Source organism: Ailuropoda melanoleuca, chromosome 4 (genome assembly GCF_002007445.2).
Source record: "Ailuropoda melanoleuca isolate Jingjing chromosome 4, ASM200744v2, whole genome shotgun sequence".
Lineage (NCBI taxonomy): Eukaryota > Metazoa > Chordata > Mammalia > Carnivora > Ursidae > Ailuropoda > Ailuropoda melanoleuca.
This window is the reverse complement of record NC_048221.1, coordinates 15,673,469-15,797,338: the sequence shown is the minus strand read 5'-3', so window position 1 is coordinate 15,797,338 and position 123,870 is coordinate 15,673,469. Positions and strand designations below refer to the sequence as shown.

The following is a 123,870-nucleotide window of genomic DNA, read 5'->3' as shown; positions in this document are numbered from 1 at the left end:
GAGGGTTTCAAGCCAGATGTTGACTCTGGACCTGTTTGTCCATTCACTTGACACACCTTCTGCTTGTCAATAAATTCTCCAGGCCTCAGTTTTCTCAGCTTTAACATTTCTCTGAAGGGGCGCCTGGGTGGCTCAGTCAGCGAAGCGTCTGCCTTCGGCTCAGGTCACGATCCCAGGCTCCTGGGATGGAGTCCCGCATCTGGCTCCCTGCTCAGTGGGGAGTCTGTTTCTCCCTCTCCCTCTGCTACTCCCTCTCTCTCTACCTCTCCCCCCAGCTTGTGCTCTTTCTCCCTCTCTCACTCACTCTCTCTCAAATAAATAAAATCTTAAAAAAAAAATTTCTCTGAAGATGAAATTTGATCATGAATATGAAACTATTTAGCCATGTATACGTTTCTGAAGAACTCTAACTTGTGTAGTTTGTAGACCTCAAATTGTACAGGGCATAAAACCATAATTAACAGTGAGTAAGAATAACCTCCCCAACTTTCTATAGAGATGAAATAATTCCACTTCTCTTTCCTTCTGGATCAGCGGCTGTTGACCTTGGCTGCCCACTGGAATCTCTTGGAGAGCTCTTGTGAAAACCTGACGCCCGGGCTTCAGCCCCAGGGAGTCTGATTGGAGCAGCCTGCTGTGTGGCCTGGGCATCCGGGTTTTTGAAAGCTCCCCCTGTGTATCCAAGGTGAGAGCTGCCAACTTGGATGGTGTCCTCTCACCGGTGGTCATGTCTGTGTCCGGTGTTGGTTCCAAGGAAGTTGAGGTGACGAGGGCTGGGCATAGAGGCATAGAGAGGTCATGGTCACAGCCATCTGTGCAAAGGAGGCACTGTTTTCCCATTTTGCAGGTAAGAAAACTGAGGCTTGGACTTAGCAGTTTGGCTTCATCAAAGTCATTTGGATGGTAAGTGAGGCAGCTGTCACACTCAGGGCCCAGGCTCCATCCCCTGCCCCTAACTGTTCCTCGTGGAGGAGAAGTGTGACTTTCTTACCTCCTGGAAGTCTCAGTGATCTCTTACACTCCTGGCAGAATAGCAGGGGGCTCGCTGACTGCAGCTAGCTCCCCACCCCAGAGTAGAATTTTTCAGAAACGAGGATTGTTCCTGTTTTATTTCACCGTCTTAAGTGTGTCCCGGTGCTGGGGCACCTGGGTGGCTCAGTCGTTAAGCGTCTGCCTTTGGCTCAGGGTGTGATCCCAGGGTCCTAGGATCGAGCCCCGCATCAGGCTCCCTGTTCCACAGGGAGTGCTGGGAGCCTGCTTCTTCCTCTCCCACTCCCCCTGCTTGTGTTCCCTCTCTCGCTGGCTGTCTCTGTCTCTGTCAAATAAATAAATAAATAAAGTCTTTAAAAAAAAAAAAAGTGTGTCTCGGTGCTCAATAGACACCTGTTGAATCGAATAAACCCCCCTTCTGCCACCCAGTTATCTTTATCCGGAAGGGCTGGCCCGGGAGTGGTGGTGGTCCCTTTGCAATGCTTCAGGCATGGAGGGAAAGTGTGCAGGGACAGTGGGAGGGACTCTCCCACGCCACCTTGCCCGCCCACTGGCGCTGGAGAACCTGGCGCTGGAGAACCGGGACCCTGTAGAACAGGTTTGGGGGTGGAAAGGAACAGGTGGGGAAGGAAAGAACTCTCTGATACTGATCATTCTGAGTTCATATGAAGTTTCTGGCATTCAGGGGAGAATCACTTCGGGGAGGTAAATGCTCTTTAGATTTTTTTGCCACAAAATTTGGAGGGCTCACTGGGCTCATTTTTACTCTGAATTTTTTTTTTTTACCTATTTAGGAAAATGGAAGGCCAAGCCTGAACTCGGACTGTGTCCAATGTCGGGCACTTTACAACAGCTTGCCCAGAGACACTAGCTGTGTTTGGGTCTCGGGGCTGCCAGACTTGGGAGACAGATTGAGAGAATTGCTAAAAACAAGGGAGGCCTCCCACGGGGCGCGCACGATCACGGCGAGGCCAGACCAGTGGAAAGCGGGCAGCAAGCTGTGGAAACCACTCACACTCTGTCTGCTCCAGCCCCCTTTCAGGCCGAACTTCTGGGGCTCCGCACCAGGGGCGTCACCAAGAGCAGAGGGAGTTAAGGCAGAATCACGGACCCAACACCGCAGGGCCAGGCATTCGTCATAGGGGAGCAAAGCACCTGCACCAGGTAGGGAGCCGAGGGCTTCGGACACCACAGAGTCCATCCCCACCCCACCCGTGAGCATCAGAACACTTTTTCTTGGACCCTCCTGGCCAGAGAGAGAGAGGAGTTTGGGCTACATTGGGCCCGTTTGCAGCCATGAAGGTAATGTACCCTATACCTCTTTTACAGATGTATTCCCACCCCATGCCCCAGGGCTGGCCTCCCAAACCCGCTGCAAATGCCCACCCACGCTTCCCAGCCCTCCTCAGGGAGCCCTGCACTCTCCAGCTCTCTCTCTCCTCTTGCTACAGAGAGACTCAGGGTCTGTCTGGGCCTCTCCCTTCCCCAAGCCACACTCTGAGCCTGGTTTGCTGTCTCTCTGTCCCGGCATCTCCTGGAATGGGCTATTTCACGAAATCTCATCTTGCCCATAGCAGATAGGCTGATGCCCCTGCCTGGCCTGCTTAATGCTGTGGCTCCCTGCCTCACTCTGGGGACCCGCATTCCCATCACGACAAGCAGGATGGTGAGAGACAGAGGAGAATGGGCGCCCTGCCGGGGTCACCCCAGAGCTTTGGGATTCTCTTCAATGTGTTCTCCACCTCAGTTTTCATCTGTGAAATGGGATTGTTATGAAGATTAAATCAGATCATGGTCATGAAAATGCCGAACGCACATGTGTGTCAAGCATCGTGCTGTGTGCTGGGCTCTCGTGAGCCCAGTCCCGGGCCTCTGATTTTCTCAGACTGTTATCTGACACAACGACGTCATTAGCTGCAGCTAACAGAGTATAATTGACAGCCCTAAATTAAGTGTCACTTTTCCTTATTTGTACATAATATTGAATGTTTGGCTTCTCGAGTGTGTGGCTGAGATTCATTTAGCTTTGTCCCTGGTCTGCTGAGCACTATTTAGGGACACCTAGATGACAAGCCAGAAAATTTTAAGGTTTTGACGTTGGACAACATCCCATATAGGATCTCGGTCAATGGAGCATTTGATAAAAGCTTCTGATTGGTGTCATTCTTTTTTTTTTTTTTAAAGATTTGTTTATCTGAGAGAGAGAGAGAGAGAGCACAAGCGGGCAGAGCAGAGGGAGAGGGAGTGAGAATCTCAAGCAGATGCTGTGCTGAGCGCAGAGCCCGACTCGGGGCTCAATCCCACGACCCGTGAGATCAGGACCTGAGCTGAAACCAAGAGTCGGATGCTCAACCCACTGAGCCGCCCAGGCACCCCCGGGGGGTGTCATTCTCACGTCCTTTCGTCTCTGATCCCTCAGATGTGAGCCTCGCCACGCCCATTCCCTGGGAGGTGCCCCACACGTGTAAGAAGGAAGATGCGTGCTTTCCCAAGGAGGTGCGGATTCCCGCTGGGGTGAAGACTGGTGTCCTTCACTCCCATCTCCACCGTGTTCTTTTACAACCTAACCAACTGTTTTGCTGGAAAATGCGGGTGGCGCAGTGGTGAAAACAAGCAAGATCTACTCTAAGAAAAAATGCATTTTGCTGTTAGATAAGTGACCTCATCTTCTTCCCATCTTGTTCCGGTCATTGTCCCCGGTATGACCAGAACCTGTAGCAGCTGCTGTCCCCAGTTGTGGAGCATCAAGGAAACAATGTTAATGACAACTTTAAGGCAAACATAAAAGAAGAAAGAGGGAGGTAAAGATAGCTGGGACTCCTTGGGGCACCTGGGTGGCTCAGTCGGTTAAGCGGCCGACTCTTGATTTTGGCTCAGGCCATGATCTCAGGGTCACGGGATGGAGCCCCACGTCAGGCTCCAAGCTCAGTGTGGAGTCCACTTGAGATTCTCTCTCTCTCTCCCTCTGCCCCTCACCCCCCCCCCACATTCTCTCTCTCAAATAAATAAAAATTTTAAAAGATTTTATTTATTTATTTGAGAGAGAGAGGGCCTGTGAGAGAGAGCATGAATGGGGGGAGGGGCAGAGGCAGAGGGAGAAGCAGGCCCCCCACTGAGCTGGGAGCCCAAAGCAGGACTCAATCCCAGGACCCTGAGATCATGGCCTGAGCTGAAGGCAGACACTTCACTGACCGAGCCACCCAGGAGCCCCTGAAATTAAAAAAAAAAAAAAAAAGATATCTGGGACTCCTAAGCTCCCAACCCCCAAGGGCTGAGGGCAGGCTAAGACAGGGTCTCCTTCAGGTGACTTCAGGTGAAACAGGGAATGAGCTGGGGAGACGCATCACACCAGCACTTCCTGTGACAGGAGCTGGGATGGGGGGTGGAGGGGAGGAAGAGTCACCTGATCTGGCCTGAGGGTTTCGGGGTGCTTCTTAGGGGAAGGGACCTGCAGGGTGAGTGGGTGGGAGCACCCAGGGCGCAGGAAGCAGAGACACTGCAGGGGCCCGTGATGCGAGCCGTGCAGAAACAGAAGCAGAGGGGGGTGGCCTGAGGTGGGGGCGGGGGAGGGGACTGACTGCAAAAGGGCACCAGGACTTTCTAGGGTCATGGAAATGTTCTATATCCTGTTTTGAAAGGCGGTTTGCCAAAACGGATCAAACTGTCTGCTGAAATCGGGTGAATTTTATTTACATAAGTGATAGCTCGATAAAAGCGGAGAAGAACTGTCTGTCTTCGGGCTAGAGAGTTGCCCAAGCTCGGTGGTCGAGCTCTCAGGAGACTCTGCCAGTGCCTCGGGGTGGGGCGTAGCCCATTCCTCCACAGGTAACAGGTGTTCCTGCGAGCATTGGTGTTTCGGTTTCCTGGCTTCTAACAGGAAGACAATTACTCTATCTTGCAGAAACGTGACGAGGAAGATGTCAATAATTGGAAAGGCCTTTGGAAACACAGGGGATTGTCCTTGATAAGCAATGGCTCTATTCTGTCCATCCCTTGGACCAAGAACGCCAGCCGCCAGTGGCCTCCCGTCGAGAGAATTGCTAGCTCTGCTTCTGGCCCATCGCCACCAACTCGGAAAAGCCATAACGTCCGTGACAATGAGGAACTTAACGCCACAAAATCAATTAGTGCTTCAAGAGAATGACAGCACCAACCACCTTTATGACAGGTCAGTTAGACAGACTGGGTTGAACTTTGACTATCTGTGAGGCTTCTGTGTTGCACGAAGGGCCAACTCATGTTAGTGTGTTCACTAAACCAGAGGCACACTCTTCCCCTGAGAGCCCTGATGCTGTGCGAACCATCTGATTTTCCAGGTCTCAGGCTAATCAGAGGATTAAACCCAAATTGAGGAATGGGAGGTTTTTGTTTTTGTTTTTTGTTTCTAAACAATTTTAGCTTAGACGGATCCTTCTTGTGACTCTTGGCTGAGTGGTTCATTATATACCAGCCGACCCTACGGGCCACCAGCCTTGCACATCCAGCACCTCTTAAAAGCAGCTATTTTGTGACGATTTTCCACAGCCTTCCGAAAAGCTTCGTGGAGATCACGACTTGAAATAGAACGGAGAATTCCGGTTCCAGATAAATGGAGGAAGGACGCTCTATCCCCTGTCTCTCTGAAGAAGGCAGCTCCAAAGACTGGACCAAGGTATGGGGCAGCTGATTGAGGACTCCGAAAGAGTAGAGGTGGGTTGGAGAAGACCAGCATTCCTATCACCACTGAATGGTGGGGCCGAGTTTCCCATTTTTACTCTGGGATCTCCAGTTCAGACTCAAGGCACTGGGGGACCCAGAAGTGGAACACAGCCAGAGAGAGCTCCATGTCCCCTGACTCTGGGGAGAAAGGAGAGTAGTGATGTTCAGGGAACGAGGGAAATCTTGTGCTTTTCCTTTCTCTAGCCTCTCTACTCTCTAGGAAGTTTGGACATACGGGAGGGAGGCTCAGCAATGGAATTGACCCCATGGCAGCAGCTGGGCTTCACAGACACAAAACCCCCAGGGCAGCACAACTTGCTCCGCGAGGAGGGGCTGTGGTCCCATCCCCTCCACTGCTTTTCTTCTCTCAGTGCCCCCTGCACTTGACCCCAGGTGTGAATGCAGCACCGAAGCCCTCAGCACACCAGGTCACCAAAGCCCTGGTTTCTGGCCGAAGGACTGCAAAGGTGAGTCCAGGGAACTGGAAATTACCAGGGATAGAAACCACAGAAGGGGCGGACCTTGGGAATGAGACCCCTAGAAGTTGCTTACAGACCAGCTGCCTAAGCTGGCCTCTGGGCTGCACGTGCATGGACCTGATCCAGACAGGGAACTAGCAGAGAGACAACTGTCACAGATCTAGAAAAAATTGAACAGCATCACCAGCTAGCTAGATCTAAGTGTAATTTATAAATCTCTCCACCCAACGATGGCAGAATACAGATTCTCTTCTGGTGCATATGAAGCAAACCACGAAAAAAATTCCTAGAACTGATTCCTAGCAAGGGTGCAGGACATGAGATGGATACATAAAAGTTAGTATAAGCTAGCAATGAACTGGAAACTGAGATTAAAAATGCAACGTCATTTACAATAACTCCCCCTAACGAAATACTTAGGTACACATGTACCAAAGCATGTACACAATATGTTTGCTAAAAAAGGCAAAATGCTGAGGAATGAAGTAAAAAGAAAAATTCGGTTGGAGAGACGTATCATGCTAATGGTTTGGAAGACTCAACATGACAGGGATACCAGTTCTCTCAAAAGTAAGGTGTAGCTTTGTCACAACTCTAATAAAAACCCACCCTGAATGTTTCGTAAAGATAAACTGATTCTAACAAGTATATGGAAACACAAAAGGTCTAGAGTAACTAAGCAGGTTTGAAAATGAAGAATAAGGTTGAAGGAATCACATTACCTGATTGTAAGACTTACTACAAAGCTATCATGTGGTGTTGGCAAAAAGTGTCAGCAAAAGTCATTGGAACCACAGGACGCCAATATGCCCAAACCCCAAAACCACCTCTACCTAAACCCCAGAACTTCTTAATTCAAAATAGATCATAGATCTAATTGTAAAACTTAAAACTGTAAAACTTTAAGCAGAAAACATAGAATATTTTTGCTTGTGTGGTTTGAGGTTAGGCAGAGTGTTTAGTTATGACATCAAAAGCACAATCCATAAAAGAAAAATGGACAGATTGGGTTTCATCAAAATAAAAAAACCCATCATTCTGCAAAAGACAGTGTGAAGGGAATGAAACAAAAGATATGAACTGGAAAAAATACATATTTACGAATCACAGAGATGACAAAAGGTTTGTATCCAGAATATATAAAGAACTCTCGAAATTCAACAACACGAAAGCAAACAACCGTTTAAAGGTTGGACAATGCACTTTAACATTACTTCATCAACGAGGATGCAAAAATATGAAATAAGTACATTAAAAGACATCAAGGGGCGCCTGGGTGGCACAGCGGTTAAGCGTCTGCCTTCGGCTCAGGGCGTGATCCCGGAGTTATGGGATCGAGCCCCACATCAGGCTCTTGGACTATGAGCCTGCTTCTTCCTCTCCCACTCCCCCTGCTTGTGTTCCCTCTCTCGCTGGCTGTCTCTATCTCTGTCGAATAAATAAATAAATCTTTAAAAAAAAAATAAAAAAAAATAAAAGACATCATTACCATCATTGGACATCACTAACCTCTAGGGAAATGCAAATTCAAACCAGGTAGAGATACCACCACACCCCTCTAAGAATGGCCCAGATAAAGATCACCGACAAGTGCTAGAGGATGGGTGTGGAGCAATTGGAAGGCTCGTACTCTGCTGCTGGGGATGCCACGTGACACAGGTATTATCCAGAAATCCAGTTTGGCAGTTTTTTACCAAGTTAAACATATACAGCAATCCTACTCCCCGGTATTTAGCCTAGAGAAGGGCAAGCTCTTGTTCTAGCAAAAACCTGCACACCTGTACACAGTTCTATTTATAACTATGGAAAAGTGGAAACAGCCTGAGAGTCCTTCAGTGCATGAATGGATAAGAACTGGCAGACATCCACACAATGGAATACTGTGGGGCAATAAAAAGAAACAAGCTATTGATACATTCAGTAACTTGGATGAATCCAAAGGCATGGTGCTGAGTGGAAGGAGCCAGTCTCAACTGACGATATGCTCTATGATTCCACTTATATGACATTTTTGAAAAGACAAAACTATAATTGCCTGGGGTTAGTGGAAGAAGGTGAGGGCAACCACAGAGGCACGGCATGAGGGACCTTTGGGGGCCGATGGAATTGTTCTGTCTCCTGATTGTGATGGTAGCTACACAGAGCTGTACGTTTGATAAATTCATGGAACCCAGGATGCGCGTAAGAGTCGTTTTTTTTTCCTTCTCTATGGTAAGATAAAAATAAAATTTAAAAGTAGGTGAGAATTGTCTTTGGTAAAAAGTATCTTGACTTTTTTTTTTAAGATTTTATTTATTTATTTGACAGAGAGATAGCCAGCGAGAGAGGGAACACAGCAGGGGAGTGGGAGAGGAAGAAGCAGGCTCCCAGCGGAGGAGCCCGATGTGGGACTCGATCCCAGAACGCCGGGATCACGCCCTGAGCCGAAGGCAGACGCTTAACGACTGAGCTACCCAGGCGCCCCAAAAAGTCTCTTGATTTTTTGCTGATTTGATAAGATGCGATCATTGCTTATTTAAAGATTATTTACTGTCCCCGAAACACCACTGAACCCTGACACTCAGTTGTCCCATGAGCCCGCCAAGTCGGCATCACCTAGAGATTACTGCAAACACAGAATTTATCAAGACCAGACTCGGAATCAAAAGCTGCATTTTAACCTAATCCCTAGATGATTCACGGGCATCTTAAAGTTTAAGAAGCTCGCTGGAGAATGATAAAGCCCTGAATTTGCTGGCTCTTGAGCACCTGCCCTCTGAGAAGCCCTCCGGGGCTGAGCATCTCTGTTTAAACATTCCCTGAGGGTATTGGTTCTAGGGGTTGTAGCATCGTTTAAATATAGGTATATCAGACATGGAAAAGCCCCATTGAGATTTCTAAGTCACTCCCAAGCAGACACGAGGTAGGCGGGTCAGAGGGAAAGATGCATCATTCCAGGGGCTGAAAACGACAGGCTCTTACAAGGACTGTATCCATTTCACTTGCCCCTGAGAAGGGCAAGATGAACACCCATCCCACGCACACTCAAGTTCAACGTCCTGTACCTTGGAGATGCGTCTGCTGCTGTCTCGATCGGCTAGAAAGGAGGGTGAGTACTGTAGCTCGGGCGGTTACAGACGCCACCGCCTGGTCCTGAAACCTCAGGGTCCCAACCCTTTATATGCAGAGCGGAGGAGTTACCGAAAGGCTTCAACCTTTCAAGGTTACATGCACCAAATTAGTAGCAGAGTCACCGAGGTCTCATTCCAGGGACACGGTGGCCCCCTTCCTGGTGAAAAATAGCCCTTATCCCCTGCTGCCCCGACTCACCCCAGGGCAGGCGAGCTTCTGCTCTGGCAGGGCCCTGCAGGGTCCATGACTTGGCCGGAGCCAGAGTTACGGTTCAGAACATGTTCTGGATTATCCGGGAGCTCAAACCTGCGGTACCTTGTTGCTGCTCTCCACCCCTCGGAGGGTGAAAGAGCCTGGGATGGCGTGACAAGTCACACTTAGAGGTCGCTTTACAGGATGACTTAGAGAGGCATGCTGTCCTTCGGAGCTGCTAATCCCGGCATGGAGCTTGGTGACGACCTTTTACCGTCCGTTTGGGTTCCCCCCAGGGAGAGCAGGAGCTGGCCCCTGGTGACAGCCTTCCAGTAAAGGGCACCAAACCGGGACGGGCTTCTCAGCTGAAAGGGACCTTCACGCCGTCTCAGGTGGTGTCCTTGCGTGAAACATCTGGTATGGTCCCTGCCTGAGAACAGGGTCAGGTCGTTATCCAGTTCCTCCAGGTCACTAAGAAGCATGCTTACGACTCAGGAGCTCAGCCCTTCACCGTGGATCCTCAGAAAGTGAAGCCAGGTGGGGTCGCTGACATGGAATCTGCGAGCTATTTCAGGAAGACTTTCCCTCCTCCCGCGGATGCCGGGTGGGAGCAGCAGAGCGGCAGCTGGGGCTTCTCACCAGGAGAGAGGGAGGGAGACCTGGAAGCTACCCTTCAAAGCACTACGTCTTCACAATGTCACCGAGAGCAACACTGACATCACCAAAGCTCATTTAAAGATAAAAGTCCCCATTTTACTTTTCGTGTGTTTCTGCTGGTAAGTGTAATATGCAAGCGGAAAGGATAGGATAACAAGGCTAGTAAAATATTTTTACTGCACGTTTTTTAATATCCTCTTTCCCCTTTACAAAAAAAAAAAAAATCCACAGTGGAACTCACTATTAGGTGAAAGATTATCTTGAAGGGTTTTTTTTTTTTCTCCCCACTGCTGAATGCGGGCAAAGCCTTTCTGGTTACCTGGGGTTCCTCAAACTTTATTGAAGCCATTAGCACGTCCTTTAAGAAAAAACTTATTAAGTGTCTAAATGTTGCTGCCCCCACCCCTGGGCTCACAGCAATCTGAAAACGGACTTAATCCCCCAGCATGGAATTTGGAAGTGTCCCTCATTTGTTTACTTCAAAGAACAGACATTTGTGATTTTCCCAATTCAACCGGATTATGAACTGACAACCTTCTGAATTTCCAAACTTTCATTCTGTGTTTGTAATTTATTTAGTGGGCAGACTCCTCCTGGGGGGGGGGGGTCTTTCCCAATCAGATTCTTTTTTTTTTAAAGATTTTATTTATTTATTTGACAGAGAGAGAGAGAGACAGCCAGCGAGAGAGGGAACACAAGCAGGGGGAGTGGGAGAGGAAGAAGCAGGCTCCCAGTGGAGGACCCGGATGTGGGGCTCGATCCCATAACACCGGGATCACGCCCTGAGCCGAAGGCAGATGCTTAACCGCTGTGCCACCCAGGCGCCCCCCCCAATCAGATTCTTCATTCGAGTGAAACCAGGTGTCTGATTGAGAATGAGGGTGCGCCCAGGATCCATGCCACGTACAGACTTTCTCTGGGGAATTTAAAATGACTTCAAAGGGGTGCCCGGGCAGTCATTAAGCGTCTGCCTTCGGCTCAGGGCGTGATCCCAGAGTCCTGGGTCAAGCCCCGCATCGGGCTCCCTGCTCCACTGGGAAGCCTGCTTCTTCCTCTCCCACTCCCCCTGCTTGTGTTCCCTCTCTCGCTAGCTGTCTCTCTCTCTCTGTCAAATAAATAAATAAAATCATTAAAAAAAAGAGATGACTTCAGAGACAGGAAGAGACTTGTCTTTGCCAGGGAGGAGGGGCAGGCTGATTCTGGCCACACTGCCTCTGAAGCCAAGGTCACTCACTTGGACCTGTTAACCTGTTGCTGCCATATTTTCTTATGTTTTAGGGATTATAGTTGTGTGGGAAAGAAAGAGATATTTAGGGCCAGATCCTTTCTGCTCTAATACCAGTATTCTTCGTATTATAGGTTAAGAAATATTTGAAGTTGTATTTAACAAAGCTCACAGCATAGAGGGGGCCTGGGGACAATAGGGCACAATTATTTTCCCAAGTTAGCATGTTTCTATTTTTTTTAAATTTTTGCCAAATTTTGCATTTGTCGCTTTGAGGCTTAATTTCAAACTGTTCTGCTGAATCGGAGTTAGTCATCCACCGGCACTGGGCTCCTGGGCTCCTACTCAATTATAGGGATCTTACTGGAGGTGGAGGCTGGGAGGAAGGAAGTGGCCGGCCACCTTGCTCCAACCTGGTTCTGGCGGATGGACGTTGCTTGTCTGATGCCTGCACACAGCTGGAACAGAGCCCCTTTACGGCTTCCTGGGCAGGGGATGTGGTTGATTTTTCCAGAACTAATCGATATTTCTGGCTCTCCTCCCTTTTCTGGACTTCCCTGCAGCTGAGCAGAGCCATGGGACTCACACCAGCCAAAGACCGGGAAAAGAGGTAACAGTTGTCACTTCGAGGCTGGAGCACTTCCGGGCTGGTGTGAGATTCTCCAGGCTGGCACCTTCCAACTACACTGTGAACCCTGAAACCTCAGGTTGAGCTATCAGAAGAGCGTGTAGGTTGGGGATGTTGTGTTTGAACTTGGATGGCCCTGGAAAGTTGCCTGTATCTGGTAGTGGGGATTTGAAACAAGAGATAAACTGCTGATCTTGTTTGTTTCAGGGATTTGGGGTTACCTATTGTGGCTGCCAAGGCGTCCAACGTGCTTGTCAAAGACTGTCCGCCCTGGCTGAATCTTTGTACGATTTGTGTTGTGGCTCAATCCTCAGACTATTATCTTGCCTGTTGATCTGCACGGTGGGAGGAGAGCCTTGACAACCATCTCAGCACAGCTGTTGACTACTGACCCCAGAGCCACTGTCCACTTCTTCCTTGTGACTGAACCTTGGTTTCTCTTGGGTAATTGTCTCCAGTCATTTCTGGCTGCTCTAACAAAGTCCCATGGACAGGGTGGCTCACAGACAACAGAAACTTATGCCCCGCAGTTCTGGAGGCTGAAGTCCTAGATCAGGGCGTGGGCATGGTTGAGCGAGGGCCCTCTCCCAGGTGGCAGACTGCTAACTCTCACATGGTAAGAGCAGAGAGAGGGAGCAAGCTCTCTTGTGACTGTCACACAGGCATTAATGCCATTCATGAGGGCTCCACCATCGTGACCTCATCTCATCCTCATTACCTCTCAAAGAACATGAATCGGTGGTGGGTAGGGTTTCGGCATATTATGGGCAGGGGTGGGGGTGGGGGGAACAAACATTCAGTCCATAACAGTAATGTACCCTTCACCACGCAGCCATGTTTCATTGAGCCGCCATGTTAGTCCATGGCCTTGTGGCCACTCTAACCAATGAGATTTAAGATGGTGTCTCCTAGGTTGGGGGAATCTGGTTAAGATTCCCTTTTTTTTAGGGAATACATTTCGAGAATAGTCTTCTTTCTCCCTTGGATTTGTTTGTGTCTCCTAACGATTCTTGGAATGGCATAGTCCTGTTGGGACCACAACAGGAGCCAAGCTGCTGCAGAAATTGGTAGAGTTGAAAGACAGACAGACCCATGTGATTGATGACATCGATGAGCCACTGAATTCACCAACCCAGAGGCTCCCAACCTTAAGAATTCATGGTAAGAGGGAAAATACATTTCCTTTATAGTTTAACTCCATTGAGATGTCCTTTCACATCTTTCTTCCTCAAACATAATCGATTCTTTTTTCTTTTCTCTGATCTCTGAATTTCTTTCTCCCTTTTTTCTGGTAAAGCTTCCACACACACTCAAACAGGCATATTGGGCAGGGTGTGGACTTTGAGGCTCTGCATTAAGACACCAGCTCTGTCACTAGTTGACCCTCACAAGTTAATTAGTTTTGCGAACTCTTAGCTTCTCCATTGTAAAACAGGAATGATAAACCCTTTAGAGAGGTATAATAATAGTATACTGTCGTTTCTATTCATATTATAAATAACTAACATTGATCAGCTTTTTCTAGGAGTCTGGTGCTGTTCTAAGCTTTATATATACAAACACAGCGTGATGTATCACGTACACCTATGATAAGGTGCTATCATCATCCCCATTTCATTGATGAGAAAATCAACACACTAAGGAGTAAGCACCTTATCCGAGGCTTCGTCAATAGTAAGTGACACATTGAGGATTGAACCCAAGCAGTCTGACTTCAAAGCTCCAGCCCTTAGAGGTGACAACACCCAACTTCTGTGGGTCTTTGCCCTCGTGCTTCCATCATCCGTTCCCCGGTGATAAGTTACACGAGGAAGGGTGTGGAGACTTCATGAAAAGCTGCAGGGTTTGCAGGATAAAACGTGAGGAGAAGACAACACTCAGGCCAGGCTCCCCGCAGGACCGACAGCTCCTCTTGGGAGAGGAGGTCACAGCCGTGTCAGCAGGGAGGCTGGTACTCGCTCTGTCTGAGGCTTGATGGCTATTTTGGTGTGAACTTTTAATTTTGGAATAAGTATAGATTCAGGAAGAGTTTCAAAGTATAGATTCAGGAAGGCTGGTCCCTTCGCCCAGTTGCTGCCTGAGTTAGGGCCTCACGTAACTGACGACAGCACAACAGCGAAACCAGGCGGCCGGCTTGGGTACCGTCCACGGAGCTTCTTCAGCATTCACGGACCTGCCATGCACCGTGTGCGTGTGTGCACGCGTGTGTGCGTGTGCAGTGTGTCCCTATGCAATTTCCTCATCGGCGTGCATTAAGCGTCAGGATACAGACCTGTTCCGCTGCAACAATCCTTCCCTCTACGCATCACCTCTGTCAACCACTCATCTGTGCTCCGTCTCTATGATTTTGTCATTTCAAGAACATTATATAAATGGAATCATACAGTATGTAACTTTCTGAGACTGGCTTTTTGCACTCAGCGTATTTTCCTTGAGAGCCACCTGAACTGTTGGGTGTATCCGTCGTTTGTTCCTTCGTGTTGCTGAGGAGTTTCGTGACGTGACTGCGTCGGTTTGTTTCCCCACCTACCGACTGAAGGATGTTTGATTGTTTCCTGCTTTTGGCTCTTACAAATAAAGCTTCGGTGAACGCCCACATACAGGCATTTTTTTGGGAATGGAAGTTTTCATTTCTCTGAGATGAACACCCAAGAGTTTGATCGTTGGGTGATATGTAAGTGTTGGTTTGTAGGAAACTGCCGAACGGGTTTCCAGAGCAACTGTACGATTTTATATTCCCACCCTGCATATATGTTACTTAGTATCTTCTTTTTCATTTGTCATATCTTGCTTTCTTTCTAAAACTTTTTTGTTTTGAAATAATCTCACGGTTCATAGAACAGTGCAGAGGACTCCCACAGGCTTCACCAAGATTGACCAAATGTTAATTTTGCTACATTTGCTATAGCATTTCGTACATCTCTCTATCATCTATCTATCATCTATCTATCTATCTATCTATCTATCTATCTATCTATCATCTATCGTCATCATCTCTCTACTATCATCTCCTTTCTGAACTGTTGGAAAGTAAGTTGCAAACATAATGCCGTTTTACTTCTAAAGACTTCATATTTCAGTGAGTCTTTCCTAAGACCAAAGACCACTTACATAACAACCATCTAGGGGTCAAAATTCGGAAATTTAACAATTATTATCTAAAATACAAATGTTTTTCAAATTTTCTCAACGCAATTTATAGCCACAGTTCTCCCCCATGGGATCCAGTCTCAGATCACACACTGCGTTCAGTCATCATGACTTCTGAGTCTCTGTTAACCTAGACCATCTCTTCAACCTTCTGTTTGTTTTTGTTTTTGGTCTTTCACGACCCTGCCACTTTTTAATGATTTTTTTTATTATATTATGTTAATCACCATACAGTACATCCCTGGATTCCGATGTAAAGTTTGATGCTTCATTAGTTGCGTATAACACCCAGTGCACCATGCAATACGTGCCCTCCTTACTACCCATCACCAGTCTATCCCATTCCCCCACCCCCTCCCCTCTGAAGTCTTCAGTTTGTTTCTCATAGTCCATAGTCTCTCATGTTTCATTCCCCCTTCTGATTACCCCCCTTTTCTTTATCCCTTTCTTCCCCTACCGATCATCCTAGTTCTTATGTTCCATAGATGAGAGAAATCATATGATAATTGTCTTTCTCTGCTTGACTTATTTCACTTAGCATTATCTCCTCCAGTGCCGTCCATGTTGCAGCAAATGTTGAGAATTCGTTCTTTCTGATAGCTGAGTAATATTCCATTGTATATATGGACCACAGCTTCTTAATCCAGTCATCTGTTGAAGGGCATCTCGGCTCCTTCCATGATTTGGCTATTGTGGACAATGCAGCTATGAACATTGGGGTGCATATGGCCCTTCTCTTTACTACGTCTGTATCTTTGGGGTAAACACCCAGTAGTGCAATGGCTGGGTCATAGGGTAGTTCAATTTTTAACTTTTTAAGGGACCTCCACACTGTTTTCCAGAGTGGCTGTACCAACTTGCATTCCCACCAACAATGTAGGAGGGATCCCCTTTCTCCACATTCCTCTCCAACAATTGTTGTTTCTTGCCTTGTCTATCTTTGCCATTCTAACTGGCGTAAGGTGGTATCTCAGTGTGGTCCTGCCACTTTTTTAAGACCATAGGCCTGTATTTTGTAGAACGCCTCACTTGTTGCTTGGTTTTGTTTGATGGTCTTTCTTCCTAAAGCTCCCTCGGTTGAGCGCCATTCCCTCCAAGAGCTCACGGTGCTTTACCCATGATGTATTAGTCAGCCCATCACTTCATAGCCAGGAGTGTCAAACTGGTAAAAAGACAGAATGTTTCAATGTGAGTGTAGGAGACTGATTTTCTGCCAGAGGGGAAAAGAAAGATGGAAGTCATATTTACTTATGTTATACAGCAGAGCCTTTTACCTTCTGTTGTTCTTTGCTGATGGCCATGCGTGAGGCTGCCATGCTGTTTTACAGACATGGAAACTGAGGCTGGGAGGCTGGGTGGCGACTTCTTAGTCCCACAGCTGTGATGGCAGACCTACGTCAGTCTGACCTCAAAGCAGGCGAGCACTCTTGAAGCTGGTTTGTTTGTACCTGGTTGAAATTGGCCCATATATTAGGCACATAAGATATAAATTGTAAATATCCACATAACACATGATTAACACTGTGTGATTTGAGCCACGTTTGACTAAGACACAGCAACATCCCTGGTTCTCATTTTAATAGGGAGGAGGTAAGGAGAAGTGTGGCCAGCGTGGTCTTTTTTCTTTTTTCCTCAGTGTGATCAATTAAAAACAGATGACCAAAAACATGATCAAACAGCATGGGGCTGTTGGGGCTTGATCGATAGAAAGTGAGGGCTTGGAGTCTCAGACTGTGGGTTCTGGGGTCTAGTTTATTCCACGGCATTCCTACAGCTCAGCTCCATTCACTGTGCAACGCAGACCAAGTGCTTGGACTCGGTTATGGTGCGGCCAGGGACCAAACAGGAAACAAGAAACCCTCATGAGGGGCGCCTGGGTGGCACAGCGGTTAAGCGTCTGCCTTCGGCTCAGGGCGTGATCCCGGCGTTATGGGATCGAGCCCCACATCAGGCTCTTCCGCTATGAGCCTGCTTCTTCCTTTCCCACTCCCCCTGCTTGTGTTCCCTCTCTCGCTGGCTGTCTCTATCTCTGTTGAATAAATAAATAAAATCTTTAAAAAAAAGAAACCCTCATGAGTGTGTAGCCCAAAGGCAGTGCCACTAAGCAGAGATGGTTCGAAGGTATGCAGCAGAGGTGTGAGGACCTCCCCACGCGACATTTTGAAGACAGGCCTGACAGCAAATATTCCAGTCTATTATCCCTTGAGGATGCGGCTACTTGAAGACCTTCCCCTTCCCTCCCTCCTTCTTTGTTTGCCTTCCTTCCTTCCTTTTCTTCCTTCCTTCCTTCCTTCCTTCCTTCCTTCTCTTCCTTCCTTCCTTCTTTCCTTTTCTTCCTTCCTTCCTTTCCTCCCTTCCTTCTTTCCTTTCTTCCTGCCTTCTTCCCTTCCCTTTTCCTTCCTTCTTCCTTCCTTCCTTCCTTCCTTCCTCCCTTCCTTTTGTTCGTTCATTCATTTGTCCCTTTGTAAAATGTAGTTACCATAGGCAAAGAGGTCTGCTCATGGACAGGCCAAATCTAGGGAAGTCTGGAGGCTGTATTCGTAGTGAAGCCCAGGGATGTGTCGTCCCTTGCTCTGCCCTCTCTGGCCCCTGCACCAGGACCCCCGGGGTTGGGGGGGGTGACATGGAAAGCTGTAGAGAATCATTCATCTCCTCCATCTTCTCTCAGCAATGCCTTCCCCCGACTCCTTTCTTCCAGGTCCCTCTCGAACTAATGGAGTTGTGAGTCCTGAGTCCTGATTTTTGTGACCCTGCGAAGCTCAAATTCTAATTCTGATTTCGTAGGAAGGACACTTTTTAGCTTCCAAAGTGCTTTCCACTGCATTATCTGCTTTAACGAATTATCAACCCAGATAAGGAAAAGTGATAAGAAGTGCAATAACTATGATAAGAGACAGAAGATGAGTGTGGGAGGTCCCCCAGACACCACCTCCCGCTGAACCGGGGGTGAGAGGTGAAGGAGGAGGCGTGCTGGTGAGCAGGCCCCCAAGGGCAGCGTAGCGGGGCAAAGGCAGGACAGCACTGGACGGAATTGTTCACCCACAGGCTCTGGTTCCTAAGACCCCTGCCCACCAGGGTCCCCACCGACAAGGAGCCGGGAATTGGAGCTTCTCTGAGACAGGTCCTCTGCAAGGCGACAGAAGCCTCGCTCTGAGGGCCTTCGTGTGGGGCCCAGAGCACCGAGCGCTTTGTGTTGTCTGTAGGGAGTTGGATGCCTGTCCCCCACCGGATTTATCTTCAAGGACCTCATTTAAAATCGTGATTTGCAAAAGATAAGAGTTGCGAAACTGAAAGGCCCAAGCTTGTGTCTCTCTGGCCTGACCTTTTCTCCTTAGGAATCTGATCCCTGTCCCATTAGCTTCGGATCAGCTGTTCCTGCTTGGCGGGGACAGGACGCCAGTTAGCGAGCTGCCCTGGATTCCACGTGCATTTTCACCGGCCTTCTCGGTCATTCTCCGAAGAAAAATGAGAACGGGGAAGATTCTCCGGCAGAGCCATGGACGAGATTATTTTGAGCAAGGACCTTTTGGGGTCTTTACAGACACTAAAAACGAGGCTGCTGAGCCCGGTCACATCTGGCCAAGCACGTTCTTACGGTTTCAAGGCTACAGCTCGGGAAGGGCAGCTCTCTGGCCCAGCCCCGAGGCTGGCTCAGTGGAGGAGGGGTCGCGCTGAAGTGATTGCAGGAGGGGACCCCTTGCCACTCGTCCTCCGGGTCGTGGGTGAGTGAGTGACAACACGGGTGACGGGCGCAGTGCCGTGACGCCCTGGGACTGGAGGATGGCCGGTGATCCGCGGGGAGCACAGCACCAAGCAGGCTGCTGCCTGGCAGCCGGTGATGGCAGCAGTAGGACCAAAGGGCCCCCACTGTTCGGCCAGGACCCGGGCCAATAGCCTGCTGGCTGTGCGTCCCGGGGCCTGACCCTCTCCTGCCCGCTGAGGTCTCGCGTGGTGTTAGGGGGTGATTCAGGTTTGCGCTGGGGGCACTGGGGGTGAGGACTGGACGGACAGGTGGGAGAGTCCAGAGTTGAGCCCCAGCCGTGCCTCTGCCAGGTCTTGTGGCCTTGGAAACCCCTTCTGTTCTCCAGTGAGATGAAGGGTTTCAAGGTCATCTCCAACCTGAAGGCACAGCGGTTTTTCCAGGGAGGGTTCTTAACCCGAGGTTGAGAACAGGCTTCAGGGGGTCTGTGAAGGCCTGGTACGGACATGCCTACATGCATTTCTGTCTGAATAGAGGCCACAGCTTCCTTAAATCCGCAAAGAGCACAGTGACAATGACACAGAGCAGGCTTTCCAAGCCAAGGACTGTTTTCCTTCTATGTGCATAACTCACATCCAGGCCTTACATCTGCGCTCCCGTGCGCAGAGAGGGTAAGTGATTTGCGCTGGGTCACACACTGGGCACGGGGGCCCTAAAGGCCAAGCTCTCAACCATGATGCTACATGAGGGTAGGGAATGACCCTTCCCAAGGGGATCCGACAAAACCCCTCTCCCAAGAGAGAGGTGTGTCTCCTTGTCATCTTTCTAGGCATATGTACATATATATGTAGATGTAAGACGTGTGGCTTTTTAGATATAAATGAAATGTTATGCGTGCGTGCTTCAGCTTTAAGAACTTTCCACGTCTGTACACACAGAGTTATGCTCTGCTTGTAACAGGTGCAAAGCATGCACATAGATATACTGTACTTTAATTGTTCCCTTCTTTATAAGCATTTAGATTGTGTCCAAACTGTTGCTCTTATGAATTATGTCCCCTTATACGCACATCTTTACGCATACGTGCAATTCTTTCAATAGGATACAGTCAAAGTATAGCCCGCTAAAATCGGGGGCTCTCCAGCCCGGGCATCCTGACAAAGGCTCTAGGAGCTTACGTTCTCACTGCAAACTTCTGAGTGGGCCTGCTTTTATAACTCAAAAAATACGTGTTTGAGGGCACTTCGGTATTTTGTATCAAAATTTTACAGTCCCACCAAAGCAATCAAACAAGTGTATAAATATACAGGCATAAAGGTGACCTTTACGGAGATGGTAAAGAACTAGAAACTGACGGAAAACCCAGCAAAAGGTAACTGGTTAGAAATTCCTGGATCCTCCATCCTGTGTGCGAGGTGAGGGTGCTGGGAGAGCCCCAGTGTTGGGAAGATGTGTTTAAAGCCCATCTAGCTCACCCTCGGGGGTGTGTGCAGCCTCACCAAATCCCAGAGCCTGGGTCTCTCCCTGCACTTGCCCAGGGCCCCCTCTGCTAAGATGGCAATTCCATCTGGATCCTGCACCAGCCATCTGGAGACCCCCGCTGGGCTGGGGCTCAGGGAGATGAAGCCTTGTGGGGGTTCAATCTAGCTCTGGGGACTGTGGATCCCCACAGGGTAGGAACGAGCCGAGCATCAGACTCACCGGCAGTAGGAGAAGCACCTGTCCTATTTCGATGCCCTTCCTCGGGCTTTGCTGCAGCAACATGGCGGGCAGCTGGTGAAAGGAGCCTGCAAGCCCCAGATCCCCAGGAGAAAGGCTGTGCAGCTTGCCAGAAGCCTCCCAACAGCATGGCTCACGTCTGCCTCCAACATTACTGTAAGCCACAGAGTTTGGGACAGGTGCAGATTACTTTTATAATTAAAAAAAAAAAGGGCAGTAGGAAAAAAATACAGTAGGCGTGGAAAGAAAGCCTTGACCCTGAGAACACGTAAATGAAAACAAACAAACAAAAAACAAACCCTCACATAGTCTGTGAGGTTCTAACTTAAAATATTTGGGGAGGAGAGAGGGTGTTAGGAACTTACGTAATTTGTCTTTATTCCGTTTGTTGCAAGGCTGAGGGGAGGTGAGTAGGAGCGGACCAACTGCCCACAGGAGCCTGGGCTTCCCCTGTGCTGAGGAATAAAGAGAAGGCAAGTCCCACCGTGCAGTCTGGGGAAGGCACCGGCGTGACGAGGTGGGTTGGTTGGTCGGGTTGTCCTGAAGAATTCTAAAGGCAGCATGGGATCCTGGGAAGTTGGTGATGTGAGTGTGTTCTCCTGCCTTCCTCATCCTCTTGATGTGTTTCCGGACTAACACTCCTACCCTAAAGGCTGTCTGAAGCCTGGAGTTCTCCTGAGACCTGCAAGGGAGGGCATGGATACGGGGTTTCCTTCCCCAAGCTTCCAGGTGGACGCAGTGGGCCAGAAGCCGAGGGGAAGGCTTGCCTCTCCTCTAGGTGTGAGGTAAAGTCCAAGCTGGCCACCCTGTCCTTCCCCGAAGAAGGCGGACTGTCAGCTGCCCGGAGTGGGGGGGCCCTGGAGGGGCCACTGCATCTCGCCCACCTTTGGGGAGCCAGAGGGGTCTGCACCAACAGACTGACTTCCTCCAGGACCTCACAGCTAGGACAGCGGCCCCTGGTCCTCATGCTCGGGGGGCTCTTCGCATCCCCTCCACAGACGGCCACGGTTTGCCAGCCCGTTTCCAGCAAACCTACAAATACAGGAACCTGGGAGAACGACAGCCTGCAGAGGAAAGGAAATCATAGAGGCCACTTGCCAGCAGACCCCCTTCTAGTTCAGGTGCCAGGACGCAGCTTAAGGAGTCTGTGTGGAGTCGGAGAAGCCTCAGCGTGGACACAGAGTGGTCCGAGTGCCAGAGCTTTGAGCGACGGGCACCAGAGGGCTGGGACCCTGGGTTCGGGGGCGAGAACAGCGTCCTGACCTCGCTCTGAGAAGAGGGGAGAAAGTGTAATAGGGACAGAAAATTCCAGTGAGAGAAGTTAGGGCCACAAAGGTGACGAGTTCCATGGTCCTGGGCTGAAAGTGGGAGTCTGTCTTGCACGTAGCTCCGACATGCTTCGAGAAGCAGGAGGAGCCGGGGCCGCCGAGATTCTGGAGCCAGGCCATCAGCCGTCCTGATTCATTGGTAAGTAACTGACAAGGGACGTGATGCGCCCTAGGCCTCATGGCCAGCGAGGGACGGAAGGCACACGAACCCTTCTTCTGACTTCTCTGGGTTTCCTTCCACCTCCGTGTTCCTTGCGGTGGGAGGCTCAGTCCTGGGCATTATGGAGCCTGCAATCATACTGTACGCTGTCCCTCGTCCAGTTCCTCCTCTTACCCGTGCAATACGCTTAGTTCCATATTGGCGAGCTCACTAATTTTATGCGTGGCCTTTGTATCTTAAAGACTGGTTTTCTGTGCAGGGAAGATAAAGGCCAGCCAGCAGATTTACCAAGGACCGCTGCTTTGCCAGGCTCCTTCCACCTGTTTTTCTCATTCTCATGCATGTCCTTCCAGGAAGGGATTTTTTTAATCTTTTTTTTTTGCAGATGAAAGTGTTACAGGATTTTTGCTCCCTTAGCACCCGCGGTTCTTGGTCACGCTGCTTTGAAGAATGAAGAGGTAGACCAGACCAAGAGTGGTGGGCAGCAAAACAAAGTTTACTGTGCGATAGTATAAAGCTCCCGGAGAGGGAGGGGACCCGAGAGGGTTGCCGTTTCAGCGTTCAAATCTAGGGGTTTTACAAGCTCTTTCGAGGACCTATCTTGAGCACCCTGAGTGTGGGTCCCTGTGGATTGGCCGCTAAGGTGTGCCAATCAGGGCTTTGATCATGCACCTGTCTGCCTCTCGGGTTCTTGTTCCCGTGTTGCTGGTCTTTTGGGCTGACATTTGGAGACCAACTGCCTCAACCTGGGTAGTGACCGATGTTTTATGGCTAATTGTTTTTGTTTCAGGATGTTTTGCAAAAGTCACTCCTGCAGAGGCTGCCAGACAGATGCTATTGTGGGCTTGTCGAAGCTGTGAAGCAGGATGCTAGGGTGGTTTTGTCTCAGCTGTCCCGGCTTTTTTGCTTTCTTGTTGAGGACCTTGGCCCCGACTCCCTAAGTGTCCAATTAACTCCTAACAAAAGCAGCAGCACAGGCAAGACCCGGAGTCCCTCAGTTCTGAAGCCGGACAGAACTGAGTCCCCGAGGCCAGGCTCGCCCTCCTCTCCAGACAGTGGACCTCCTCGCCTTGTGCCTGGTCTGGGCCTCTGGGCCTCTCCTGGGTCCAGCTGGACTTGGCGGCTGCTTGGTCATCGCTGTATTGTTATGAGAGCAGCTGCCGGAGATTTAATGTGGTGACGCTGTGTGTGACCTTGGGCCACCCGCCTCCTGGCTTCCGCATGCTTAGGGCTCCGGCGGGGGTCAGCAGCTCTAACACTACTTTATCATGTAGGGGAATAAACAATTGGAAGCCTGATTGAAGAACTGAAGCTCTGCAAACATGGAACCTTGAAAATATAACCATCTAAGTCAGGGCTCCTTCACTTACTGTTTCAACAAAGAATTGCCCATCCCGTACTAGGTGCTTGGCATGTTTCTAGATACAGCACACAAAATACAAGACCTCAGCCCTCATGAACATCTTAGTCCTGGCGGAGGCACACAGACAACCAGAGTGTGATCATTTTCTGTAGCTGACCCACACTAGGACAAAGACAAGACCTGGGATGGACCGTGTCTCAGGGGAGTGACCTTCGTGCAGTCAGGGGTCTCTGAAAAGATAACAGCTCGGTGGGGCCCCAAATGGTGAGGAAGGGTCCTCGCGGAGGGGCCCCCCACACGCATCAGAGTGGGCAGCCCACAGCCAAGGTGCTGAGATCAGGGGAGGTGCATCTGGGGTCGGGGAGCGCCATGCCAGACAGCCGGCTGCTCCCCCTGCCTCCAGCTGCAAGGAGAGGCCCACTGCGTATCCCTGGGACCAGCCTGGTTGACAGGAACCAGGAGTCAGGCCAGGCGTCCACCCTCACTTCAGAGAAGAACAAAGCCCCCTCCCTGCTGGGGCTGCTGGCTCGGGCAGGTGCACACAGTGCTTTCCGGCAAGAGCCGCTGAAAGTGAGAGGGCCCTGAAAGAGGGAAATCATCTATCGGCTCTTAGTCCAAACCTCTACTGAGGTGGAAGCTGAACTCAGAAAAGCCCACGGGGTCAGCCGCAGCCTGGGTCAGACGGGCCACCTCCGGCCACGCCACATGCCCTGCTGTGGATTGGCACTGAAGGTCGCTGGGCGCTGGGTGAGCGGCCCCGAGGGGTCAAGTCACTGAACGCTGCTGTGTGTGTCCAACTCTGAAATGTTTTGCGTAAACAACTGCAAGAGAATACATAAATAAAGGGGAGGGGAAAAAAAGAAAAGAGAAACTCTCCTAATCCAATTGTTACGAGAACATCTTCTGCCGCTTTCCTAAAAGCATTGCTTTAGAAGCAGGGCACGGTCAGCGCTGCGCAGTGATGGGGCGAGGGCCGTTCAGCGCAGGCACGGTGGCAGGGAGGCGGGAACATGGTGGGAAGAGGCTGGGGATGCCTGGGAAGCCTAGGGTTAGACCTCCCTTTCATTCCCTTTCAGAGCATTGACTGAGCACCACTTGCATACCCGCCCATGCCCTCATTCCCCCTTCCAGCAACAAGCACAGGCCATTAACCGGCTTTGCTAGTGCAGGGCAGGGCTGAGCCTTGCTTTCAGGCCGGGAGTCCAAACCCACTGTGCTGGGAAAAAGACCAACATTTGGGCAGGCCAGCTCTTGGCAGCCTGAGAAGGTGTGTCTGCGGTTCTCTGCTCTCCTTCATCTCTTTAAAGACCCTTCTTTCTTTCCACTCCTCTTCCCAGAAGAGGCCGGACCCAAGAAGGAGGGTTGTCTCCCCGTGTGCCAGGGAAGGACTCCTTTGCTTTCCTTCAGGTCCAAAGGGGAAACGAGCCCTCCAGTAAAAATTGTCAGAGCGGATCCATGATCTCCGGGAGCACGTGTGGGTGAGCGTACGCGTGTGTACGCACGTGTGTGTATACGGATCTATTTATGGCCACGTCTCAGCGGGCAGTTAGGGTAACGAGTGAGAGAACCCACCCCCATGATTGGCAGAAGCCAGGGGAAGAGCCACATCCCTTTCTAAGAACCTCAATCAACTCTGTCCAGCAGGCAGTTTCAAGGAAGGAGGCTGGGGACTGGGAATGTGGCCCTCTGCGGGGGGGATGTTCACATGGGTCCAAACCTGCCTGCTGAGTGTGGTTGCGGCTCTGGAGACCTCGCGCATGGGGCAGCTGTACTGCCTCTCCCGGGAAGCCGTATAATGCGCGGCGGAATTCCTAACCCGCTCTAAGGGCTGCTCCAGGTGACTTCGGCCCCGAAGAGAATGAACTTCCACGTTTTCCAGGCTGGAGGGAAAGACAGGGGTCAGGCAGGAAGGTATCACCCAGTGGCTGTCACCCAATGCTTCCTACGTGGGGCTTCTAGGGGCTCATGGAGTTGCAAAGTTATTGGTCATTATCGGTCATTATTGCCCTTTGTGGACTTCCCTCCTCCTTCCCCACGCCCAGAAGGGGAGGTGCCTTGGACTTGGGGAGATAGAGGCTCTTGGGGAGGCTGTGCTGGGCAGACAGAATTGGCTCCGGGTCCGGGCCTGGGTGCTGTTTGCTGTCGGCAACAGTGAGTGGGGAGAGAGGGGCAGGGTCTCAGGCAGATGACCTAACTGAGGCCATCTTGTACCCTGTGAGGCTGTCCACATTTCTAACCGATGTGTTTGCACAACTTGCGGTCCCTGGACGCCCTTTGGAGGTGGAAACAGCTTTTATCCGAATACCTCCAAGCACTACAAAGAAATCAACGTCTTGCGTTTAACAATACCTAATGAGATTTGGGTTTTCTTTTCAGAGCATCCATTTTGTTTCGGTGGGCTGGCCTGGTAAATCCAGAAAGTTGGTTTGACTTTTTTGAAGATAAAATCCTATAATAATGATTGTCAAATTTCTGATTGACATTGATTACCTGTTGGTTTATGTGGTCTGTAGTCCTTGCTTCCCCCCCGCCCAATTAAAAAAGAAACCTGAATGATTTGGGATTAGGTAACTTCTCACTTTCAGTGCTGGTGCTGGTCTCTGCGAGGGAGGTCTCCCTGTATGTGACGGGGATGATCTGTGCAGAGAATTTACATCATACACTCAGAGCAAGAAACAACTGTGTCACTTAGACAAGTGCTGTGTCACTTCAGAGAAGAATTGAGCTCCCTCTTCTGCTCTCATCTCTCCATTTTTTCCCCCTTTTTTCAGATGGCGGTTGACCTAGCAGGCAAAGCTGGCCAAGTCTGCAAGGAAGCTCAGAGATTCCTGGAGGAGACCAGAATCGAAAGGGCTCTCTCCTCCGACAAAGTGCCAGGTCATGCTGAGGACGCCTTTGGCCAAATGGCATTCTGCCTTGTTCTTCTTTTCCTTATCATCTTCCCTCCAATGAGGGTATGTAGGAGATGGTCCCAAGAAGTGCTAATTGTCTTGTAAAGTGTAGCTGTTCAAAGAAAAGATAAGGAAGGGCTCCTTGCTTGCCTTCCTCCCCCCTCTTCTTCCTTCCCTCCCTCTCTTCGTCTGTCTTTCCTTCCTCCATGCATAGCTCTAGGGAGCAGCTCTAGGGTCCCCCCTCCCCCGGTTGGCACACAGGTGCTGAGGATGCTCATGGACCAGTGAGGGGGACAGACATGAAAACAAATCCGCATGATGGAGTGTTATGGGATCTCTGAGAGCGGCCTGTTGGGGCTGGGGTTCAGCTCGTAGAGTGGGCCATCCTGGGGGTGGGGGTGGGGTGGGAGGGATAAAGAAAATTGGGAGTGGGGGGAGCCCCAGGTCGTATTTCACCTCCCAGATGTAAGATGCTTGAATTACATAGGGCCAGCCCCTCTGCCAAGGGGGGGGGGCATTACATTTTTAAAGTTCATGACCACTTCTTAAGGCCTATCAAAATCTGTGCCAGCTTTTAGGATGTGGACTTTGTCCTTGCTCTGCTCCTTGACCGGCCCATGAGGTTGCCAGTCCTGGGGTGGTCAGTGGGGTCAGGATGCTTTGCTATGGTGTGTCAAGGGCAGCCTCTAGTGATCAAATTGGGGTTCACATCCGTTCCCTCCTGACTTCTCTGTTATGGCTTCTGGAAGCTTCCTCCACCTTTAATTCTTCTCAGGGGTTGTTCCTTCTTCTTCCATCCGGTCCTTGGATGCTCATCAGGGCTGCCATTGGCCCTTTCCTTAGCAAAGAGTCGGTGGTGTGCCTCGTCCTTGAGCTTCCCTGCTCTGCATTGTCTCTAATGCTGCCCTCCCAGGGCCTTTCCTTTCTCTCCTGTTGGCTTCTTTAATAAACAGGCTTAGTCTTTCATCCCTTTTTAAAAAAGATTTATTTATTTATTTTAGAGACCGAGAGTGGGGGGAAGGGGTAGGGGGAGAGGGTGGGAGAAAATCAAGCAGACTCTGCATTGAGGGCAGAGCCCGACAAGGGGCTCCATCTCACGGCCCTGAGATCATGACCTGAGCCAAAAGCAAGAGTCCATCGCTTAACTGACAGCAACACTCACGTGCCTCCCCCTGTTTTTTTAATCAAAGGAATACACGTGTCTAGTTTGCAAAATCAGTACAGCTGAATACTCTTCCGATGCTGGTACAGACAACGTAGCACCAAATGATTTGTTAGTTTTGGAAATTTTTTCAAGTGAAGCTTTGGAAAAAAAAAAAAAGTAGCTCTAAGCCCACACAGTGAGGTCTCCCGTACCTGCGTTCTTCCTGCCTGAAGGCACCTGGAGAGCCCCTGCCGGCCCTTCTACCACCCTGCGAGGGAAGGGGACAAGGACTGGCACCCTTGCTGGGGGGGCACTCAGGATGGGAGGTCTTCTTGCAGCAAAAGTGTGGGGTTGTCAGACTCCCTGAAGTCCCCCCTCCCTTTTTTTCTTGTTTTGTTTTTGGTTGTTTTACGACCTTGTTGCAGGGAGAGAGAGATCCCTAGAGAATGTTGGCTAAGAATTGGGACTAGTTCATGGTCCCTGATGAATGTCTAAGTTGTGAACGTAAGGAAGCAATTACCCATCAATTGTTGTGTGATGATTTGCTGAACATTGTCAGCTAAGTCCTGAGGTGAAATGATAGGTGCACGGTTCCGTAAAATAACATAAGGCAGAAGGATAAGTAATTATGGGCCACAGAACCACAGTAGGGAAGAAGCAATTATTTGCTATGACGGAAGCAGCTAGACCCCTGCGTGTGTGCGTGTGTGTGAGTGTGCGTGTGCACGCATGCGTGAAGGCAGTGGGGAGCCGGGACCCACCGGGGAAGCAGAACTTCCTAGGGGGATAAATCAGGAGTGTTGACTCACAGCTGCATCTTGTTGGGAATTGCCCTCGAAAGGAGCCACCTAGAATGAAGAGATGCTTCCTCTGCAGACAGAACACTTAACCATCAGCTGCTGTGGAGGGTCCAAAGCCCAGGTGATTCCCTGGAGCAGATCTTGGTCCTCCCTGCCCAACTAGACGGTCAATGGGCGAATACTGTAGCCATAGCCAAGGAGGGCATGGAGGTCAGGGCCACAGACCTCAGGGATGAGGGTCTTATTGCTCCACCAAGGTGAACTATATAATGTGGCAGCCGTGCCAGCTGGGGGTGAGGGAATGTTAGACCGGGTGGAGGAGGAGGGAGGAGAGGACTGTTGTTATCAGCTGTGCCCCGAGGTCCATCGTGGTGTTGGAGACTGCAGCCCGTTCCACTACTCTTTCTGTTCAAGTTCCCGGCAATCCTGGAGGAAGTGGAATCCACGGAGGGAGGGCTGATTGCGATGGACACCTGGATCCCCTCCCTGGGACTGTGACATTACTCCCCAGATGCTGGGTGCATGGGCAGGAACTGTCCTCCTCACACGGGCACTCTGCTTGGAGGAGCCTATAAGTCTTTTGAAGGTAGGATCTACGCCTTTTGCACCCCCTGGAGCACCGTTTCCCAAAATGTACATGTGATTCAGGATTTTAGATGGTGCACAGGTGACCATAATTACATGCATCATTATTGCTTTTACATTTCAGGCCTTGTGTAAGTTATCCAGGACTTCAAAATTTGCTTTGGACAGGTAAAAAGCATTTTAGAAAATGAGTTGGTGGCCAATTGGAACATGAAAAGATGCTCAACTCACTCATCATTGGGGAAATGAACATCAAAACCACAGGGAGATACTACGCCACACCCACGAAAAAATGGCTATTCTCAAAAAATCAAAACAAAATGAAACCCAGACAGCAACAAGTGTTGCTGAGGCTGTGGAGAAACTGGAACGGTTGTGCACCGTGGGTAGGGAATGGGACATGGTGAAGCCACTGTGAGAAACAGGTTGGTGTGGTTCTCCACAAAATCAAAGCAGATGATTGCTCCATGATCCCACAATTCCCTTGTGAGGAGATGCACAAAAGAACGGAAAGCAGGGACGCAAACAGGTATCTGTACGCCAATGTTCACAGCACCTTGTTCACAGTCACTAAAAAGGGGAAACGAACCCAAATGTCCATCGATTTTTGGATAACATACACACGCACCATGGAATACTGCTCCACCTTGAGATGGAATGAAGTTCTGACCCACGCCCCAACATGGATGAGCCTGGAAGGCATTATGCTAAGTGAAATATGCCAGGCATATGTATGGCTCCACTTCCGGAGGTATCTGGAAGAGTCAAATTCAGGGACACAAAAAGTAGATTCAACTCCCAGGGGCTGAGTACGTGGAGGGGAATGGGGAGTTAGTCTTTAACGGGTAAACTTTCAATTTGGGAAGATGAAAAAGTTCTGGAGAGAGATGGTGGGAATGGTTGCCCAGCGATGTGGACGTACCGAATGCCACAGAACTTTGTAGTTAAAAATGGTTGCAATGTGGGGGTCTGGGTGGCTCAGTCGTTAAGCGTCTGCCTTCGACTCAGGTCATGATCCCAGGGTCCTGGGATCCAGCCCTGCATCGGGCTCCCTGCTTTGCTGGGAGCCAGCTTCTTCCTCTCCCACTCCCCCTGCTTGTGTTCCCTCTCTTGCTGGCTGTCTCTCTCTGTCAAGTAAATAAATAAAATCTTAAAAAAAAAATGGTTGGAATGCTAACTTTCCTGTTATGTGTATTTTCCCACAATAAAAAAATGAGTTGATATAAAAAAAAATTAAGTACAGATGATGTGGCCCAAACTGAGGTGGCATGTGAATGTCTAAGTTTGGAACATACTGTCCCAGCCTCACCTGCAGTGTGGTTACAAGGTTATTTGCATGCAAATGAGAAGGCTTTTTCAATGTTCTGAAGTTGCTTTTTCCTTTTATTAACTTCCAGTTCTGGGCAAAACCCACTCTGGTAAACAGGCAGGTAGAAAGGGAAGAATTGTGACATTTGTTGAGAATTTTTGTACTAGCGCTCTATTTTAGTTTATGGACTTCTTAACAACTCTGTGGTGTAGGGACCCACCCCGCTTCGCAGCCTGGGAAACTGGGTCGCCCCCAGCCTTCTTTCCACACTGGGCAGCCCACCCCCATGCTCTGAGCTCTCCGGGATGCACCTTTGGAATTTCACATCAGCAGGGCATTAATTTGGAGAAACAGGAATTGGGGACCAAGTGGTACCTAACTGATGGAAGTAAAATATTGTCCTTCACAGCAGAGAACACGCACCAAAGCCAGAAACAACACTGGGTCTGCGCTCTTGGCTCTTCCAGTTACTTCAGTTTCGAGCCTGATGTAGTCCTGCTTTCCCCAGGAAAACAGATGCAATCCACCCTCCCTGTGAAAAACACAAAGTGCAGAGGGGAAAAACCCCACCGCCGCAAAGCGCTTGTCACAGCCCAGCCCAGAAATAACCACAGGTCACGTTTTGGTCACTAAATTTCCTACTTTTACTGGGCATACTCACATACAGAATGCAGTTTTAAAATACACAGTTTTATCACCTGGTTTACAAGCAAATATATTGTGAACATTTTCTCTTTTGCAACAGTTAAAATACTTGCAAGGTGTGGAGATAACATAATTTATTAAGCTCTCTTGTTGGGGAAGTTTGGATAGAATTTTTTTTCCAAGGAAGACTTCATTCTCTTCAGAATGTATTGAGAAAAAAAGGGGTGTCCTTGTCTTTTACAACTTTCTGTAGAGGATAGAAACTTGACTCTTGGGAACCCTCCTACACTGTTGGTGGGAATGCAGGCTGGTGCAGCCACTCTGGAAAACAGTATGGAGGTTCCTTGAAAAGTTGAAAATAGAGCTACCCTATGACCCAGCAATTGCACTACTGGGTATTTACCCCAAAGATACAAATGTAGTGATTTGAAGGGGCACCTGGACTCCAATGTTTATAGCAGCAATGTCCACAATAGCCCAACTATGGAAAGAGCTCAGATGTCCATCAACAGATGAATGGATAAAGAAGATGCCGTGTGTGTGTACACACACACACACACACACACACACACACACAATGGAATATTACTCAGCCATCAAAAAATCAAAATCTTGCCATTTGCAAAGACGTATGGAACTAGAGGGTATTATGCTAAGCGAAATAAGTCAATCAGAGAAAGACAATTGTATGATCTCACTGATATGTGGAATTTAAGAAACAAGGCAGAGGATCATAGCAGAAGAGAGGAAAAAATGAAACAAGATGAAAACAGAGATGGAGACAAACCATAAGAGACTCTTAATTATATGAAACAAACTGAGGGTTGCTGGAGGGGAAGGGAGTGGAGGGTTGGGGTGACTGGGTGATGGGCATTGGGGAGGGTATGTGTTGTGGCGAGTGCTGTGTATTGTGCAAGACTGAGGAATCAGACCTGTACCCTTGAAACAAATACATGTTAATTAATTTAATTTAAATTAAAAAAAAAAAGAAACTTGCCTTTCAACTTGGCTTTTTAACTTGCTTCTTGGGCCCATCTAATCATCAACCAAGTAATTTATTTTTCCCAATCTCTCTCCCATTTGCTTATTCTTTTCTACCCAGTCTCCCTGGTACACGCGTGTGCGTGCACACACACACACACACACACACACTTCTAACACTTGAGCATCTAGTCCCCCACCTCCAGAATCTGCCCTCTACCCTCTTGTCTGCTCTTTACAGATGGTTCCTTTCCGTTCCTTTCAAAGATGAGGTCTTAATTGATTTTGATCAACTCTACTCAAAGCTTTAGCCTCAGTTCCTCATTAGGAGTAGACTTTAATAATCTGAAGATCTAATTCAATTGTTTAAGGAAAATAATAAAAAACCCTTGGTAGAGATATGTGTATCAAGAAACACAGATTTTGGTCACACTGCAGATACGGTTGACTTTTTATTTTTTATTTTTTTTAGATTTTATTTATTTATTTTAGAGAGAGAGAGAGAAAGAGCACAAGCAGTTGGGAGAGGCAGATGGAGGGAGAAGCAGGCTCCCCGTGGAGCAGGGAACCTGACGCGGGGCTCGATCCCAGGACTAACCTGAGCCAAAGGCAGACACTTAACCCACTGAGCCACGCAGGCGCCCCTGTGGCTGACTTTTTTTTTTTAAGAAGTTTTTTGGAGAGGGCAGAGGAAAGTAGTTGGTACTTGATGAAAATGTTAGGGACCATGATGAAAATCCATTTGCCGTTTCAAGGCAGCTAACAAACGATCGTCTCTCAGTTAGGACACTGGAGTGACAGGCTTTACAGGTGATGAAACTCGCAGGACAAATACTGCATATGCAAGTGTCCATTAACAGTAACTTTGCAGAGCGAGGCAGATGCCAGCTAGTGAAAGAGTGGTGCCAGAAGCCGGTGTTAATTCTGGAGTCCTGGAAACCAGGAAGTGCTCATCCATCACGTGGCCATCTGAAAGGTAGGGACTCTTGGTCATTAAAGGAAATCCCTCCAGCAGTTTACCCTGCCCACACAGCACATCAACAGCCACCCCAAAATCAGTTGGGACTCAACATTTGATGAGCACGTTAATGGGACCAAGAGTACAGATCACACGGAATTCAAACTCCCCTGAGAAAAGAAAAGACTCTTTCAGCAAATGTCGCCACGGGGCCTAGTGTTAACTTGGGTTTTCCCTGGACACACGCTCTCACACCAGGACATCTACCCCAGCTGGTGACACCCTTGATGGCAGGGGTGCCGTAAGACTTGCTTAGGTGTTGATGAGGACACAACACATTTTGGGCCCCAAGTTCCAGGAAGAAAATCCGGTCTCCACCCCTGCGGTCATCCCGTTCACACTTACCCAAACGCCTATCCTGGGCCTGACAGTCAGGATGCAAGGGGAAAAGCCAGAGTCCCCGTGTGGGGCAGGGCTCCCATCTTATACTCAAGTGAAGCATCTGCTTTCATTTAGATTCCGGACTTGACCATGTACAATTTCGAACATCTCCAGGGTCAGAACTCTGAGAGACCTCTGAGCTTGGGGGTCCTAGAAATCTGGCTCAGGGTGGGGTGGGGCGAGAACCTTCTCCTCTGGGTCCCTGCCCTTCTTACTACAGTTTTCCTCAAATCAATAAAAATCCGCAAGGTGACAGGACTGAGATCCCTTGAGGATCCATGGGGGAGTTCCTGAGGCACGAGAGGGGGGTTGAGCCTCTGGTGGAATTTAAGGGCAGAAGTTGGGAGTTGTCCGCTGGGAACTTGTCTGGGTCTCCCTGCCCAAAGGAAGGGAACACCCAAGACCACCTCCTGGTAGAAGTTCACACTAGAACATGTCAAATAGCCTTGACATCACTCTCCAGCTGGACGGTGACATTTCTGAGGCAGTAAATACGAGGGACGCCAGCGTGACCACCCCGGCTGGAACCCTCGATGCTTTTACAAGCAGCCCTTCAGCTGCCAGGATCTAGCAAGCCGTGGGGTGAGAGGAGAGACCCCCCTCACCAAGCGGCCACAGGCAACTAAGGAACTTGAGAGGACAAAAGAGGGGACTAGGGCTTACCGCAGCCCGGGAGGAACGTCTGCCGAAAGCAGTGGAGTTGGCCTCGCCAGCACTTACACATGGAACATCTCCTGGGCAGCCAGGTGTCATGGGGCACAGAGCCACAGCTCCTGGGGAGAAGGAGCAGAGAAGGCAGTGCATCCGGATTCCAACTCCTGCCTCTTTTCCTCTCCGCCCACCCCTCCCCCTTTGATGACTTACTCTTTGCGGGAATCGTGCTCACAGTTGCGGCCATAGAAGGAGGGGGGGCAGGCACAGAAGGACCCCAGCATACAGGTGCCCCCATTCAGACAGCACGTTCTGTTTAACTCCTTACCTGAAACGTGAAGAGAGGTGGCTGAGAGGGTGGGGGGACGGAAAAGCTAAGCTCCTGGGAGCAAAGGTGAATACAGTGCTTAGGTCTTGGGCTCCCCAGTGCACCGAGATGTCTAACTCTTGTGAACCGCATGGAACAGCACTCTTGCTTTTTAGGGTGGCTCTGCTCCCTGAGCCTCTGAGCAGAGAAAGCTTTTTCATGCGCAGGCTCTGGGGCGGTTCCCAGAGCCCCGGGAATCCGGAGGGAAACTGCCTGCGTCCCGGGGAGGTCAAGTACACACTGCCGGTCTGGCCTCCAGAACCAAGCCCAGTCCAACCATCTGCCCAGCTCCAGAATCAGCTTGCCAACCCAGGAGAAAAACATCAGGGAGAGAGGAAACAGGAAGGACCAGGATGGTGACAGCACACGGAAGATCTAAGGCAGGTGGGTCTTACTGTCCTGGATTCCTAAGGATGGCACAAACTGGGAAGGCCGGTGACGGATTGCAGGCTCCTCCTGAGACAGAATGCTGTCATCTCTCAAGGGCGTCTCTCTCCTCGCAAGTTCACGGTGGCCCAACCCTTAATGACAAAAATCAACTGGTGGATTCAGGATTTCGGGCCCTGTGAAAATTGCTGCTGATCAAAATAACAAAAAGTCTCTCACCAGCAACGAATTCCGGTTCAAATGCTTTGGAAATGGCCATGATCAAAACCACACTGGGAAGACGAAATCAGACGCCCGTTAGCAAAACATGGCAAATAAAACCCTTAGAGTTAAGAGTTAACACCTGGTTCTTCCGAGTTAACACCGGTTCCTCCCAGCCCAAGGACAAGACCACAGACCACCAGGGAGAAATCCTAGAGCCCTACCTTTCTCTCTCTTTCCTTTCTTTTTAAATGGCTAATTCATGTAAGAACATCAAGAAAAAGGATGAGAATAAAAATCACCTAAAAGCCAATTCTTTTCAATATGTATCATGACTTCTTAGGCTCTGTTCCCCTAGACACATAATTTTAAGTAGGAGTAAATCTTTTAGCTTTGATTTCACAGAACACGTCTTCTCCTGCACTTAGATTTCATGTAAGAATTTAAAAAAGACTGCATGACATTCTGTTTAATCAATGAAATCACATTCTACAAACGATTTCATTTAAACCAGTCATTTAAAAGATTTTCAGGTTAAAACAACCCCCCCCCATGACTTTTCACGGTTTTGCAAATACTGAATCTATGTCTTTAAACTTCTCAGAAGCAGATTTTTAATCAGGTCGTCAATATTGATCTTTTCTTACCCAAGAGAGGAAAATGCTAGTCATCTCCCAGGCCGCGCCATTAACCCGATGAAAATGTTAAAAGCCAACAGCAAAGCTGGACAGAACTCTTAAGTGTGAAGTTCCGGATGTTTCAGAAAAAAACAGCATCCCTGCTGGTAGCTCTTTTTAAAGTTGTGCAAGATGAAGCCACACGACAGAGAGGTGTAGGACATTATTTCTGAAGCTGGCAAGCTCTAGTCATCAGAAGTCACATTCAAGGGGAGTTCATACCTGCAGGAGAAGCGCTCCATCTTTCTGCGGCCCAGAGCTCCTAACAAGTTAGGGGGAGAAAAGGTCAGCATGGCTTTCCTTCATGGTCGTTGCTAAAGGAAAACATTCATTTCCTGAAGTGAAAATGGGAATTTAGAAAGAAGAGTATCCCAGATGAGAAATAACGCTTTCCCCAGAAGGTCTTAGGAGAAGCAGGAGCCAGGATGTCTGGGAGACTGGGGGCTCATCACCGAGCCCGGTCCTAAGGAATGCTTTGACCTTAGCCAGGGAGCCAGCCGGGCGGGGGCCTCTCCTTCCTCCACAGCCAGGCAGGCGGTGGGGAGGGCGCACAGGTGGGCGCGGAGGCGGAGACCCACGCCCATTGCCAGGCACAGCCTCTCCCGGGCTGAGGTGAGGGCGGTGAAGCCCTGGGACAAAGTGGGATGGAAAAGGCGGGGTCTTGTTCAACTGGTTAACTAGCCCTTATGTCTCTATCTTTAGTTGCCTCTTAAAAAAAAAAATCAGATTTACTCGTAAAAAAAAAAAAAGGCAAATCAATTGTTCTGTCCAGTTGATGATTCCAGATTGGAGGAGTGGTGGAAAGTGATTGCTTTTTTTTTTTTTAGGATTTTATTTATTTATTTGTGAGAGGGAGAGAGAGAGCATGCACACAGGAGCAGTGGGGAGGGGCGGAGGCAGAGGGAGAAGCAGGCTCCCCACTAGGGTGGGAGCCCAATGGGGGGCTTGATTCCAGGACCCTGGGATCATGACCTGAGTGGAAGGCAGACGCTTAATGACTGAGTCACCCAGGCACCCCGAAAGTGATTGCTTTAACGGGTAAATCCTCAACACCATCATTGGGTCTCATCTCTAGGAGTTTGATACTTTATTGCCAAGTTTACTTGAAATTTGCTTTCATCTTTGTTTTTCCCCAAAATAGGCGTGTTGAGCCCGGTGCTTGGCCCTGGGTGTCCTCAGGTGGTGGAATTGGGTGTGTCTCCACCAGTGGGAGGAGGAAGACCGGGAAGTTTTCCGAGGGGAAGTTCAGGGTCGCCAGGGGGCCCTGGGGGTTCCTGACTCCCTGCGAGTGAGTACGTTTCAGGCGGGCCCGAAATGCAAGTGGCGTCTCTGCCTGGCCCCCCCGTGACACGGGAATTAACCCCCGATTCCGGCTCCTGTGTCACCCCTACGAGTGGTTATTAGGTGGTTCCTGGGAGGCCCCCAAGGCTGCCGCTGGAGAGGCGCGTCCCTGAGCCGGAGTCCCCACCTAAGTTCTCAGTGCTCCCAATGATGTAATTCGCCCCAAGTTGTGAGCAGTTCGAGATATCATTTAGTTCCAATTTCTAAAGGAAAAGCCTGGCGTTCACCCAATCTGCAGGGCACATGGGTGTGAAGCTTTTCTGTGCTATTTTCACCCATCTCTGTCCATCCAGGTCACACCGTGGCGGAAAGGAAGGGGCAGCATCTGGTCCATTTAGGCATCAGTGTCCCCAGTGCGCAGGCCACCGGCCACAGGCGCTGAGAGGAGCCCTTCATTGCTTCCACACCTGCATCTTGTGGGAATTCAATGTAAAATAATTTCCACCGGGGAGTAGGGCCCCATCAGAGCAATGGCGGGGTGCAGCCCATTTGCGGGACTATAGCAGCCGCGGGCTGTTGGGTTCCCGCTGAGCTTCAGCTCCCCGTGTGGCCTTTTGACTTGTTAAACACTTCAGGTGGCATGCTGGGTTGCATCGGGAACAGGGGGAGCTTAGCTGGAAGCTCTGGAAGCTGGATGTGGGGGAGGGCAGTGTATAGGAGCTGGCCAACCACCCAGCCCCGAGAACTGCAAGGAAGCAGAGTGCAAAGAAAGTACAGTACAGGTAGGTCTCCTGTTACCGCGCTTTGCTGCATTGCGCTCCGCAGACGCTGCGTTTTTGTTTGTTTTTTGTACAAATTGAAGGTTTGTGTCAATCCTGTGCTGGCCCGTGGTTCCCGTCTTTCTCCCTGTCCTCGGGAGGGAGCTAGAAACGATGAAGCTTAGTGAGGAAGGCATGTCCAAAGCTGAGACAGGCTGCGAGTGGAGCCTCCTGGGCCAAACAGTTAGCCAAGCTGCGAATGCCAAGGCAAAGTTCCGGAAGGAAATGAAAAGTGGGACTCCAGTGGACACAAAATGATAAGGACAAACAGCTTTATTGCTGAGAGGGAGAGTCTTTCCAGCCAGCACATGCCTAGCACTGGAATTGCGTGGCTGAGGGATGGACACGTCCAGATCATTTCCCAAGAAGGCTGTACCAGTCTCTACATAACCCCCATTTCTGCTCCCCCACCCCATGTCCCTCTCCTAACCAGCTGGTTGCAAAAAGCCTCTTAGTTTTTTACTAATTCTGTATGTAAAACTAGTATCTCATTCTTTGGATTTATACTGTTGCCCGGGGTTGGTTGGATGTTGTATTTCTCTCTCCATGAGGGGGCAGGAAGGTCTTAGAGGGAACGTGCACTGGCTTCTTTTTTTTGCCATTTGCTCTGGGGAGCCCTTCCCTGGCTTCTGATTAGCCCAGAGCCCCATGCCGGCGCCCGCCGCGGGAGTTCATCTTATCTCATCAACACTGTATTGTAAAGTGCTTGTTTTCCTGTCTTTCACCAGCCCTTCCCCCTCTGCCTTCTCCCCCCCAGACTAGGAGGTGCAGAAACCGGGTGTGCCAGAATTTTGGCTTCCCCAGCCTCCGGTGCTGTGTCTGCCTGTGCTAATCTGACTCCATCTGCCCCAACCCTGGCTGATGGAAATGTCGTTTTAGCCTCCGTTTCTCAAAGGCGGAGGTGGGGGGGGTTGGAGGTGGGGGGGGAGGGTGGACAAGGGCAAGGTCTTTGAGAGGCACCGCAGGAAAACAACCTGCTTTCCCTATCGAGAGACAGGAAATACAACAAAGTGCCCCTCCCCCCAACAATCACGGAGAGAAAAATCCAAGTGCTCCAGACCTCCCCGATTTGGGGCAACTTCTTCAGGAGAGTTTGCCATCTAGATGGCAAGATGATCTTGATGCACTGACTGGAAAAGTCTCATGGCTGTGGTTTAGAATTCTTTCCCACCAACACTGTTCCTCGAATCAAATTCAACAAATACTGACTGGCTACTCTGTGCTGAGCACAGGGCGGGGAGACAGGGATCTCCAATATTGGGTTTCCTGCTGCCTCACCGCCCCCTCCTTCTGCCGTAAGACAAGCCCAGAAATCGATGCCAAGTGCCATTTTACTTTATCAAAACACTGCTGATGGGGAGGGAGCGGTCACTTCCCGAGGCCCCACGGACCGAGTCAAGGCTCAGTGGCTGGCAACCTGCAGAGAGCGGGTTTCACAAGACCTGGAGATTCTCATTTAAAAGTACTTCTTAAGTGGACTTTGTATGTGATTGCATCCGGGCATTCTTCAGGGCTCTTAATAGTTTTGAAATGGATTAAGAGCAAGTGGAAGTCCAAGGCTGAAATGCAAATCCCAAGTCGTATCAGAAATCATTGACAGTGAGGCTTCCTGTTTGCAAAAGGCCCCTGGGAAACTTTGAAGTGTGCCCCACTCCGGAGACAGCCGAGCCTGGCTGCCCTTCTGATCTAAGACCCCAGTGATTATCAGTGGATGTTGTGTTAACCCAGTGAGTTTGTGAGAATTTGTTACCCAGCAATATAGACTCAATGCAAACACTTCGGAACTTTTTTTAAAAAATTGAAGTATAACATGCACTCATAAAAATGTACAAATAACAAGGGTTGTAGGTTAATAAATTACTCCAAAGTACCACGTAATCACTACCCAGGTCAAGAATAAGAGTATTACTAGAACCCCAGAAGTCCTCCTCCCGCTTCCCCAAAGCTGACTGCTTTTCTCATTGCTAATCCCATAGATTGGTTTCTCCAAGGTTGGGAACTTTATCTAATCCCAAGTGTGTGTGAATGCCTGCTTCCTTCCGCTGCACGTTATGCTGGGGGGAGCCGGGCATGGTGTCTGTAGAAGTTCGCTTACTCACTGCTCTGTGGTGTCCGTTGCATTGAATCTACACAAAGACTCAGCCCCTAAAAGATCATGGGAAAGATCATTCTTGGGGCGCCTGGGTGGCACAGCGGTTAAGCGTCTGCCTTCGGCTCAGGGCGTGATCCCGGCGTTGTGGGATCGAGCCCCACATCAGGCTCCTCTGCTATGAGCCTGCTTCTTCCTCTCCCACTCTCCCTGCTTGTGTTCCCTCTCTCGCTGGCTGTCTCTGTCTCTGTCGAATAAATAAATAAAATCTTTAAAAAAAAAGATCATTCTTACATTATTGCTCTACGTGCCATTTTTCAACAGAAATCATTTGTTCATGTGTTGTGAGGGTTTGTTGGTTTGTTTGTTTTAATGTCTCATTCTGTTGCCTTTTTCTGTTTGGTAGCCTCTTTGTCTCTTCTTGTTGAATAAACACACACACACGCACACACACACACATTGACCAACAACATGATTCTACGTGCAGACAATCTAGAAGACTCTAGAGTTTAACTCTGGGACCTGAGAAGTGTTCTGAGCTTAATTAGTGTTGTCCCCAAATTTACATGTTGAAGTCCTCACCCCTAGAACCTCAGAAACTGCGGGAGATAGGGCCTTTGATGAGGTAATTGAGGTAAAATGAGCTCACGTGGGTGGGCCCTAATCCAATAGGAGGGGCGTCCTTAGGAGAAGAGGAGATTAGGCCCGAGGTGTGTGCGCGGCCCAGGGAAGACCAGGTGAGGACCCAGGGAGGAGACGCCCACCTGCAAGCCAAGAAGAGAGGCCTCAGAAGAAACCACACCTGCTGACACCTTGACCTTGGACCTCCAGCCGCCTCCCCCCACCCCCCGCCGCGCTGTGAGAAAAGAAATGTCTGTTGTTGAAGCCGCGAAGCCTCTGGGATTTGCTCTGGCAGCCCCAGGCAACTTACATCATCAGTACCTTTCACAAGAGTACTGGATGCAAGGTCAACCATGAGAAGTCTGCCACCTGGAAGAGGGCCCCCCACTCAACCCTGCTGGCAACTTGATCCTGGACTTGCAGCTTCCAGAGCTGTGAGAAGTAGATTTCTGTTCATAAACCACCCTGTGTACAGTACTTTACATAAGAGCGGCCCGAAGGACGGAGACGGTATGGGAAGGGGCTCACGGCTGACAAATCAGACAAGGGGGATTCATCAGAAAGACAGCGTGGGACCCTGAGCAGGCTAGCTCGCCCAGAGCTGGATCCTTCTGGCTAGAGCAAGGCTACAGCGAATTCAATATTTTAATAACAGGGGAAAAATGGCATTTCCCCCCCATCTCAATTTCTGGGTATGTATTTGCCTTTCTCCTTATCCACTCCTGAAAATCGGGAGGTCGGAAATCCACTGTCTGATTTCATCTCTAGATAAGCCGTTCCTGAGCGGGTTCTCCCCAGAGCTCTGTACAGGCTCAGCTGTAGTTTGATCAAGGTTTGTCCCTGATGGGGACTTGGTTTATGAGGCAGTTTTTGGTACGTGCTCCTTGTGTCCGCGTCCCAGGTCACACTGTGCCAGACCCATGCCAATATCCAAGGCCATGCTTCTTGGAGTTTTTCAACAACTAGGTTGAGGGCGGGTGGAAGGGGGAAGGTGAGTGCATACCCCGGGGCACCTTTAACCTGCTTTAAGATGCTTACTAAGCCTCAGCTTCCTTAGCCTGCATTATCCTCCTGCAATGGGAGTATGAACACCTGCCCCCCAGAGATGCCCTACTATAGACTTCTTGCATTTTATAAGATATCTTACATCTTTATTAGATAACCGTCTGTATAGTTCTAGCACATTTAGGCATTTTAAAAAGGATTTTTATTTATTTGACGGAAAGAGCGAGCACAAGGAGGGGGAGCAGCAGAGGGAGAGGGAGAAGCAGGCTGCCTGCTGAGGGACCCTGGGATCATGACTTGAGCCAAAGGCAGATGCTTAACCAACTGAGCCACCCAGGTATGTGTGTTTCTTGGTGCTTTGTTTTTTTTTTTTACTTTGTGTGTGTGTGTTTCATTTTAATCTTACAAAGATAGTACCAAAATAAAAAAAAAAGAAACAATAAACAAAAGTAGCCCCATCTCCAATTGCACCAGCACACACGAAGAGCTTCCAGTGGGAATTTTAAGATTGGCATTCTTGATCGTGACAGTTCGGCTGAGTGGGAATGACCGAAGCTTCCCTGGGTTTCCTAATGCAGCCGAGGCATCGGCAAAATTGTCCTCCAGGGGGCGCCGGTGAGCATCATGTCCAGACTGCCCGGGGGAACTTCAGGGATGTGTGGTCCGCGTCCAGGATACAGATGACACTACTCCCCTCGGCGGACCTGGCACAGATCAGCGTTCTGGCCTCCTGCAGTTGAATAACTGTACTGGGGAAGAGGTTTGGCCTCCTCCCACAGAAAAACTAACTGTATGAAAGTCTTGGAGAGGCGCCACATTCTGATCCTGGGTTCTTAGCTCTCTTGGTGGCCCCTCTTGATGGTGAGGGGAGCAGCCGTCAGGATGGCCCACTGGGGTCACCCACGTCTGGGCTCTGTTCCTCGGGGAGTGCAGCCCAAAAGAAATGCCGTGCCAGCCCCATGTGTGAGTTTACTTATTTATTTATTTTTAAAAGATTTTATTTATTCGTTTGAGCGAGAGAGAGAGAGAGAGAGAGAGAGAGAGAGTCAGAGANTATTTATTCGTTTGAGCGAGAGAGAGAGAGAGAGAGAGAGAGAGAGAGTCAGAGAGAGCACAAGCGGGGGTGGGGGGGGGAGAAACAGAGGGAGACTCCCTGCTGAGCTGGGAGCCAGACATGGGGCTCGATCCCAGGACCTGGAGATCACGACCCCAGCCAAGGCAGACGCTTAACCATCTGAGCCACCCAGGCACTCCCCCATGTGTGAGTTTAAGTGTTCTGGCTAGTTACGTTTGCAAAGTACAGAGAATTGGGTCAAATTAACTTTCACAATGTATTTTGATTGCACCCAGTGCATCCCAAATCGTACCGCTTGGTCATGTAGTTAACGTAAGTTACTGTTACGTGGGGGCAGGGCAGCCCTTCCTCGGCCGCTGTGCTGGGGGCTTTTAGTGGCACCTGCCAAGCCGTAAGGCAGGGGCCCCCACTGCGCGCTCCTTCTGCAGCGGGAAGCGCTTGGTAACGGTCACTGCAGTTGGATGAATCGGTTTATAACATTTTGGGTTTTTCATTCTTCTATCATTATATCACAGTGACGACAGGCGTGTGACACCAGGGATTTACTTGGAAGAAGGCTTTGCAGTGCCTGTGACTCAGCGTTCCCACAGGCGTCCTCGGCTCAGAATGGCTGTGAGGAGAGCACTTGGCCCCAGGGACCTCTGGGCAGTTTGTGTAGGGGACCCCCTCAGATCAGAGGCAAACCTGGGGGCCCCCCGTAGAGACCCGGAAGCTGCGGACTGCACTTGGTGAGAGGCTTCAAGCCCAGCCGGAGCTGAAGTGTGTAAAAGAGAGCCCAGCCCTGAGGAAGCAGCTGGGGTTGGTAATAAGAAGACAGTGTGAGAGTTGGGGACTATAAGGGGACCCTGGGGGGTGAAGACCACAGGGCACAGTCCTACCCGCTGCCCCTTGGGAGCTCAGAAACTGCAAGTTCGTTCTTTTCTTTCTTTCTTTCTTTCTTTCTTTCTTTCTTTCTTTCTTTCTTTCTTTCTTTCTTCTTTTCTTCTTTCATTCTCTCTCTCTCTTCTTCTTCTCCTCCTTCTCCTTCGTCTTCGATTTTATTTACTTCAGAGAGCAGGAGCAGGGGGTAGAGGGAGAAGCAGACTCCCCACTGAGCAGGGAGCCGAACATGAGGCTGAATCCCAGGACGCTGAGATCATGACCTGAACCAAAGGCAGACGTCGTTTAATTGACTGAACCACCCAGGTGCCTGCCTTCCTTTTTCTCTTTCTTTCTTTCTTTCTTTCTTTCTTTCTTTCTTTCTTTCTTTCTTTCTTCTTTCTTTCTTTCTTTTCTTTCTCTTCCTTCTTTCCTTTCTTCTTCTTCTTCTTTTTTTTAAAGATTTTATTTGAGAGAGAGAAAGAGAGAGAGAGAGCAGGAGCAAGGGTAGAGGGAGAAGCAATCTCCTCACTGTGCAGGGAGCCCAATGTGAGGCATGATCCCAGGGCCCCGGGATCATGATCTGAGCCAAAGGCAGACGCTTAATGGACTGAGCCACTCAGGTAGGTGCCTGTCTTTCTTTCTTTCTGTCTTTCTTTCTTTCTCTCTCCCTTTCTTCTCTCTCTTTCTTTCTTCCTTCCTCCCTCCTTCCCTCTTTTTCTCTCTCTTTTTTCTTTTCTTTTTCTTTCTTTTTCTTTTCTTTTCTTTCTTTCTCTTTTTTCTTTTCTTTTTCTTTCTGTCTCTCTCTTTTTTCTTTTCTTTTCTTTCTTTCTTTCTTTCTTTCTTTCTTTCTTTCTTTCTTTCTTTCTTTCTTTCTTTCTTTCCTTCCTTCCTTCCTTCCTTCCTTCCTTCCTTCCTTCCTTCCTTCCTTCCTTTCGTTTTAAAGATTTCATTAAGTACTCTCTACACCCAAGGAGGGGGTTGAACTTACAACCCCGAGATCAAGAGTCACATGTTCTGCCAAGTGAGCCAGCCAGGCTCCCCTGGAAGTTCCTTCTGGACACAACCAAGAGATGCGGCATCTACACACAGTGAGTTTAATATAATAATAACAATTGCTTGTATTAACGTAAGTACACTGTGTATTTTAAATACTTCCTGATTCACATCCCTGCCTGTGAGTCAGAGGCCACTGCGGAGCATGCTGAACTGTGGTCGCTGGACCTCAGCCCGGACTGACTGAATCAGAGCCTCCTAGGGGGAGAGGGGTCCACCCGGGCCATGCCCATGAGGAGCCAGTCCTGGGTACCACTGCCCCAGACTGTGCTAATTCCAGGTCCTTAGGGCCCCTTGTGCTGGGGTCCCCAGACCAGCAGCTATGGCATCACCTGGAGCTTGTTAGGGAGACAGACCCTGGGACCCTCGCTGGCTTCCTGCGTCCAACTCTGCACTTCCTGAGACCCTAGGTGGTTTGGGTGGAGGGTTGCCAGAGAAAATACAGGACACCCAGGAGTATTGAAATTCCAGATAAACCACAAATAATTTTAAAGTACGACTCAGGCAATATTGGAAACATACTTATATTAAAAAATTGCTTGTGGTTTATCCGAAATTCAAATATAACTGCAAGTATTTTTATTTGCTCAACTTCTCAATCCTATTTGAGTGCACACTGCGGACTGAGGAGCCCGGGCTGAATAATGGCTGGCTTCTCTAACCCTGGCATCATAAAGGACGCCCATTGTGTTTGCATGTATTGGTGAGGGAAAATATTTTTCTGCTTAACTATGATTGAGCTTTTGAATAGTTAGCCCTCTTTGAAATTGAAAAAATATTTAAGTAGTGTTTGACCTGAAACTACCTTTTCAATTTAAATTCTTTGGTTCAAGACACTATACACAAAACCGAACCAAACCCAAACGAAACAATTACTAAATAGGAAACTTAAATTATGTATCAAAAGTGAAATCCAAATTCTAAGTAATAAAAAGCACACCCAACACCTTAGAGGTAGGATTTAATATTGTCACAGAGATTTATTTGATTCCTATCAACTTGGTATACAATTTAAAATGATAACGCATTAAAATTTCTTTTTGCTTATTAAAATAAAAAACCTTATTTTAAAAAAATTTAATTCCAATGTAGGTAATTGTGGTGTTATATTAGTTTCAGGTATATGATATAGTGTTTCAACACTTCCATACATCACCCAGTGCTCACCCCAACAAGTACCTCCTTAATCCCCTTCGTGTATTTCACACCCCTCTCCCTCCCCCTGGTAACCAGCAGTTTATTCTCTGTAGTTAAGAGTCTGTTTCTTGGTTTGTCTCTCTCTTTTTCCTTTGCTTGTTTGTCTTGTTTCTTAAGTTCCGCATATGAGTGAAATCATATGGTATTTGACTGACGTATTTCGCATTATACTCTCCGGCTCTTTCCATGTCATTGCAAATGGCAAGATTTCATTCTTTTTTATGGCTGAATAAAATGGACACTTAGGCAGCTTCCATAGTTCGGCTATTATAAACAATGCTGCTATGAGCATAGCGATGCATGTATCCCTTTGAATTAGTGGTTTTGTCTTTTTTTTTTTTTTGGTAAATACCCAGTAGTGTGATTACTGGATTATAGAGTAGTTCTATTTTTAACTTTTTGAGGAAACTCCATTCTGTTCTCCACAATGGCTGCACCAGTTTGCCTTCCCACCAACAATGCACGAAGCTTCCTTTTTCTCCACATTCTCACCAACACTTGCTCTTTCTTGTGGTTTTGATTTTAGCCATTCTGACAGATAAAAGGTGATATCTCATTATAGTTTTGATTTACATTTCCCTGGTGATGAGTGATGTCGACCATCTTTTCATGTGTCTATTGGCCATCTGGATGTCTTCTTTGGCAAAATATCTGTTCTTGTGTTCTGCCCATTTTTAATTGGATTTTTTTGGGGTGTTGAATTGTATCGGTTCTTTATATATTTTGGGTACTAACCCTTTATCTGATGTGTCATTTGCAAACGTCTTCTCCCATTGTGTAGATTGCCTTTTAGCTTTTTTTTTTTTTTTAAAGATTTTATTTATTTATTTGACAGAGATAGAGACAGCCAGCAAGAGAGAGAACACAAGCAGGGGGAGTGGGAGAGGAAGAAGCAGGCTCACAGCAGAGGAGCCTGACGTGGGACTCGATCCCATAACGCCGGGATCACGCCCGGAGCCGAAGGCAGACGCTTAACCGCTGTGCCACCCAGGCGCCCCACCTTTTAGCTTTTTGATCATTTCCTTAGTTGGGTAGAAGCTTTTTATTTTGATGAGGTCCCAATAGTTTATTTTTGCTTTTGTTTCCCTTGCCTCAGAAGACATATCTAGAAAAATGCTGTTACTGTTGATGTCAGAGAAATTACTGCCTGTGTTCTCTTCCTGGATTTTTATGGTTTCAGGTGTCACATTTAGGTCTTTCATCCATTTTGAGTTTATTTTGTGTGTGGTGTAAGAAAGGGGTCCAATTTGATTCTTTTGCATGTCGCTGATCAGTTTTCCCAACACCATTTGTTGAAGAAACTGTCTTTTTCCCATTGCATATCCTTTCCTGCTTTGTTGAAGATTAATTGGCCGTATAATTGTGGGTTTATTTCTGGGTTTTCTATTCTGTTCCATTGATCTACGTGTCTGTTTTTGTGCCAGTACCATACTGTTTTGATGACTATAGCTTTGTAATATAACTTGAAGTCTGGAATCGTGATGCTTCCAGCTTTGTTTTTCTTTTTTTCAAAATTGCTTTGGCTATTTGGGGTCTTTTGTGGTTCTGGATACATTTTAGGATTGTTTGTTCTAGTTCTGTGAAAAGTGCTGTTGGTATTTTGATAGGGATTGCATTAATAAAATGATAATTTAATTACAAGTGTCAACACTTAGAAAATGGTCCCTTCAAAATCCAACTATTTTGTAGGTAGAATTATTGTATCTATATCAGACAAACGGTATTTTTCTGTTTAGGATGAAGGTGTTTGAGGAGTCTGTTGCCCAGAAATGGGGGTGGTTTTAAGGACCCTCTTGGAACAGGCAGGGGTGGGGGCTGGGCGGGGGCTAGGTGGGAGATGTGGGGGTGGGGGTTCAGCGAGGTGGGAGCAATTCCTGATTAATTGATTGTCAGATTGTCACAATGTTGGATATCAGGAAAGCATCTTTGCCCAGTTAGTAAAAATCACGAAAGAGAACCTAAATTCACATGTTTTAGGAACTTTAAAAGAAAAACAAGGTGAAATCCAGGTGATTGAGAGCTGTATAGCTTCAAACATTGAAAACAGTTTCACATTTGCTGGGTCGTATGGTGCTCCGATCCTGCTTTTCTTGTTCTTCACTGGGAGTATAAAGAGACAGAGCCCTTTCCCCTCTCTGGCCTGTTTTACTTAACACGCTTCAGGATGGGGCCGTGGGAAAAGGCCGGGCCATCTGTGCGGGAGGTGCGGTAATGCCGGGTTGTAGGGCTCACACTGGCCAGCTCGTCCTTTGCCCCGTGCCAAGCCCTCCCTTCTGAAATGTGTTTTGTCTCATGCCGGGCTGAGTCACATAGAATAGATAGATAGTTTATCAGCACATGTCCTACAGATCATATTATCAGCTGACAAATATAGCCCGTTAGCGCACAGGCCAGGAGGCTCCAGTGTGGGGCAGCCGTGTGTATCAACAGTCTCCACAACCCGGATTCCACTGGGCAGGCGGCGGGCAGGGGCTGGGGCTGCCACGCAATCACGGGTAGGTGGCCGTCGTGGGGGTGGGGACGTGGCAGGGGCAAGTGAGCGTCTGCTCCTGAGACTGGGGGGGATCGTGGGAGGACTGGGAGCGAGGGGGCTTGTGGCACCTGCCGGGACGTTGAGGGGGGCAGTGCCTTCTTGTTTATATCTTTCCCACCTTGCCATGGCAGGACAGGAGCAAGCACCCCCAGTGGGACACAGGGCAGAGGCTCATGCATTTCTCTGCATTTTAGGGCGAGAACTGGAATTGAATAGAAAAGGAGAGAATGTGGCCAGGGCAGGTGGTCCCCAGCAAGATCGCTGCTATGGCGGGGGGGGAGGTCCCCAAGATTCCTGCTCCTGGTTCGTGGGGTTTTCCTAGTAAACTGCCTGGTGCCCAAGGCTGAGCTCAAAGCTTTCTGGTCCAAAGTGTTGTCTAGGGGAGATAAATCAACTTTGTTTGTGTCTTGGTGCCCTGAAAGGGATGATTGACATCTGCGGGGGAAGTCTTTCTTCCTGGGACCATCTCCCCCCTGCTGGGGACAGGGTGGGTGGGGAAAGGGATCGGAGACCCAGGGGAGAATCATCTGGTTTTGTAAGCACCTCAGCTGTGTGCTGGTGACTCTTTTTCGCCAAATCCTCTCCAGTAACTCAGGGGCTGGGGCGGGGATCTGGCAGAGAACCTCCACTAGCCTTGCCCGGTGCCGAAGAATCCTCAGGTACTCGTAGCTTACATTTCTCTGGTGACAATGTCTGTCTTCATTTCTTTCAACTGCCATTTTGGGGCTTTACTAGGTGCCAGGTACTGTCTTAAGCACTTGACACAAATGATCACACATGATCCTGTCACCAGTCCTCTGTTCCGACAAGGACACCGGGGTGCAGAGAGGTTAGGTGACCATCTCAGGGACGCGCAGCTCTCTGTGTAGGCTGCGGGACTCCCGCCCAGGCAGGCAGGCGGACTCTGAGAAGGTCCTCCTAATCCCTTCCCCGGGGCCTCTGCCTCCCTGCCAGGATTTCCTAGTTTAACAAATTACCACGAAAATGATGGGTGTTCCCAGGGAAATCCTGACCTTGCTACAGAAAATGTAATTTAATTCAGAATTTGGCTGAAATACCGGGACCATACTAACCTCACTTGAGTATTTAGCCTTTAATAACCCCACTGTTTCTACCAGAAAACTCACTCTGTGTTCCAGCACCGGAGTCTGGTCAGTGACCTTATGTGAAGATCGAATGGGATTTGTGCGTCACGAAGGCCCCTTGTTGGCCATGTCATTGCCCCCTCTGTAGAGTGGTGTCACCAGGAATCCCCATGGTCACAGTCACTCCCTTAGTTCCAGCAAGGCTGGCGGTGGGTGTCTTAGTCACATGGCGGCTCTGCTGGGAAGAATGCTGTGGAAAGCCTGGAGCGGGTCTGCCCAGAGAAAGAGGGGCCCTGGCGGTTCTGGAGAGCAGGTGGGGATGATGGGGCGAGGCCTCTCTCCCCATGGATGTTCAGGGGACCCCCCCCGACCTCAGCTCCGTCCCTCAGACTGTGCGCACACTGTGCCCTCTGCCTAGACACACCTCCCCCCTTGCTGCTGTCCCCCCCCCAGCCTGGCGGGGGGGGGGGCGCCCAGAATGGCTGGGCACCTGTATTGTGGGCTTCATTGGGTCTTCTCCCCCAGATCCTTCATACCTCAGACCCTCAGAGATGTGAGCCCTGTACCCAGCCTCCCACCTCCTTCTGCCCAGTCTGCCGTTTGACCAGGACGGGGAAGATGAGGTGACCAGAAAGTGCCCCTCCCGCCTGGAACCCTGGCATTGGGCTTCTGAGTGGTGACGAGTGTTCTGGTGCCAGGGGACATGTTTTTCCGGTCATGCCCTCTGGCTTGGACAGCGGATGGCTCTGTAAAGGGATTCTAATGTACCTGGGTTGTGGAGGGAGTGTGAACAATTATCCAAGCCAACCTGTGTGGACAGTCCCTTTCCCCTTCCTCAGGGTCCCGGTGGGACTGCCCCGAGTTCCCCCTCCCCACGCACACCTGAGGGCGTCCCTCCTCTTCTGACTCCACAGCATCTGTTCCTCCCCCATTATTAAATCCACACGCAGCCCTGAAATGTATCTCTGTGAGCATCTGTTCTCTCCAGATGGAGAGCTGAGGGGCGGGGACTTTCATCCCTCCGCATTTGATGAGTGCCTGGAATGTCAGTTATTTGGGGTTCCCAGGAATCAAAGAACAGAGATACACACCAAGGAAACTGGCTCAACACGCAGGGTTTCTGTGTTGAGGTCCAGAAGCAGGAGCCTGGCTACATCCCCTCCAGGGCTACTGCCTGTCACCATCTGTCCCCTGGCGACCACTCAGGGTCCGTGGCTGACTCTGAGCCTATGCCTGGGGCTTCTCAGGTGGCTGCCCCTGTCAGTAAACCGTGGCCCTTCTCAGCGCAGTCCACGGTCAAAGTATAATTGAACCAATGAGCAAGTAGTTCAACTTGGATTATGTGCTGTGAAGTAAATTAGCAAGAGTCTGAGAGAGGAAATAACGGGAGGATCTGCCTTAGATGAGGAGGCGGTGAAGGCCGTGCTGAGGAGAGAACACTGAAGCTGAGTTCGGGGGCGTGGGGTGCGGGGAAGCTGGGCAGATGGGGAAGAGGGTCCAGGCAGAGGGCGCAGTGTGTGCGGGGTCTGAGGTATGAAGAGGCGCGGGCTGGGTGAGGCGCTGAGGAGGAGAGCGGCTGAGGGTGGATCATGCCAGAGTCTCACTGGGCCCTGGGAGGAGCTGGGATCTCGCCCTCATCGCAGAGGGAAGTCTCTGGGGCACCGGAGCGAGGCGGCAGCATGATCTCATTCTCTCACTGTGGTGCGACCAATGGATTGGACATGGGTGAGTGGGAAGTCAGGACGGCAGCTGTGAGGCTTCTGCACGACCGAGGCGAGCTGTGACCCTAACTGGTGGTGAGACATGCATGCCCTGTAAGACGTGGGCGATACATCAGCTGTGCGAACGAATGTGTGTGTTTGTGTACGTGTTCATGCCCGCATGGTGGGCAGGGTGAGGAAGCAGAAGGCATAAAGGAGTGACCTCCAGGTAATGACAGGGTCAAGGTGAGGAATTAAGGCAGCCAGGAGGGGTTAGATTCTTTTTTTTTTTTTTTTAAAGATTTTATTTATTTATTCGACAGAGATAGAGACAGCCAGCGAGAGAGGGAACACAAGCAGGGGGAGTGGGAGAGGAAGAAGCAGGCTCACAGAGGAGGAGCCTGACGTGGGGGCTCGATCCCACAACGCTGGGATCACGCCCTGAGCCGAAGGCAGACGCTTAACTGCTGTGCCACCCAGGCGCCCCAGGAGGGGTTAGATTCTAAGCGAGGAACTTCGGAAGGCACTGTGTTTCTTTGAGATATATGTGAGACATCCAAGTGGATATGTCAAGGAGGCAGCAAGATACAGACACGAGATGCTGGTGTACATTGAGACTGATTCTTATTTTGCTGTCCACTGTATTAATGATTTCTTTATTTTTTTAAAGATTTTATTTGTCAGAGAGAGAGAGAACAAGCAGGGGGAGGGGCAGAGGGAGAAGCAGACTCCCCACTGAGCCAGGAGCCCAATTTGGGACTCCATCCCAGGACCCCAAGATCATAACCTAGCCAAAGGTGGATGCTTAACCAACTGAGCCACCCAGGTGCCCCATGTTAATGATTTATTGCTACATAGCATCTCCTCCGACACTTACAGCATAATACAAGAAACATATTATGTCACAGTCTTTGATGGTCAGGAGTGGCTCAGCTGAGTGGTCCTAGCTCAGGGTCTGTTGTATAGTTGCAGCTGAGATGTCTTCTGGGGCTGCTACCATCTGAAGGTTCAACCGGGGCTGGCAGATCTGTTTTAGACAGTTGCCCCTCACATGGCTGCTGGCAGGAGGCCTCTGTTCCTCTCCGTATGAAGCTTCTCCATAGGGCTGCCTGAGCATCCTCGTGACACAGTGGCTGACGTCCCCCGGAGCTCACGACCAAAGAGCTAGAGAGAGGAGCGCCTGGTGGGACTTGGTCTCGGAAGCTGCACTTTTACCTCATTTTATTCATTAGCAGTGCATCACTGAATCCAACCCATCCTTGGTGGGGGGGAGGAATTAAGTTCTCCCCTCTTAAAGGAAAGAATGTCAAGGAATTTGTGGGTACAATTTAAAGCCATCATAGCCACAAAGCAAAATTGAGTTTATTATTCACTAACCCTGGGATGTGCACACAGACCGGCACGTGTTTTTGTATGGCATGTGGGCACCACTGGAGGAGGCTAGCACTGTGAGCCATGGAGACCAAGCTGGAGGCCCCCCCCAGCCCCTCCACTCTCAGAGTCTGTCTACCTGGCCGGCTGTATCTTGCTACTGCCCAAGGTCCACGCTGGTTGCTCTCTACATGTTGGAGGCTCTACTGTTGGCAATGGTTGGGGGCCAAGAAGTGGAATCTCTGCTTAGGAGTTGGTGACTTAGCAAGTCCACTTAGCCTCCAGCCAGCTACCCAACTTGAGCTGTCAGGAGACGAGAAGGTCACACTGGCATCTGGGTGTCACCAGGACAGAGAGTGAACCTGACTACAGCAGGTCCCCATTCCCAGTCCGTCTGCGTGCTGACCTGCTGGGCCTTTCCCTCTTGGGGCCGTTGCTCTTGTCCTGAGAGTGTCTCTAGCAGGTGGTAAGTGAGCACAAAACAGGGAAGCACACACATGGCTCTGGCCGGCGCAGGGCAAGACAGCAGGGAGGGGCAGGCCGGGAGTTTTCTCTTTTGTGATGTAAGTACCTACAGGGTATCTTCCGTTTTGCCAGTTGGCCAGCGAAGCCTACGATATTTACTATCTTGCCCTTTACTGAAATAAAGCAGTAAAGCAAAAGGTTTTTCCAGGAGGAGTTTTCCTTTCCACCATGAATCCAACCTTTGAGAGTCTCTTGACATGTTCACTCAGGACCCAGAAAACTGAATACTGGAGAAAAAGGAGCCTCCGGTCACTCTGCCCCAGCATCCTTTCTGCTGCCATGAGTGACATCATTGGCTTCCTCTCCTCTCTTCTAGTCCCAGGTGTTTGCTTCTCTGGAAGGTGCTCCGTGGCTGCAGACGGTGCAGCGCAAATCTAGGGATCCGTGTTCTCGTGGCTCAGCTGCAGTGCAAAGCCAGATGGATCTCCAGCAGGTGACTGGAATCAGATGTCCCCTTGGGTCTGTGAATCTCTGCTGTAAAATCCATTGCGGGCTCCGGGGAGCGCACTTGGATGTTAAGCTTTCTCTAGGAGGATATTGTTTTATTTGAGTAGAGGGTCTCTCCCACCACATCCTGTAGAGGTGAATTTCTCTTTACTGCTTTGGAATAATGTGTCATGGTGCTCTTTCTGTAGTCCTGGAGAAGCCTAATGCTTAGGAAATTCCATGTTACGTATTTGCCTGAGAGTTTGTGTTGACTGGAGCTCATGCTACAAAGAAGAGATTAGCTCTGTAAATTTGCCAGGGGACTGTCTCTCTTTCCCCAACCTACTGGGGGACTGGCCCCTGCATCCGTCCCTGACATCTCCCTACTCTCCGCTCCCCAGTGTGGCTTTGTGTCTGGGTGGAGGGTCTCCTGCCTGTCCTGGAATGACTCACTGGCTCCTATTATAAAACCACTTTTCTGATCCGATACCTACCCATAGAGCTACTATCTCCAGGGTTGATCTTGAACCTGCCCCGTTGTCTACAGAAGCCTAGGTTCAGCCCTGTACTGCACAGGACACCAGGGGCTGGGCTGGACCTGGCATTTGCCGGTTGGTTATTTCTTAGCTTCCCAGGCTTTCTGGACAGTACATGCAGACCTCTAGCAAACGTGGTCCTCTCTCACTGCTCTTAGAACCTGTACGTTGTGTCACACACATTTGCAAACAGAACATCTCACAGGCAAGACCTTGATTTAAATTTGGCACATTTAAAACCCTCTTAATTGAAGAGTAGAACCTTCCCTGCCTTGCAAGATACAGGGGAAATGGGGAACATGGTTAGATGACAGACAGGTACACTCTTTCCCACCAAAATATGACATTGATATTGATTTACAGGTATTTAAAAATAGAACTCAAAGGCAAAAAGAAGAGACGATTCTTCTAGGATGTAATTCTGAACTACATTTCTCCAAATGAATGCATAGAAACTAATGAGCAATGGCGTGTGCTGTGTGTGTGTGTGTGTGTGTGTGTGTGTGTGTGTGTGCGTGTTCATTGCACCGGCAGTTAATGGACTGATCTGGCTACTCCCCAAGGATTTGCTGGTCTAAGAAAATGACAGCCACTCAACAGCTGAGGCTGAGCCACGCTGGTTGGTCCCAACCAGAACAGAGAACAGAGAGCCCTCCTTCCAGCTGCAGTACCCGGGGCTGCCTGGGCTGTCCACGCTGCTCGGAAAGCTCACTTTACTTTGGCCTTTTGCTTTGCTTTTATGTGTAGAGATCGCCTCAAAGTATTTAAGTCGGCTTGGTTCTTTCTCTCTTTCTAATTTTTCTGTCTTTCAGGCTGGGGACTGTGTTCTCTTGTTTTCAGGCTGGGGCTTGGTATGCTTTTATGGAAGCTTTTTTTTGGGGGGGGGGTGTCAAAAGCCAAAACCTTAAGACCTTTGCAGCTTAAGTGCTCCTGAGCTTGAAAATGACAGAGGAAGGAATGTGGTAAAAGACAAATTAAGTGCAGTGGTTTCTGGTTCCGGGTGAGACAGAGTTAGGGGCCCTCCACCATGTCCGTCCCACAGAATGCAGCTCTGAAACCCAGAAGGAATACACGAAACAGGAGGATGAAGACTCTGAAGAGTAACAGGTTGCAAGAGAGTAAGGGAAAGACACCAGAATTGCAAGCAGAGAGCCTGTGGTATGTTTCCCATTTTTCCCTGCAGAGCTCTCCAGCCTGAACTCAAGGCAGCCGGGAACCCAGAATTGGGCACAAGGGTGCCTAATGTTGCTTCAGGAGTGGAAAAGGGGACCCCTCGTGCTCAGAGAGGGGGGGCAAATCCCTGTTTTTCTTTTCTGCATCCTCTCATGCCTCAGCCCCCAAAGGATTCAGTGGTGACAGGAGGGGCAAGGGCATGGGGGGGGTGGGTTGATAGGGGAGGGCCTCAGTCACTCAAAACGTTGAGAAAGGGTCCTTCCTTTTGGATCAGAGGAGTTGCAGGCCCCAGAGGGTGAAGAAAACTCTCGATGCTTTCTCCCTTCCCAGGCCCTCCTGCTACTTGGCCCCCAAAGTGGGTGCACAGCAAAGCAGGGGGACTAAAGCCCCAGGTCTCTGGCCAGAGGAATGTAAAAGGGAGCCCCAGGAATCTAGAAGAACCAGGGGAACCGAGGAGGGGGAAGAGCTTGGAGAACAACCATGAAGTTGTTGAGGGCCCCTGGGCTCTTCCCTGAGCCGCCCCTAATCAACATGCCTTCTGCTGTTTGAACGGAGCGCCGTGTGGACCATGGCCTCCATCCCAGGAGGCCACTTAGGGGTGCACATGAGCAGCCGAACGACACTGTCAAAGGACTGTCCAGCGGGCACTCCCAACCCCAGAAGGCCAGAGCGAGGAAACGTGAGGTTGGAACTGAACCACGCGGATCACCCGCTGTGTCAGTCTTCAACGTACTGCCTCTCGACTCTGAATGTAGCCTTGCATGTCTGTACTGTGTGACACACAGCACTGTTCCTTTACGTACTTGTCCACTTCAAAGCGAATACCAGTTAGACTTTCTCAGGGGAGGGTGCTGGAGGGACAGTGTGGGGGGAGGAGGTCTCCTACCTGTTCCAGTGTGGACTCTGGACCCCCATGGCATATGTCCACACCCTTGGTGGCTGGTCAGGTGTTCTTCTCTGGCACTCTGGGGAGGGGGGGTGGCCTGCCATTTGCCCAGCGAGCCAGACCAGCCGGACCAAACCAGAGGACTTCCCTGCTGTCTGCTGGGCTGAGCCGCAACTTCTAAAACAAGGTCGGAAGCCCTTTCAAGTCTGTCCTGTCTGAGGTCCTCTCCCTCTGCCTTCGGGGTGTGAATGGAAAGGTAGAAAAGATCAGCAAAGAAATAGAAGATATAAAGAACCCAATGGCAACTCTGGAAATAAAACGGACAATCATTGACATAAAACACTCCCTGTGATCGACTCATCAACATGATGGAGATGATCGGGGGTGGGGGACATTTGAAGATGGATCGCTGGATATTACCAATCTGAAAAAAGAGAGGCAGAGAGACTTCTAAAAAAGTGAACAGCCTCAAGAATCTACAAAACGGTATTGAAAGGGCTAACATTTGTGTTGTCCGAGTCCCAGAAGGAGGGGAGGAAGAGGGCAGTGCAGAAAAAAAGAGTTGGAGAAAAAAATGGCTGAAAATCCCCAAATTTGGCAAAAGCTAAAACCTCCTGACCAGAGGAACTGGGCAAGTCCCACACAGGATAAACCCAAAGAAACCCATGCCCAGATTCATCATAATGAAACTGAGGAAAATCGAAGACAAGGAACAATTCTCGACAAGTCGTGAGAGAACCATGATGTGTCACCTTGACAAGACTTATGGTTCCAACAACTGCATATTTCTCGTGGGAAACCAGGGAGGCCAGAAGAAAACAGGCAGTGTCTATCAAGTGTTGAGCGAAAAGAATGATCTTGGGGTTCTCTACCCAGCACAAACAATCTTTAGGAGTGAAGGTGAAAAGAAGATATTCAGGTGAAGGGGAATAAAGCATTTGGCAGCCAGTGTCCTCGGTCTGAGGGGACTGTTAAGAGGAGTTGTTCAGTCAGAAGGGAAGCGCTACCAGAGGAGACATGGGGCAACAGGAATGAGGGAGGAGCCACAGATATGGTCCATTATCAGGGTAGACGTGACAGGCTAGGGTCCTCCTTGTGAGTTCTTTAAAAACATGTCATGATTGGAAGCCAAAAATAGAACACTGACAGATTCAGGGCAGGGGACAACGGCAGCACCGAGGTGAGAGCCTAGGGGACCTCGGTGGTAGTAAGCTTTCCACGTCTCACAACAAGTGGTTAAAATATTGTTTCTGATGGACTATGAGAAGTGAAGCCGGGAGCTTATCCTCCCTAGGGCAGCCCTGAAAAAGAAAAGACTACATGGAGAGACATAGTCCAAAACACAATAAAGAAAATAAATGGAATACTAAAAAAATGTTCAGATAAACACAAAAGAAGGCTGGAACATGTAAAGAAGAAAACGAAAGAGGAGTCAAGCAGAAAACGGGTAATACGTGAATTTAGACCGAAATGCAAAGTATCAGTAATTCTGTTAAATATAAATTGCCCAAACACACCAATTAAAAGACATGGTTGGAATGCGTGAAGTACACGATCCAACAAGATTCTGTCAACAGGGGCTCCTGGCTGGATCAGTCAGTGGAGGAAGCGACTGTTGATCTCAGGGTTGTGAGTTCAAGTCCCATGTTGGGTGTGGAGCCTACTTAAAAAAAAAAAAAGGTTCTGTCTACAAAGTCTCACATCAAATATAACTATATAGTTAGGTAAAAAGTAAAAGGATGGAATTGAAAAAGTTCTGCAAATCATGTATCTAACAAAGGACCTGGGCTTACGATATTTAAAGAACTATTACCTCAACAATTACAAAGACAAACGGCCCCACTTAAAATTTGGGGAAGGATCTGAATAGACGTTTCTCCCAAGAAGGTATAAAAATGGTCAATAAGCACATAAAAATGTTCAGTCAACATCATTAGCTGTCAGGGAAATGCAAATCAAAACCACTGGAGCTCACTGCCCACCTACTGGGACGGCCATGATGGAAGAAAGCAGAATGAGCCTGGAGAGGACGTGGAGACAACGTGGAGACCCTGGGACCCTTATGCACAGCTTCCGGGGCAGCAAAATGATGCAGCCGCTTCGGGGCAACAGTCCAGCAGTTCCTGAAAAGGTTAAACACGGAGTTATCCTAGGGACCCCCACCCCCATGCTGCGCCCATGTATTTACCCCAGAGAATTGAAAACCTAGGTCCGCACAAAAAGGTGCATCACTTGCACCTTTGTCAGAAATCTCCTTTAGGTAAAAGAATTTTAGGGAGACAAAAGACAGTCCCAGATGTCAGAAATGAAGGGAAAGACAAGTAAATTGGGGCCAGCATTTTCAGCTCATTAGACGAAAATTATGGCCCTCTGGCGTTCCACTGCACAGACATAAGCCAGCTCTCCCACTTGGCCTGGCAAGCCATTCATGGAGAGTACACAGCTGAGTCAGATGATTAAATATTTGATTTTGTATCCCCACTGACTGCCATTTAGAAGCGTCTGGAACTGGAGCAGAGACTATTCAACAGCCCTACGATTTGCCAACTGACACACACTGTGTGTGTGTGTGTGTGTGAATCAGGAAATGGATGGAGCCAGATTTCAATGCTGTTAAGTAGGGGAAATTTAAAACGATAACTAGGAAGTTATTTTTAGATAAGGGAGATCAGTGTAGGTTAGTGGAATGAACATTAAAATGTACTTTTACGTCCTGATAATTTTTTTTCCAGTGAGCAAATAATCACTTAAAGCAAACAGTAAAAACAAGATGGGGACATAAAAAGAAGAGAGAAAGCTCACTGAGCGGCCTGGGAGGGGAGCAGTCTGGGGGCAAACCTTTTATTTGGTTTTCTTTTATTCATTCCACAAATACCTGTGGAGGGCCTGCTGTGTGCCAGGCACGGTGCTGGGGCTCGCTTCAAAGAAGGGCCAGGATGTACCTGACTTTGATTTTCCTTGCATTTGGAAAACCACATAAACAGAGACGAGCAGCCTGTGAGGTTTCGTGGTGCAGGGGACCCTCACAGGATGCGTCCCCACGCTCTGGGGTGTGGTCAGTCCCGGCTGGGAAAGTGCTCACGGTGCTTGGTGCAAGGACTGGTTTTGTCGCTCAACAGTGGCTGCTGTGTAGCCTGAGGTCACCGGAGTGTGTGTGTGTGTGTGTGTGTGTGTGTGTGTGTGTATGTGTAAGTTCTGATTAACTCACAAACGTAACCTTGAGGATGGTACAACCTATTGGGAAGATGAGATGCTGGAAAATTCAATAGAACATGGAACTGTGAAGCTTGTGGAGGGACCAGGGGGCTTTGGGAACCCACAGTTTGGCTGAGAGGTAGGGGCAGACACAAGTGTGACTTTCTCGAGGAAGTGCCACAGGTGGGTGTTGGACTGACATACCCAGAGTAGTATCAGGCTTTAAGAACATTCGCAAACTGCCATCTTGAGCATTTCATCATGACTTAAGACGAAGGATTCACTCTTGTTTCATTTTAAAGTTCATGCTAACACCGGGGGCATCTGGGTGGCTCAGTCGGTTGGGCATCCGACTCTTGGTTTCAGGTCGGGTCGTGATCTCGGGTCCTGATCTTGGGGTCCTGGGATCGAGCCCCGTGTCGTGGGCTCTGTGCTCAGCAGGGAGTCTGCTTGTCCCTCTCCCTCTCTCTCTGCTCTCCAACACCCCCCCACACACACACACCGCTGGCTCATGCACTCTCTCTCTCTCTAAAATAAATAAATACAATCTTAAAAAAAAAGAAAGTTCATGCTAAAACTTTTCTTCTGTGTGTGTGAAGCTGACATATGTATGTTTCTTAAATAGGTAATTTCATACTCCCAAAATGGGACACAAAGTGGTCGTGTTCGACATTTCTGTCATCAGAGCCTTGTGGGAAACGCGCGTCAAGAAGCACAAAGCTTGGCAGAAGAAGGAGACAGAAAGGCTCGAGAAAAGTGCTTTGGAAAAGTATGTGTTTTTTGTGCTTGCCTATAGCTTCTTTAGCAAATGGGGACTAGGCAGGCTGCAGTCACATCGTGCAGGGGGATGCCCTTCTGGGATTTCTCTGTGACACTTGCTCATTGGACTTCAGAGCCATCCCACTGTTGCTCAGAGCAAATGTCTGATTCCCATAACACTACCCCCCAACCCCCCGCTGCCCCCATGTTGTACGGACCCACATGCATTCCAGGCGCCGTACCAGACTCGGGGGAGACAGCGACGACACAATGAACTGTCTACAGTACACTTTGTGGAAGGCTGCTCAGCTGGCCTCATGAGGCCGTCTGATGCTCTCCACACCTGGGCAGACCATGCCCTGGGGCAGCTCGAGGGTGCTCGCTGTCATCCATTTCCACCCTCCCCTGCTGAGCTTCGGAATGCTGGGTAAGACTCACTGTACTGATACCATTTTTACTTGGATTGAGATGAGGTAATTTGGCTATGCTCCTGTAAACTCAGGAAATAAGAGTAAAAGAGCGTTATATGTATATGAAATGAAGCGGAGAGCTTTGGAGAAACTACGTTTAGGATAACAGAGCCACACAATTGACTCAGCATTGCACGAATCCAAAAAGGTATGACCAGCTGGAGAGGTTGCACATTCCGGTGGCTTTGCATGTCTGTATTTTTTAGTCCCTCTGAAGGAACCCAAACTGGAGCTCTTGCATGATGTGTGGAGGGTGTGGTTGATATAAGAAAGGCAGAATGGGATTCTGATGGGCAGACCCATGCTTGGAGGAGGTCCATGACCCAATCTCAAGTTGGCAAAGGTTGATATTTTTCTATGCTTTAAGTTAAAAACAAAATGTGTAAGGTGTGAATGTCTCTCTATTCTTGGTTCTCCACTTTTATGAACTATTTGGATCAAATCAATACCTATTCTGATCATGCTTGTTAATTAATAAAGCCGTTACTGTAAGCATCACAGCCGTTTCAGGTGCCTGTCCTTACCCCCAACTTGAAGACAAGGAAGCTGGGACCTAAGTGACTTGCCCTAGTGGACACGGCTGCTAAGTGGAGGATTTGGCTGAGCTCTTTCCCCTGCACAACGCTGTAATCAAAGCTAGTTGGCACGTTCTTTTCACTTGCACTAATCTGAGGTCATCCAAAATGATGCGAATCTTGAATTTAAGAACTGGAACCTCAGACCGGGCAACACCTGCGGGAACGGGTCGGAGTGATCTACCCTTCGCGCAAGATGAATTACACAGGTCCCCTGGGCCCTGTGAGCTCAAAGTGGCTCTCAGCTCTGCTCTGACCGCTTCCCCACTCCTAGCATCTGGGGTTACTCTAGGGTAGGACAACTTGCTGAAGAGGGACCCAAGCCCTGGGGGGTTTGGGGGAAAGTGTCTGTAGCTGATAAAACCCCCCCGGAGGATTCTTGGACCAGGAGGCATCTGCGGAGAGCCGGGGTCCACGAACCGGCCTCTCAGCTGCTTTGGAGTGATTTTTACCTCTTGGCTTCTTCCTTTCATCGTGGTGCTAATGGCTTTGTGGACAGTTTCCCATGCCTCCCGTATACCAGGTCAGCCCTGAATTGGGATGGGCTGTGTCTTATCTTGCCGTAAGACAGAAAACTTCTTAGGGGTTTGTTAGGCTTTTCTAGCTCAAGATAAGAAAAACAGCCGTCAAATTGGCTGGACAGGTGAGGAGGCAGTAGGGTTGGTGGGGGAGGAATGTGAGGGTTCAAGGAGCAAGCTGATCAGTTTCCCAGGACCTGCAAAAAATGAATGTAGTAAATTTACCTTTTTTGCGGGTGTGTCTGAGTTTCCGTACTATGATTCCTACTGTGATTATTAATGCGATTTGAAGATTATCCTTTAGTTTCTTAAGATCTGTTTCCTGTGGGGAAATTAATATATTGAAAACCTGATGGATGCCTTATCAGAAAAAGCAATTATCTGGTTAATTTAATTTTACAAAAACAGGCAAAACCCTCTAGCTTGCTCTGTGACCTTACGTCATGGTACCTCATTTTGTAAGACTGTATTTGTTCCATGAAGTGTGTATCAAAACTTAAAAGTTATAAGCAGAGGGGAGCCTGGGAGGCTCAGTTGGTTAAGCATCTGCCTTTGGCTCAGGTCCCGATCTTGGGGTCCTGAGATTGAGCCCCGGGTCAGGCTCCCTGCTCAGTGGGGAGTCTGCTTCTCTCTCTATCCCTCCCCACACTTGTGCTCTCTCGCTCGCGCTCTCTCTCAAATAAATAAATAAAATCTTTAAAAAAAAGGTTGGGGGCGCCTGGATGGCTCAGTCATTAAGCGTTCTGCCTTCGGGAAGCCTGCTTCTTCCTCTCCCACTCCCCCTGCTTGTGTTCTCTCTCTCTCTCTGTCAAATAAATAAATAAAATCTTAAAAAGAAAAAGAAAAACACTATATCTGATTGAAACTCAGTCACCTAGTGGGAGAAATAGAAGAGCTGCTGTGAGACTCCGAGAGGGATTTCTCATCCAGGAGGCTCATTGCCATCCAGGCTAGGACTGTGGGTTCGTTTCTTAAGGGAAGAGCATTTTATTTGCACATTTACTGATTTAATTAGTGAACTCTAATGGCATTGTTTTACATGTCTGTCTTGTAATTGAAGTTCTACTAAAATTGATTCAAGGGGACGATTATTCAATTACATGGGTGATGAAGTATAAAGACAAAGACGATTTGTTTATTTATTTATCTCATTTGATCTTTATTTTCCCATTTGGTGTTTTTTTTTAATTGTAGTACAGCTGACACTATGTTACATTAGTTATAGGTGTACAACGTAGCAACTCGACGACTCTATATGTTATGCTAGACAGTTTCCAGGTTTTAATTACGCTCAGGGAAGAGAATAGAATTGAAAAAAAGAGTCTGAAGTCTCATCTTGACTCTCACCAAAAAAAGCTTATATTTTCATAAGGTTTCTGAGGGAATGGGATAGAAAACATTGAAAAAGAAATCCAAAAAAGAGTTGGTATGTTTCTTTTTAGTGAGATGTGTCTAATATCCTTTTTTTCCCTCCATCGTATGTTTGCTGCACCAAAATATGTGAGCCGTTGGTGTCGGTTTGTCATTTGTGATATAGGAAGGATGTATTCTCTAGGGCTTAATGGGCGTTGTTTCATTTCACTGACAGGGTAGCCCTTTGGGTTCTGTCTAAGGAATGAGGGTAGAAGAGACGTTCGCCTAAAAAGTGGTTGGTGAACACAGGGTTGGTGAACAGTGGCTGTGCTGTTGGCTGATACCTTTTTGGGGGGATTTCTTCTATTCGTTCAATCTGCATGACTTAGACCCAGGGTCTGCCCCACATCCTGACTGCGACAGTCAGATCTAGATCTGTAGGCAGGTGTCTACAGTCATTTATTTACTTATTTTTACAGATTTATTTATTTACTTAAGAAAGAGAGACAGTGCACATGAGCAGAGGGAGGGGCAGAGGGAGAGAGAGAATCTTAAGCAGTCTCCACACCCAGTATGGAACCGGACGTGGACCCTGAGATCATGACCTGGGCCGAAATCAAGAGTCGGATGCTTAACTGAGTTGCCCAGGTGGCCCTAGGTATTTACATTTATTTTTATCACATGGTATTAAAATACTTAAATTATATAGAAGGGCTAATAATGAAAAGTAACAATCCCAAACCAATCCCACCACTTTCTCCCAGTATTAAATTCATCTCTCTCCATGTGCTGGCGTTTTTATTTTATTTATTTATTTTTATTTTTAATTTCTTTCTTTTTTTTAAAGATTTTATTTATTTATTCGAGGGAGAGAGAGCAAGAGAGAGAGAGAGCACAAGCAGGGTGAAGGGCAGAGGGAGAAGCAGACTCCCTACCGAGCAGGGAGCCTGATGTGGGACTCGATCCCAAGACTCTGGGATCATGCCCTGAGCCCAAGGCAGGCACTTAACCGACTGAGCCACCCGGGTACCCCATGTGCTGGCATTTTAAACTTACCACTTTTATAACACTACATGGCGACCTCATACGTAGACCCTGAAGCCCTACCTCCTTGATTGCTGCGTGCTTACCCCAGCTCAGCTCACTCTGACGAGGATCTGGATAGGGTGGTAGCCAGGCTAGCCAGGGCCGTCGGCAAAATACTTTTTTAAAATGCTCCTCTTTCTCCCAGCTTAATGGCAAGCTTGAAACTCCAATGATATCCAAAGTCGTTTTGGAAGAGCAAAAAGTGTGTATGTAGACCTAGGGAGACAGCCCTGAAGAAGTTCAGGAACAAATGTCCTAGGCAGACCCAAGAGCAATGCAAATACTGAGGCGTGGGTTGACGTGGGTGTTCAAGGGAGAGCAAGGAGGCCAGTCAGCGGACCGGAAAAGCAAGCGAATGCACTAGTGGATACGGCCAGACAGGCCGGCAAGGGCACAGCTCTGGAGGGCCTTGGAGGCGCAGTGGAACATTGCTTTGCTGTGTGAAAGGAAGAGCCAAGGACAGGGTGTGACCGCCATTGTGACGGGCACTGCTGGTCTAGTTGAGACCGTAGGGAGGCAAGAGTGGTGGAAGGAGAGGCTGGTGCCTTGGACAGAATGGAAGCAGGGAAGGTGGTGAGGATCGTCTGCTTCTCGCAGAACTGACCATGTCTCTTGATGGATTTGATATGAAGTATGAAGAAAGCATAGAGTCAACTATGAGTGTGAGGTTTTTAGCCAGAGCATCTGGAAGCCTTTCACTGAGATGGGGAAAAGGCAGGTTTTAGGGTGAGGATTAGGAGTTTGGGTTGAACCATGTTAATTTGGGGACCCCTTTTTGACATTCAGGTGGAGATACGGGGGAAGCAAGGAGTCTGGATTCAGCGAGGCAGTCTTGGCTAGAGAACTGTAATTGGGCGTCATTGGCAGAGAGATATATTTAAAGCCACGCGCTGGGAGATATCCAAGGAATGAGTATAGATAGAGAAGGGCAGAGGCCCAAGGGCTGGGTGTTGGGACCTTGGAGATATGGAAGTTGGAAGTCGAGGGGGAGGCAGCCCAGCGACTAGAGAGGTAGGAGCGGAATCGGCAGAGAGAGGGGTCCTGGGAGCCAAGCGGCAACTAGCCTTCACGGGGGAGGCAGGGCTGTGCCAAATGCTGCCACGAGTCAGAAAAGATGAGGACTGGATTTGGCTACTGGGTCCAGCAAAGTGGAGGTCGTGATGACCTTGAAAATGGTTTCCAAAGAAGGGGGACGCTGAATGAAGGGGGTTCAACAGAGAACGGGGGGGGGTGGGAACGGATAATCGTGGATGTGAGCCAGCACAGCTCTTTCGTGGGGTTGGCTCTAAAGTGGAGCAGAGAAGCGGGCTTGACGGAACACGTGAGGTTGCAGGGGGTAGAGGAGGGCGTTGCCCTTCAGGTTGGGAGAAATAACGGCGCGCATGCGCCGATGGGAGTGATCCACGGGAGGGAAATACTCAGGAGAGAACCCGGGGCAGGAAGTCCTTGAGCAGGTGAGAGCCTGCATTTAGCACGGGAGGGGGTTGCCACAGGGAGGACCTGGGAGAGTTCTCTGAGACCAGCCGAAGCACAGGCAGCGTTGACAGGAACAGAAGTGAGCAGGTGGCGTGGATATGGTACTCCGAGCTCCAGGGCTGCTTCTCTTCCATTTCTTCCCTCCCTGAACTAGGAGCTCTGAGACGGAGGATGGGGTAGGTGCCGATGGAGGTTTGCTTGAAAGAGAGAAAATGTGCGAGTGTCACCTAGGGCCTGGGGCAAAGGGACAAGCTTGGGAGTGTGGTAGGGCTGTTGGGGTCACGATTCAAAGCGAGGCCAGTTTGCAAGGCGGTGAGTTTTCCTCCATGCTCATGTCCTGGGTGGGTGCAGGTGCGGAGCGGGGGGAGGGGGGGTTGTTGGAGGGAGTGGATGCCGGCTAAACTGAGGTTGGTCCAGGTGTACCTGAACGAGCAAGACAGGGGCAAGGGGGTTGAGGCGGGATGCAGGAGGGGATGAAAATGGGACCGTGAGGTGTATTTTATAAAAGCCTTACTGAGGAGCGTAACTTACACATGCATTTAAAAAATACTGCACGTACTTAAAGGATACAATTTGAAAAGTGTGATGTACGTATGTGTCCGTAAAACCATCTCCACAATCAAGATATGATCATATTCGTCACCTTCCAAGCCTCTTCCTTATTCTAGGAAGGAAGAGGCTTACTCTCATCCCCTATCCCCGGTGCCCGGACAGTCACTCCTACCTGTCGCTGGAGATGATTTTGCATTTATTAGAGTCTTAGAAATCATTTAATATAAGTGGCTTTTTTTTTTTTTTTTGGTCTGGATTCTTTCGTTCAGCCTCATGACGCGGAGACTCACTCATGTGGAAGTGTGATAAAGGGTTCATCTCTTTTTATTGCCGAGGAGCTTTCCAGTGTGGATAAGCCGCTGTGTGTGCATGCATTACCTGGGAGCATGCACTTGGGTTGTTTTCAGCTTTTGGCTCTGAAGCTAATAGGAACATAGGCCCACATCTTTGTATGGATATATGCTTTCCTCTCTCTTACAGAAATACCTAGGCATGGAGTATCTGGATCATATGGTAGATATAGGGTCTTTATAAAATCCATTGGGATCTAGAGAGTGGGTGACTGGCAGGGTCCAGCTGTGTCCCCAGCCACCCACCCCTGCATTGCAGCTCTCCTGAGGAATCACTGACATTAACCACATTCTGGTGCTGCTACCAAGCTTTGCTAACTAGTGTTCCTAACTTTTGGCTGGTGGAAAGACAGTCTGTAAGCCCTTACTAGAATGTTTCAATACCTGCGATTCCTTTAGCAGCGTGGTCCTGGCTCTGAATCAGGGGTCCTGGCTCCACGTCTTCTGCGTGCTATCCCTGCTTACTCATTCCCTAAGATTTGCACATTACAGGGTGGGGGTGGGGGTAGTCGGGGGTCTGAAAAAAAACCAGGCAGGACTCAAAGCAGTTGAAGCGACGTAAAGGAGAAGGTGATCGTAACTCCGAGCCCTGACGGTCCCAACCCAACAAGAGATGAGGGGAAGAGGTCTGGGCTTTCCCCACCTCACCGCACCCCTGCCCAACTTCTCACGGGGCAGCCAATCTGTGTGCTAAAGGTTAACCCTCGAAAAATGTGCAGTGATGACTCTGCTGCAGATATACAAGGAACGTGCGTTAAAAATTTGGTTTTTCTCATTATGAACGAGAGCACAAGCAGTGAGGTGTTAACAGCCAGTTCAAAGGAGAATCCAAAGGACAGACACATTTAGATATCAGGAAAATTGAAATGAACTTGCACACAGAAGAAACTGTCCTCAGAGATGGGGGAGGGTTGTCCCTCCACTAGACAGAATTGACTGGTGTGTCTGTAGTCAAGATTTATTTGTGTTGCTATCAGTTTTCTGCGAGTTCACTTCAATCTCTGCAGAGTTGTAAAGATCTGTCAGGTATGTTATAAACTGGGGGTGCCTGTATATTTCAAACCATATGCCCTTGAAAAATGAGCATATTCCTGTGGCCATACATTTAAAAAACAAAACAAAACAACTTGGGCTAGCACCACGTAATATCAAAGGAAATTGTAATTAATCGCATGCATAGGTAACTTTGGTAGAAATTTTAGGCAGGAATTCCATCCCACTCACCTTCTCTACTTTTTCAGTCAAAGTTGCTGATAATTCCCAACCATGAGGGTTTAAGATGCCCCTTACATTCCCACAGCAGAGGGACTGACATAAGAGGTGCAGGGGGGAGGGCTGAGGTTTGGTGGAGGGGGGGAGGGGAGATGGTGCTTGAGTCTCCCGCAGCCCCTGGGAAATCGCCGGCCTGGGGAAGGACTGCGCCTGCGCCCAGGGGGCCTGCCCGCTACTCTAGGCAGGTGAGGGCAGTTCTCCAGGAGCATGACTTGGGCCTGTGCTGTCCGTTTAGGATAAAGGAGGAGTGGAACTTCGTGGCCGAGTGCAGGAGGAAAGGCATCCCCCAGGCTGCATACTGCAAGAATGGCTTTGTAGACACCAGCGTGAGGCTTCTAGAAAAGATCGAAAGGAATACCCTTGCGAGGCAGAGTTCACTTTCCAAGGAGAGAGACAAACGGAGCAGTGCATTTGTGTTTGAACTTTCGGGGGAGCAGTGGACGGTGAGTACAGCAAGGGGCTGCCCCATGTGCACCGCTGAGCTCTGCTCAAGGCATTGATTGGCCTTGGCCCAAAGAGAGCTTTCCCATGGATGGGGAGGAGCCGGTTGCCTGCTCGGAACCAGGTTCTCGCCTCCCTTCCTCAGTGCCAGACCCCGTAGTCCCGGGGAGGGCAGTGGGATCCCTCTGAGGCTGGCAGGGGCTGGGACCCCGGCGGCCCTCCCCAGGATGGCACAGCTTTTCAAATGTTTAGTCCTGCAGTCTCTCCCCCAGACCTTTAAAATCACTCTTTGCACCACCCCCCTTTTTAAAATGAACTGAGCCTTTTAGGTAACACCCCTCAGTGGTGGTGACAGACCCTTTAGCTGCTTTTCCTCCTGAGATCCTGAGGCCAGGACAAAGATGTCCCCCCCTTCTTTCCTCAGGTGTTTACAGGTGGCTTCCTGCTCCCACTGCCCCCGACCTGCTGCTTTGCTTGGGGGCGCATCTGCAGAGCTTGCCCGTGATCTGACATTTCCTGGTGGAAGCAGCACCTGAGTATGCCAAGGGCAAGCCAGCTGGGACCATGGTCCCTTTCTGAGGGACAGGGTTCTCTGGAACCTGCCCTCCATCTCTTTCTATCCCCCCAACTATGGTTGAAGGCACTCTGGGCTGGGAGACTGAATTCTGGGAGGTGATCCTGGGGCCGCCCTTTATTGTCCATGTGATGTGGGGGCAGTTTACTCCACTTTCATATATTTTATCTCCTCCCCGGTGAAATGGTGCTAACACCTGCCTTGGCTCCCTTGTTGGGCTGTTGCGGGTTCTAAATGAGCCCATATTCTATGGCACCGACTTGTTGGCTGCCCTGCCCTCTGAAACTGGGAGAGATTCTTACTGTACAACCTCTGGTCTTCTTTCTCCTGCATCCCAATCAGTGAGACAGTGGGTGCTCTTCTGCATATCTAATTAAATCATTCTCATGTGCCATCGTCAAACATGGTCCTGGTCTAAGCACTTACCCACAGGGGTTACCTAGCCCCCCTGGAGATCCTCCAGCCATAAGCACTTCTCAGCACCTTTGCAATTGTATCCCAGAGCCCTTGAGCTAGGGGCGGCCTTGGGTGCTGCTGAGTTCCCCGTCCCTTCACAAGTGAAGGCCCAGGGAGGTGGTGCGCCTGGGAAAGACGCAGAGCCTGGCCCCGCGTTCAGGTCTCCCTGCTATCTTTCTGGTGCTCTTTCCTATGAGAGACTCAAAAATATTGAGAAGCTTGGCACAGCAACTACTAGATCTTTATCAAGCAACTAAGGAGGGAAACGTAGCACGAATTTTAAAATCCAACGCATGGACAGATTTTGTTTTCAGAAGATGTTAAATCAGTGTGTTGTAAATCACTGATATGTGTCGTGGCTATGGGTGTGAGCCAGGTTGTCTGTGCTCACTGGGCGTTTGATCTTAATATCAGGAATTCACAGTGAGTTTGAAATTGGGCCAATCCACTCTTGTGAAATTAATGACAACCCTAGAGTCTTAAAGGGGCTTCTTGGAGGGGCTGTGGAGCGGGCTAAGGTTAGGCTGTGGATGCTCTCACCCATGCTCTCTCGCTTCTTGCCTTTCACGTAAATGCCTGGTTGTACTTGTTGGCTTTGTGCATGCCGCCGCTCGGCTCCGACACCTTGAGGACCTAGTAGTGACTGATGTCATTCATTCTGTTTTAGGAGCTCCCAGATTCGTTGAAGGAGCAGACACACCTGAAAGAGTGGCATATCAGTAATACCCTGATTCAAATCATTCCTACCTATATCGAGCTGTTTCAGGCGATGAGAATTCTGGATCTGCCCAAAAACCAAATCTCCCGTCTTCCAGCTGAAATCGGTATGTTCCCCAGCAGGAGCCTCCGTGTTCTTGGCTGGCAAGCAGGCAGCTGGTGGGCAGGTGGCGGCGTGGCACTTTCTTCCCCTCCTGGCCCAGGATGCTGCTGGGTGGGGCTGTTTCCTGTGTTCCCAGAGCTGCTGGTTAGTTCGCAAGGTCCCCTCGGGGCAGTGATACCAGAGCCACCTGCAGAACTCAGCCCAGACACTCGCCGATGGCTCAGAAACGAGAAGTCTCATGAGTGAACAATGCCGTGTTTAGGAACTTTTAGTTTATTTTCTTTTAGTTTTAGAAAGTTAAGCATGCAGTGACATGTTCATTGCAAACATAAAATACGACCAATTGTTCCCCTATAAGTTTAGTGTAGCCTATTATGTCATTTTGATCAACATTTTATAATTCTCCATCATTTTTCTGTTGCGCTGCAGTACCTTAAAACGAAGTGATCATTACTGCTTCTCTTTCTCTTGGGGTGTGTGGGAAGAAGCTCTGGGGGCTGCCTAGAGTTTCGTGAAGGATTAACTAGAGAGTAAGCATAAAATGCTCTGATCAAGGACTGACACGCTCAGGATAAAAGACGAGCTGATGCTTAATAAGGCGCTTAAAAAAGGAATACAAAGTTGCGTTTCCTGTCTCCCCCATCGTCACTTACACAAATATTTTATATCTTTGTCTTGTGTTTGTTGTTAAAAGACCTTAAAGATTCTTCCCCATGGTTGTTCATTTGTTTGGATGATAGGTCGTTTGAAGAACCTGCAAGAACTCAATGTGAGTTTCAACCGTCTGAAGAGCATTCCTCCAGAACTGGGGGACTGTGAAAATCTAGAGAAACTGGACTGTTCTGGAAACCTAGAATTAACCGAGCTCCCCTTTGAGGTAAGAAAGCAATCATTTTTGCACTATGATTTACTTTTATTAGGCTTATGACATGGGATAATCTATAATGCGGGGAAAACATTTTACGAGATGAAATCCATCTTTATTATATCATACTTTCTTGACATTTCAATCACCCTATACCACCCTACACCCAATACCCTATACCAGCAATTAGAAGGTCTTTTAGCATGTTCTTACACTAGGCCAGGAGCTGAATTTAAGTTCAGAAAAGTTATCAAAAAGAAACAAACAAAACTAGGCAAAACGTCCTGTTTTCATACAAGATATTTTCATTTAACTCCTATTCAATATATGATGCCTATTGTCTATAATGCAGACCCAGATTTATTTATCCACAGTGGTAAAATAAACTGGAAACAGTTGGAAATAAAGGGCGTAAAATTAAAAGAAAAAAGCTTATATATTCATAGAAACGTGTAGATAACCAAAGTAGTCTTAACAGATAGGATTTTGAAAGTCCATTAATTTAAACAATATTCACTGGTGACTTTTGCTCTGTATGCACTGGAGAAATGATTTAAAATCACATTCTGAGGAAATGGAGCCGCTGAGAGGGAAGAGTGTTGCCAAACAAAACTTAATGGGCTTTTTACACTGAAGGGAGATAGAGATCTCATAATCCTGCTGGTAACGAGCAGACTGGAAACAGTATTGCTGGCGTGGTGCTGACAAGGCCCTGGCTCCTGAATAGAGTCCTAGATGGGGTGTTACTCTCCTTGCCTGGAAACTTCTGGGTGGGAGGAAGTGGCTGCTTCCACCATCGCCCCAGCAAATGCCCGCAAGTGGTCCAGGTGAGGGCGTCCACCTAGGGGCATGACTTCCTGCATGAGATTGCTCATTCCCCAGGCCTCCCCAGTTTATTAATTTAATTTAATTTAATTTAATTAATTTATTTTTAAAGACTTGTTTTATTTATTTGACAGAGAGAGAAAGAGAGAGTGTGCACACAAGCAGGGGAAGGGGCAGAGGGAGAGGGAGAAGCAGGCTTCCTGCTAAGCAGGGAGCCTGATGCAGGGCTCCATCCCAGGGTTCCAGGATCATGACCCGAGCCAAAGGCAGATGCTCGATCGACTGAGCCACCCAGGCGCCCCCGGGTCTCCCCAGTTTAGAAAGTGGCTCGGTCTTCCTTTGGTGGTCCAGGCTGGAAGCAAGCCAAGTCATCTTGACTTCTCTTGCTCCCACGCCCCGTATCCACTCTGTAATAAGTCCCGTTGAGCATGCCCTTCAGAATAGGTTCTGTATCTGACATCCACCCAGCACCTTGCCACCAACACCCTAGTCCAAGCCTGCGCTGTCCACCATCTGGACTGGACCACAGCCTTCTAGGCTTGCCTTGCTGTTCCTTCTCTCCCCACCTTTATTGAGATATAATTTATAGACCCCCAGATTTAGCCATAAGTGTACAATTCACCATAATTCACTTTTAGGATCTTTCTAGCATTCCCTCAAAATTCTGTCCCCCCTGTTTGCAGTTAATCCGCATGAGTGGGCGTATTAGGCAGCCCTAGGCAACCACAATTTGGGTTTGTTTTTTTTTTCCTGGCAAACAGCAATGTCCTGCTGATTCACCTATGTTGACATAGGTGGGAGCAAATGTACTCAGGATATCGATTTTTAGGCTCTTTGCTTTGAATGGGATTCTGTAAATGCGCTGTACTTGTTACAGTTCCCCAGTTGGCTCCGTTATAATAGCTCACTGACTCTTCTTACATATAACTTCACTATTTCCAGCCTGGAGAGCTCTCACTGGCCATAAATTTCAGCCACCTGTTCAAACTATGGCTTATTCAAGATAAATAGATTATGTAGCCAGAGACAGGTCAGGTCTCAGCCTCATGTGTCCAACTTGTATGTTTCCAAAGGAGGCACACAGCAGCCCAGGTTCTGGTCTCTACAGACTAAGGAAAGCACTGTTTGCCCGGATGCCATATCCAAATGTGGGCATTAAAACTTTTTTTTTTTTTGGTTAAACACGTAGCATTGCATTTACCATTGTGACCATTTTTAAGTGTATGGTTTGCTAGGGTTCACTGTATTCACATCATTGCACCTGTCTTCATGAGGAAGCTTCTCCCACAAATAATTGACACAATCCTGAATTCAGGTTCAAACAGACCACTAGTAGAATGCATGACCCATGGAGGGAGCTACCAGGAATTTTGAGACAAAGGTAAAGATAATGAAACTTCACTTTGTGAGTGAGTGTTGTATTTACTCTGATTGACTGTCAGATTTTTCTCTGGACAGCACTGGAATTTTCAGGCAAATATAACTACTTTTCAAAAGAGTTTATGAGTGTTTCGTTTTGCCTTTGATGATGGTAGGTAGTGCGGAATGACTCCATCCAGGCATTTGCTCTCCTTGCTGGTTTGATGCCACTGTGATTTTCCTTATTCTAATTTTCACGGAAGTCTTAACTTATTGAGGATATTTAAAGGAAAGATTTGGGGTGCCTGGGTGGCTCAGTTGGTTAAGCGTCTGCCTTTGGCTCAGGTCATGATCCTAGGGTCTTGGGATTAAGCCCCATGTCAGGCTCCCTGCTCAGTGGGCAGCCTGCTTCTCTCTCTCCCTCTGCCTGCTGCTCCCCTGCTTGTGTTCTCTCTCACTCTATCTGTCAAATAAATCTTAAAAAAAAAAAAGGAAAGAACTTACTTTTTTTACAGTCTGAAAAATGTTCCTTCTACATTTATTGTAAAAAGAAGAAAGACGAGACTGATGGTAACCCAGTGTTGATTTTTCTGCCAATCTGAGAACTCTGGCAACACAGTCAGAGACTTTAGACTGAATTATGGGCACTCCAAACATCTTTTTTGACTGCTTATTCACCGTCACATTACTATTTTCACATTCATTTCCATAAATTCAAAACAAGAGCAAAATTAGAATGTGCCCATTCAAAGGGGTGAGTTTGACCTGTGTGTCACTAAAGCAAACGTGGCAATAGGGAATTAGGTATCATATTAAGGTAAAGAAAGGCATGTCTACTGCCTCGTTCTTTTCTAGATTTCAGTCATTCCTTCTGTTGGTCCAACTGGCTGCATATTGAATATTGTGTAACAGTTTAGAAAATGTGTTCTGAGAGGCAGCCCAAATGTTGTTTGTGGACTCTGAAAATAAGTCAGTAAAAGGTAGCTCCTTCTATATGTCGCAGCCATGACCCGACTTATAAAAACAAATCCAAACACGAGACACTTTTCCTACTTCGTTCAATATTTGCAGATTTGCATTTGAAATAAAAAAGTATACTTCCCTACATATCCAGTTACCATGTTTAAAAACACAAATTATGGAGATGAGACATAAGGAATAGAGATTTCTGATTGGTTGCCACGTCCCTTCATGAGTTCAAATGTGAGTCTTTTTAAGATTTGCCAAACTCCTTGTGGCCGTCTTCAAGTCATTCTATTTTTTTTTTAAGGCTTACGCTTTTTGTCTTCTGTGACTTTGCACATGCTGTTCCCCACCCAGAGTTCCCTTCCCTATCTTTCCACCTGTCGAGGAACCTCAGGGCCCTAAAAACTCCATTCTCTGTGAAATCTTTCCTGACCCCTTCCCTTACCCGCCCCCTGCAACGTGACATTGGCACATTAGCCCCTTATGTCTGTGTTACCGATCGCACCCAGTTGAAAACTTCTTCACGTTGGTTCTTGCTACATAAAATGGCATTGCTTATTTTCAAAAGTGTGACCTCCTGGAGGGGAGCCCCTGCATGCTGTTGATCTCAGACTACCCGGCATGGAGCACATCGTCAGCGCTCCAAAATACATACTCTCCCGATCTGTGTTGCATCTGTTCTTAGAAGTGCCTTTGGGATGAAATAGCACCTGAAAATTACTAGTCGAACATACCCACCCTTACAAAAGTAATTAGAATATGTTGTTATTCCTTTCTAGTTAAGTAACTTGAAGCAAGTTACATTTGTAGATATCTCAGCGAACAAGTTTGCCAGCGTCCCGATCTGTGTCCTCAGGATGTGTAATTTGCAGTGGTTGGATCTCAGCAACAATAGCCTGAATGACCTGCCCCAAGATATAGACAGGTAGCTACTCGCATTCAGAAGGTGAGGTGTGTGACTCAGTTACTAACGCCTTAAACTCCGTTACCATCTGAAACGTGCATAACACACGAGTGGTCTTTGAAGTCAGTGAGTTTTCCAAGCGCTTATTGTCTCTGGGAGATGAGTTTCGTGGTTTATATAATAAGACAGTTTCCAGTCTGCCTCATACGTGTGCATGTGTATGTATGTGCATTTGAACACCTCTCTGTTGACTTGGTGAACTTCAATTTACTCGAGTCCTCAACAGAATGACACCATTAACTTTCCTTTTCCCTCTTTTCCCCCATCTTTATTATATTTGGAATAGAAACATATCACTCTATGTCTCGATATATATGTTATATATGGAAGAGGATCGTATTACTCTAGGTTTAGGATATCAGTAAGGATTATTTTTATTGGTTTCACTTATTGATTTATCGCACATAGTCTCTCAAACAGAATTGATAGGATGAGTAAGGTTTTTCTAATTATATCCTTGTATTTCGTGTTCAAAAAATAATTACCCTGGGCCGCCTGGCTGGCGCAGTCAGTAGAGCACGCAACTCCTGATCATGGGGTCATGAGTTCAAGCCCCACATTGAGCATAGCGGTTACTCAAAAAAAATAAATAAATTACACTGAGTCACGTAAGATCCATTCATTCGCTCATTTATGTCATTCATTCATTCCACCAATGATATTAGGCTCCTGTACGGCAGGCCCAGAGTTTAAAATGGTGAATGGAACAAAGTATCTGGCCTCCTGGGATCCACAGTCTTCTTTGTAAGGATAGAGCATAATAAGTAAGCTGTCGTGACACAGAAGCCAAAACTGACTTAGTTCCAAAGGTCACTCACATAACCTTTTTCTTCTCCTGGTACCTATGATGTGTATCGGTGCTTTCCACGTTTGTGACACTAAGTGGGAATTGTTTTAGTTTGGAATACGAGGGGAACTTTGTGAAATATTTGTGGGATAGGTCAAGATTTTGTAAATGAGTGCAAGAAAAAACTGGAGAGGAGGGTCACCAAGTTAGAATAAAATGGAAAGCAAATAAAACATATCTGGAGTGCATTTTGCTCATTTCCTTTTCATTCTTCAGGTTTCTTTCCATTTTAAAGTTAGAAAATACGATGGGAGAGGAATACTGGGCTTTCAAGATATACACCAGCAAATCTGTTGCCCAAATCTGTTCATTCTCGGCCCCATCTCCAGTACGGTTCCTTTCCCATCCCCTGCTGGCCCCAGAGAATGCGGCAGAACTTGGAGAGATGTACTGATGGTCAGGCCCCTCCCAGACTAGTGTATAATGTGCAGTTTGCTTACCCTGCTGCTCTCTTTGTCTTTGCTTGGCAATTAAGCCAGTGAAAATGTAAAAAAACCCAAATCGTGTCCCCTGGCATGACTTTAAAAGTCCATTTCTTCTCATAAGGGTCACATATATAAAATAATCTACCTAGGGATTCCATACCCGAATTTATTTGCCATTCACTTTGTTTTTCTCCACTATGAAATTAATCCTTACAAGTCTAATCTCTTTTACTTCTTCTCAGGCTAGAAGAACTGCAGACCTTTCTCTTGTATAAAAACAAGCTGACCTATCTTCCTTACGCCTTGCTTAACTTAAAGAAACTCACCTTGTTAGTCGTCAGTGGGGACCATTTGGTGGAGCTCCCGACTGCCCTGTGTGACTCATCCACACCTTTAAAGTGAGTAGATCCCCGTAGAGACATTCACGCGCGCGGTAAGGAGCACCTGGAGCCCACCTGTCCCAGGAACCAGATTGGGTGGTTCTTGGGCTCGGAGGACCTGATCCCAGTTCACGGAAGTTTCACTTGCCTTTTTACAGGATTTTGAAGTTTTTGGCCAATGGCACGGGGAGGTCAATTCCAGAGGATTTCTGGACAAAATGCTACTGTTGCTTGAAGCGCTACAAAGCACATTCCCAGGGCTCCCTGGTTGTCTTACCCTTTTTTGGTTTCCTGAAAGGAATCTGTAAACCACCCCAAACTAAGAAAAACCATCCCTGCAAATGTGATACAGGTTCTAATCTGGCGTGAGATATTGAACAGTCTTTCTTACCTTAAAAGGGAACTTGAGAAGCCCCAGCTCCACCCTCCCTGGAAGCTGACTCCAGGCCACCTGGACACGGCTGCTCCCAGTGAGAGCCAGTGCTCCCTGTGTCCAGAGACCCACCTGTCTTAAGCACCAGGTGTTCGCTCAAACCACCACTCAATTTCCCACAGACGTCCAGTTCTTTCAGTGGTAAATGGTTGCTGTCGGCATAAACCTTTCTCATCTTCCAATCCTGGCAATAAGGTGCATAGCAGACAGAAATAGAGAAGTGAACTATTGCAAAGAGAGAGACTAAATTCATTCCTGTGTTAAACACAAGATGAACAGGGTTATGACATTTCTCCCCACTGGCCCACTATGCTCCTTCCACTGGAATGGATCTTCCCCTGCCCTTGGCTGTCTTAAGAATGTCTTCTGGATAAGAAGAGGCCCCCCGGTGGGAGGGGGAGCAGGACCCTCCCCCACCTTGGAGCCCTTTCCACACTCTGGCAACCGGGAGCAGGCGTGGCAACTTCACAGCCAAGGACAGGAAGGGAACTCCTGGTCGGGAGTCATTTCAAATGATATAATCGTAGGACTTGGAAATTTAAAAGACTCAGATGGAAGCTCTTTGAATTAATAAAAGTTTAATAAAAACACTGGATATAAGTTTGCATTAAGACCTTTATGTCTTACTGGTTTCTTAGGAATAACCTATAGGAAAATAATGGACAAAATGATGGCAGTAGTTATATTAGCCAAAAATATAAAAATCTAAAAAAAGAAATCTAGAAAAAATGCTAGTAAAATAGCTCTCTTATGTGAAGAAAACGAAAAAATGTTCCCAAAGGCTACCAAAGAGGTTTTGAGTATTTGGAAAGACATACTGTGACTTTTCTGGATAAAAAGGAGATAAAGATGCGATTTCTTTGAAAAATTATACTTCAGTGTAATGTGATTCCAGCCATATCTCCAGTGGGATTTCGTTTGTGGCACTTGAACAACTGATTGGAAAGTATATCTGAAAGGCAAAAAGCTAAGAACAGCGACAGTAATTTTCGAAACCAAGAGTAACGGGACAGAATTTTGCCTTACTGAGAATGACAATGTGTTTAAAAGGTATAATAATCAAAATGAGGTGGTGCTAGGCAATGATTTGTAGGTGAATTATTAGAACAGAGTAGGTAGTACTGGAAGTGAGTCTAATCTATGATACGGGGATTTTCATAAACCAGTGGGGAAGGTCTGATGACCGAATACACCATTAGGGACATGGGCTAATTAGGGAAAGATGAAGCCTGTTCTTCACTTTACAGGGTCAGAAAGCTTATGGCCTATAGCCATATATATGCTGTGTGTCGTATAGGGAGACATCTAGATTAAGCCACAGATTAAATAGAAAAAGGAGACTCTAAAAAGAATAAGAAATGCCATGTTACTGATAGTGGATTGACCATCCCTCTTGAGACCCTGTTGAGATGAGGAAAAAGATAGAACCTATAAGCCCACCATGATGGAGAAAGCAGGGGAAGGCAGACGCAACTGTGGTGACTGATAAAAATAGAATGGAATAGGCTCAAGCTCCGAGACCAAACCAAGAAATGAGCCCATTGGCCCTGGAGAACTCCGAAGAAGCATGTGGTCAGAAATTCCAGGTCTGGGTTGGTGCAGATTGAGGCAGGGTGCTAAAAACAAAAGGACAATTTCATATAAACAAATGATCCCCCGCCTTCCAATCTCCTCCTCGATTCCATTGGGTAGACCACTCAGCATCTGACCAAAAGTCTGAGGTTTCATCTAGGGTGGCCGTAGAGGGAAAGACCCTGGATTTTTATGTTTAGAGACTCACCAGGGACTAGCAGCTTTTTGCCCATGTGGTCACCCACGGGTGGGCTGGCACCTGGGCAAGGACAGTCTGCACGTGCGGATGCCCAGCCAACATTTTGTGGTCTTAGCCTCAAACATGAAGATGTCACCGAGCCTTTCCAGATAATTGTCACAAAAACATGGATTTTTCAATTTTAGAATCAAACTGCAGGCAAGATAGAAAAGTTAAATATGGCGGATCAGAATGCGGATGGTGTTGGTGTTAACAGTGTAAAAGTATTTGATGTCTGTGATGTGCTTTGAATGCATCAGAAAATAAGGTGGCTCGATGAGTAGATCAAGGGGTTGGATACCCGATGGGTGTGTGATAAAGCAGGTGCAGTAAAATCTTAAGTATGGAACCTAGGTAGTGAGGACAGGGGTGTTCACTGTAACATTTTTTTTTTTTTATTTTTCTGAATGTTGGCAATTTTCATAGTGGAATGTTGAAAAAGTGAAAGTATAGATCATAAAAACTGGGAGGTGGGAGGGTCAGGGAACTGAAGAGAAGGGAAGGAATATCTCCACTCCACTTGATTAAACAACATTGAAGTATTGATCCTACGTAAAAGAGAGCTCCAGTAGGTTAAGTAAAAATAATGATTGATGAAAGAATTGCCTCTGGGGAGTTGAGACACAGAGATGGGGTGAGAGACTATGGTTTTAAGTTAAAAAGTATCCTTGCACTATTCAAATTTTAAAATACGTACAGTGATTACTCTGATAAAACATTGAAGAATGATAAAATACAGGCTTTTTTTTTCTTTGGATGGGGATAGACGATAAAATTAACTCAATGAAAGAGCTTGCAAAGGGGACACCTGGGTGGCTCAGTCGGTTAAGTGTCTGCTTTGGGCTCAGGTCGTGATCCCAGGGTCCTGGGATCCAGCCCCATGTCAGGCTTCCTCTTCCTCTGCCCGCCCCCCTCAAGCTGTCTCTCTCTCTCTCTCTCTCCCTCTCTCAAATAAATAAATAGAACCTTAAAAAAGAAAAAGAGCTTGCAAAGGAAAAGTTGTGTGGATTTATCCACAAAGAGATTAAAACTTTTTGCTTTCTCCACATTTAGACATTACATAAAATTACAAGGAAAATGAACTGGGAAATACATGTACTAAAATAGGGCAGGTGGGCTTTATCTTCCATGTGTATAGAACTTCTACAAACCAATGAGAACGATACCACCCAAGCCAGCAGGGCCCACACTTGCAGCCGGAGACTATTGGAGGGATTTCCAGTTTGAATTGAAATAATTACATTGCCTTTCACATCAAAACATCTTTCAAAACTGTAAGGACAGGAGATCAAATGTCATTTTAGTTTCTCTCCTTGAGCTTCCTTTTTGGGTAGGCGTACCCATCTTTTCAGTTGTGAGGATTGTGACCATCTGAGTTCTTTATAATTTAACCCCACCTCATCTTAGAGTTTGATATCATTCATTGGGAGTAATATCAAACATGGCAGGACATGATCCGGTGCGTGAAGGGTCTGACGGAGAGCGAGTGTTAGTGTCCATCTCAGGGTCTCCTGCCCGCTGTCCTCCGTCTGTAGCTAAGTAGCTCTCATTGCCCCACCAAGCCTCTGAGCAGGACTGATTCCGTAATCCTGTTGGGTTATTCCACGTGGCAGTTCCACCGATACGCTAATATTATGTGATCTTCCGTGACCTTCAAGGATGAGTAAGAACTTGAGATTTAGGACCACGGAGGTTGACTTCTTATGAGAGGAATTCTGTGGTTAAACACGTACAGGTGAAAATGTGATATTGTCCGTATTTTCTTGAATAGATTTGTAAGCCTTATGGACAATCCTCTTGATAATACCCAATGTCAAGATGATGTCAAAGTGATGGAAAGTGAACGAGATCGTCAATGCTTTGATAAAGAATTTTTGAAAGCCTATATCGAAGATGTTAAAGAAAGAGGTACGTTAATCATATTTAAAATTATCTTAGGGGCCCCTGGGTGGCTCAGTCAGTTAAGTGTCCGACTCTTGATTTCCACTCAGGTCATGATCTCAGGGTCCTGAGATCAAACCCTGCATTTGGGCTCTGTGCTCAGTACGGAGTCTACTTATCCCTCTCCCTCTGCCCCTCTCCTAGCTCTCTCTCTCTCTCACATAAATAAATAAATAAATAAATAAATAAAATCTTAAAAAAGTTAAAATAAAATTCTTTTAAATGAATATATGGAATTCCATGTGCTCATGCACATGTGGCATGAGTCACAATGACATAAAGTTAATTTGTTAATTAATTATTTTTCCATGGACCAAATATATATAGTTTCTTTAAAATATCAAATTTTTCTAGTGTACTTGAATACTTGAGACATCATCAACTATTTGACAGAGAGGCCCGGAAACATACACTTGAGACGTTGCATTACTAACTGAACATGAGTTTTTAAGAAAATGGCATTGACAAAAGAGTATTCCAGTTAATGGGAAAATAAGATTCCATTTCAAAATCCATTTAAATTCAATTTTTAGGAAAAGTCGTTTCTTACATAAGTCAAGGTCCTCTTATATAAAAATCACAAAAGGAAAAACACAAGATGGCAGACTAGTACCTAGATCCCTTTAGCTTTGGTTTCCCAAGGGTGGAGATAATACAGAGAAGCACTAGGAGGTCACGGGACCTTGGGAAAGAACAGGAAGCAGCTTCCCCTGGGGCTGTTTCCAAAGTGTTCTGGAAGGATAGAAGCCCTTCCTTCTGCTGCAAACACACAAACGTAAGTCACCCTTTGTTCTTTTAATCACCACCTTCTTCCTAGTATGGCTGCCCCTTCATAGACTAAGGATGATTGGTCACATTCAGATATTCTGGGTTTTCATGACATGAATGAAAAATGCCATTTATTTGGCCAATTAAAAAATTTCTTCAACTAAATTAAGCAAATCTCTATGCAGTTACCTCCAATCCATTTGGCCATCCCCAATCTTGAATGCTGAAATAGTATGAAATAAATGAGAAATTTATATGAAACACGAAACAAATAGCAGAACCATTTATTTTGCCAAAATTTATCTTTGGGTTGTATAAGTTTCCTCTCGTGAAAACCTTTATTGTTGTATTTTATAGATTTATTCATAATTACATTTTAGAGCTATTGTTTCGAAATACAAGAAAGAATTAGAGAAAATAGGTAGTTAGCTTTGGATCTGTTGGTCAGCGATAAAATTGTTCGGTTTGTAAGATTAACTTTAGTGATGATAGCTTTTGAATTCATTCAGTTATTTCTAAATAATTATAATAATTCCGTCCTTCATATATTCATATTGGTTCATATGATATTGCCGATACTCAGCTGGTTTTGACCAGAGTCCATAGCTAAGGGGAAAAAAAGTAGCTTTAGTGAGTCACTTCAGTGAGTGAGGTGGACCTCCAACCTCATGGGATTCAAGAATGATGAGCAAATGAAACCCTTTGCTGGTCCTCAAGCGTTAGTGACCCTAAGAATCACCTGCAGGCCCCGCCCTCAGAGGTTTTGACTCAGCACCTCTGGGGTAGGACCTAGAATGTGCATTTCTAACAAGGTCCCAGGTGATGTTGACGCCTTGGGTCTGGGAACTTGACCTTGAGAGCCATTGGTATAGACCATCCTTTGACAAAATCTGACTGTGAAGGGAGAGTGGACAGTAACCAGTGGGAAGAGCAAGACTGAGTAAAGGGGTACTTACTAAGATCATGATTGGTTTAGAGACAGCCCAAGGTTTGCTTATAAACCATCTTCCCTTCCACCTGGGGTCTTACCTGCTGTCTCGGGTCCTTGGTCGTCTGTTTCTGATCTGTCAGTTTTTAGTTTAGGGTCATACAGTTCTCAGATGCTGATGTAGCTGTGTCCATTTGTTGGAAAGATTGCAAAAGAATGAGGGTTAATAATTCTAGCTTGGATCTCAATGTTTCTAAAGCATGACTAGACATTTGTGAAAGCTGACTTAATGCTGATAGATAACTCCGTTTATCTCCATACTTTAACACAGGAAGTGGTAGGAATTTGTGTGTGAACATGATAAAATGGGGAATGGTTGCGTATCTTTGTTCTTTTTGTTACAGAATCGGTCCCCAGCTATACCACCAAAGTATCTTTTAGCCTTCAGCTTTGATACCACCCACCAGAAGACCGCAGACTCTCCCTGTGCTGTGGAGCTATAAATTTTGTGTTGCAGAATAAGGTTTGCACTTAAGGACGCAGTCTAGAAACCACAGTCATAGTTAGGAAAAATGATTTTTCAGATTTCACATTTGCAAATCCTTTTCTCTGTGGACTGGAGAATTGATAAATGGGCTTATATATCAAGGTTCGTTTGCATATACGTGTTTCCAAATAATGCACATTTACTATTTTAGAAAATGTGTCATTTTTTAAAAATTATAACCTAGAGACCAAAATCTGAAGTTGATTGCACTGTTTTTAGGAATCCAGGGATAAAGGGGTTGTAAAAAGAGCATTTCTATGGGACTAGCCAAATGAGATTTTATTTTATTTTGAAAGAGTTTTAATGAATTGTTTCTTTTACTGAGAAAAGCTTTCCTTCGGTTTATACAAACTGCTATTTTCATATGTTTTCATTGTATTTTGTAAGCATAGGGTCTCAGGAAAGACTTTACGTATAATTTGGGCATCGAAAGTCAAAAGAAGGGCTGGATTGTCTGCCCGTGCATTGGGCACAGGACACTCAAATGGTGCACTGGTTGTCCTCGTGGAGGCATTGCGGGCCTGGCTGGTCCGTCCTGGGAAGCCTTACGTGGCCTGCATGGATGGTCCTCCTGTCCTGAATGGGCACCTCGGAAGTCCCAGGATACACCTTACAGCAGGGAGCAAAGGCAGTACGCCTAAGGACTCCTCTTCCAGGGTGGCCGTACAAGGTAGCAGAGTTAATACTGATGAGTTAATACTGATGAGGAGCCCCTAGCAGAGCTTCCTGACAGGTGCCCCGGGAGAGCTCTGCCCATGGCCATAATGCTGCAGTCCACAGGGTACTCACGAGACTGTTTTTTGTTGGCAAAGATGGGATTCGTGATAGGGCTTTGGACTCTTACACCACATCATCTGATTTGGAGAAATTGTACAAATATCTATTTTTATACCACTATTTTGAGCTGAAAGAAACAAGATTGTGAGTTGAAGATAAGCTTTAGCAAGTAGCTTTTGTGACTAAGAAGGAAAAGAAGTGCATATATTCGTGTATATTCCTATATGAATTGACTCCTACATGGTCTAGCTCAGCGCTGTCCAATAGAATTTTCTGCATTGATGGAAATGGTCTATATCTGTGCTGTCCAAATGTAGTGACCACCAGACACGTGCTTTTTGACTGCTTGAACGACTGGTGTAACTGAAGAACTTTTAGTTTAGTTAATTAAGGGTTTTTAATTAAATTTAAATTTAGATTGCCACAGGTGGCTGTCATATTGGACACTCAAGTCAAGCCGGTTGGGTTTTTTGGAAGAAACGGAGGGTGAGTTTTATTTTCTCTTAACTGAAGAACAGTGTGTCCCCGGAGGGGCCACTACTGACACCTTCCATATTTTGTCTTGATAGATTTAATCATAATTCCCTGTGTTTTATCCTCAACAGACACAAAGCAGGCAGAGCGTTCTAAAACCATATGGCAATGCTTCAGCGGAGGGTTGCCTCAAGTTAAAGACAAACCCTGAGAAGTAGGTTAAGAGATGAAAAGAGTAGGAAAATGAGAAATCGCTTCAATGGAACCTCAAACAATTGTATTTTTTCTTTTTAGCTCTTCAAAAATGGAATTCAAATTTATTAGTTGTACTCCTTGAATGATTTTGAAATTTCATTTCATGCCAAGGTATACATTATATATAGACAAATGGAAGATAAACTCTAAAGAGGGCAAATAGGGGCTTTCATACAAATTGTCCATGACTTATGTAAAATCTGTGTCAATAAAACCAGTCTTTTGTGCAAAAACCTTGTGTTGGTGCTACATATAAACAAAGGAAAAATTACTGCACTGATAGATAATTACTTCATGTTACATAATATCCCATACCACAGATATTGTTTGAATGTAAGGTTTGTAGAGATACTATTTAATTGATTCATGTAAATGCAAAAATGCAGCAAGATGATAAGGCACCTTAGTGGAAATATCACAGAGATTTGAAAATTCTACATGATACATTTGGACTGATTCATAATCTGGAAAAGGAATTTCCATAGCAGGATATATGTATGAGCATTAAAGCAATATGAATAAAAGAATAAAATGTAATTCCTAGAAGAAAAATGTTCTCGTTCCAAAAGCTTATTATTCTACCTGCTTTTCAGACGTTGGATTGTTACGGGGCAGAGACACTTGGGTGACATCACCGAGCAGTGCATTTTAACAACCAGCAAGGACCACACCACATTTCTTGACTAGAGATTTCTAGAATGACCATTAGGCGTGCTCGCCAAACACCAGTTTAGGGTAGCTTCCTGATTATGGTAAGCTCCAGAAATCAGTTATTGTCTTTCCTTCTTTGCGTCCCTTCCCGCCTCAACGCGTCTCTTGAATCTCCCTAGTCCCAAGTGAAGGAAGCGTACTCTGAGGTGTTGTGTTGTGGTGGCTGTAGGTTTATGGGATTCTCATTTCCTGGGTCCTAATTCTGGTGCGTTCCTGGTTCATAGGGGCAGCACTTGGCCTAGCTTCTCCCACCCTATGGGAGCACTGTGTGTTATCAGAGTAAATTTGATCATGTAATAACATTTCTTGGAATTTTAAAGGACTTTCCGATTCTTTCCTGAAATTAAAGTTCTCGACGCTAGCCTTCAGGGAGCTCACAAATCATTCAACGTCCACTTCCCTTAATGTCCCAATGATCTAAATGCCATTTTCTAGTTTGTTTTCCTTCTTGACATACTCCAGATCATTCCACCCATCCCTGCCTATCTTTGAATACTGTAGAGTCTGTCTGGAGATAGTGGCAGATGTTTCGCAACTCCCTGTATCTGCCAGGGACATTGTGCAAACGTGTACGCATGCCCTCATGCACATTCCGGTCTGTTCTGGAAGCTGATCAGCACTGGGACTCAGGGAGCCAGGATTGCAAGGCCAGCTCTTTTACTAATTCACCCTATAATCTTGGGAAAAATCACTTTACCTTTTACCCCCCTGTAAAAAAATAGAGTTGGAGAAGATGATTTCTAAGGCTGATTCCATCTCCCCTTTTTATATTAATGACCCAGTCTGTCCTCCCTACCTCACTGGTCACTCAGCTTCTAGAAGGCTCCTTATGGGCTGCTGGGCATGCTTGTTCCTTAGGCATGTGTTTGTAACTGTCTTGTCCACTATTGACATGTTAGGTTTCTGGAGTTTGCTAAATACGTAGACAGACTATGCCCAAATATTTGAAAACAAATAGCAAGCCTGTGAAGAATTTACCCACACATTTCTGTTGTGTTCCCAATACTTCCATCTGAGCTGAGATGTACAAATATTATTTCTGATATTGCCTCGAAAGAGGAAGCATGTATCATAAAGAATTGCATTTTCCAGAAATCCAAATCAAAGATACAGTGAGATATCACTTCACACCCTTTGGTGTAGCTAGTATTAAAACACACACACACACACACACACACACACACACACAAAGCCCCACAGAAAATAATTGTTGGTGAGGATATGGCGAAATTGGCATGCTTTTCCCTGTTGGTGGGAGCGTAAGATGACACAATTGCTATGGAAAATAGCATGGCAGTTCCTCCAAAAATTAAAAGTAGAATCACCGTATGTTCCAGCAGCTCCACTTCTGAGTATGTTGAAAGCAAGGTCTCAAAGAGCTATTGGTACACCCGCATTCCTAGCAGTACTAGTCACAGTGGCCAAGAGCTGGAAGCCTGCCAGATGTCTACAGGTGGGTAGACCAAATGTGGCATATACATCCTGCGGAATGTTATTCAGCCTTAGAAAGGAAGGAAATCCCATCACATGCTACAACGTGAATGCAACTTGAGGACATTGTGCTAAGTGCCATAAACTAGTGACAAGAAGACAAATACTGTCAGAGTCTGCCTCTGTGAGGTCCTCAGGGTAGCCCTCTTCATAGAGACAGAAAGAAGCATGGGGGGCACCTGGGTGGCGCAGTCGTTAAGCGTCTGCCTTTGGCTCAGGGCGTGATCCCGGCGTTCCGGGATCAAGCCCCACATCAGGCTCCTCCGCTGGGAGCCTGCTTCTTCCTCTCCCACTCCCCCTGCTTGTGTTCCCTCTCTCGCTGGCTGTCTCTCTGTCACATAAATAAATAAAACCTTAAAAAAAAAAGGGTGCTAGTAGGGACAAGGGGGAGGGAGAAAATGCGAGTTGTTGTTTAATAGGTGTAGTTTCAGTTCTGAGAATGAAAAAGTCAGTGAAAAGTCACTGAGAAACTGAACACACACTCCAGATGGGTGTACATTTGTTTAATTACACGTTGTGTCACAATACCATTCTACTGGTACAGTAACGCACGTTATAAACCATGCGACAAGAAATAGTAAAGTACAAAGAAACGTGAAATAGAGTTTGAAGGCTATCTCCCCCATGGGGGTGGCTGGCCCTGCCACAGCCCCGAGCTGCATGGACCCTGCTGTGGAGAACACTGCCCTGAGACCTAGGCTTTCAGCCTAATGAAAACCGCGACAAGTGCCTCCACAGGCTGACGTCACTGGGTCTGTGCAAGCTTCTCTGGGGAGAGAGGCTCCACAGGCCTCATGAGATTTCCAAATGGTTCTGTGAACCCTAAAGGCTTTGGTCTCAGTTCTCCAGAGAGTGAGCAGAATTTCAGTGTCCTCTACGCAAAATTGAGTTGAAATTAACATGAACCCTTAAAAATCACATGAAATCAACCACTTTAGAATGAACAATTCAGTGGCGTTTACTGCATTCGCAGTGTTGCACAGCCACGCCCTCCGTCTTGTGCCAAACATTTTCATCACCACCCACCCTCCGCGCCCAAGAAGCCCCATACAGTTTAATCCCCTTCCCTGTAGCCCCTGGCAGTCACCAATCTACTTCCTGTCTCTGGATTTAACTCTAACGGGCATTTCCTCTCCGTGGGATCGTTCTGCATGACTTTGAACTTGGCCTCATGTGAAGATCCACTGAAGGGTCTCTATGATAATCACCACGACAACGATCAGAATGAGAAAACACCAGCAAACATTTAAGTTCCAGCACCTGAGATTCGGGGTTCCGTGGGAAAAGGGCTGCTGACTCCAGGTCCTAACCCGGATTCTCCTCTCCGCGTGGTGGTAGGTGTTTGTTCTCGGGCTCCAGTGGGTGGGAAGCATCGTGGCCGTCGTGGACCCAGAATACCAGGATTGGGGTAAAGCCTTTCCCTTGTTTGCCATGGCATTCCCCTTCACTGTGTCTGCTCTGGCGTTCCCCCTCACTGTGTCCCCTGTGGTGTTCCCCCTCACTGTGTCCCCTGTGGCATTTCCCTTCACTGTGTCCCCTGTGGTGTTCCCCCTCACTGTGTCCCCTGTGGCGTTCCCCCTCACTGTGTCCCCTGTGGCGTTTCCCTTCACTGTGTACACTCTGGTGCCACTCCTAGCGGGAGAGGGCGTGGGAATGGCAGTCCCAAGAGCAGGGGAGCTTATGGCAGGAAGTAATGGGGACATTGGTGGCTGCACAGCCTCACCTAACCCACTCTGAGCACAAAAGCCCTGCAGACACGCCTCACAGTTGTTACTGTCATGTGGTCCTTCAAGAGAGATTTCCTTGATGGTAGGAATCTCCTCCATCGACTTAAATCCTTCTCTGTAGCATTTCTTCAGAATTCGGAACACCAGGTTGTTCAGGATCCTTGAGATGTTCTCTTCTGTGAACTTGGGAACCTCAAATGGAGACTCACTGCACTTCCGACATCTCTGGGCAAAGACCCTCATCTTCACCTTGCCCCTGGGGTTCCTCGCACTCTTGTGCATGTGGAAAAGGACCTGAACTTGAGCCGAGGACCAACTGCGAGAGCACAAGGAGCACTGGAACCTGTGGGGACAGAAGACGAGACCCTCAGTTGGCCCAGCATGGCCGAGTTGTGGGCTGGGCCAGAAGGAGGAAGGGACACCCAACGACACAGAGATGTGACTTGACTGGGGTGGAGGTTAGTGGGGGAAGAAGTTAGTGAGCCCCTCGTTCCTGTCTCCACTGTGCCACCAACGTGCCTGTGACCCATAGGGGTCTGTCATGAAAATGCAGATCCAAGTTGTTGGTGCTGGAAGGGACCTTCTAAGTCTGACATGATGTCGCTGGAGATGAGGCGCACGCTGGAACACACCAGGAGCAGAGACTTGCTGGGTGTAAGAAGCAAGACTAGACCCCCAAACCAGGCTTCTTCAAATGTAAATTGAAGTGGTTCAGAGGCTATGGGTGCAACAGCAGCCATTAAATCAGCCCTGAAATCCACAGATGGTGCTGGTAGGTACTGCCATCTGAAAGTTTGCATCTGCCCCCAAATTCACATGTCGGAATCCGAACCCCCAAAGGTGATGATGTTAGAAGGCCTTTGGGAGGTGATTAGTTCATGAGCATGGAGCCCATGTGAAGGTGATTTTTTAAAAAAGATTTATTATTTATTTATTTATTTAACAGAGAGAGAGAGAGAGAGACAGTGAGAGAGGAAACACAAGCAGGGGGAGTGGGAGAAGGAGGCTTCCCGCCAAGCAGGGAGCCCAACGCGGGGCTCGATCCCAGGACCCTGGGATCATGACCTGAGCCAAAGGCAGACGCTTAACGACTGAGCCACCCAGGCGCTCCCCATGTGAAGGTGATTAGTGCTCTTATCAAAGAGATCCCATAGCTCCTTCCACCATGAGAAGTCCACAACTCAGAAGAGGCCTCTCACCAGACCAGCTGGCATCCTGATCTTGGACTTCCAGCCTCTAGAACTGTGAGCAATACATTTCTGTCATGGATAAGCTGCCCAGTCTGATATTATTTTTATTTTATTTTATTTTATTTTATTTTATTTTATTTTATTGCCACTCAAACAGACTAAGACTATGTCATAGACCCACAGATCAGGGAGGGTCTAGTGTCTGGAGGAAAAACGTTGCTTTGCCCTGTTGCCTGGGGACCCCGGGTCTGCCAGTATTACAGGGAGATCACAGTGTCCAGCTCTCTCTCCTTTTGCTCCCCTTCCAACCCAATTCATTGCTCAAGGTAGCCTGGAAAACGTCATATTCTGTGTGCACCTGGCCTCAGAGTGCAAGAGAATGACACCTCGACCCTGCAGGGAAGAGGAAAATTCCTTGAGCTCAGATATTTGGACAAATACACGTCAGGATAAATGGAGGGAGGGGAAGAAGGCACACAAGAACAGGGCTGCACCCAGGACAGGAATTAGGGGAGAGGCAGAAGCTAGCAGTATGGCAGGGACATTTCATGCTCCCCAAGTTACTCATGCACTCCCGCTCACTTCCCAGTCCCCATGCAGTTAGGTTGGTCAATATGACTGGTTGCCCAAAGGGATGTGGGCAGGGACATGTGTTACTTCCAAATCTGGCACAGAAGCTCTCGGAAAACCCTTCAGCTCCTCTTCCTCTGCCTCCGTGACCTGGGGATCACGTGTTCGGTCAAATCACTGATATTTCGAGGTTTACATGCTCTAGCAGCCAAGCCTCGCCTAGCCTGGGAGGTTGAATTGGAGGGGGCCGGGAGGGATGAGCCAGTCAAGTTTTCCTTCTTGTGTCTTGATTCTTTCTGCATCTCGCGGGGTGAGCACGGCCATGAGATGAAGGGAAGAGGCCAAGAGGCTCTGACCGCCATGAGTGAGGTGACCTTACTGGGCTCATTCGGAGTCTGCTCTTTTGAGCTGCTGTCCCTCTGGGTCATGCTGCTCTGGTCATGGGCCAGCTCAGAGTTCAAGGTTCTTACAAAAAAAAAAAACAAATTAACGAGCTGAGATTTTAATTGGATGTTTCTGGTGCCAGCGCCCGGCCCGGGAAAGCCATGGGCTGCAAGGGGAGGAGAGCTCTGCTTCCTCTGCCCAGACCCTCCCCCAGAGAGGAAGGCAGCGGGCAGGCCCCGAGCCTCTCCCCCAGTCCTAGGAGAGAGTCTCAGGTCCCCACGCTCTGTGCGGGGGGGCAGCCCCACCCCTGACCCTTGGAGCACTCCTTTCCCACCTGGAACAAAGGGTAAGGCTTTAGATGACTTCCAAGGGTCTTAGTTTAAAAGGGTCCATCAACCCAGAGTCGAGGGGGCAAGAATGCTGCATGTTGCTCAACTATCCTAACCTCTGCCCTCTCCACGAGGGGCCTCCTCAGCCCACGGGGCCTCTCCCTCCTGGGCTCCACAGTGAGCCCCAGGTACCCCGAGGCAGGGAGCATATGCAGGTAACAGTTGCCCACCCAGCTGTCCTGCAGCTCCTCCCCTTCCCTCTTCCTCCCTGCTCCCCCTCCCCATGCAGCCCTCACCAGTGCCCAGTCCTGCTCCTGTCTGGGGTTCACTGTAATAAGGAAAAAACCGTTTACCGAAGCTAAAACTTCTTGGATTATGTACACCTTACTTCCTGTAGTCTTCAGTGGGCAAGCATGGGATAGAATAAGAAAAGGAGCAAGGATACATAGTAACGAATACACGAATTTTCTGGAACACGTACCATCCCCACTCACCTGGCAAAGGCCCGGTGCTTGTACTGTGACCACCCCGGCTTCAGGCTGTTGGGAAGAAGGTCTTTGTCTACTGTCAGGGTCCATTTGTGCCATGGCTTCACTTCCTGAATTAATTCCTGGAACACTTGCTTCCATAGCTCCACGTCCGGACCCTCCATGCTGTGCAGTGAACTGTGGGCATCAGGATCTCCTGGAGACTCTGACGGATCTGTAGCAGGACATGAGGTTTCCCACTTTAAAGAACAAGGGCTGGGACCTGCTCTCCCTTTGTGTACCTGACCTGGGCCCACGGACTAGGTCTCTGCATCAAGGACAAAGGTCAGTTGAATCTGGCTCCCAGTTCAGAGGACAGTGCTAGGCTTACCGCAGGGAATTTCCAAAGACACAGAATGCATCCAACCAAATAGGACCAAAGGAAAGCTCCGGACTCCGGATTGGATCTCACTCGGACTCTGCTGATTACCTACCTTTAACCTGGAATACATCCTTTACCTCCGAAGCCTCTAAAAATGGTGGAGAGAGGCTGCAGTTGCCCTTTCTGTTCTAACACTCGGAAGTCCTTATCCACGGGGCTGCTGTGCTTGTGACTGGGGAGGAGAGATGCAAAGGACATGGCCATCGTGGGCCCTCCCTGCTCCCTGCATCCCTGTTCTGGGCTCTCTGCTTCCCGTTCCCGCTGGTCTCTGTATGACTGGATCTCACAGTCCCCAGGCTGTCCAAGGAGACTCCTGAACCTTGTCCTCCACACATTAGAAACCAAAGCTGATGCTGCCCTCGTGCCCAGATGAGGCTGCAAGGTCCGTCCCCACGTGGATGAGAGGCCAGTGGCCACAACTGACCCCACTTCCTTGAGGAGAGGCTTGTAAAAGAAGGGGAGAGGAACAGAGGGCAGGCAACGGCCCAGGGAGGGCGGGCAAGATTCTGGGTGTCTGCATGCCACGACCCCCTCCAGAGACAGACTGCCACTGACCTGTCCCAGGGACTCCTGCCCAAGAGGGAAGCCCCACCCTCGGCAGTCCTCTGACCTGGCAGCTCCCATCTCGGCCTCTGCCCTGGCATCCCCCCAACGGCCTCCATGCCTCTTGGGCCACTGTCCACACTGCAGCTGGAGGAGGGACGTCTTTCCAGAGGTGGAAGCCCTCACCTGTATGCTGCATGTTAGCACGGCATCTGGACCCCTCACATCCCACCCCTGCTTCTACCAGCCTCAGCCCTGCCCAACTCATCTTCCCCCTAAGCCCATATCCACCCCTACGCCCTAAGCCACAGCCCCTCACTCCCTGCTATCCTCTTACACTCCTGCTGTCCCAGCCCTGCGCCCTGTGCTCACGGCCACCCCACGGAGCAGAGCACCCGCCTTCGCTCCCGTGGTTCCTGACCCCTTCAAGTGCTGGGGCCCAACAGCGCAGGCTCCATGTTCCACGCCCCTGCCCGGCCCCACACCAGCCTCCCAACTGCACCTGGGAAAGAAATCTCAGCAGGTGAGCAAGCGTCCTCCCTCTGCGCAGGTAGTTGCTCAAACGCCCATGCTCTTCTGCATTGCAGAGCTAGGTCAGAGGAAGCGGAGAGCAGAGGGTGTTTAGACGAGAGCCTGTCTTGCTTTCTGGCCTATGAGACCTTGTGTGAAAATGTCACAGGCAGTTCTGCGTTGTCAAAACCCCCCTTGAGGGGTGCCTGGGTGGCTCAATCCGTTGAGCCTCGGACTCTTTGGTTTCGGTTCAGGTCATGATCTCAGGGTTTTGAGATCGAGCCCGGAGTCAGGCTCCTCGCTCAGCCAGGAGTCAGCTTTAGATTCTCTCACTCCTGCCCTTTCCCCCACTCACTCTCTCTCTAAAATAAATAAATAAATAAATAAATAAATAAATAAATAAATAAAATCTTAAAAAAACCAAACAAACCCAAAACACCCTTGAAAGCAAGTGTGCAAGGGGATCCTTGACGATCCCCAGATAGCTCACTGTTTCTTTGTCATGTAAAGGTTACCTTTAGTCTCTGGCTCTACTAAGAATATTCTAATTGGAAAACTCTACATTCTTAAATGATATGTTTGAACACAAGCATTTAAGAATGTGAGGAAGTTTGTTACATTGCAATTAACGTAGGCTAGGGGCATCCAGGAAGCTCAGTGGGTTAAGGGACCGACTCTTGATTCTGGCTCAGGTCATGATCTCAGAGTTGAGAGATCGAGCCCCCCATTGGGATCTGCCCTGGGCATGGAGTCTGCTTAAGATGATCTTTCTCCCTCTCCCCTTACCCCTCCCCGCCAAAAACTTAATTAATTAACATAGGCTAAATGCTTTCCCTCTATCATGAGTAACATCGTTTACCTGATCTTCCAGAGAATTCTGGGTTTCTGGGGTGGGGGTGGGGAGGCCAAGGCCTAGGAAAAAGCACAGGAGCTCAGCAGGGCTGAAGATACCTGGAGATTCGTAGTCCTCAGACCAGCCGCAAAGTTCTCATTGAATTGGTCTGGGCATCAGATCTCTAAAAATTCCTCAAGTGATTCCAAGGCTGTTATGGTGGTCACCACTCTGGGAGCCTGAAGGGAAGGACAAGGTGCTCAGGTCCTGGTCAGCAGTCCTAGACGCAGAGCCAAGAGGGGTCCCTCCCCCGCAGTGCGGTGGTGGAATTGGCAAGGCTTACAGACGCAGTTCCGGGGGAAGTGGTCCTGGGGCTTCCTGGTCGCCTCCCCCAGCTGGGTTGGACATTGTTGTCTGAGCAGTGGACTCCCAGAGGAGGAGAGGGGGTGTTTGGGGTGGGAGAGAGGAAGGGGAGGTGGGGGGGCGAGGAGGGAGGGGTTTGCTGGAGCCTCTCTGGCAACTTCTTTCCTGGCCTCACTGTAGCCGCAAAGAAGATTTACAAAGGGGGGAGGGGACAGGGGACAGAATCGATCTGGAGGTCAGGGGGTCTTTGGTCTGGGGCTCTGACCTGCTATGTGACAGTGGACAAGTCACTTCGGGCATCTTGAGGATGAAGTGGCACGTTTTATGTGGAGGGCTACTAGGCATGCCTGGTGCCGAGAAGGGCCTGGAAGGAAGCCAGCACTGGTCCTTGAAGCTTGACAAAAACAATTCCCAGGACCTCACTTGGAGCAGTGACTTTCCCAGAAACCCCTGCACTCTGGAAAAGGGTATTTACATGCAGACATACAAGCTCTCCTCACCCTTCTGCTTGGCCAGGGCTCTGTCCCTCCCTTCCTCGTGGGCAGTGGCCGGGGCATGGCCCTCCTCATATCCAGCTTCTAACCCAGAGGCAATTCTTCTCCCAGCAGGGTCAGGGACACTTGCTGTCACTCTTTCTGAACCCTGGTTGGGCTCTGGCTCTGCGGCTGGGAGGGGGCCGTGTCTCAAAGCTTGGGATAGCCCAGCTGAGCTTGGACAAGATAACGCTCGGCCTTCTCTTTTCAGCTCCTGTGCTGAAAACAAGTGTCCTTTTCACGGTCTATTTGTGCCACGGTTGTCAGATATTTTTGGAGTTTTTGTAGGTGATCTCATTGTTTCAAGTGGCCCCGAGGCCTAGTGCTCCGTCTAATGTGCCTAGTGGTGAGGAGGCTGGGATGTGCTTGTTGGAGAGAGCGTGCAGTAGATAAGCTTCATTCAGGCATGAGTTCAGTGCCACCACCCCCAAGTTCAATGTTAATACACCAACAATACTGACTACATAAGGCATCTTTAAAGAGAAACAACACAAGGTTATGGATTGCTCAGCTGACCAAAATGTTGTTACTAGAGGCTAGCAGGAACTAAGTCTGCATTTCCCTGGGGAGCGATGGTTCAGTATTTGCTATTTCAGTGTTCTTGGCAACTTTATGGAATATAACCACAAATCATGAGAGGAGGCTGCATTTTCCTTTGTCTACCCAGTGGTTTGTCTTCCCTCCCATCCTTCCATGGGGAGAGCTGGCTTGGTGGAACTAAACCACTTCTGAGCCCTGCCCTCACCCGTTACCCAGTTTTTGTCCAGAAAGTTAGCTCTAGTATTAGACCCTGAAAGATCTCCAGGCCCTATGCTAGCCCCCGTCTTGTCTGTGGCCCAGAGATCGAAGTGTCGCTCTTTTCCCACCCAGGTGGCTCTTTTCTGACCTGGCAGTTAGCTGAAAGCACATCCCTCACTTTGGCTACAACTGATCGAGCACACCGGGAACTGTAAATCCAGCCATTTCAGACTCCAAGTTCTTTTTACTCCGATGTACCAAATTGCCTGGAACCTGGGGAGTGGCGGATATATTCCAGGAAAGCAAGTCCGCTCCATCCTCCGCTCAGCGCTTTCCAAGTCCTCTGCCAAAGGCGGTCTGGCCGCTTCTGGCAGTCCGCTTATCATCCCTGTCCCGGGCAGTGCTCCTGGGTCTCTCCCCAAACAGCATCTGCGTCTGCAGTCTCTGCGTCAATTCCACAGGAAATCATTTGTGTGACGCCACAAGGTGCCAACAGACACCACTAGGAGCCTCAATCCTTCTCTCACTGTGTGGTTGGTGAAAAGACGCCAACAGACATCATTAGGGCGTTCCTCCGTTTATTCAAAAATGTTAGTGTCAGTTTCTGTGTTCTGGACACTAGGGCTAAGGTGGCAAATAAAACAAAGACTACCCTCACAGAGCCTGTGTTTTATTCAGATGGGAGACAGACAATGACCCAATAAACAAGCCAGTATTCAATGTCATGTCAGGTAGCCGTGGGCGCTATGGAGGAAAACAGCAGGGCGGGGGCTGGACGGAGGAACGGCGTGGGCAGGGTGGCAGGAGGGACAGCTGCTCTAAGTGGGGGGTCGGAGAAGGCTGCCACGTGAGATGACATTTGAACCAAGACCTGTCCGAAGTGAAGGAATGGGCCAAGCATGTACGTGGGGGAGGCCCATTCTGATCAGGGGGACAGCCCGCGTGAAAGCCCCGAGCTGGAGGTGGGTGTGGTGTGTCTGCGGAGCAGCAGGGAAACCAGGGTGGCCAGGACCAAGTGAGCAGAAAAGGGGTACCTGAGGTTGGAGATGCAGCTGAGGGCTGCAGGGCCTTGTAGGATTTTATTCCAAGTGTGATGGGAAACCACTGAAGGGTTGCGGGTACAAGCGTGAGAAGGTCTGATTTCACATTGTGATCTCTGCCGTCTGACCTGTCCACTCAGGCCCTCTGCTGTCTCTGCACTGAGCTAGGGAACGAGTGTACGTGGCCTAGCAGGTCAAGGACAATGCAGGGAGACCCACCAGGACGCTGCTGCAGGAGGGAGGGCAGGTGAGATACGCCAGAGTGGTCATGAAGATGACCAGAGGTCGTGGGCTTCCAGAAAGATTCTGGACATAGTACCTAAAGGAATGGTGATGCAGTACGTAAGAGAATGATGAATCTAGAATGACTTTAAGATTTTTGGCCTGAGCCAGAAATTCAAAATTCAATGGAAGTATCATTTGATGAGAGGCAGACACTGAAGGATTGGAGCGGGATGGACAGGAGGAAATCAGAGGTTGGGTTTGGGGCACGCTAAGCTTGGGGTACCTCTTAAAACACCGAGGTGACAACATTAAGCAGAAAGTTGGATATATGAATCCCAGGTATGGGAAGACTGAAGATACAAACGTGGGAGTCACTGGGGTGTAGACAGTCTTCAAGCCATGGGAGTGGATGAGGTTACTTCCGCAGTGACAGCTGATAGAGAGAATGAAGAGGTCCCCCGGCTCAGTCCTGTGAGGCTCCATCGTGTAGACATTGGGAAGAGGAGGCTGATCCAAGAAATGAGATGTCAAGGTTTCTCAGGGAGGGTGTAGTGGGTTGAATCATGGCCCCCCAAAAGATGTTCACCTATGAATTTGACTATATTTGGAAAAAGGGTCTTTGCAGATATAATTAAGTATCTTGAGATGAGATCTGTTTTATAAGATTGAAAGGCTCCTTTGAGGTGCAGTGGCATGACACAGTGTCCCTCCGATCAAAGAAAGGCAGAACTTTTGGTTATTTACAGTTGAGAATGAGAGAGGGCTGCCGCAGGGTTGCAGCCCAGGACAAGGTAACAGTCAGCTGGAGCTATAGGGGGCAGTTTGCATATGGCAAGCAGGGTAGGGTTAGCTAGATTTCATGGGCTCCCTGTGGATTGGCTAACATGAATAATTTCCCGGGCATGCAGGCTGTCCCTGGTGGTCTAGTACCTGGCCCCTGGGCTGGTTAGGATAGGTGCAAAATGGTTTCAAGGGTGAGAGCCTTCTTTCGGAGCCCGAGTTTTGTTTTTGTTTTTTAAAGATTTTATTTATTTGAGAGAGAGAGAAAACAAGTGGAGAGGAGGAGGGGCAGAGTGAGAGGGAGAAGCAGACTCCCCGTTGAGCAGGGAGCCCCATGAAGGGCTCAATCCCAGGCCCCGGAGTTCATGACCTGATCTTAATCTACTGAGCCACCCAGGCACCCCTGGAGTCCTAGCTTTAAGAGCGTTTAGGTCAAGGTAAGCCTCTTCTCTTTCAAATTTGACCACACTCTAGCCTCTGAGATCTTATTCCCCAAGGAAATTGCTAAGTCAAGTTTAATTAAAATGACTTCCACTATTTTTCTTTGATTTTGCACTGTCCTTGTGCTGACTGCAAGAGTGAAAACCAAACCAAACCAGACCAAAACTTTATAAACCAATTTAGTTCCTCCAGAGACTTGATAATACCCTCATCAGTCTCATCACCAACAAAAGACAGAATATTCCACCCTCGGGATTTGGGCAAGTTCCATTTCAACCACTGGGTTTATTATTCAACAGAGAATTCTTTACTTCAACCCAACAGATGATTTGCCCTCAGTATGATAAAAGTTTCCATTACTGATTATCTGTTCACTGACGGAACTTCACCATCCCGGAGTTCACGTTCACAGTCTGGGCCAGGGCTTCTGTGATGAACAGCCCAGAACCAGAGTGAGACCATGTGACTTCAGAAGCCTGGGGCAAGGGTGGGGGGGTGTTGGTGCAGGCCTGGGTGGCTCAGTGGGTAAGGCGTCTGCCTTCGGGGCAGGCCACAATCCCAGAGCCCGGCATGGGGCTCCTTGTTCATTGGGAAGCCTGCTTCTCCCTCTGCCTGCTTCTCCCCCGGCTTGTGCTCTCTCTCTCTCTGACAAATAAAATCTTAAAAAAAATAAATAAATAAAATAAAGCCTGTGCCGGGCCGCAGCAATCTTTGCCTGGGCGCAGCAGGTGGGGCAGCTCGGGCAGAGGCCTCTAACTTCTGGACGGGAAGGTGTACAGATTAGCGCGGTGCACAGAGGTACTTAAGGCCACGAGGCCCCTCACCTGCTCCGGCCAGGAGGATGGAGACCCCCCAGGGTGGGCAGTGATCCTCACTGCGCAGACTCCGTCCTCTCGTGCAGCATCTTTGAGTTCCAAGTTTTTTATTTTCAAAATTAAAAACAAATTTCTGTTGCTAATGGTGAAAAAGGAGTTAAATATAAATAATTATTTTAAAAATCGATACGTTTTTAGTGAACTGTCTCACAGTGGCGCCCCGACCCCGCCTCCCCCCAGGCGCCCACAAAGGGGTGTGAGGAAGGCCAGCGCACACCGGGCGGCCTCAGTGGAGCACCAGGCAGCAAGGCAGCCCGGCCGCTGGCTTGTGGTCTCGCCGATCCCAGGTGGGGTTGCTAGGTGAAACACAGTTTCACTTGGACTTGAACTTCAGTTAAATTCCAATTTCAGTAACAACGAATAATAAATATTCTCAGCGAACTTTACAATTTATACTAAGAGTTGATTCCTGCTCATGTGAAATTAGAATTTAAATCGGGGGTCCTGACGCTGGCTTTGCGCTGCTAAACGTGACCGCTTTCATCCGGGGCCTTCGCGCCCCTCGCGGTCACTCCAGGAGAGATCCCGGTCGGCGGTGGCAGACGAGGGCGGCGGGATGCTACAAGTCTCGCGAGAACGCGAGCNTTTTTTTTTTTTTTTTTTTGGGGGCGGGCATGGCGGGGCCGAGGGGCTGAGAGGCGGAAGGCTGCGTAATAGTTGCGGGAAAGTGCCGCTCGCGTTCCCGGGGTCAAGGTCACTCTTTCGGGGACCGAATCAGATGAGTGAAAAGAGCAGGGCTCTTCCATTTGAACTGTGTACTCTGATGAGATTAGATCCAGAAGCTACGTAAAGGAACAAAACCTTCACACGTAGTATTTTAAGTTATTCCGGTTTTAGGGTTTATGTCCTCTCACCCCACAAAATATACTTCAAGCCTCATGGCGAAGGGAAAAGAGAAGGCAGAGCTGAGGTGACCTGCAATGGAGGACCCCCTGCAGTCCCACAGGTTACAGGCTGAAGTGAGTGACGCCCAGGATTTAAATACCTCCTATTAATCCCACTCTCGCCCAAAACGGAGCACCTCCAGTTCCAGTAAATTGTCCTGAAGTAGAATGAACTTTCTGAAGAGATGACTATTCCACAAAATAAGTTTTTTCACAGTTATTTTTTTTAAATGAAAATGAGAACTATTAGGGTTAAATAAAGGGGATTTAACCATGTTCTTGGCTGATTATAGAAGGAATAAAACACTGCAGAGAGAGTGAAAGGTATTTTGCAGTGTTTCGTTAGGTAGGAACTGGCGAGCTGGGAATGGGCCACCGTGTCACCACCACACTCCCCAGTCCACTGTTACTGGCTCCTGGAAAGGCGGTCCACTTTAATCTCTGATATATTTCGTTCATCCTATTTTATTTTATTTTATTATTTTATTTTATTTATTTTATTTTTTAAGATTTTATTTATTTATTTGAGAGAGAGAGAAAGCAGGAGGGACAGGCAGACCCCCGCTGAGCAGAGAGCCACATATGGGGCTGGATCCCAGGACCCCGAGATCACAACCTGGCGTTGAAGGCAGAAGCTTAACCGCCTGAGTCGCCCAGGCATTCCCTCGTCTATCCTATTTTAAATCTTTTTCAACCTGCAGTCACTGTTGTTGTCCTAAATACAGCTAAAATATCCCCGTTTAGACTATATTTTAAGAAAATAGGTATGAGAACATATTTTTATGCTATTACATCTGTCTATCCTGGCTTCTAAGATTTTGATTAAAAAAATGTTTTATGCAATATATAGGCAGAAGAATAAGACATATATACCAGCATAATGAGTAATTATAAAGCAGATACTTGTATAAATACCACCAAGTTCAAAAAATAGAATATTGCTATTGTGAAAATGAATAAAGTAAATCTTATTCAAAATTGAGTCAGGATTTGGGCGGGGTCGTGCCTGGCTCAGTCGAGGGCGGGGGGTGGGGGGCGGGGAGACCTGCGACTATTGATCTCAGGGTCATGAGTTCCAGCCCCACGTTGGGTATGGAGTCTACTTAAAAAACAAAACAAAACAAAACAAAACAAAAAACGAGTCAGGAAGCCATGAAGGGAGAGCCTTTATGCACTACCACTCCTCCCAGCCTACCTAAGTCCAGCACGAAGAAGGAATATTTCCTTATTGCCCAGAAAGAGCAAGCTGTGCTTGCCTGCAGCCAATGAGAACCTACCAGCATTTCCAATTCTCATTTTCCTCCGATGGACTTTTGTTCAAACCAATCCCTCCCCAAATCCTTCACCATAGTTCGCAAGTCCTGAATTGCGATTCTTCTGCTATTCCTGAATAAACTCATTTGCTGCTGGGTAACCTTCGTTGTTAAATTTTGAAGGCTGGTATCATCATTCTAGAAGCCCCCCAAGTGTCGCTTCTCATCAAAACTCTCTCCTCTTCTCTAGAAGCGACCACTCTCCTCTAACTTTCGTGTGATAATTACCACCTGGGTGTGCAGCTCTTTTTTTTAAAATTTTGTCTTTTAAAAATGTCACATAAACAGAATTAAACCATACGTTTTGTTTGTTTGTTCGTTTTGCTGCTGTTAATTAAACGAGGCCATTAGATGGAGGTGTCTCTAATGCCTCAATAGCTTATGTAAGCAAACTGAAACCTAAGTCAGAGTCAATGCATTGGAACCCGAGAAAATGAAACTGAAGAACAACCAATCACAACCAACCAGACTTTCCCAAATAGAGCCACTGTGTAAGCTATAGCCAATCAATTTCCTTGCTTAGCTTCTGAGGCTTCTCTATAAAAACCTGTTCCCTTGCTCCTGTGGGTGGAGCACACCTAGCCACTTTTGGTCTGGGGCTGCCTGATTCCAGTTGGTGTATGCTGAAATAAATTCTTGAAAAATTTTAATGTGCCTCAGTTTATGTTTTAACATTTCTTTTAACCCAATAGTATATATGTGAGATTCATCTATGTTGTTCTGGGCGGCAGTAATTGATTCTCAAGCCTGTATATTCCATTGAATGAAAACTCCAGTGTTTTCATCCATACTACTGTTCTTGCCTGTGAGAGTTGTTTCCAGTTTTTGCTTATAATAATGAAACTATCCATATATTTAGACATATCTTTTTTGTGCCTTTTTGTTGGGTATATAACTAAGAATGGAAATGCTTGGTCAAAGAGTATGCATACGTTAACCCTCAGTAGATATCCCAGCTTGGGAAAGTTGATGAGTATTTCAATAACTCCAGTACTCATCAATACTTGATATTGTCATTATTTTAAAATTTAACCTTTCTAGGGGTCATGTAAAAATATCTCACTATGATTTAAATGTATGTTTTCCTGATTATTGTTGAAATCACATATCTTTTCATGTTGATTGACAATTTGGGTATTCTCATTTCTGAAGTACTTGGTCACATCTTTTCCTCATTTTAAAAACTGAGTTATCTTTTATTATTGGTTTGTTGGAATTTTAAAAATGTATTTTCCATAGTGATTCTTTTTCAGTTACATGTGGTACAAATATACGTTCCATCTTTCTATGTTGGAGATCTTTATAATGATAAATTTAAGTAAAATAAAATAAATAAATTTAAATAAAATAAATTTAAGTAATATAAATTTACCTAAAATAAATAAAATAAGAGAAATAGAGGAAATGAATAGCTTGTTAAAATTATGAAACATTATAATTAACTTTTTAATATTCCTGTAATTATTAAAGAAATCTATGAAAACTGGGTCTAGGTTGTGATCTAGGTTTGTTTTCTAGGTGAGTGCTATAAAACATTCAAGGAAAAGATAATTCCAACCTTACACAACATTTTTTACATGTATAGAAAAAGAAGTCATACTTGATAACTCATTTTATTAGCACAGTATAACTTTGATTCAAAAAAACAATCAAGAAGACAAATTGTAGGATAATGTCATCTAAGAACTTAAAATATATATTAAAAAAGAAAACAAACCCACATACAATAACAAAAAATCCAGCAAAGGCAATCTAGCAATGGATTTTAAAATGTATCTTGACCAAGTCGAATTTTTGCTAGGAATGCAAGACTGTCTTAACAGAAAATTATTATTCTAATTCACCATATTAACATATAATCTTCAAAATAGAGTAAAAAAAGGCAAATAGGAGCGCCTGGGTGTCTCAGTTGGTTAAATGTCTGCCTTTGGCTCAGGTCATGATACCAGGGTCCTGGGATCGAGACTGCTCAGTGGGGATCCTGCTTCTCCCTCTCCCTCTGCCACTCTCTTTGCCTGTGTTCTCTCTCTCAAAAAATAAATAAAATCTTAAAAAAATAAAAAAATTAGAAAACACAAATAAAAAACAGTATTTGGTAAAATCCAACATCCATGTAAGACAAAAAGAAAACAAAATCAAATCTTAGCAAACTAAGAATAGAAGGGAATGACTGTTTGATAGAGTATCTAGTAAAACCTTATAGCAAAATCATTCCACAAGGTGAAACAATAGAAGCTTACCCTTAAAAATTCAGAAATGAGACAAATACACCTGCCCGTTTAACATGGGAACCTCTATTCGATGTTGTAAGGCAACATTGTAATGGCAGCCCAATAAGTTGCTAACAAAAGGTTATAGGGATTGGGAAGGGAGAAAGAAAAACTGCCATTATTCACAGACAGTATGATTGTTTACATAGGTAGGAAAAAAATCCCCAAGGACTCTATAGATAAACAATGAGAATTATTAAGAGTTCAACAAGGTTTCTCCTAGGGTGTATAGCCAAAATTATGTACTTTTCGATACACCAATGACAAATAATTAGAAAACAAAAAATATTTTTAAGTGACATTTACAACAGAGATAACAATAAAAATAAAAACTAGAAATAAATCTAACAAAAGATGTTGAAAAATTTTATGGAAAATTCTATAATTTTATAAAAGACATTTTAAAAAGACCCCAAAGGAGAACTATACCATGTGCACAGGTCAGATGGGTCTGTGTAAAAATATCAGTGTTTTCCAAATTAATCTAAAAGCTCAATGCAGTTTCAATAAAAACTCTGACAGGACTTTTCATAGAACTTCACAAGTTTGATTACAAAATTTATATAGAAGAAAGAGTCAAAATAATCAAGACCATTTTATTTTTTATTTATTTATTTTTTTAAAGATTTTATTTATTTGACAGAGAGACAGCCAGTGAGAGAGGGAACACAAGCAGGGGGAGTGGGAGAGGAAGAGCCAGGCTCCCAGGGGAGCAGGGAGCCCGATATGGGGCTCGATCCCAGGGCCCTAGGATCATGACCTGAGCTGAAGGCAGATGCTTAACGACTGAGCCACCCAGGCGCCCCAATTAAGACCATTTTAAAGAAAATCAGATTGGGGCAGGAATTCTCCCTAGTAGGTATCAACATTTAATTAAAACACACACAACTAGGGGCGCCTGGGTAGCGCAGTGGTTAAGCGTCTGCCTTCGGCTCAGGGCGTGATTCCAGAGTCCTGGGATCAAGCCCCACATCAGGCTCCTCCACTGGGAACCTGCTGCTTCCTCTCCCACTCCCCCTGCTTGTGTTCCCTCTCTCGTTGGCTGTCTCTCTGTCAAATAAATAAATAAAATAAAATTAAAAAAAACACAAAAAAACCCCACACAACTAGTAAATCAAAGCAATGTGTGCAAATTACCTAATTAAACAGAAGAAACAGCCCAAAAGTGGACCCACCCATACCTAGAGTTATGATATAGGAGAGAGACATCCCTGAAGTTTATTAGGAAAAGGGAGCCATCAATCCATTTTTCCAGCACAACATGCTACCCAATAAATTCAGCTAGATCCCTACCTTAACTTCCTGTAGATTGAGAACCTAAACATGAAAAGCAAAATTTCAAGACTTCTTCAAGGACATACTTAAACAAGACACACAAAAAGAGCTATACATCTAACAAAACTTCTTTTCCACAGAAGACACTCTTAAAAATTGGGAAAAAGACACAAAATGGAAGAAGGCATTTTCAACACATTTGAACAAAAAAGGAGTTAGTCGATAAATGAAGAATGTTCACAAATCAATGGGAAAAATATAAACCACTCAATAGAAAAGTGGGGAAAAGGTATGAATAGGCAATTTACAGAAGAGAAAGTATGAAAGGTCAATGAATATTTGAAAAAAAGATTCAACCTCACCTGTAATCCAGAAATGAAAATTAAAGTCAAAGTATCACATGCCAGCCGGATTTGTAAAACCTGCAACCTTGATATACCAAGTGTTTATAAGTCTGTGGCCCAACAGGTATACATATACATTGCTGATCTTCGTAGAAATTAGCACACCCACCTTGGAAAGCAGTTCAGTATAAAGGATCCACATGCCCTATTCAACTATTAACAAGTCTACTTCTATGTATACTACCCAGAAAAAAACACTTATGCATGCAGTGCACACACATAAACTAGATTATTTCTAGAAATATCATTTTAGGGGCACCTGGGTGGCTCAGTCAGTTAAGCATCTGCCTTCAGCTCAGGTCATGATCGCAGGGTCCTGGGATAGAGCCCCACACTGGGCTCCCTGCTCAGGGGGGAGTCTGCTTATCCCTCTGCTTCTCCCCCTGCTTGTGCTCTCTCTCTCTCTCTATCTCAAATAAAGAAATAAAATCTTAAAAAAAGAAATATCATTTTAATATCAAAACAACTGGAACTCCTTCATCCCGTGTGAATAAATAAATGAATTTTTTAGAGTCATCCAATGGAATTTTTATGTATTTATTTGTTTTAAAAAATTTTTATTTATCTATTTGAGAGAGAGAGAGAGCATGAGTGGGGGTGGTGGGGCAGAGGGAGAAGGAGCAGCAAGCTCCCCACTGAGCTCAGAGCCTGACTTGGGGCTCAATCCCAGGACCCTGAGATCATGACCTGAGCTGAAGGCAGACGCTTAACCGACTGAGCCACCCAGCGCCCCCATCCAATGGAATTTTATATAGCGGTACAAATGAATGAACTAGAGTAGGTGTCAGCAAACTATCACTCTATGTCATGTAGGCAATCACTCACTGTCACTAAAACCTAAGGAGTTTCATAAACATAAGGGAGGGTTGATGTAATCAAGGAGGGGGTATGTGGAGGCATCGTCTCTATTGACGATATTCTATTTCTTAAGCTGCCAGTAGTCTGATTATTTAATCTTTCCGTATTCATATATGTCTCAGGTATTTTATAATAGATTAGAAGCACAAAGACATCAGATGAGGGAGGGATTACAGAGTCTCTTTAAGGACTCCAAACTGTGCTTTTTGGCGGGTCCTTGGTCCCCGTGCCCTGACTCAGGCCTTTCTGCAGGGTCTTTGGACAGCCAATGGCTGTGTTGGGGTCCTGAGTTGCCCCTGCTATGGCCCCCGGCAGTGTTTGCATCTCGGGCTCGGGGGGCAGCATGCACCCTTGTAAAGGCTGTGAGAGCATCTCTGAGCAAAGTGGGCCACGACTAGCCCAGAGAACAGAGAACACGCTGGACTCAAGGGAGAGAACGTTTATTCGTGACCCTGGGTTCTCTCTCAGCCTCAGGTTTCCTTTTGGGTCCTGCCCCCTGAGGGTGGGCTGTGCTTGGACTGTCCCTGACACCAGCCCGCCACAGAGAAGCTCACCTGGTCCAGGAACCCCTGGGACACTCTCACCAGCACACGTAAAGCCAGGGAGGGGCACCCCGGAGGGATCCCTGCTCTGTGTCCCCACAGCCTAGCTCCAAGTGAATGCTTAAGGCTGGGGTTTGGGAGTGGGGGGGCTACCCAGCCCGGCTGCTCCTGCCACCAGCCCAGGGGCACAGACCACCAGCCCGAGTCTGCATTTCTCATCGCACTGGCTTTGGTCCCAAGATGCCATCACTGGGCTGCTTTATTAAATTAGGATGCATTCCTTTGAGTCTGAGGGCCACCTTCTCTCCCCGCGGGAGTGCTCCTAGGGTCGGGTGGAGGAGCTGATACAGAAATATAATCTAGCCTGCAAGACTCGAGGGGTAAGCCACTCTATATGGTGCTGCAGAGCCAAAGGAGAGCTCAGGGAAGGACACACTTGGAAGGGGTCAGGTCTGCTTGGAGAAGGTGTGGTCAGCCCAGCGTTCACCAGGCACCAGGGGGACAGGAGGCCTTCCGAGTGCCTGGGCCAGGTGGAGGCTTATACATGGGGCTGCAGGTGACTGTATGACTCTTGGAGCCGCAGGCCACACGGAGCCCTGGAGAGGATGTCTGGGAGCCAGCGCACAGCAGGCCAGCGGGGCACGCAGGCTGCACGGGGCTCTGGGCTCTGTGTTAGAGGGCTGCTGGAAGGATCAGCAGCAGGCCCAGATTGTCAAGTTGCCGCCCGGATGCCAGTGCTCACATCCACCCCGCCCTTCCCGGGCCCCACGCTGCAAACAGCAGCAAGGTCCCTTCCTCCTGCCACGTCCCTCCAGCGCCCTCTACCGGGAAAGCTTACTCTATAGTAAACTTGCTCACTCCAAAGGATACCGAAGGGTGTGTCCATACCCACACAAACTTTGTACAAACGCGTGACATAGCCACACTGAAGCGGCTGGGAGACAAGGCGTCCATCCAGCTAACTTTGAGAAACAGTGTTTGGCCTGGACACAGTAGGGCTAAAGATGAAAGGATCTGCAAATATCATACTCTAATTGGTAAATTCATTTCCCAGAGGGGTGTCATTCTTTTTTTTTTTTTTAAGATTTTATTTATTTATTTGAGAGTGAGAGAGAGAGAGAGAAAACAAGCAGTTGGGGGGAAGAGGGGCAGAGAGAGAGAAGCAGTCTCCCTACTGAGCAGGGAGCCCAATGCGGGACTAGATCCCAGGACCCAGAGATCATGATCTGAGCCAAAGGCAGATGCTGAACCGACTGAGCCCCCCAGACACCCCCCAATGCCACTCTGACATTGCTCGATAGGCATGCTGGGGTTGAACAAATACGTACATGGATGACAGAGGTTGGCCAGGTTGTTTGCACCGTAAGAGAGGGATGCTGGTGGTGCTCAGGAAAGAAGGCTGGGATGGACCCTGAGGGCCGGATGAGAATTGGAGACAGCCACGGTGACTCCGTGTGTGCACAGATGGGTAGACACAGAGACAGTGTAAGTCCGCGTACAGACATGTCTGTTCCCCATACACACATCCACCCAGCCCCATCTGCCGAGAGGTTCTGGTAGCGACCAGCACACTGAGTGCTCACAACCTGGTTTCTAAATATCATTCACTAGTAAAGAAGTGAAGACACCTTGGTGACACGGCAGGAAGAAATACACGATGAGCCTGGAGCTCCTTGTAGTGCCGGGAAGGTAAGGAAGGGCTCAAAGCTCAGAAAGATGGGGGCGCATCAAGGGGACTCCAGGACCCACCTGACCGAGCTCGTGATGGCCAAAGCTGGACCATCCAAGCCACAGAGTAACACGGTATTGGATTAGAGCCCCAAGTATAACTAAGCGTACATGAATTGGTAATGATTGAGGAAATGAAAAGTAAGAGGGGAGGACACATCTTCTGTATAGAAGAATTCTGAGTAACCTCTGTAGAGTCGGGCCCCTCCAGGAGGTGAGACTTGGTTTGGTCCCACCGCTCTTCTTCTGGGTAGGCTAGATTTTCTTCCAGGGAATAGAGCCTCAGCCGTTCTAGTGGCAGAGCACAAAGGTGTGAGTGAGGGGACCGGGGTTCCACCCTGCTATCCCCCCACCCTGGAGGACTCCAAGCACTTCTGGCTTGGTGCTGCCCGATTCATGCACATTTGTGCTCAGATAAAGCTCTTAACGTTTCTCCTCTGCCTGAGTTTATCTTGTAAGAGTTCCCATCATGTTTCTGCCCTAGGATGTTGATATTAGCTGCCTCTCCCCACCGGGCTGTCCCCTGAATGTCAATAGGAGGAAAGGGACTTTGGTCGTGTTCACTGGTATGTGGCCAGCCCAGCCCAGGGCTCGAGAAATGCCCCTTGGGTGAATGGATGGCTGCGTCTGAGCCCCAGGGAAGGAGGACAGGTGGCCATCTGCCAGGGTCCTCCTCTGTACCGTCAGGGAACCGGCTGAGCTGGAGAGGCCTTCCAGATTGTTAGTGTCGGGAGTGAAAAGCCTTCCTGAACCCTGGCTGCCTGGGCCTGCCACCCCTCTGCCGAGGGCATGGGGAACAGGACCTCTGCTTGTCCTTCTAGAGACACGTTGTGGCCTCCCTTCCCCGGGGGGACCTGGCTTCCAGGGCCTGCAGCTCTCTGCTTTTGGGGAAGGGTGTCTGATCTATCAAAGAGAGTAGAGGGGAGAGGTAGAAAAGAGGGGAGGAGGGAAAGGAGGAGGAAGAGGGGGAGGGGGAGAGGGAGAAAGGGAGACACAGTACACAGTTGTAGAACACGGCCACAAAGCAGACCAGACCCCTCCTGGACCTAGTCACTCACGCCCTCGTCCCCTGGGGCCGTGACAGAGGGAAGAAACGTGTGTCCCCCCGGCTCTCACTGGGAACTCCCTCCAGCCCCTGGAAAGTTCAGCAAAGTTTTCAGGCCTTTGACAGGCCCTTGGAGTGCAGTGAGGTCGAGGAAGGAGGCTCTGAGGAATTTGGGAGAGCCTGTATTGGTTGGCATTCCTACTATCTACCCTCCCCCATTCTCCCCCTCCCTTCCTCCCTCTCTCCCTCCCTGCCTCCTTTCTTTCATTCATTCATTCATTCATTCATTCATTCATTCATTCATTCAATCATATACCCAGTGTTTATAGCTCACTAGCAGCTTTGGTGGGTGACAGAGAGGACAGAAAGGAAGACTGGAACCAACGTGTCCTTCCTGGTCCAGACACTATGTTAAGCTTTTTAAAAGATAAATGATCTAATCCCCACTGCAAACACTGGAGATTATTGTTCCCATTTTAGAGATGAGAAAACTGAGTTTCCAGCTGGAGAATTGGAAACGCCGCTCCTGTAGGCCTGGGGCACCGCTGGAAGCTGAAGGCGGCCGTTCATCTTCTGGCCGGTTTGTGTCACTCTCAAGCTCAGGGGGACCGCCCTGTCTGAGATCACCCCTCCCCACCCTTGGCATCTTTTGTCCCTGGGGCCTTCCTCCCACTCAGCCCACAAGGGCACTGATGTGGGTCAGGAAGCCGGCAAACTTAGAGCTTCCTTGTTCCTGCCCGGGGGCGGGGGTCCACAGGGTGGCCTGCAGGAGAGTGGGGTTTCTGGGCACAGACACGGTGCCCACACACCTGTGCTCTCTCCCGTCCTTTCTAGAAGGACAGGCCGCAGCCTGCTCCCCTCGCCTTTCTGTCCTCCCTCTCCCAGGGCTGCACCAGCCCTCCAAGCTTCTGAGGACGGTTCTCCAGGACGCCTTGTCTCCTGAGCTCCTTACTGAGCCTTTGCAAGGACGGGGGCGGTCCTGGTGGGCCTCATACGCAAGGCCTCCCAGCTTTTATTTGGCCCACGGTCTCAGCTCCCTCCTCGGAGAAGTGAGCCCCCAGTGTAGACCTGAGCCCAGGTCCCACGGGTATTCACAAGGGGGAAGGTCCTTACTCAGTGGCCACAGCACACACTGTGACCCTAGCCTCAGCAAGGACTGGTGGACAAGCTGACCTGACCGGGCCTTTGTTTCCATCCCCAGCCATTAGTAGGCACGATTAATACGCCATAAATTATCAGCATTACTGCAAGGAACCCTGACCTTTTGAGAAAGAAGATGTATGAATGGCCACTTTTCAGATGTGACTGCCAACACCCGCAGGGAGCAAGGGAGCTCGCCAGCATGAGTGGATTCTGTAAAATCAGGTTGAAGGGCTGGACACAGGGAAGGGTGGGCACCCCCTATGACCTCTTTTCTCTGAGAAGTCTCCCTTACTCTCTCTAGGAGCTGTATTGGGTCCTTGGAACCCTGACCTCTGCTCCCACTGGCCTCCCCTGTCACCTCAGCATCTCTGTGATCGACGCTAAGCAAGCAACGGTCCTCCGTGGCCCCCGGAAGCTGTCACGGGAACTGCGGGTGGACATCCTCTACTGCCCAGCTCCCTCTTCCCCACCAGGCCTCCTTCCTTGTCCCAGCACCCCCATTCCTGCTCATTCCTGCTCCCCAGCAGGGAGCCCTAGGGACGGTGGGTGGGCTGCTCGGGCCCAGAGCTCAGCTGGAACCTGGGAGCTGGGAGAACAGAGCCTGTAGCCCAGCGAGCAGAACCCGTCATCAACTTCCGGACCGCCTGCCTCTGGCTCAATCAGCCTGGGCCCTTGAGCTTTCTGCTGCCATCTTCCCTGCTCCCTGCAACTCCAGCTGGGTCCTGGACTGAGGTCAGAGCTGACTCAGAATTTGATCAACAAAGAATGGAAGGAGGCGTGTTCCTCCTGGAGCTGGCAGGGGCTGGGGAGAGCAGGAGGCTGGCCACGGAGGAAGTATGGCCCCGGGGGACAATCCCAAAGGTCATGGTGACTCTCTCCAGTCTAGAGCCCACTGAACAACCCCCAGAGTGTGGAAGGCTTGTCCTCTCTGCCCCAAGGTGCGGGCTCTTGCTCGGCCCCATGAGGTGGGCCGGGGTGGGGGCGTGAGATGAGACTACGCCTTCAGGTATCAGCCCTGGGGACAGGTGTCAGCACTGGCTGGGAACATTTGACTTGATTTTTCGTTTATTTCCTTATTCCTCCTGTGGGCCCCTTTGAAGTCCCTGCTCCATCAACCACAGTTAATCTTGATCAACAACAATATGCTGGGGGCCCCCGATCATAAGGGCTTAGTGCCAGTGTGGGAGGAGGGTAGACGTTGGCAGAACATTCTGGGGCAGAACATGTCGGGCCCTTCTTGGCACTGCCTTTCCCATGGGGACGTGCAGTTTTCTAGGGGAGTAGGGGTAGGGTATGGGGCCTGCCATTGCCTGGAGGGCCTTTTGGCTTTGCCTCAGCCCTGAGCCTCAGCCTCCTCATCTGTGAGATGGGCAGAATGACGACAGGCTCTACTGCACCGTGGCGGCGCGGGGGGCTGGGGGGAGCGGCAAGGACCCAGTGAGTAGCGCACCCACGGCATCTAGAACAGTGTTTGGCGTGGTGCTCGGGGGCTCGTCCAGGTCTGCCAGACATCTTTGTTCCTTCTCTCTCTCCCTTCCTCCCTTTTCCAGAGCCCATGCCCCAGCTCAAACACCTACCCCACTGTGACATGGGGAACCATAACTTGTGTCCATTCACAAATATTCATCCCCACCCTCTCTCACCCATCCTTTCTCTCTTTAGCCCCCAACAAGGGTTGACATTTGAGGGAGAGGGTCGTTTTCCAGGAAAGGCTTCGCTCTGCCGTTTCCAGAGGGTCCCTGGAGGAGCACCTCTGACACACCCCAAGCAAGGGCAGCACCTCTGGGGGTGACAAGGTGGCCACGCCCTGGGCCACAGCCTTCATGCTGGTGGCTTTTAAAAATAAGCTTGTTGGGGTGCCTGGGTGGCTCAGTCGTTAAGCATCTGCCTTTGGCTCAGGTCATAATCCCAGGGTCCTGGGATCGATTCCCACATCGGGCTCCCTGCTCAGCGGGGAGCCTGCTTCTTCCTCTCCCACTCCCCCTGCTTGTGTTCCCTCTCTTGCTGTGTCTCTCTCTGTCAAATAAATAAAGTCTTTAAAAAAATTAAGTAATTAAATAAAAATAAGCTTGTTATGCACATGTAACAAACATCTAGAAAAGTGCATCATTAACATTTTGTACAGCTAGATGACTTATCGCAAAATGAACCCCCTCATGTGATCACCACAAGTAGCCCAGGTTACCAGCACCCCAAGTCCCACTCCTGCCCCCGTCAATCACTTTCCCGCCCTCCCACTCCCCAAAGTTACCACTGTCCTATCTTGTGACCTCAGAGGCTAGTTTGGCTTCGTATACACGCAGTAAGGGGGCAGTGCTCCTCTGTGCCCCCCCTCTTTTTCTCAGCTTTCTATCTCTAAGAGTCAGCCATGCTACAGGGTCACAGCAGCAAGCTCATTCTCCTGGCTTAGTTTATATTATTATTATTTACTGTGTTTATTTCTTTATCATTTATTCATTTATCATTTATGTATCGTGAGTCTACCACTCAGACAGTTTTGGATGTTTGGGGGAATGCTCTTCTTTTTTTTTTTTTAAGATTATTTATTAGAGGGGCGCCTGGGTGGCACAGCGGTTAAGCGTCTGCCTTCGGCTCAGGGCGTGATCCCGGCGTTATGGTCGAGCCCCACATCAGGCTCCTCTGCTATGAGCCTGCTTCTTCCTCTCCTACTCCCCCTGCTTGTGTTCCCTCTCTCGCTGGCTGTCTCTATCTCTGTCAAATAAATAAATAAAATCTTTAAAAAAAAAAAAAAAAAAAGATTATTTATTAGAGAGAGAGAGAGAGAGAGAGAGAGAGAGAGAGCACAAGTGGGGGGAGGGGCAGAGGGAGGGAGAGGAAGAGAATCTTAAGCAGACTCCCCACTGAGCACGATTTCACAACCCTGAGAGCATGACCTGAGCCAAAACCGAGAGTCGGATGCTTAACTGATGGAGCCACCCAGGCGCCCCTAGGGAAACGCCTTTATGAACATTGCTGTTTATGGTCTTGGTGCGCATTTCAGTTGGGCGTAGTTCTGGGAGCGGAGTACCCAGTTGTAGGCAGCTCTGTGTTGGAGCTGGCCCCTCCTGGCTCATGAGAGCTGGCTGTTAGATTGTCAAGAATTTGCAAAATTTTGTCCCATTCCGACCTTCCTTCCCTTGCCTTCCCGGGGTTCCTGAGATTGTCTCTATCATGGTGGGAATACCATATAATGTGATGTTACTTATGTCTTTCCAGCTCCAAGTTCAGTGACAGCCATCCATGTTGGTAGCGTGAAATCAGTCATGGGGGAGTTTTCACACCATGGAAATCGGCAAGTTTTACAGATCGAGGCTTAATAGATTTGTTTGGCTGATGGTCTAGGGTTAGCCTGAAGGAAGTGATTGGAGAACGTGTTGGTAATGCAGGATGGGCTCAGAGGTGGCTGTGACATTGTAAGTAGTGCAAAGAAACTTAGGATACATATCTCCAGTTCTGAAAACTATGAACTGATTCAGGAAAGATGTTCGTTGCTCACATCACTGATGAATGAATGACGTTCAGTGTTGTTTCTCTTCCGTGTTACTCTTTAACATCAACAAAAATATTAACCAAAAGATATTTTTGTTGGAGCTGCACTCCCAGAGCCAGTTAGGAAGCGCTGATCAGCCCCGCACGGGCCGAGGACATATTGTGCCGTAGCTGGCCCCGCCAAACCATTCTCCAAAGCGGTCACGCCAATTTACATGTCTGCTGGTGGGTTTTTAAACAAAATTTGGTTATACTTTGTACTCTTATCCCAAGACCAGCACTTTCTTAGAAACTAAGGTCAGGGCTGAACAAACAAGCTGACACAGGCTGGTTGATAATTATTGGCGAAAAATTCCTTAAGCAAATATTACTTCCATAGGGCCACTGTCTGACGTGTGAGCCGGGCAGGGCAGTGGGCTACTTGGCTTCCTGGTGGGGGCTATACTCTGAGAGTCCCATGAGTTCAAGTTCAAGTGGGCAGGGGAGGCACCAGGCACCGAGCAGCGTCAGCCTGTGAGTGCTATGGGGTAGGGAGTAAGGCTGGGTTGTACTCCCATAAGAAGTGGCCGGGGCAGAGAGCTGTGGGCATTTCCATGGGCAGATTTGTCCTTCCTGTGCAGGTTTCCTGTCCTCCATGCATCAGCCCCACTGCCCACCTGGAAGGAAGCCTGAACCAGGCTGTCTCTGGGGCAGAAGCCTCGCTCGAGGAAGCTCTTCTCCCATTTCAAGGTAACCCCTCGCTTGTGGGTTCAATTCTCATGTCTTATGTATCACTGCTCAGGTCCAATCTTAATAAATTCTTTTGTGCACTGACATCTGTGGGCAACACCGAGTGGCCCATAATATAATGAATAAACATTGTCCAAAAATGCACACAAGCCCTTCTGAGGCTTGTGAATGTGCCCCGTTGTTCTTGTGGCCAGGGTAGACACTTCCTGCTCTTTCTCTTAGACAGAGGTCAACAATCAATCACAAAGGACTTTTAGCTGTGAAACTCGAGGAGACAGGCTTTGCATTAGATGTGGACTGTACAAAGAAAAGCTTTAGCCTCCTTCTGGGTTCATGTGCAAAGAAAGGACCAACATCCATGAAACAGCGAGATGAGCCAAAGGCTTGAATGGGAGATTGTTGGCGCTCCACTGCCACGGACACAGGTGGGGCAGGGGGTACAAAGGTCAGAGTGGGGCTTGAAGGAGTGGTTAGGAAAGGCTGTGAAGTCCCAGACTCCCAACATGTGAGAATGACCCACGGACATGTACAGAGTGTTTCATGAGCCCCTGGAGTTGGACACAGAATTTTGTGTAACTAGGCATCAGCATCACCCTGGGGAGAATATGGACCCATGGTCCAAAACAAATTTTAAATAAAGTGGCAGACTTATACCTTTGACTCCTAATACCAATGCCACATTGGGTGGCAGTGAGTCGGGGAACTTCCTCCATCACCATCCACCTGGAGGTCCAAGGGTCTATTCTACTGATGGTGTGCAGAATGGAACTTCTGGTCTACCCCTCCCAGTTTCCTTCATCCAGTCTTCCCCATCTCAGCAACACAAGTCCCTTCTTCTAGCTTCTCAGGCCAAGCTCCCTAGTGGGGTCCCCTTCTTCCGACACTCACACCCCACATTTCTTGGTGATGTAAGCAAACCCCATGGTGTCCACCTTTAAAACACATCTAGAATCCAATCCATGCTGCCACTTCCCCATTGTTGTACCCCAGACCAAGCTGTCACAACTCTCTTGCAGATTACTGCTGAGCCCCCACAATTGTCTGTCTGCTCCCCTCCTGCCCCTCCATCTAAGTCTATTCTTAGGCCCCTCCAATGGCTCCTCTCTTCCTCAGAATGAAAGCAAATGTTCTTCCAGTTCCCTACAAGGCCCCAGAATTCCTGGTCCCTATAACCTCTCCCTCAGTCACTTGGTTCTAGCCAGGCCCACCTTGTGGGGGTTGCTGGAAAATGCCAGGATGGGGGAGTGTGAGGGCTTTCCCAGCCTCTTCCAGAGATGCCCCAGGGGGTGACCCCTCCCCTATTTACAGGGCACTGGGCACAGGCATGGTCTTTCAAGCCTTTTACCACACATTCTCATCTCCCCCGTGGTAGTAACTGCCTGCTTTCCTATCTGTTGTCCTTGGGGGCAGGGACCAAGTGACCCGCAGCACTTGACAAGAGCCTGGCCCAGAGCAAATGCTCTATGAATTGTTTTCAACTGAAGGGAACTCTGACTCCCTGCACTCTCCTCCCTCCACCTAGTGCAATTTAGGAAGCCAGAGTCCTCCTAGCCCTACCAGGGCAGGTCTGGGCAGACCACATGGCCCCTCGTGCTTAGAGACCCCACTTTAGTATCCAGGGAAACATTAAGCTCTGAAAGTGTCTGATTTTTTGGTTAGCTTATTTCATGGGAGCAATCTCAAAGCAAAATATTTCCAAATATCCTGGAAATTGCTTACTTCCTTGACTCTTTCCTCCATTTCCAAATAGCCATCAGGTTCTGCTTCATCTACCAGGTCCCCATCTACTTTGCCCACCACTTCCTCATTCTACAAGTCGTCTTCTGCCTTTGTGTCCTTACAGTGGCCCTCTGGCATTCGTGTTGCATCCTGTGGCCACTTCCTCGTCAAAGTGCAACTTCCCTGGTGACCAGGGAATGGTGGTTAAGAACCATCTGGGCCTGGACTCACCTGGACTCACCTGGATTCACCTGGACTCACCTGGACTCAGTCCCTGGAGCTCTCCGTGGCCCCTGCTGTTGCCTACTGATGGGCAAAGCACATCAGCTGTCCTTAGTCACCAACACTGTGAACTTCAGCTCCTGGGGAAGAGACCAAGTGGCCACATGGGCTCTGGGAAAGCTTCTACTGTAGCCCAGGAAGCTTGGAAGTGGGAGGGAGAAGGCATCGTAGAACAGAGATAGAACCTGAGAACCAAGAGGCAGCTGGCTGAGAGATAGATCAGAAAGTGCCGAGGACAGTGAAGAGTCTGCTGGGAGAGGCCATTAGGGGACTTGGGGCTGCGAGGCTGAGGGAGAGGGTGGGAGTGATGAGGGTGACTGAAAGATGTAATGGGAGCACAAGGCAGAGAGAGAGAGATCTGGAGATGGAGAAAGAGCTAGAAGTTGTAACAGAGAGAGAAGGAGGAAGAGACAGAGAGTTACAGACAAATAACAAGACAGAACAAGGGATCAGAAGGACAGATGTCCTGGGTCAAGCACTGGGGGCACACTGCTTGGTTCAGCTTTAAAAGGGAGACTGTGGGGGTTGCCACTCTGTCCTGGCCCTACCTGCTCCTCCTGTGTCTTACAGCCCCACTCACCCATTGAATATTTGGATGCTTAGTTTCTTTCTTTTTAAAAAAAAGGTTTATTTATTTATTTGAGAGAGAGAGAGAGAACTCGAGCTCAGTGGGAAGGGGTAGAAGGAGAGAGAGAATCTGAAACAGACTCCACCCTGAACATGGAGCCCAACATGGTGCTCAATCTCACGACCCTGAGAACATGACCTAAGCCGAAACGAAGAGTCAGAGGCTCAACCAACTGAGCCAGCCAGACACCCCTGGATGTTTAGTTTCTAAGGATTTGGAGATTTTCCTCTTTTTGTTATTGATTTTTAGTTTGATTTAATTTTGATCAGAGAATACATTTTGTGTGATTTCAATCTCTTTGTTTGTTGAAGTTTGTTTTATGTTCTAGGACATGGTCAGTCCTGGTAAATGTTCCATGGGAACTGGAGAATTATATTCTGCTATTGCTGGGCAGAGTACTCCATAAATGTTGCTTACATCTTGTAGGTTGATGGTGTTGTTGGGTTCTCCTGCACCCTTGCTCATTTGCTGTCTCTTGTTCCCTCAGTTGTTGAGAGAGGGGTTTGATGTCTCCAATTATAATTGTGGATTTTTCTATTTCTTCTTTCAATTCTATCAGTTTTTTAGGATTTTGTTTATTTATTTATTTGAGAGAGAGAGAGCACGAGAGAGCAAGCGTGAGTGGAAGGAGGGGCAGAGGGAGAGGGAGCTCAGTTCCCACTGAGCAGGGAACTCTGAAGCAGAGCTTGATCCCAGGATCCCAGGATCATGACCTGAGCTGAAGGCAGATGCTTAACTGACTGAGCCACCCAGGCACCTCTAATTCTATCCATTTTTTCTTCATGTATTTTGCAGCTCTGCTTTTTGGTGTGTACATATTTAGGATTGTTACCCAGATATCATTATGTAATGTCCCTCTGTGCCCCTAACCGTTTTCCTTGCTCTCAATTTGACTTTTTCTGATATTAGTGCAGTCACTCCTACTTTCTTTTTATTAATATTTACATGATATATATTTTTCTATCCTTCTATTTTCAACCTAGTTCTGTTGTTATATTTTCCAGTGAGTTTCTTATAGACAGCCGATAACTGGGTTATGTTTTTTTAAAACCACTTTGCCAATCCCAGTCTTTTAATTGGAGTATTTAACCTATTTATATCTAATATAATTATTGATATACTAGGGTTACATCTGCCATTTTATTTTTTATTTGTTTTCTTTGTTTTTGCATTTTTCATCATTTTCTTTTTCCTACTGTCCTGTGGGTTACTTAAACATATTTTTACAATTTCATCTTGATTTATCTATAGTGTTTTTGAGTGTATCCCTGTACAGTTTACTTAGTGGTCACTCCAATGGCCACTTCATGTATATGATTTATCACAATGTACTGGTCTGTTAGGCTGAGAAAGGGACCCCAAGGATGTCCATGTTCTAATTCCTGAACCTGTAAATATGTTACCCTATGTGGCAAAAGGGACTTTGCAGATATGATTAAAATAACAATCTTGTGATGGGGCATATCCTGGATTATCCAAGTGGGCCCAATGTAATTACAAGGGTTTTTATAAGAGGGAGGCAGGGGATCAGAGTGAGAGACAGAGGTGGGAAAGTAGAAACAGAAGTGGGAGTGATGTGGGGCCAAGACCCAAGGAACTCAGTCACTTTCTAGAAAAGGCAAGGAAGTGAGTCCCCTGAGAGTCTCCAGAAGGAAAACAGCTATATGTGCTTTAGCCCACTGAGGATGATCGGAACCTCGACATTTAGAACTTGAGGATAATAAATTTGTGTTGTTTTAAGCCATGATAGCTATCATCCCCAGAGTTTCAAGCTGTACTTGAGAGGAGTAGGGAGAGATGTGTCTGCTCCATCTTGATCCAGAACTGAAGTCGGACATGCGGTTTTCAGGTGCTGGTGAAACTTCCAGGTTGAGCTGTCTTGTTCACAGTTGAGCACACCTCCATCAGAGTAGACATGAGATCTGTGTGGGCAATATATTTCCAGGAGTTTTCAGCACAGAGAGGGTAGTTTAATCTACAGGAGGAAGGAAGACGAAGTTCTTCAGGCACAGAGCATAGGGAGAAGAGAGGAGGGGCAAGGAAAGAAGCCGTGGAACCACTGTGGGCTATGTGGTTTTGAGAGTCCCTTGGGGATGGACTGTAACAGGGCAGTGAGAGGTGGGAGGGTGGTCAGGAGCTGAGGTAGGAGCCCAGGATTATCTCATGACCACAGAATGGAAAGGCATGTGTGTGCATGAGAGGCAGGATGAAGGAAGGCTGAGTGCATTTGGGCACCAGATGGCACCCAGGGAGAGAAGGAGAAGGGGGCATCTGAAAACACATACAAGTATTGACCTAGAGACACTGGGAGCTAAGCCCAGCCTGGCCAGACTGGAATGAAGAGAAAACCATAAGAGGGCTAGGATTTCAGAGAGGAAGGAAGACGTAAAGAAGAGGTAGGAAGGATGAGCAGAGAGAAGCCCTTTGATTGCTGAGTTTCCTTTACAAATGGGGCAACATTGGGCAACAACACTATTGGTCAGAGCCTTGGTTTCCTATATCCCCAGCCCCCACCCCTCAGCTTCCCCCAATCCTCCATCCAACACCACACACGCTAGGGAGTTCGTATCTCTTTTCAAGAGGGCCAAGCAGGTGACTGAACTTTAATCTTTTCCCAAGTGGATTTCTCTGGAAGGTAATACTCTCTGGAGGAAGACTTTGCCCAAGATCAAGACCTGCTCAGTGGATGAAGAACAGGGGGCATCTTGGGGCACCTGGGTGGCTCAGTTGGTTAAGTGTCCGACTCTTGGTTTTGGCTCAGGTCATGATCTCAGGGTCGTGATGTGGAGCCCTGCGTCGGGCTCTACACTCAGCGTAGAGTCTGCTTGAGACTCTCTCCCTCTCCCTCTGCCCCTCCCCCCCATCTCCCTCTCTTAAAAAAAATGTCAAATTCCACTTGTTTATTTTTTTTTATTTTTTTTAAAAGATTTTATTTATTTATTTGACAGAGACAGAGACAGCCAGCGAGAGAAGGAACACAAGCAGGGGGAGTGGGAGAGGAAGAAGCAGGCTCATAGCAGAGGAGCCTGATGTGGGGCTCGATCCCATAACGCCGGGATCACGCCCTGAGCCGAAGGCAAATGCTTAACCGCTGTGCCACCCAGGCGCCCCTAAAATTCCACTTGTTTAAAAGAAAAAAGAAAAGGAAGGGCACGTCTTGCTCCCCCTCTCTGCCCCCCCCCATCCTAACACAGGAGGTTAAGGATGAGTAGACAGAGTGCCCAGGAGAGTACCCCGGGCTAATGCTCTCTGTAGCCTTGGGAGAACGCACGTTCAGTGATAATATACACCCGTAGGGTTAAATGCACTGCTCATGTGCCAGCATGTCGTAGAGACACCTGGGTTTGTGCTAGCTTTGCCTCTGGTTTCAGCTGAACAAGAGTTGGGGGAGGGAAGAGGAGGATTGAATCTGGAGCTGGGAGGGAGAGGGAAGGAAGGGATGGGAAGGGCAGGGTGTCCCTGGAGAAAGCAACATCTAGAAGGAGCTAGAGAGAGAGGTCCTAGGCTGCCAAGGCCCTTCTGGACATTCCAATAGGCCTTTGGCTGCAGAGTGATTCACTAAGACGAGAGCATCTCTGGCCTGAAAATGGGGGTGCATTAGGATTTGGGAGGCTTTGCCCCCTTTCCCCCACAGTCCTCCCAGCTCATCACTGGTATTTTCCTGCTGCTCTCCTGGTGCCCTCTCTCCTTGTCTTTGGAAGCTGATGTGGGCTGTAGGGGAGGGAAGAGGACTTTCAGTAGAAGGGGGTCCTAACTTCCCCGTAGGGGAGTTCTGGGTGTTGGGGGTCACGGAGGAATCTCTTCTCCAAACTTTCCCATCAACCCCCTAGCTGCTGTCCTCATACAGATGCTCCTTCAGACACCAGACCCACAGATGTTAGATGTTGCACAGGGCGGGGCAGGGGCAAGATGGGAATGTCCCACCTGCTGGGAGGTCTCTGCCAGGGCACAGAGGGTGAGGCGGGGGGCAGGGGGGAGGTTGGGGCAGGTGCCCCCCCACATGCCACACTGGAGCTCAGTGCCCCAGTCACTCTCATGGGCCAGCTTCCTCCTACCTCCACGAGGATGAGAAGGGTGCCAATTAGACTTAGAAGCAAAGGATTTTGGGGAGGGGTATTTCGACCTCTCCTCCTGCCTCTCTTCACATGCTCCCAGTGAGCAATCCCTCAGTGAGGCTCTGCCCTGCGCCAGGCCCTGAGCTGAACTTGAGGGTCTGGAGATGCGTCAGAGTCAGCCTCTTCCTCCCAGAGCCCAGCTTCAGGGGAGGGGTGCGGGGAGATGGGTCAGTGTTACAGTCACTGTGACAGAAGGACGCTCAGCTAGGGTCAGCAGGCTCCCAGTGGAGGGGCACCCAAAAGGAATGTGGACGCGGGAGATGGAGAAGGAAGCCAAGGAGGGAGAGAGGGAATAGGCAGGGATCAGGGACAGAGACATGGAGAAGGAGCTGGAGAGCAGGACAGGGTGAGACTGACACTCTAGGACACACGGGCAGTTGAAGGCAGCCACATGCTCTGTTAGAAGGAGGGGCAATAACTTTGCTGTTGGGGCGCCTGGGTGGCACAGCGGTTAAGCTTCTGCCTTCGGCTCAGGGCGTGATCCCGGCGTTATGGGATCGAGCCCCACATCAGGCTCCTCTGCTATGAGCCTGCTTCTTCCTCTCCCACTCCCCCTGCTTGTGTTCCCTCTCTCACTGGCTGTCTCTATCTCTGTCGAATAAACAAATAAAAATCTTTAAAAAAAAAAAATAACTTTGCTGTTGTCTTTCCTCCTGGGGGGAGGGGTGTCCCCTCCACTGTCAGAGCTCCCAGCAGCACCTTGCTGGGGGCCCTGCACTCAGGACGGAGACTCTCAGCACGCACCACCCCTCCTGATGGGCCAGGTGTCCCCAGAGGCCACTGCCTGCTCCCTCCGTGCCCCTGTGCCCAGCCGAGACCCACAGAGCTCATGACACGCAGGAGTGTCTGCAAATAGGACCAATAGCTTGTCCGTACTGAGTACTGTGGAAGCATCTCAAACGTCAGGTTTTAACTCCACCCACTTCATAAGCTGGGTATTATTTGTATCCTTTTTTTTACACATGGGGAAACTGAGGCTTACACAGGTTAAGAGACTAACCCAGGTATCCAACCCAGTCTCCTATGCCTCTAACCCTATCTGCCCTGTTCCCTCTGGCCCACCGGGCCGTCCAGTGCAGAAATGAACGAGGGGATGTGGAAGGGACGTCGGCCTGGAGCTGGTCAGGGGGCTGGTCACTCCCAGCCTGGGGGAGCCGGGGAAGAGTGGCTCCAGCCTCACCCAGGGGGATGGAGGAAAATAGCAGCTCCTTGCTCCTCTGGGCACCCACTCCAGCTCCTTCTCACAGATGGCCCACCAACGGTCCCCGTAGAGTGCAGGCAGCAGGCATGGAGGCCGCCAGCCAGGGGAGCTGCCAGAAAGCAGCCCCAGGGGAGGGGTGGCAGCAGCAGGCCCCCCCCATCTCAGGGGCTTCCAGCCTGGGGGTTTCTCTGGCAGGGATCTCATTCCTTCTGGGAAGAAATTTGCATGGCTGGCCCTGGGCCAGCAGCTGCCACCCTCCAGGCTGCCCTTGGCTGGCACCTTCCAGGAAGACTCTCTCTGGGCCTGGCCGGCTGCACGTTCTCATCTGGACGTGGTGAGTAGGTGCTCATGGAGTTCGGATTTCTGCCAGGGAAATGGGGGTGCTATCCTGGCCAGGGGAATTGAAATCTTGCCCCTGGAACACCTGGGACGTTTCCACTGGCCCCTGGACCATTGGGCAGAATGGTGCGGTGTCATTCGGCAGGTCTGCGGGGTGCTGGTCCTGAGAGGGGAGGGTCCAGAAGGACAGAGGGTGCTGATTGTGAGGAGAGGGAGGTGAGGGGGGAGAAGGAGGAGGAAGACAGCTGCCCAAGGACATAGAAGCTCTTTGTCTTTGTGGGTTCTGTGTAAATTGGGCAACATTTGGCAATACGACGTATTAGTTCATAAAGCCACCATTTTCCTGCCCGCCACCCTTCAGCTCAGCCCCACCACCCACAGACACCCCTGGAGACCCATCAGGGCCTTCAGCTCTCTGCAAGGGGCCTGCTTGGGGCCGAATATGAGGACCTTGCTCTGGAAATCGTGGCCATCAAACTGGCCAGGAGCAGGGAGCTCTCAGTCTACCTCACCCTCAGTTTTGCTCACTTTCTCCTCTCTCTTCGGGGTGGTCAGCAAAGGAACAACTGATAGCCATCAAGGACCACTGGATAGGGGGCCGGGGGCAGTGGCGGATTTCTAGATCTGACCAGCGGCGTGACCGCAGACGAGTTGCTCTGCCGATTCCCCCCATTTGGAAAGCAGGCCTGATGAGTTACGTCACGGGGCTTCCCTGAGGATCAAGGGCCATGGCTGATGCGTGGAAGGGGCTGGCCATGCGGCGCCACAAAGGGGTCGATCCCTGCAGGTTCTCCTTTTTGCCGAGACCAAGAGCTGGGGCTCTCCCTGGCTCTCAGCCTCTGCATGCTGAGCTCTCAGGGGGCCCTTGCGGAGGACAGGCTGCGGGCCTCAGGGGAGACTCAGGGCTGACAGTTCCATCGCTGCATCTTACTCACTGTTTGACTGCCGGCAACCCTCAGTTTACCTGTTTTTAGAGCAGTAACCATGACTTCCAGAACTTTCTGAGCCACCAGAGCCGAGGTCACCAGCAGCTCTGTTTGGAGTTCAAAGTGCCAGCCAAATGCTTCGGGTTATTATCTTGTCGTCTCCTAGGATGGCACCCCCCCATAGCCACGCTGACATGGGCACCACTTGCCCCCACACAGGGACAACCCCGGGCCGTGATGTGCTGTGAACTGGCTCTCCAGGAGGGAAACATGCCCCAATTCAGAGAGTTTGCTCATTTCCATGGTGTAAATACTCCCACCATGAATGAGTTCAAGCTACCAATGGTTTAACAACACACCACAAAATTCCCAAATATTTAACAAGTGGCTCTCTAGCCAGCCTCCCACCTCCCACCATTGGCAGGGCGGGCACTCCGGCCCGTGGTCTCCTGTCGCCCAGGGTAGAGCCACCGTGTGAGCGGACGTCTCAAGAACTCCTGTTCTCCTTGGTTCCATCTAGAGCTGGTTCTGCCCAGATCCACACCTTCTTCCCAAAGCTCCTCTTGGGGTTTGAAGCTGGAGGGCTCCGTAGAGGGCAGGGTGTGGGACTTACTGTGCACCTGTCAGGAGGGGGCTTGGTTTGGGCCAGTCCTTGA

At 48.4% G+C, this 123,870-nt stretch overlaps 3 protein-coding genes across 10 annotated transcripts; 1 reads left to right on the top strand and 2 right to left on the bottom strand.

Annotated features, from left to right (window-relative positions):
- Positions 1-32,428: 32,428 nt before the first annotated feature.
- On the bottom strand, positions 32,429-37,112 carry TDGF1 (teratocarcinoma-derived growth factor 1). Its single transcript, XM_034657200.1, has 7 exons — positions 37,079-37,112; positions 35,408-35,423; positions 34,779-34,831; positions 34,568-34,693; positions 34,019-34,133; positions 33,818-33,927; positions 32,429-32,724 (listed from the first exon to the last, which is right to left on the bottom strand). Exons 1-7 carry the CDS (start codon positions 37,110-37,112, stop codon positions 32,609-32,611), a joined length of 570 nt encoding a protein of 189 aa, XP_034513091.1. The 3' UTR covers positions 32,429-32,608.
- A 3,586-nt stretch (positions 37,113-40,698) lies between these two features.
- LRRC2 (leucine rich repeat containing 2) lies at positions 40,699-84,366 on the top strand. Of its 6 annotated transcripts, none has more exons than XM_034658187.1 (10): positions 40,699-40,938; positions 42,842-43,124; positions 59,493-59,636; positions 67,514-67,721; positions 69,417-69,573; positions 70,310-70,446; positions 74,364-74,509; positions 76,063-76,218; positions 80,215-80,351; positions 82,485-84,366. In XM_034658187.1, the coding sequence occupies exons 3-10, from the start codon at positions 59,512-59,514 to the stop codon at positions 82,532-82,534; spliced, it is 1,116 nt and encodes a 371-aa protein (XP_034514078.1). In that variant the 5' UTR covers positions 40,699-40,938; positions 42,842-43,124; positions 59,493-59,511; the 3' UTR covers positions 82,535-84,366. The 6 variants fall into 6 exon arrangements, with proteins under 6 accessions (XP_034514078.1, XP_034514080.1, XP_034514076.1 ...); XM_034658185.1 differs by lacking the exon at positions 40,699-40,938 and adding an exon at positions 41,603-42,214; XM_034658186.1 differs by lacking the exons at positions 40,699-40,938; positions 42,842-43,124 and adding exons at positions 44,114-44,275; positions 52,968-53,084.
- Positions 84,367-86,804: 2,438 nt separating this feature from the next.
- RTP3 (receptor transporter protein 3) lies at positions 86,805-93,799 on the bottom strand. 3 transcript variants are annotated; one of them, XM_034658190.1, is made up of 5 exons: positions 93,673-93,799; positions 93,449-93,568; positions 92,490-92,576; positions 91,030-91,237; positions 86,805-88,405 (listed from the first exon to the last, which is right to left on the bottom strand). In XM_034658190.1, the coding sequence occupies exons 4-5, from the start codon at positions 91,185-91,187 to the stop codon at positions 87,505-87,507; spliced, it is 1,059 nt and encodes a 352-aa protein (XP_034514081.1). In that variant the 5' UTR covers positions 91,188-91,237; positions 92,490-92,576; positions 93,449-93,568; positions 93,673-93,799; the 3' UTR covers positions 86,805-87,504. The 3 variants fall into 3 exon arrangements, with proteins under 3 accessions (XP_034514081.1, XP_034514083.1, XP_034514082.1); XM_034658192.1 differs by lacking the exons at positions 92,490-92,576; positions 93,673-93,799 and having other exon boundaries at positions 93,357-93,655; XM_034658191.1 differs by lacking the exons at positions 92,490-92,576; positions 93,673-93,799 and having other exon boundaries at positions 93,449-93,655.
- Between the last annotated feature and the right edge of the window lie 30,071 nt (positions 93,800-123,870).

Coding starts and splice junctions, on each gene's coding strand:
- TDGF1 (XM_034657200.1), bottom strand. CDS start 37,112: ATGGACCAGATGCTGCCCCTTCCTTTCCGCCACG. Junction 33,928..34,018: donor GAGCACGATTCCCGCAAAGA/GTAAGTCATCAA, acceptor CCTTCTCCCCAG/GAGCTGTGGCTCTGTGCCCC. Junction 32,725..33,817: donor GACGTTCCTCCCGGGCTGCG/GTAAGCCCTAGT, acceptor CCTACCTTTCAG/ATGGCCACGTGATGGATGAG.
- LRRC2 (XM_034658189.1), top strand. CDS start 59,512: ATGGGACACAAAGTGGTCGTGTTCGACATTTCTGTCATCAGAGCCTTG. Junction 59,637..67,513: donor GAGAAAAGTGCTTTGGAAAA/GTATGTGTTTTT, acceptor CTGTCCGTTTAG/GATAAAGGAGGAGTGGAACT. Junction 67,722..69,416: donor TTTCGGGGGAGCAGTGGACG/GTGAGTACAGCA, acceptor ATTCTGTTTTAG/GAGCTCCCAGATTCGTTGAA.
- RTP3 (XM_034658190.1), bottom strand. CDS start 91,187: ATGGAGGGTCCGGACGTGGAGCTATGGAAGCAAGTGTTCCAGGAATTA. Junction 88,406..91,029: donor AAGCACCGGGCCTTTGCCAG/GTGAGTGGGGAT, acceptor CTGTCCCCACAG/GTTCCAGTGCTCCTTGTGCT.